Below are 110,802 nucleotides of genomic sequence, written 5' to 3'. Positions count from 1 at the left end.
ATACAAAAAGATTTCCCAAGCTTTAAACATCCCAAGGAGCACTGCTCAAAAAAATAAAGGGAACACTTAAACAACACAATGTAACTCCAAGTCAATCACACTTCTGTGAAATCAAACTGACCACTTAGGAAGCAACACTGATTGACAATAAATTTCACATGCTGTTGTGCAAATGGAATAGACAACAGGTGGAAATTATAGGCAATTAGCAAGATACCCCCAATAAAGGAGTGGTTCTGCAGGTGGTGACCACAGACCACTTCTCAGTTCCTATGCTTCCTGGCTGATGTTTTGGTCACTTTTGAATGCTGGCGGTGCTTTCACTCTAGTGGTAGCATGAGACGGAGTCTACAACCCACACAAGTGGCTCAGGTAGTGCAGCTCATCCAGGATGGCACATCAATGCGAGCTGTGGCAAGAAGGTTTGCTGTGTCTGTCAGCGTAGTGTCCAGAGCATGGAGGCGCTACCAGGAGACAGGCCAGTACATCAGGAGATGTGGAGGAGGCCGTAGGAGGGCAACAACCCAGCAGCAGGACCGCTACCTCCGCCTTTGTGCTAGGAGGAGCAGGAGGAGCACTGCCAGAGCCCTGCAAAATGACCTCCAGCAGGCCACAAATGTGCATGCTCAAATGGTCAGAAACAGACTCCATGAGGGTGGTATGAGGGCCCGACGTCCACAGGTGGGGGTTGTGCTTACAGCCCAACACCGTGCAGGACGTTTGGCATTTGCCAGAGAACACCAAGATTGGCAAATTCGCCACTGGCGCCCTGTGCTCTTCACAGATGAAAGCAGGTTCACACTGAGCACATGTGACAGACATGACAGAGTCTGGAGACGCCGTGGAGAACGTTCTGCTGCCTGCAACATCCTCCAGCATGACCGGTTTGGCGGTGGGTCAGTCATGGTGTGGGGTGGCATTTCTTTGGGGGCACAGCCCTTCATGTGCTCGCCAGAGGTAGCCTGACTGCCATTAGGTACCGAGATGAGATCCTCAGACCCCTTGTGAGACCATATGCTGGTGCAGTTGACCCTGGGTTCCTCCTAATGCAAGACAATGCTAGACCTCATGTGGCTGGAGTGTGTCAGCAGTTCCTGCAAGAGGAAGGCATTGATGCTATGGACTGGCCCGCCCGTTCCCCAGACCTGAATCCAATTGAGCACATCTGGGACATCATGTCTCGCTCCATCCACCAACACCACGTTGCACCACAGACTGTCCAGAAGTTGGCGGATGCTTTAGTCCAGGTCTGGGAGGAGATCTCGCAGGAGACCATCCGCCACCTCATCAGGAGCATGCCCAGGCATTGTAGGGAGGTCATACAGGCACAGGGAGGCCATTCTGACTTGTTTTAAGGACATTACATCAAAGTTGGATCAGCCTGTAGTGTGGCGTTCCACTTTAATTTTGAGTGTGACTCCAAATCCAGACCTCCATGGGTTGATAAATTTAATTTCCATTGATAATTTGTGTGTGATTTTGTTGTCAGCACATTCAACTGTGTAAAGAAAAAAGTATTTAAGAAGATTATTTCATTCATTCAGATCTAGGATGTGTTATTTTAGTGTTCCCTAAAAAAAATTGGAGCAGTGTATATACAGTATCAATCAAAAGCTTGGACACACCTACTCATTCAAGGGTTTTTCTTTATTTTTTCTATTTTCTACATTGTAGAATAATAGTGAAGACATGAAAACTACGAAATAACAACGGAATCATGTAGTAAACAAAAACATATTTATATATTTTTTTGATTTTATATTTGAGATTCTTCAAAGTAGCCACCCTTTACCTTGATGACAGCTTTGCACACTCTTGGAATTCTCTCAAACAGCTTCATGAGGTAGTCACCTGGAACGCATTTCAATTAACACGTGTGCCTTGTTAAAAGTTAATTTGTTAAAGCCAATCAGTTGTGCTGTGACAAGGTGGCCCTATTTGGTAAAATATCAAGTCCATATTATGGCAAAAACAGCTCAAATAAGCAAAGGGAAATGACAGTCCATTTTTACTTTAAGGTCAGTCAATACGGAACATTTCAAGAACTTTGAAAGTTTCTTCAATTGCAGTCAATTGCAGACCATCAAACGCTATGGATGAAACTGGCTCTCATGAAGACCGCCACAGGAAAGGAAGACACAGTTACCTCTGCTGCAGAGGATAAGTTCATTAGAGTTACCAGCCTCAGAAATTGCAGCCCAAATAAATGCTTCACATCTCAACACTGTTCAGAGGAGACTGCGTGAATCAGGCCTTCATGGTCAAATTGCTGCTAAGAAACCACTACTGAAGGACACCAATACAAAGAAGAGACTTGTTTGGGCCAAGAAACACAAAAGCAATGAACATTAGACTGTTTTTGTGAGACGCAGATGATCTCCACCTGTGTGGTTCCCACCGTGAAGCATGGAGGAGGTGTGGAGGTGTGGAGGTGCTTTGCTGGTGATTGTGATTTATTTAGAATTCAAGGCACATTTAACCAGCATGGCTACCACAGCATTCTGCAGCGATGATCTATCCCATCTGGTTTGCACTCAGTGGTAATATCATTTGTTTTTCAACAGGACAATGACCCAACACACCTCCAGGCTGTGTAAGGGATATTTGACCAAGAAGGAGAGTTACAGTATGGCAAATTAAACACTGGGGTGATAGATGTGCAGAAGATGAGTGTGCAAGTAGAGGTACTGTGCAAAGGAGCAAAACAAATAAAATAAATAACAATATGGTGATGAGGTAGTTGGATTGGCTTGTTACAGATTGGCTATGTAAAGGTGCAGTGATCTATGAGCTGCTCTGACAGCTGGCTCTTAAAGCTAGTGGGGAGATATGAGTCTCCAGCTTCAGTGATTTTTGCAGTTCGTTACAGTCATTGGCAGCAGAGAACTGGAAGGAAAGGCGGCCGAAGGAGGAATTGGCTTTGGGGGTGACCAGTGAAATATACCCTCCGGAGCGCGTGCTGCGGGTGGGTGCTGCTATGGTGACCAGTGGGCTGAGATAATGCGGGGCATTACCTTGCAACGACTTATAGATTACCTGGAGCCAGTGGGTTTGGCGACGGATATGAAGCGAAGCACTGTGATAGACTACACCGAGTTTGCTGAGTAGAGTGTTGGAGGCTATTTTGTAAATGACATCGCCAAGGATCAGTAGGACAGTCAGTTTTACGAGGGTATGTTTGGTAGCATGATAGAAGGATGCTTTGTTGCGAAATAGGAAGCCGATTCTAGATTTAATTTTGGATTGGAGATGCTTAATGTGAGTTTGGAAGGAGAGTTTGCAGTCTAGCCAGACATCTAGGTATTTGTAGTTGTCCACATATTAAAAGTCAGAACCGTCCAGAGTAGTGATGCTGGACGGGTGGGTAGGTGTGGGCAGCGATCGGCTGAAGCGCATGCATTTAGTTTTGCTTGCATTTAAGAGCAATTGGAGGCCACGGAAGGAGAGTTGTATGGCATTGAAGCTCGTCTGGAGGTTAGTTATTAACACAGTGTCCAAAGAAGGGCCAGAAGTATACAAAATGGTGTCGTCTGCATAGAGGTGGATCAGAGAATCACCAGCTGCAAGAGCGACATCATTGATGTACACAGAAAGAAGAGTCGTCCCGAGAATTGAACCCTGTGGCACCCCCATAGAGACTGCCAGAGGTCCGGACAACAGGCCCTCCGATTTGACACACTGAATATCTGAGACGTAGTTGGTGAACCAGGCGAGGCAGTCATTTGAGAAACCAAGGCTGTTGAGTCTGCAGATAAGAATGTGGTGATTGACAGAGTCGAAAGCCTTGGCCAGGCCGATGAAAACAGCTGCACAGTATTGTCTCTTATCGATGGCAGTTCTGATATCGTTTAGGACCTTGAGCATGGCTGAGGTGCACCCATGACCAGCTCGGAAACCAGATTGCATAGCGGAGAAGGTAGGGTGGGATTCAAAATGGTCGGTGATCTGTTTGTTAACTTGGCTTTTGAAGACCTTAGAAAGGCAGGGTAGGATAGTTATTGGTCTGTAGCAGTTTGGGTCTAGAGTTTCACCCCCTTTAAAGAGGTGGATGACCTCGGCAGCTTTCCAATCTTTGGGGATCTCAAATGATACGAAAGAGAGGTTGCACAAGCTAGTAATAGGGGTTGCAACAATTTCGGCTGATAATTTTAGGAAGAGAGTGTCCAGATTGTCTAGCCCTGCTGATTTGTAGGGGTCCAGATTTTTAAGCTCTTTCAGAATATCAGCTATCTGGATTTGGGTGAAGGAGAAATGGGGGAGGCTTGGGCAAGTTGCAGTGAGGGGCGCAGGGCTATTGACCGGGGTAGGGGTAGCCAGGTGGAAAGCATGGCCAGCAAAATCCTTATCAAAATTCTCGATTATCACAGATTTATCGGTGGTGACAGTGTTTCCTAGCCTCAGTGCAGTGGGCAGCTGGAAGGAGTTGCTCTTTTTCTCCATGGACTTTACAGTGTCCTAGAACTTTTTGGAGTTAGTGCTACAGGATGCAGATTTCTGTTTGAAAAAGCTGGCGTTTGCTTTCCTAACTGCCTGTGTATATTGGTTCCTAACTTCCCTGAAAAGTTGCATATCGCGGGGGCTATTCGATGCTAATGCAGTGCGTACACAGGATGTTTTTGTACTGGTCAAGGGCAGTCAGGTTAAGAGAATGCCAAGGGTGTCCAACGCTGTCATCAAGGCAAAGAGTGGCTTCTTTGAAGAATCTCAATTATAACACATATTTTGATTTACTCTTTTTTGGTTACTACATGATTCCATATGTGTTATTTCATAGTTTTGATTTTTTTACTTTTATTCTGCAATGTAGAAAACAGTCAATATTAAGAAAAACCCTTGAATGAGTAGGTGTCTCCAAACTTTTGACTTGTACTGTATATACACTAACGTTCAAAAGATTTGGGGTCACTTAGAAATGTCCTTGTTTTAGATATATATATATTTTTAAAGTCAATTAAAATAACATCAAATTGATCAGAAATACAGTGTAGACATTGTTAATGTTGTAAATTATTTTTGTTGCTGGAAACGGCTGATTTTTTATGGAATATCTACATAGGCATATAGAAGCCCATTATCAGCAACCATCACTCCTGTGTTCCAACGGCACATTGTGTTAGCTAATCCAAGTTTATCATTTTAAAAGGCTAATTGATCATTAGCTAACACAACGTGCCATTGGAACACAGGAGTGATGGTTGCAGACAATGGGTCTCTGTACGCCTATGTAGATATTCCATAAAAAAATCAGCTGTTTCCAGTTACAATAGTAATTTATAACATTAACAATGTCTACACTGTATTTCTGATCAAGTTGATGTTATTTTAATGGACAAAAAAATAGCTTTTCCTTCAAAAACAAGAACATTTCTAATGACCCAAAACTTTTGAACGGTAGTGTATATTTACAGTACATGTGTGGATTGTTCTCCATCTACCCCTAATTCTGAATACAGCATTTTCCTAGTCATGGCATGCTTTGTTCAATAGCTATTGACGAGAATATATATCCACTGAATATCCAATATTAAATTAATTTTACCTCGCCCTTTCGATGTCTCTAGGTCCAGGTTCTCCAGCTGTGTCTCTCTCTCGCGCTTTGTGTCTTCACCCAGCCTGGTTTCATAGATTAATTCAAGTTTATCTGGGACACCCAAATTAGTGTGATATGTTAAGTTGGTATGGTTACATAAGACAGCTGGTTACTTAAGACAAAAATGAAAGTAGGGTGGATGGGTGAGCGTCAAACATGGGTGTCTAGCGACCCGATGGTTGCGAGTTCAAATCTCATCAGGAACAATTTTTGCATTTTTGCTAATTAGCAACTTTTCAACTACATACTACTTTGAGCTACTTTGCAACTACTTAGCATGTTAGCTAACCCTTTCCCTAAGATTAACCCTAACCATATCCTTAACCCTAACTCCTAAACTTAAGCTTAACTTTAACTCTAACCCCTACCCTACTTAACGTTAGCCAGCCAGCTAATGTTAGTCACCTAGCTAGAATTCATAACATATCATATGTTCTGCAAATTCATATTGTACGTTTTTTAAATTTGTAACATAGAATATTAATTGTAATTCGTAACAGATCATACGAAATGGCTGATGGACACAAATGAATACATACCATACAAAATGTAACATTTCATGGAGTATCTCAGATTTACGAAATAACACAAAATTGTCTGTGACTAAGTTGCAAAACCTCGTCCCCCGCACTGCCCTACTAGTCTGGACAGAAGGGCTAGATGGGATGACTGAGAACAGCCTTCAAATGCATCTGTCAAGCTGGCGAGCAACACATTGTGCTAAATGCTCTCTCTCCTTTAACGACATTTACACACCATAACCATCAATACTGAACAAAAATATAAACGCAACATGTAAATTGTTGGTCCCATGTTTCATGAGCTGAAATAAAAAATCCCAGAAAATGTTCATAAGCACAAAAAGCATATTTCTCTCAAATTCTGTGCACAAATTTGTTTACATACCTGTGAGCATTTCTCCTTTGCCAAGATAATTCATCCACCTGACAGGTGTGGCATATCAAGAAGCTGGTTAAACAGCATGATTATTGCACAGGTGCAGCCTGTGTGGGGACAATAAAAGGCCACTCTAAAATGTGCCGTTTTGTCACAACACAGATGTCTCAAGTTAAGAGGGAGCGGGCAATTAGCGTGCCAGACAATTTTATATGAATTTCTCTACCATAAGCCGCCTCCAAAGTTGTTTTAGAGAATTTGTCAGTACGTCCAACCGGCCTCACAACTGCAGACCACATGTATGGCGTCCACATGTATGGCGTCTTTTGGGTGAGCGGTTTGCTGATGTCAACATTGTGAACAGGGTGCGCCATGGAGGTGGTGGGGTTATGGTATGGGCAGGCATAACCTACGGACCACTAACACAATTGCATTTTATCGATAGCAATTTGAATGCACAAAAATACCATCACAAGATCCTGAAGCCCATTGTGAGGCCCGTTTCTTTTGAAGGTATCTGTGACCAACAGATGCATATCTGTATTCCCAATCATGTGAAATCCATAGATTAGGGACTAATGAATTTATTTCAATTGACTGATTTCCTCATATGAACTGTAACTCAGTAAAATCTTTGAATTTGTTGCTAAATTGTTTCTATTTCTATTTCATCCATACAGGCCAACTTGAAGGCAGAATATATTACAAATACAAATAGGGTACCGATGTCTTAAAATCATTCTTTGTAGGATGTCTCAAAGTTTTGATTGAAATATGAGATACATTCCACATTGTGTTCAGGACCAACTGACACAAGGTGGCAGCACTGCCACTGATGAGGGAGAGGGGCTTTGAGCTCAAGTAAATGAACTAGTAGACTACTACCCCAATGACCGTATTAATTAACAGGCTTTCCAACTTACTTTATAGCATCATTAGGGCCTATTGATTGTAGGCTAGGCTACCTCTGTTTTGAGGTTCATCAAGTTATGAACAAGTTCGTTTTATTACACATTCAAACAATAGCCTATAAAGTAAGCTAATCATTCCAATATTTCATATGTTACAACATGTTATTAACATGATGTTAAACATTCTATGTCTATTTTTAAACTATAAGGCAATTGCTACCTTTCTCTACAAACCAATGTAGGCCTAGTGCACAATGCCATGACTTTGAGAGGGCACTGATAGACAATTTCAATACCATGTTATTCATTCTGTGTGGAAAGGAAACCTATTTTGTAGCCCATAGCTGACACACACATACAGCATCAATTGTTCTTAATTAGCCTACTACATTGTAATTAGACTTGTGCCACTTTCAGCACTTGGTCTATTTTAGGCGTGGCTTTACAGTGCAGAATAAATGGAAACGTGAATTATGCAAATCTTAATCACGATAAGGCATTAAATGAATTTTAATTGTGTTAAAGTAATTCAATCCGACAGAAAATCCCTACAGACTTGCATTTTTAAAAGCATGGTAAATGGTTTTCCTACAATTTCCTCCATTTGAAAAAAGAGCATGTATTGTCAATTTGGCTGTAGGTTATCATCATGATATGGAATAGGCCTAGCCAGGGTGCCAGTCTGTCAAAGGGAGTTTTCAAGAGAGCAGTGACAGACTTGGCACCCAGGCTGGAATAGGCTTAGTTGTATTGCCCATAAAAATAGAATTACAATGCCATGTCAGCCATACTGAGTTTACCCATGAAGGTGCAGTCAAATTGCTTTGGTCTGATGGGCTTTTCCCTTTTTACTAATTATATTTCTATGGTAGTGCCTTCAGTCCTCGATCTCCTGGTCCCTCCACATAGCTTATGTAGAGCTCTCCTCCTGGTCTTGGCAGATGCGGGTGATGACGATGCAGTGGTAATTCCAAAGGAGAAGCAGTATCATGGCTGTTAGGGCGAGGATCACTAAGTCTCCCATCAGTCTCTGCCTTAGTCATCTCCAACCTACACAAACCCAAGCCTTTCCTATGAGATCTGCAGAGTTGCACAGGGCAGAAACAACCTCACGGTTGATTGAGAAAATAGATTTTTGGGAAATGTTCACAGATGTTTGTATTACCAGATAGCCTAATCGTGAATGGAACTAAAGGAGCAGCATGTTATTAACATGTGCTTATCTTAATTATTCTTGGTTCCTGTTCTTGAGCACCCACAGGTGAGCATGGTCCTTGGATATGCTTTTGTTCCAACCCTGTAGCCTAGTAAAACGCTAAATTAATCAAGGGCTACATCTACTTTAATTCAAATCAAATCAAAGTTTATTTGTCACGTGTGCTGAATACAACAGGTGTAGTAGACCTTACAGTGAAATGCTTACTTACAGGCTCTAACCAATAGTGCAAAAAAGGTATTAGGTGAACAATAGGTAAGTAGAGAAATTAAACAACAGTAAAAAGACAGGCTATATAGAGTAGCGAGGCTATAAAAAGAAGCGAGGCTACATACAGACACCGGTTAGTCAGGCTGAATGAGGTAGTATGTACATGTAGATATGGTTATAGTGGCTATGCATATATGATGAAAAGAGAGTAGTAGTGGCGTAAAAGAGGTGTTGGCGGGTGGTGGGTGGGACACAATGCAGATAGCCAAAAAAAAACAATGCAGATAGCCCGGTCAGCCACTGTGCGGGAGCACTGGTTGGTCGGCTCAATTGAGGTAGTATGTACATGAATGTATAGTTAAAGTGACTATGCATATATGACATACAGAGAGTAGCAGCAGCATAAAAGGAGGGGTTGGGGTGGGGGGGCACACAGTGCAAATTCTCCAGGTAGCCATTTGATTACCTGTTCAGGAGTCTTATGGCTTGGGGGTTAAAACTGTTGAGAAGCCTTTTTGTCCTGGACTTGGCACTCCGGTACCGCTTGCCATGCGGTAGTAGAGAGAACAGTCTATGACTGGGGTGGCTGGGGTCTTTGACAAATTTTGGGCCTTCCTCTGACACCGCCTGGTGGAGAGGTCCTGGATGGCAGGCAGATTTCCCCAGTGATGTACTGGGCCGTGCGCACTACCCTCTGTAGTGCCTTGCGGTCAGAGGCCGAGCAGTTGCCGTACCAGGCAGTGATGCAACCAGTCAGGATGCTCTCGATGTTGCAGCTGTAGACCCATGCCAAATCTTTTTAGTTTCCTGAGGGGGAATAGGCTTTGTCGTGCCCTCTTCACGACTGTCTTGGTGTGTTTGGACCATTCTAGTTTGTTGTTGATGTGGACACCAAGGAACTTGAAGCTCTCAACCTGCTCCACTACAGCCCAGTCAATGAGAATGGGGGCGAGTTTGGTCCTCCTTTTCCTGTAGTCCACAATGATCTCCTTAGTCTTGGTTATGTTGAGGGATAGGTTGTTATTCTAGCACCACCCGGCCAGGTCTCTGACTTCCTCCCTATAGGCTATCTCGTCGTTGTCGGTGATCAGGACTACCACTATTGTGTTGTCTGCAAACGTCGTGGGTGAACAGTGAGTACAGGAGGGGACTGAGCACGCACCCCTGGGGAGCTCCAGTGTTGAGCATCAGCGTGGCAGATGTGTTGCTGCCTACCCTCACCACCTGGGGGTGGCCTGTCAGGAAGTCCAGGATCCAGTTGCAGAGGGAGGTGTTTAGTCCCAGGATCCTTAGCTTAGTGATGAGCTTTGAGGGTACTATGGTGTTGAACGCTGAGCTGTAGTCAATGAATAGCATTCTCACGTAAGTGTTCCTTTTGGCCAGGTGGGAAAGGGCAGTGTGGAGTGCAATAGGGAATGCATCATCTGTGGATCTGTTCGGGTGGTATGCAAATTGGAGTGGGTCTAGGGTTTCTGGGATAATGGTGTTGATGTGAGCCATTACCAACCTTTCAAAGCACTTCATGGCTACAGACGTGAGTGCTACGGGTCTGTAGTCATTTAGGCAGGTTGCCTTTGCGTTCTTGTGCACAGGGACTATGATAGTCTGCTTGAAACATGTTGGTATTACAGACTTAAACAGGGACATGTTGAAAATGTCAATGAAGACACCTGCCAGTTGGTTAGCACATGCCCGGAGCACACGTCCTGGTAATACGTCTGGCCTCGCAGCCTTGTGTATGTTGACATGTTTAAAGGTCTTAATCACATCGGCTACAGAGAGTGTGATCACACAGTCGCTTGGAACAGCTGATGCTCTCATGCATGCCTCAGTGTTGCTTGCCTTGAAGCGAGCATAGCAGTGATATAGCTCGTTTGGTAGGCTCGTGTCACTGGGCAGCTCGCGGCTGTGCTTCCCTTTGCAGTCTGTAATAGTTGGCAAACCCTGCCACATACGACGAGCGTCGGAGCCGGTGTAGTATGATTCAATCTTAGCCATGTATTGACGCTGTGCCTGTTTGATGGTTCGTCGCAGGCATAGCAGGATTTCTTCTAAGGTTTCGTGTTAGAGTCCCGCACCTTGAAAGCGGCAGCTCTACCCTTATCTCAGTGGAAATGTTGCCTGTAATCCATGGCTTCTTGTTGGGGTATGTACGTACAGTCACTGTGGGGATGACATCCTCGATGCACTTATTGATAAAGCCAGTGACTGATGTGGTGTACTCCTCAATGACATCGGAAGAATCCCGGAACATGTTCCAGTCTGTGATAGCAAAACAGTCCTGTAGTTTAGCAATCTGCTTCATCTGACCACTTTTTTATAGACCGAGTCACTGGTGCTTCCTGTTTTAATTTTTGCTTGTAAGCAGGAATCAGGAGGATAGAGTTCTGGTCAGATTTACCAAATGGAGGGCGAGGGAGAGCTTTGATCCCGGGACATGTTTCAGTTGGTGATAGAAAAACAGTCCTGTAGTTTAGCATCTGCTTCATCTGACCACTTTTTTATAGACTGAGTCACTGGTGCTTCCTGCTTTAATTTTTGCTTGTAAGCAGGAATCAGGAGGATAGACTTCTGGTCAGATTTACCAAATGGAGTGCGAGTGAGAGCTTTGTACGCGTCTGTGTGTGGAGTACAGGTGATCTAGAATTTTTTTTCCCGCTGGTTGCACATTTAACATGTTGATGGAAGTTTGGTAGAACTGATTTAAGTTTCCCTGCATTAAAGTCTCCGGCCACTAGGAGCACCGCCTCTGGGTGAGTGGTTTCCTTATGCAGCTGACTGAATGTGGTCTTAGTGCCAGCATCTGTCTGTGGTGGTAAATACACAGCCAAAGTATAGCTGAGAACTCTCTAGGCAAGTATTGTGGCCTGCAATTTATCACAATATACTCTACTTCAGGCAAGCAAAATCTAGAGACTTCCTTAAATTTCGTGCACCAGCTGTTGTTTACAAATATGCACAGATATGCACCGGAGTGTGCTGTTCTATCTTGCCGGTGCCGTGTGTATCCCGCTAGCTGAATATCCATGTCGTCATTCAGCCACGATTCCGTGAAACAGGATATTACAGTTTTTGATGTCCCGTTGGTAGGATATTCGTGATCGTACATCGTCTAGTTTATTGTCCAATGATTGCACGTTGGCGAGTAGTATTGACGGTAACGGCAGCTTTCCCACTCACCTTCTCCGGGTCCTCATGAGGCATCCGGCTCTTTGTCCTCTGTACCTGCGTCACTTTCTCTTGCAAATAACGTGGATGTCGGCCCTTCCGGGTGTTTAGAGGATGTCTTGTGCGTCTTTTTTGTTGAAGAAAAAATCTTTGTCTAATCCGAGGTGAGTGATCGCTGTCCTGATATCCAGAATCTATTTTTTTGGCGTAAGATACGGTTGCAGAAACATTATGTACAAAATAAGTTACAAATAACGCAAAAAATAACACATAATAGCACAATTGGTTGGGCGCCCGTAAAACTGCTGGCATTTCTTCCGGCGCCATTTTACTACATCTTACATCTACTTTAATTTGTTGAAAAAGGTCTGTTTGTGGGTCGCCAGGAACGTGATTGTATAATACTGTTCCTTGAATATAGCTGACCATCATATTCAAATTCAAAAATATTTTATTTTAAACTCATTGTTTTACAGCATGTGTTCGTAATGGCTGCTCAGTAAAACAACCTGTCCTGATTTGTCATAGACGCTTGCTAAAAAACTTTCATGAGCAAACCTTCCTTCATGACCTGGCATCTGTAAATTGGTATAGAATCAGCTTGATCCCCTCTGTCGAAGACACTAAGACCTTATTTTTTGATATTTTCAGTGATATTGTTAACAAACGCCCCCAACGAGAAAATGAGAATTAAAAACAGGTTCAGCCCCTGGTTCGACCGTGATCTTGCAGAGTTACTCAACCTCAAGAATTGCATTTGGCGAAAGGCTCAACACACGCATACTCAGGCTGACTGGCTCTCGTTCAGACAATTGAGAAATAAGTGCACTCACGCTATACGGAAGGCCAAAGTTAGTTACTTTAAGGAGCAGTTCTCTCTCTCTCTCTCTGGATCTAACCCCAATAAGTTATGGAAAATGGTTAAAGAACTGGAAAATAAACCCTAGTTGATGATGTGGTTGTTACTGACAAGAAGCACACGGCTGAGCTTTTTAAATAACCACTTCATTAAGACAGGATTCCTATTTGACTCAGCCATGCTTCCTTGCCCGTCCAACATTTCCTCATCTCCCACCCCTTCTAATGCGACTGGACCCGATGCTCCTCCCTCTTTTTCCCCTGCCCCGCTACAAAGTTTCTCCCTGCAGGCAGTCACTGAGTCCGAGGTGCTAAAGGAGCTCCTTAAACTTGACCTTGCCCCTAAACTTGCCATGTTTATCAAAATTGTTGGAAAAACTTGTCAATAATCAACTGACTTGGCTTTCTTGATGTCTGTAGTATTCTCTCTGGTATGCAATCTAGTTTCTGCTCAGGTTATGGATGTGTCACTGCGACCTTAAACGTCCTCAATGATGTCATCATTGTCCTTGATTCTAAGCAATGTTGTGCTGCTATTTTTATTGACTTGGCCAAAGCTTTTGATACGGTAGACCATTCCATTCTTGTGGGCCGGCTAAAGAGTATAGGTGTCTCTGAGGCATCCTTGGCTTTGTTTGCTAACTACCTCTCTCGAGTCAGTGTATAAAGTCAGAACATCTGCTGTCTCAACCACTGCCTGTCACCAAGGGTGTACCCCAAGGCTCAATCCTAGGCCCCACGCTCTTCTCAATTTACATCAACAACATAGCTCAGCCAGTAGGAAGCTCTCTCATCCATTTATATGCAGATGATAAAGTCTTATACTCAGCTGGCCCCTCCCTGGATTTTGTGTTAAACGCTCGACAACAAAGCTTTCTTTAGTGTCCAACAAGCATTCTCTGCCCTTAACCTTGTTCTGAACACCTCCAAAACAAAGGTATTGTGGTTTGATAAGAAGAATGCCCCTCTCCCCACAGGTGTGATTACTACCTCTGAGGGTTTAGAGCTTGAGGTAGTCACCTCATACGTTGTGGTGGTTAACTTATTTGGGACTGGGGGGGTACTCAGTATTGAGTAGCTTGGATGAAAAGCGAGCCCAGAGTAAACTGGCTGCTACTCAGGCCTAGATGCTAGGATATGCATATTATTAGTAGATGTGGATAGAAAACACTCCGAAGTTTCTAAAACTGTTTGAATGATGTCTGTAAGTATAACAGAACTCATATGGCAGGCAAAGATCTGAGAAAAATCCAACCAGGAAGTGGGAAATCTGAGATTTGTAGTTTTTCAAGTGATTGCCTATCCAATATACAGTGTCTATGGGGTCATATTGCACTTCCTAAGGCTTCCACTAGATGTCAACAGTCTTTAGAACGTTGTTTCGGGCTTATACTTTGAAGGGGGAGTGAATAAGAGCTGTTTGAATCAGAGGTCTGGCAGAATGCCATGAGCTAAGTCACGCGTGTGGCCCTGAGAGCGAGCTCCGTTCCTTTTCATTTCTAAAGACAAAGGAATTGTCCGGTTGGAATATAATTATTGAAGATTTATGATAAAAACATCCAAAAGATAGATTATATACAGTGGGGCAAAAAAGTATTTAGTCAGCCACCAATATACAGGGAAGATAATCAAGGAGGTGATGGAGTCCAGGTGAGTGTCAATATGCGCTGATGCGTGTAAGGATGGTGACAGGTGTGCGCCATAACGAGCAGCCTAGTGACCTAGAGGCCGGCGAGGGAGCACACGTGACAGTTCTTAACTGTCAAAAGGTTAAATAAAAATTATGAAAAATGTTCAAATGGACTTGAAAACGGGTGGTACCTACACTAAAAAAACAGATATTAGAGTTAAAGCACAGGGAAAGAAAAGAACGTGAACATGCTGCCAGACAGCAAGAACAGGAACATGAGCATGCCATTTAATTAAGAGCGATAGATCTGGAAACACTCCGAATCCAGTCAGGCCATCCTACAACCTCAACAGAGTTTGATCTTGGTCGGAACACCCGGCTTGTACCACTTCTTTTTTGTTGTTGCAGTCCATCCAATTGAAAAGTGCATATTCACATACAGTACATAACATGTGTTCTAGACTAGCAGCATGTAAGATAAACATGCACAATAATACAGGATACCCTTACAAATTTTCACTGCAGATAAAATGCTGTAAAAATGCAGTACAATTAAATAATGGTTGTTTAATGATATATGGATTGCTTACTGTGTGTGTTGGCTTCTAATGGTAATATTTTCTGTGTTAGCTAAATGCACTGTTTACTGTGTTGCACATTTTCTTCTGTTCCACTGAATGCGGTTTTGATGTTCTATTATGACTAACTACATTTATTTTCAGATTTTAAACAAATAACGCGTAAGCCTATGTATTTTATTTCAATATCCTTCTACAATCCACCTGGATTTACAAAACCTTATGTTTTATTTCCATTGATAATTTGTCCAAAATTATTGCACATGAATTTGACCCTGAAAATATACTATTATATTTTTCCTTACAACTTTTAAGCAATTAACATAACGCAAAATTGGATTTTAATTTCAGTAGCTAAACAAGGAGTTAGGCATATCAGTTCCAGCTAAAGCAATGGACAGTTTGTTGTTTCACTACCCCGTACAGTAGTTGGCAGCGGTATACCTATAGGTGTAATCTGCCATAAAACCTTAAAGAAGAAGAGGCAGAAGTTCCAGCTAAAACTTTGATTGTGCCTCATGGCAGCAATAGATCTCTGCGCTCAAGCAGCCTGCTAGAGCGCGTCGTCAATTAAATGATAATGCCCGAGAAGCCAGGGTTTGGAGAACATATTGGCACAGTGTTGTTAGGCACGAAACTAAGTCGAGGGCCGGCAAACCGTGCCAATATATCGTCCAAACACCGGCTTTGAAGACATTATCACTTTTATACAACAGGTTACCAACATATTCAAATAAGGATTTACATATTTGCATGAACGTTATTTTGATGAATTTATTCATAGTAAATGTTCTATTGCCATACTGGCTGGAAACATTCTCATCCCTTGCTTGATAGCTAGCCAACTACGGCTAACTTACAGTCACATCAAACAGTGCAACCAAGCTGTTCATTTGGATACATCCATAACAATGAGCAACAACACACAGCTAACACAATCACTTCAAACTGAAGCTGGGAAGACTGTACACTAGCTGCAGTTTCAGTTTCAAGTTTTAATGTCACGTGTACAAGTACAGTGAAATTCCTTTCTTGCAAACTCAAAACCCAACAATGCAAGAATCAATAAAAAAGCTGAGAAATAAGAATTTGAAATATGATATACACAATAAAGTAAGTAAGGCCAGACAAAACTGATTCACTGTTTAATGGATTTTCCCCCAGAAAAGTGAGGCGAGCGAGTGAAAAAATAATAATAATTAGGTGGATAAGTAATAACAGTACTTTACCACATTGTTCTAGGCTATATGGACATGAACAATGGGCAAAATATTCAATTTCAGACTTATTTTCAGATTATTAGTATTAATACACAAATTAACATTAATGAACATTATTCACATAGGATGTCTAACAGAATGCAATATTCTATCATATTCAAAAATTATTGGGAAGTTATGAATGTATTATCAGTTCATTAATCTGCTTAAATTGTATAGCCTAACAAATTTTTGTAATCAAATTAAAATGTTGATGCACCATAATGAGTTCATTACCTGACTGCATCTCTAGAGCTTAGGCATTAACAAAATATTCATACAAATATGATTAGGCCTCCTCCACCTGATGATCTGCACGAAGTGTGTGCGTGCCACTGGCGATGTCCTTTGCTGGACATGCTAGCTGTTCTCGGTGGCGCATCATCACTTCAAAAGCATTCTGTCGTGGTGTTATCGGTTGGCCTATTAATACTGGTAGTACTGATAAAATGTAAGTTATGAATCGCAAATCACCCGGCTGACACACTTCGATTTCATCAATCATTTTGTCTTCAATTTGGTTGTCCAAAATACTTTCAGCTTGCACTGCGTCTTTGCTGATGAATGCCCTGGCCAGTCAATTGGTTAAATTACATTGTTGTTTTGTCTATTAATATCTTCTAATAGATCTGAAAATGATGCAAAAACCATGAATTTAACCGATGTTTGTTTATAATGAGGGACGTCCTACATTTAACCTGGAAACATAAATTGTATGAATTTGAGCTGGCTTCAGCCATGACGACGTGAGAGAAATGAAACATCTGCATGTCGCCTGCAGGTGAGAGCGTATGGGGGGTGATTCATGCCAGAATTAACCTCATGAAGCTACTGATACCTTTCACCAAGTCACCTAACCTTACTTACCTTACAGATCACAAAGTGAACTAATTTCCACTCCATTCATATGCAAATACAATTTATTCATACACTGGCTTTTCTGGCTGGCATGTTTTCATTTTAAACAGGCAGTCCCTTACCTACACAGAAATAGTTTTTGCCCTCAATTATGATTTAAAAAAATCCTAGCTCATTAGTACACCCTTGTGGTTGAATATATATCTATTGTATGTCCTATGATACAATTAGCAATGTTGAATTAACAAATACCATCAAGGGATACGATACACAATAACAAAAAACCTTATGAAACAGGTGTGAAAATCAATCTAGCAATATTTTACATTTAAATATATAACCATTGATATTTGTTTTGGTAGATGTGTCAATTTACTTTCAGATTTTTTTGTTCACTCACTTGGCAATCAGACTGAAATACAGAATTCTGGTGTGGAATAGAGAGGAGGTGGGTCTTGTGTGGATGGGAGGTTCTGCCACTTGTTTTTCAACAGGCAGTGGACTCTAAGAGGGAAACTGCAGTCCAGGCACTGCTGCCCTCTTTGTTCTGAGTGTTTGCAGTGCTAGTGTTTTTAGCTAATCTGTGCAGCTCACATTATGTGCCCAGTATGATAGTTGTCTTGCTCTTTCTAAGCAAATAATGACAACTTGACAATAACAGTTGCTGATGTAATGAAAAGTTGGAGGGTGGTTGGTAATGGAGGACATCAGGAGGATCCATGTCTGTGTGTTTGGAAGAATCCCTATGTCCTGGAGAACAGGAGCAGAGTAAAGGGAACAAGGTAGGAGGCAGATGTAAACAAGCAAACACACATTAAATGATTATCAGGTATGTAAAAATAGTTATTGAATTATTTAATTTAATGTTTGATGAGACATGCAATAATGTTAATGGCAGACAGAAAGGATACCAGTTGGTAAGGGATGGTCCCTGAAAAAGATAGAGATGAGTGTTTAGGGAATTTTTATCAATAATGACTAATTATGTATACATTTCAATCAGGACTGCCTAATCAGAATACTATTATGTTACTGTATATGTATGAATTTTCTTTTTAATCCTAGTACTGAATATAATGTGTGTAAATATAATCAAGAATTAGAACAATGACTGTCTGTTCCTTGGTAGAAATGAATGAACTATATCGCCAGACTGGGTAGAATGCTTATCTACACTGGCTGACCTTGGCTCTAGGTGAGGTGGGAAGAGTTGAGAACTATAGAGCCTTTCTACCAGTGTCAAGAAGAGACGGAACATTTAGAAAACGCTGACGTCATTTTCAGTTTATAACCTGTGGTAAAATGTGTAAGGAGCAGTACTCTCGTGAATAAAGGCTGCTGTTTGACTTTAAGACTGGGCCCTGTCCATTTTTATACTAATAAGGGTCATACATATCCTTATGAATTGACAGAGTGTTTAATTTTAATTGGGTGTTAAAACAGAGGAATTTAATTCCTGCAACAATGAGTTGTGAGAGAAACTCCAGGGTGGTGTCATGACCACTGGAGTCATACACCTTAGTCAGTGTCTGCTGCAGACCTACTGTAGGTCGTAGTACCACCCTCCTCCACCCTCCATCCCTCCACCCAACCCCTCCGTACCTACCTGGATGTAGCGGTTACTTAACATGACCCAATGGTTAGCCTTGAGATTGACTATTTGGAGAAACCCCTGAGCCAGCGCTGGTATTGCTGAGAGCATGGCGACGCCGCCCAACACGAGGCAGCAAATGCAAATAGTTATCAGGGATTTTTATATTCACCTTAACGGATGTTGACCCCAGCTAGGAGCGAAAGAGCACCAAGCTTTCCCGGGTCTAGTCTTCCTTTCTTCCAAGCCAAGTCATTCACCCAGATGTCAAAGCACTTGGTCCCCTTGATTCTTCTCAGGTAGCTCCTCCTCATGCGCCTTGTCCATGTTCAGTCTCACCTTGATTGGTAGAAATAAATGCAATTATATTTCATATTATTATAAATACATCTATCTAGGAAGGCCAGAAAATAAGTTAACAGCGGACAATAATTTTCACCTGGTCAAAAACCTCCACATCCTTCTCAGTCCGTGCCTGAAGGTGGTCTTCGAAGGCGTTTTGATCTGGTTCAAAAAACACTGCTGTGTTGGGTGAAAAGATAATTACCTTCAGATTGTCCTTCCACCATTCCTGGTACCCGTCAAGGGACTTTCCCATGGCAGTCCTGTTGGTCCGTTCATCCAAACGTGGAGTCACCATACATCTACACATTCACATTATATATATAAAAAAACTCACTGTACTATCAGTGTCCATTCCGGGGGGGGGGGGGGGGGGGGGGGAAACCTCTACATTACTGGACGCCTATGCAAAACAATGCTACTGTGAACTTCCTGGTCCCGTCCCTCTAGTCAGTGATTCACCACAGGAAGGAGTAATGGATGTATAGTTTATTTATTTCCAAAGCTGCAATCATGGGACACACACACAGTATGGATGAATGATGAGTAGTCAACGGGATAGAACACTCCCACAGCAATTCTCCATAGATCTGCTCTATAATATACAAACAAAAGAACAATTGAAATGTCTATCAAAGTCATTGTGATCATGTAGTGGATTTAACCATTTCTAATTTACTATGATAAAAATATTGCTTCCATGTGTAATCTCATATTCACAACATCAGAATAAACTATCATCCATTTTAGTATTCAAAATATATCAAATGAACCTGAAAAATTACTCAACGTCACACTCTTGTGGAGAAGAAATATAATACCGAGAATGTACCACATGTTCCAAAACCCTTCAAAATCAGGCTAATACGCTGTTAGCTAGTGCTCATAAATGTATAAAACATATACTTTATACATTTGTCATAAATTACCTGCAATCATGACACACACAGTATGGATGAATTATGAGTAGTTGACGGGAAATAAATAGCACTCCTAAAGATGCATTTTCAAGAAAGCTACCAACTTCAGAGGGAACTTTAGCTAGCATAAAACCCACATGGCAAACTGAGATTCGGCAAATAACATGTAAAGAGTGCCTTAATTGACGCCAAACCAACAATTAGTTACTAATAACATAAATTGCTAATGTACGATGTAAAATGTGGATTTTATGATGTAATGTCAACTTTATACATTTCTATCCCGGACCATTCCATTTTCAACTCACCAACAGCAATTCTCCATAGATCCGCTGTGGATTACCCAGAATCCCATATCTTTATCACTGAGTGTATTAGACAATGTAAACACACTAATCCACCAGGAGGTGGCATAATTTAATTACACCGTTACACTACAACCATTACATTAAACTGACATTGACTAAAACCAACTAGGCTAGAGCTAACTACTATAGCGTTTAGCCAAGCTAAATTTGGTTATCATCAAGCTAGCAAACTGTTAAACGTTATTTTCGTACAAATATTAACACTAACACATTTTATTGTGACATCACATATTTACATATATTACATAAAGTAAACTGAGCCTTTGTTCATAGAGAAAAAAAAACAATTTGGATCTAAAACATAGAAAAAAAGGTACAGAAAGTTTGGACGCCATGTTAATCTTGTAACTACCCATCCCGGATCCGGGAGAATTGTCATCAACTGACACTAAATAGCATAACGCAACAGACATAAAATCTTACTAGAAAATATTCATGTTCATGAAATCACAAGTGAAATATAATTTTGTTAATCACCCTGTCATCTCAGATTTTGAAAATATGCTTTACAGCCAAAGCAAGACAGGCATTTGTGTAAGTTTACCGATAGCCTAGCATAGCATTATGCCTAGCTAACAGCAGGCAATCTGGTCACGAAAATCAGAAAAGCAATCAAATTAAATAGTTTACCTTTGATGAGCTTCGGATGTTTTCACTCACGAGACTCCCAGTTACATAGCAAATGTTCCTTTTTTCCAGAAAAAATATTTTTGTAGCCAAACAATTTCTCCATTAGTTCTTCACGTTTGGCTGAGAAAACGACCGGAAATTGCGGTCACGACAACACCGAAAAATATTCCAAATTAGCTCCATAATATCGACAGAAACATGGCAAACGTTGTTTATAATCAATCCTCAAGGTGTTTTTCAAATATCCATTCGATAATATATCAACCGGGACAGTAAGACGGGGTGGAAAAATGACTACCTCTGTCTTTTGCGGAGAAATACACAAAGATCCATCAGGTGGACACTGACGCAAAATGTTGTCACTAAGGCTCATTTTTCAAAATAAAAGCCTGAAACTATGTCTTGTGATACTAGACACATTAAGGAAGCCATAGAAAAAAGGAATCTCGTTGATATCCCATTCACTGCTCAATAGGGAAGCATAGGAAGGGACTCTTATTTAGAAACCGCTGCGTTCCTGATTTGATTTTTCTCATTCTTTTGCCTGCAATATCAGTTCTGTTATACTCACAGACAATATCTTTACAGTTTTGGAAACTTTCGAGTGTTTTCTACCCTGAACTGTCAATTATATGCATATTCTATTTTCTGGTCCTGAAAAATAGCCCGTTTACTTTGGGAACATTATTTTTCCAAAAATAAAAAAAATGACCCCTAGATTCAACAGGTTCTTGTTCATGTAAACCTTACCTCAATAAATTAATACTGGAACGTTGGTAGCCAGGATTAGCTATTTCAAATCAAATCAAATTGTGTCACATGCGCCGAATACAAGTAGACTTTACCTTGAAATGCATACTTACAAGCCCTTAACCAACAGTGCAGTTCAAGAAGTTTAAGAAAATATTTACCAAATAAACTAAAGTAAAGAATTAAATAAATTCAAAAGTAACACAATAACATAACACTAACGAGGCTATATACAGGGGGTACCGAGTCAGTGTGCAGGGGCACAGGTTAGTTGAGGTAATTTGTACATGTAGGTAGGGGGTGAAGTGACTATGCATAGATAATTAACCGTGAGTAGCAGCATTGAACAAAACAAATGGAGGGGGGGGGGGGGGGGGGGGGGGGGGTCAATGTAGGAGTAGCAGGGTGTCTCGTAATAATTGCATAAGGATGCAAGTTAGACACGTCATCTTTTGTTTGCTTGTTTTTATATATGTTTTATTTATTTAACTAGGCAAGTCTGTAAAGAACAAATTCTTATTTACAATGATGACCTACCCCGGCCAAACCCTAACCCGGACGACACTGGGCCAATCGTGCGCTGCCCTATGGGACCTCCAATCATGGACGGTTGTGATACAGCCTGGAAACAAACCAGGGTCTGTAGTGATGCCTTTAGCACTGAGATGCAGTGCCTTAGACCACTGTGCCACTAAGGAGTCCCAAGCATGTATTTTCTGTTAGTCCTGTCAACGTTGAGTGATCATACATGCCTCAGCCAGCACACATAGGTTGCTTTGCCCGCTTGCAAATGTGTGCTGAAAGTGGGGATGTTTCATAGTGGTTAGGGCTATTTCTGATTAACTCATCACCACCAATACATTTTATTTTTCTCAGATATCCACGGAACCATGACTGCAATATAGGCCTACTCTCAGATAAAAAAGGTGCTATCTACAAACTAACAGGATTCTTCCGCTGTCCCCATAGGATAAACCTTTTTGGTTCCAGGTAAAACCCCTTCTGTGTCTAGGTAGAACCCTTTTGGGATCCATTCCACAGAGTCTTCTACATGGAACCAAAAATACCTACCTGGAACCAAAAAGTTATCTCATTTGGTGATAGCCAAAGAACGCTGTTTAGCCTGTTAAGTTTACACCATTTGATTCTGTACTCAAACATCTGCCTGGTATTCAAGATAACATGCAACATAGCACCACCACCTTTGAAGGTTTTTGTCAACCTCTGCTCAGACTTAAATCGCAGTGCTCCAAGAACTTCCACCATGAGTGACTGTAGTATCCTCAAATGGGGTTTCTACCCCAGCTGGAGCTCTACCTGGCGACCGTCCACCCGGCTCCTTCGGGGTGTGAGAGCGTGTCCGCCCTCGTCTCCTGCCTCTCAGGCAAAGCCCTGGAGTGGGCCAAAGCCGTATGAAGTGAGGGAGATGCGGCGTTGGACCATTACACAGAGTTCACCCGCCGCTTTTAGGCAGTGTTCGACACCACCGGGTCGAGCAGCGGGTGAACGTCTGTTCCACCTGAGGCAGGGGACGAGGAGCACTCAGGATTTTGCCTTGGACTTCCGGACCCTAGCCGCCAGCGCGGGATGGAACGACAGTGCACTACGTGGTGCCTGAGGACATCGTTTCTGATCTGGGTCCCCAGTTCACGTCCAGATCTGGAGAGCATTCATGGAACGTCTGGGGGTCTCGCTCAGCCTCGCCTCAGGTTTTCACCCCGAGAGTAACGGCAGGTGGAGAAAGTAAACCAGGATGTGGGTACATTTCTGCAGTCATATTGCCAGGACCGTCCGGGGGAGTGGGCGGCGTTCATCCCCTGGGCAGAGATGGCCCAAAACTCACTCCGCCACTCCTCCACTAACCTTTCTCCTTTCCAGTGAGTACTGGGGATTCAGCCAGTTCTGGCACCATGGCATCAGAGCCAGATTGAAGCCCCTGTGGTGAACGAATGGTTAAAGCGCTCGGAGGAGACCTGGGACGCCGCCCATGTGCACCTACAACGGGCCGTGAGGCGGCAAAAAGCGATCACCAACCGCCACCGCAGCAAGGCCTCTGTGTTTGCACCGGGGGACCTGGTCTGGCTCTCGACCCAAAACCTGCCCCCCCGCCTGCCCTGCCGGAAGCTGGGTCCGCGGTTTGTGGGGCCAATTAAAGTCCTGAGGAGACTGAACGAGGTATGCTACAGGTTACAGCTTCCCCCAGATTATAGTATTAATCCCTCATTCCATGTGTCTCTCCTCAGGCCGGTGGTGGCTGGTCCAGGATGCTGAGGTGCGGGAGGTTCCTTCGCCCCCTCTGGAAATCGAGGGGGCCCCGGCGTATGCTGTTCGAGCCATCCTGGACTCAAGGTGTCGGTCGAGGGGCCTTCAGTACCTCGTGGAGTGGGAGGGGTACGGTCCGGACGAGAGATGCTGGGTGCCGGTGGAGGACGTCCTGGAACCTTCGTTGCTGCGGGATTTCCACCATCTCCATCCGGATCGCCCTGCGCCTCGTCCTCCTGGTTGTACCCGAGGTCGGTGTCTGTCTTTGTCTTATCACACCTGGCTTCACTCAACCAATTACTTGTTTATTATTTAACTCTCTGTTCCCCATGTTGTGTTCGTGAGTGATTGTTTATTGTAATTCGGTCCGTGTTTGTGGGCTATCATTTATTGCCTTGTATATTTGTATTTTTTTGAGTAAAGTACTTTGATTACTCATATCTGCTGTCCTGCGCCTGACTCCCAACACCAGCTACACATAGGACCCTTACAGTGCTTCACAGTTGGGATGGTGTTCTTCGGCTTGCAAGCCTCCCCTTTTTCCTCCAAACATAACAATGGTCATTATGGCCAAACAATTCTATTTTTGTTTCATCAGACCAGAGGACATTTCTCCAAAAAGTACGATCTTTGTCCCTATGTGCAGTTGCTAACCGTAGTCTGGCTTTTTTTATGGCGGTTTTGGAGCAGTGGCTTCTTCCTTGCCGAGCGGTCTTTCAGGTTATGTGCATGTAGATTCTTTTGTACCTGTTTCCTCCAGCATCTTCACAAGGTCCTTTGCTGTTGTTCTGGGATTGATTTGCACTTTTAGCAACAAAGTATGTTCATCTCTAGGAACGCATCTCCTTCTTGAGCGGTATGATGGCTGCGTGGTCCCCTGGTGTTTATACTTGCACACTATTGTTTGTACAGATGAACGTGGTGCCTTCAGGCGTTTTGGAAATTGCTCCCAAGGATGAACCTGTGGAGGTAGAGGTCTTGGCTGATTTCTTTAGATTTTCCTATGATGTCAATCAAAGAGGCACTGAGTTTGAAGTTATGCCTTGAAATACATTCACAAATACACCTCCAATTATCTGGAATTTTCCAAGATGTTTAAAGGCACAGTGAACTTAGTCTATGTATACTTCTGACCCACTGGAATTGTGATACAGTGAAATTATCTGTTAACAATTGTTGGAAAAATTGCTTGTGTCATGCACAAAGTAGATGTCCTAACCGACTTGTCAAAACTATAGTTTGTTAACAAGAAGTTTGTGGAGTGGTTGAAAAACGAGTTTGACTCCAACCTAAGTGTTGACTCCAACCTAAGTGTATGTAAACGTCTGACTTCAACTGTATACAATGGGTACGGGGCAATAGAATATGAACACCAGAGGGGCTAATGACTTTGGAGATGGGGAACTGGCCGATATGCGGGGGGAGAGTTTGTGGGATTCCACCTGGAGGGGCAGATCCCGGGTGGACCTTCTGCCCGAGACGATGCCGGGGTCCGGTGGTGATCCGCTTGTCATCGATACCTGAAGGTGGTCTTGAGGAGGGCCTACCGGGCTCTCCTCCAGGAACGACGACAGCTGCGGACAATCATCTGGGCAGAAGGTATGCTGACATCTTCTTCCTGCCCAGGGAAGAGTAGGGGCTGATGCCCCAGGGAACACTCAAAAGGTGATAGGCCTGTGGCAGTGCACGAAAAGGTGTTGTGGGAATATTCGACTCCACACAAGCTGCTGGCTCCAGGTGGTGGGGTTGGCGGAGACCAGGCAGCGCAAAGTAGTCTCAAGGTCTTGGTTGGCTCGCTCCGACTGGCCGTTGGACTAGGCGTGGAACCTGGAGGACAGGCTGGCCGACGACCTAATAAGGGGGCAGAACGCCTTCCAGAACTGGGACGAGAACTGGGGACCCCGGTCGGAGACCATATCAACAGGCAGTCCATGGATCCGGAAGAGGTGCTGCACCATGAACTGGGCCGTCTGCTTGGCAGGGGGTAGCTTGGGGAGAAGAATAAAGTGGTCGGCCTTGGAAAATCGATCCACAACGGTCAGGATGGTAGTGTTGCCATCAGACAGAGGCCTGAGACCTGTGACAAAGTCCAGAGATGTGAGACCAGGGACGGTGAGGGACAGGCAGAGGTTGGAGTAGACCAGCCGGAGCTTGCCAAGGAGTCTTGTTCTGTGCACAGACCGTGCAAGAGGCGACAAATGTGGACACTTCAGGAACCATGGTAGGCCACCAAAAGCATTGTCGCACAAAAGCCAGGGTCTGCTGGGAACCCGGGTGGCAGGCAAGCCTGGAGGAATGGGCCACTCCAGGACATCCGGTTAACTGAATCCCCCCACTTGGGTTCGGCTGGGAACACTGTGCTTCCCGAATCTGCTTCCCTATTCCCCAGCTGAGTGCCGTCGCCAGGCACGAGGTGGGAAGGATGATCTCAGGTTCTGGGGCAGTAGTCATGGGGCTATAGCGGCGTGACAGCACATCTGGCTTGACATTCATTCGTCCCGGGCCGGTAGGAGAGGGAGAAGTTGAACTGGATGAACAGTAGGGCCCACCTAGCCTGCCTGGAATTGAGGCACTTGGTGGTGCGGAGATATTCCAGGTTCTTGTGGTCGGTCCACACGATAAATGGATGTTCCGCCCCCTCCAGCCAGTGCCTCCACTCCTCCAACTCCATCTTCACCACGAGAAGATTCCCCACATCATAGTTCCTCTCCGTGGCGTTGAGGCGGTGGGAGAAGGCGCAGGGATGCAACTTGAGGTCCAGGGCAGACTGCTGGGACAGAACAGCCCCCACTCCAACATCCGAAGCATAGGCCTCCACCACAAACCGGCGGGACGGGTCAGGATGAACCAAGATGGGAGCTATGGTGAAGCGGTGTTTGAGATCCATGTGAACGGAACATTCGGAGAGGTGAGTGCAGACATGGGGGGAAGCCAGGGTGCTGTAGCCCCGGATAAAGTGATGATAACAGTTGGCAAAACCCAGGAACCACTGTACTCTGGACGTAGGCTGGGGCCAATCCACCACCGCTCTCACCTTCCCGGATCCATCTGTATGCTCCCTGCAGCGATGATGTAACCAAGGAAGGGGATGGTGGATGATGGAATTTGCACTTCTCTGCTTTTACAGAAAGCTGCTTGGAGAATCTGTTGGAGAATCTGTCGGACGTGGAGTGTTCTTGGGTGGAGCAGGAGAAGACGAGGATGTCATCGAGGTAGAAGATGATCCGGTTCAACATGTCATGGAGAACATCATTAACCAGAGCCTGGAACACAGCAGGGGCGTTGGTAAGGCCAAAGGGTATGACCAGGTACTCATAGTGGCCGCTGGCCGTGTTGAAGGCAGTCTTCCATTCGTCACCTTCCCGTATCTGCACCAGGTGGTAGGCGTTCTGTGGGTCCAGCTTGGAGAACACATTGGCCCCTTGGAGTGGCTCGAAGACCAAGAAGATGATAGGTAGTGGGTAGCTGTTCTTCGCCGTTATGTCATTGAGACCTCTGGAGTCGATGCACGGGAGCAGGGTTTTGTCCTTCTCCACATAGAGGAAGGACGGATGAACCCAGCAGCTGGGGAGTCCTCTATGTAGGTCTCCATAGCCTTGGTCTACGGATCTGACATAGAGTACACTTGTCCCCGGGGCGAAGTGGTGCCTGGGAGAAGATCAATCCCGCAGTCATATGGTTGGTGCGGCGGAAGCGAAGTGGCCCGGGCCTTACTGAACACTTCCCGGAGGTCCTGGTACTCCGCAGGAATGGCAGAGAGGTTCGGGGCTACTTCCGAAGCCCCAGGAAGACATCCCGGGACAGGCTGTAATGACTTCCAGGCAATGGGTGTGGCAGAACAGGCTCCAGCCCATGATGGCACAGGCAGACCAGTCAATGAGGGGATTGTATCGCTGGAGCCAGGGGAATCCCAATATCACAGGAACCTGAGGAGACTTAATGAGCAGGAACTGGATCGTCTCGCTGTGGTTCCCTGACACATGTAGGTTGATGGGGGTGGTATTGTGGGTGCACCGGCCTATAGATCGCCCATCCAGTGCTCTAACATCCATGGGAATGGAGAGGGGCTAAGTGGGGTTATCCAGCTCGGAAACCAGGGTAGCGTCCATAAAGTTCTCATTGGCCCCAGAGTCGATGAGGACCCAGAAAGATTTTGACTGGTTCCCCTTCAGCAACATGGCATGAAAAGGGGTGCGAGTAAGGGGAGGGGAAAAGTTATCCGTATGGCCCAACAGAGTACTTGCTTCTACCGGCGAGCCTGGTCTTTTAGTGGACAGGTAGAGGCGAAATGACCAGTAGTCCCGCAATACAAGCAGCTCTTAGTGTGAAGCCTGCATAGTCGTTCAGCTGGAGAGCCTAGCTCTGCCTAGTTGCATGGGCTCGGGAAGAGGTGAATCGGCAGACTTCGGAGACTCTCGGGGGAACTCTGGTTGCCTCGGGTTCTCTCGGCAACGGAGCTGTCTGGGACTTCTGGGATAACTCGGAGGCAAGGTGGAATCCTTGGACGGGCGAGTGAAATCGAATCTCCTCTCCTTCCTTCCCGTAGTCACCCATCGATCCGAATGGTCAAGGCGATGAGCGAGTCGAGATCCATCGGTAGTTCCCGGCCAGCAAGCTTGTCCTTTACTTCCTCCGAAACTCTGTACAGGAACATGTCGAACAATGCTTCCGGGTTCCAGGCACTCTCAACTGCCAACGTGCGGATATCCACTGATATCCACTGTGTAGTCTTCCACCCTTCCGGGCAGCCTCTCTCCCAGACAATGGAGCATCAAAAACCTTCTTTACCTCTGCCACAAACTCCTCCAGACTGGAGCATACGGCCAACTGTTGTTCCCATACTGCCGTAGCCAAGGCAAGAGCCCTCCCGGACATCTGCGTGATGAGGTACGCCATCTTAGAGTGGTCCGAGGGGAAGGAGGAGGACTGCAGTTCAATGATGAGTGAACACTGAGCGAGAAATGCCCGACAGGTGCCCGACTCTCCATCAAAGCGCTCCAGGTGAGGTAAGCGGTGTTCCCAGGAAACCGGGGTGACGGCGCTGCTAACAGCCGGGTTACTGAGGGGCTGGTGGGCTACATAGTAGACAACCCACATAATTGCTCCAGCAATGTGTTTAATGCTTGGTCGTGAAGTTCGGCCAAGTTCTGGAACCCTTCCAGAAGGCCACGAAGCAACTCCTCGTGCCTTCCAATGGTGGCTCCTTGGGAAGAGAGGGCGTTGCGGAGCTGGTCTGAGTCTGCTGAGTTAATCATGGCCAGTTTGTACAATCACGTTTCAGGTATGACCCAGATGCAGACAGTGTCGAAGAAATAAAAGTGTATTTCTAAAACAGGGGCAGGCAAACGACAGGTCAAAGGCAGGCAGGGGTCAATAATCCAGTAAGGTTGGGGTAAGGTACAGAACGACAGGCAGGCTCAGGGCAGGTGATAACGGTCAAAATCGGTAAGGACTAGAAAACAGGAGCAAGAAACAGGCAGGAGCAGGGGAACAAACACTGGTAGGTTTCACGAACAAAACGAACTGGCAACAGACAAACAGTGAACACAGGTATAAATCACAGGGGATAATGGGGAAGATGGGCGACACCTGGAGGGGGTGGAGACAAGCACAAATACAGGTGAAACCGATCAGGGTGTGCCAATGACAGACACATTGCTTTTGAACAATATAATATTTTATTGTCGCCTTATTGCCTCTTTATTCATACTTAAATTTTTGCATGTAACTTTTTTTTAAGACTACCAAGCTGTCCTCAATTGGGGAACCTTTGTCTGTGACAATGTCCTCAGGATGGAGTGGTGTGTTCATAAAAGTTTTTGAATATTTCAACGTGATTTAATGATTAAGCAAAACTTTACCATTTAGAGAGGAGTTAAAAATTTTCATTATCCAACTGTCAAATTTTGATGTTTCAGATTGATGACCAATTAATTAATGTCCCACTTCAATATGAAGAGACAGAGGAGCAAACTTGACTTTTCTACCACTTTTAGTAGATTTGACTGTTAAAGATATTTTATTGTGTGTTACTATTAGCTCGTGTCCTGCATTCTAACATTATGCCAATCGTTATTTTTGTAAAACACTGTTAATGGTTACAGTAAGTGTCATGAAAAGCCAGAAAACTCAGGAGGTTGATGTGTTGCGGGCTCTTTGGAAAGTCCCGAAATATACCCCTGAGCCATGTTGGAGAACGACGCAAAGTGGTGTTGGCGCTGTGCTTTGGCAAAGTGGGTGGGGTTATACCCTGCCTGGTTGGCCCTGCCCGGGGTTATTGTTGGACAGGGCCACAGTGTCCCCCAACCGACCCCTGTCTCAGTCTCCAGTATCTATGCTGCAATAATCCATGTGCTGGGGGGGCTAGTGTCAGTCTGTTATGTCTGGTGTAATTCTCCTGTCTTTTCTGGTGTCCTGTGTGAATTTAAGTATGCTCCCTTTAACTCCCCCTCCATAGGACCTGAGCCCAAGGATGATGCCTCAGGACTACCTGGTCGTGCTGCTCCAATTTCAACTGTTCTGCCTGCGGCTAGGGAACCCTGACCTGTTCACCAGACGTGCTACCCTGTCCCGGACCTGCTGTTTTCGTCTCTCTCTCTCTCTCTACAGCACCTGCTGTCTCAACCTCTGAATGCTTGTCTATGAAAAGCCAACTGACATTTTACTCCTGAGATACTGGCCTGTTGCACCCTCTACCACCACTGATTATTGGTAGATCCTCATCAAGGACCTCTGAGGACAGAATGTGATCTGTAGCGTAGTAACCCTCTTGAAGGGTCATGTGATTGGTCAGATCTGCAGTGAAGATAATCAGCGCATTACAACTTTATCAATACCTGCACAGGATCGGTACATCTGACCATCACTCCTGCGGGACAGGTACAGGATGGCAACAACAACTGCCCGAGTTACACCAGGAACGCACAATCCCTACATCAGTGCTCAGACTGTCCGCAATAGGCTGAGAGAGGCTGGACTGAGGGCTTGTAGACCTGTTGTCTGGTGAGGACCTGCCTTACATCACCAGCAACAATGTCGCCTATGGGCACAAACCCACCATAGCTGAACAAGACAGGACTGGCAAAAAGTGCTCTTCACTGACGATTTAAGGTTTTGTCTAACCAGGGGTGATGGTCGGTCGGATTCACGTTTATCGTCGAAGGAATGAGGGTTATACCGAGGCCTGTACTCTGGAGCGGGATCGATTTGGAGGTGGAGGGTCAGTCATGGTCTGGGGCAGTGTGCCACAGCATCATCGGACTGAGCTTGTCATTGCAGGAAATCTCAACACTGTGATTTACAGGGAAGACATCCTCCTCCCTCATGTGGTACCCTTTTTGCAGGCTCATCCTGACATGACCCTCCAGCATGACAATGCCACCAGCCATACTGCTCGTTCTGTGCATGATTTCCTACAAGACAGGAATGTCAGTGTTATGGCATGGACAGCAAAGAGCCCGGTTCTCAACCCCATTGAGCATGTCTGGGACCTGTTGTTTCGGAGGGTGAGGGCTAGGGCCATTACCCCCAGAAATGTCTGGGAACTTGCAGGTGCCTTGGTGGAAGAGTGGGGTATCATCTCACAGCAAGAACTGGCAACTATGGTGCAGTCCATGAGGAGGAGATGCACTGCAGTACTTAATGCAGCTGGTGGCCACACCAGATACTGACTGTTACTTTTGATTTGGACCTTTTGTTCAGGGACACATTATTCAATTTCTGTTAGTCACATGTCTGTGGAACTACTTCAGTTTATGTCTCAGATGTTGAATCTTTTTATGTTGCTACAAATACTTACATGTTAAGTTTGCTAAAATAAACGCAGTTGACAGTGAGAGGACGTTCATTATTTTGCAGAGTTTAGAAATGTTATGAACAATGTTTTCAATATCCCACTTTATCCCCTGCAATACTTGTTACAGTGCACTCTTAGAAAAGCTGAAGAACTATTTTGGAACCCTTTTTTTCTAAGGGTGTAGTTAATAGCCAGGTTATGATGAGGTCTTCTTAACCATGACCAGTAGGCTACATAATATAGTGGTCAGAATTATGACCAGCTGGTTCTATAGAGGTCACAATTATGACCAACTTGTCATTTGGTGTCCAGAAAAAGACGGCATATTCTGGTCAGTAGAAAGACGTAAAATTAATACTTTTTTCTATCAGTTTAAAACCAGACTAAGACAATCATGTTTTGAACATTTAGTGTATGTCTGTAAAATGGTAACATAAAAATAATAATATATATATACTCAAATATACTACTGATGATGACAATTATTATTGTACTTCACATTAATTTAAAAAAATAATCTAATAATAGACAAGATCAGGGATTTACTGTATGTAACGCATACAATCAAGGTTTATCGGTCGCGTACACATATGACCAGATACCACAGCAGGTGCAGCGAAATGCTTGTGTTTCTAGCTCCAACAGTGCAGTTATACAACATCAATAAAATAACATACCAACTCGCAAATAATGCAGAAAGATCAAAACAAGAAAGAAATGCAACCCCTATACAGTAAACACCTATTAAAAATTAAGTTGCTGGGGTATTTTTGAAGGGTCACACTGCTCTGCTAAAATTGCATTGGCCAATACAGTACCATAATACCGAATACAAATACAGTATTCAAACCCCTTGGCTTTTTCAACATTTTGTTACGTTACAGCCTTATTCTAAAATGGATTAAGTTGTTTTTATTCCTCATCAATCTACACACAATACCCAATGATGAGGAAGCAAAAACAGGTTTTTAGAAAAGTTTGCAAATTTATTATTTTTTGTTGTTGAAATATCACATTTACATAAGTATTCAGACCCTTTACTCAGTACTTTGTTGAAGCACCTTTGGCAGCGATTACAGCCTTGAGTCTTCTTGGGTATGACGCTACAAGCTTAGCACACCTGTATTTGTGGAGTTTCTTCCATTCTTCTCTGCAGGTCCTCTCAAGCTCTGTCAGGTTGAATCGTGAACGTTGCTGTACAGCTAATTTCAGGTCTCTCCAAAGATGTTAGATCGGGTTCAAATCCGGGCTATGGCTGGGCCACTCAAGGACATTCAGAGACTCCTGTGTTGTCTTGGCTGTGTGCTTAGGGTTGTTGTCTTGTTGGAAGGTGAACCTTCGCCCCAGTCTGAGGGAGCAGGTTTTGTCAAGGATCTCTCTGTACTTTGCTTCGTTCATCTTTCCCTTGATCCTGAAAAACATCCCCACAGCATGATGCTGCCACCACCGTGCTTCACTGTAGGGATGGCGCCAGGTTTCCTCCAGACAAGACGCTTGGCATTCAGGCCAAAGTGTTCAATATTAGTTTCATCAGACCATAGAATCTTGTTTCTCATTTTCTGAGAGTTTTTAGGTGCCTTTTGGCAAACTCCAAGCAGGCTGTCATGTGCCTTTTACTGAGGAGTGGTTTCCGTCTGGCCACTCTACCATAAAGGCCTGATTGGTGGTGTGATTCAGGGATGGTTGTCCTACTGGAAGGCTCTCCCCCCTCCAAATAGGAAATTTTGAGCTCTGTCAGAGTGACCATTGGGTTCTTGGTCACCTCTGTGACCAAGGCCCTTCTCTCCCGATTGCTCAGTTTGGCCAGGCGGCCAGCTGTAGGAAGAGTCTTGGTGGTTCCAAACATCTTCCACTTAAGAATGATTGAGGCCACTGTGTTCTTGGGGACCTTCAATGCTGCAGACATTTTTTGGTACCTTTCCCCAGATCTCTGCCTCAACACAATCCTGTCTCGGAGCTCTACAGACAATTCCTTTGACCTCATGGCTTGGTTTTTGCTCTGGCATACACTGTAAACTGTGGTACTGTGAAGACAGAAGCTGGAGACGAGAAGCAAGTACAGGAAGTGAACATTTTAATGAAACACGGACAGAAACAGAATACAGACAGCGGCTGGACAGGGGAAAACAAAAACGACAATAATGCTGACACGGGGATGAAACAAAGGAAAGCGCAGATGTGCGTAATGATGGTGACAGGATTGCGTAATGAAGGGCAGCCTGGTGCCCTCAGGGCCAGAGAGGGGAAGCGGGAGCAGGCGTGACAGAGACCTTGTATATACAGGTGTGTCTAATGCCTGCTAAACATTATGTTTCTTTCATTTGATGACATTGTGAAAGATGTCTTCAGTGATCACATGTTTGATAACACATGGGATAGGGTAGAGCAAGTGTATTGCCAATGTGAAAACAGTGTAAGGTACTATAACTTCTTCCATTTACTGTAGCATACTACATTCAAAGGGCAATTTTAAAACAGGGTCCTGAATTTCTTTGCTATTGTATTAACTGGTTGTTAAAATAACTAAATTGAGAAGATATCATTGTTGTGTTTTGGTGATTAAGCCAATGTACTCATTATATTTGACAGTACACTTACAGGACCTTCAGAAGGTATTAATTCATTTACGTACAGTACCAGTAAAACATTTGGACATACCTACTCATTCAAGGGTTTTTCTTTATTCTTACTATTTTCTACATTGTAGAATAATAGTTTTAAGACATCAAAACTATGAAATAACACATATGGAGTCATGTAGTAACCAAAAAAGTGTTAAAAAAATCAAAATATATTTCATATTTGAGATTCTTCTAAATAGCCTGTCAGGCCCTTATCTGTTTCACCTGTCTTTGTGATTGTCTCAACCTCCTCCAGGTGTCGCTTATTTTCCCCAGTGTATTTATCCTTGTGTTTCCTGTCTCTCTGTGCCAGTTCGTCTTGTATGTTTCCAAGTCAACCAGCATTTTTCCCGTTCTCCTGCTTTTTCTAGTCCTCCCGGTTTTGACCCTTGCCTATTTCTGGACTTTACTTGCCTGCCTGACCATTCTGCCTACTTTGACTACGAGCCTGTCTGCCACTCTGTACCTCCTGGACTCTGATCTGGTTTTTACCTTTTGCCTGTCCAGGACCATTCTCTTGCCTACCCCTTTGGATTAATAAACATTGTAAGACTCCAACCATCTGCCTCCTGTGTCTGCATTTGGGTCTCGCCTTGTGCCTTGATAAGCCACCCATTACCTTGATGACAGCTTTGCAAAATCTTGTCATTCTCTCAACCAATTTCACATGGAATGCTTTTCCAAAAGTCTTGAAAGAGTTCCCACGTATGCTGAGCACTTGTTGGCTGCTTTTCCTTCACTCTGAGGTACAACTCATCCCAAACAATCTCAATTGGTTTGAGGTCAGGTGATTGTGGATGCCAGGTTATTTGATGCAGCACTCCATCACTCTCCTTCTTGGTTAAATAGCCCTTACTCAGCCTAGAGGTGTGTTGGGTCATTGTCCTGTTGAAAAACAAATGATAGTTAAGCGCAAACCAGATGGGATGGCGTATCACTGCAGAATGCTGTGGTAGCCATGCTGGTTAAGTGTTTCTTGAATTCTAAATAAATCACTGACAGTGTCACCAGCAACGCATCCCCACACCTCCTCCTCCGTGCTTCATGGTGGAAACCACACTCGGAGATCATCTGTTCACCTACTCTGCATCTAATAAAGACACTGCGGTTGGAACTAAGAATCTCAAATTTGGACTTATCAGACCAAAGGACAGATTTCCACCGGTCTAATGTCCATTACTCGTGTTTCTTGGCCCAAGTAAGTCTCTTCTTATCATTACTGTCCTTTACTAGTGGTTTATTTGCAGCAATTCGTCCATGAAGGCCTGATTCCTGCTGTGTCCTCTGAACAGTTGATGGTGAAATGTGTCTGTTATTTGAACTCTGTGAAGCATTTATTTGGGGTGCAATCTGATGTGCAAGTTAACTCTAATGAACTTATCCTCTGCAGCAGAGGTAATTCTGGGTCTTCCTTTCTTGTGGCGGTCCTCATGAGAGCCAGTTTCAACATGGCGCTTGATGGTTTTTGCGACAGCACTTGAAATCTTCCGGATTGACTGACCTTCATGTCTCAAAGTAATGATGGACTGTCCTTTCTCTTTGATTATTTGAGCTGTTCTTGCCATAAAGGGGACTTGTTTTTTTAGAAAGTAGGGCTATCTTCTGTATACCAACCCTACCTTGTCACAACACAACTGATTGACTAACGCGTTACAAAGGAAAGAAATTCCACAAATTAACTTTTTAACAAGGCACACCTGTTCATTGAAATGCATTCCATTTGACTACCTCATGAAACTGGTTGAGAGAATGCCAAGAGTGTGCAAAGCTGTCAAAGGCAAAGGGTGGCTACTTTGAAGAATATACAAAATATTTAGATTATTTTTTATTTTATTATTTTGATTACTGCATGATTCCATATGTGTTATTTCATCGTTTTGATGTCTTCACTATTATTTTACAATGTTGAAAATAGTAAAAATAAAGAAAAACCCTTGAATGAGTAGGTGTCTCCAAACTTTTGACTGGTTCTGTAAGTATTCACACCCCTGAGTCAATACTTTGTTGAAGCACCTGTGGCAGTGATTACAGCTGTGCGTCTTTCTGGGTAAGTCTCTAAGAGCTTTGCACACCTTGATTGTACAATATTTGCCCGTTATTCTTATAAAATACTTTCCTAATAATTACTCCCACAGTTGATTTCTTCAAACCAAGCTGCTTACCTATTGCAGATTCAGTCTTCCCAGCCTGGTGCAGGTCTACAATTTTGTTTCTGGTGTCCTTTGACAGCTCTTTGGTCTTGGCCATAGTGGAGTTTGGAGTGTGACTGTTTGAGGTTGTGGACAGGTGTCTTTTATACTGATAACAAGTTCAAACAGGTGCCATTAATACAAGTAACGAGTGAAGGACAGAGGAGCCTCTTAAAGAAGAAGTTACAGGTCTGTGAGAGCCAGAAATCTTGCTTGTTTGTAGGTGACCAAATACTTATTTTCCACCATCATTTGCAAATAAAATCATTAAAAATCCTACAATGTGATTTTCTGGATTTTTTTCTCTCATTTTGGCTGTCATAGTTGAAGTGTACCTATGATGAAAATTACAGGCTTCTCTCATCTTTTTAAGTGGGAGAACTTGCACAATTGGTGGCTGACTAAATACCTTTTTGCCCCATTGTATATGTCTGAAGTTTTGAGGGAGGGTGCAATTGGCATGCTGACTGCACGAATGTCCACCAGACCTGTTGCCCGAGAATTTAATGTTCCTTTCTCTACCATAAGCAACATTGTTTTCGAGAATTTGGCTGTACTTCCAACCGGCCTCACAACCACAGACCACGTGTAACCACACCAGCCCGGACTTCCACATCCAGCTTCTTCACCTATGGGATCACCTGAGACCAGCCACCTGGTCAGCTGATGAAACTGAGCAGTATTTCTGTCTGTAATAAAGCCCTTTTGTGAGGAAAAACCCATTCTGATTGGCTGGGCCTGGCTCCCCAGTGGGTGGGCCTGACTCCCAAGTGGGTGGGCCTATGCCCTCCCAGGCCCACACATGGCTGCGCCCCTGCCCAATCATGTGAAATCCATAGATTAGGACCAAATGAATTGATTTAAATTGGCTGATTTCCTTAACTGAACTGTAACTCAGTAAAATCGTTGAAATTGTTACATGATGCAATTATATTTTTGTTCAGTGTACATTTTGGGTCAATGGCTGTGTGGTGAAAGACGTCTACAAACAAAATTAATGCACAATGAAAGGTTTTGAATGTAAGACTGGCTGTATTACAGGTGTTACCAGTTTGGAGTTAAGAGTTTTGAAAAGTCACCACATTCTTGTGAAAATAGTACCAAAGCAATAAAAAAAAACATTCATGGAAACAGAGACCTACCCTTTGCGTGGCACTGTGCGCAAAAGCGGACTCGCAACAAAATGGTGTGGTCAAACAGTTTGGTCACATTTTGTCAGCTCATGTGGAGACCTAAATGCTACTTCAGGTCAAAAAGCCGTTGAGGAGAATAAATCCGGTTTTAAAAACTGGACCTCCTCCATCCTTGGGAGCATCTTTGTACAAACAACAATGAATTGAGTGAGATTAATAGTTACAGCCTATACCTTATCATTGCATCAATATAATAAAATAGAAAGGCTATGTTAGCATTGCATCAATACCCACTCAATAGCATTGTGTCCTTAGTTAACTAGTTCCTTTCCTGGAAAATGTCTTCCATAGGCCTACATGTAGATCTAGTGGGCTATATGCTACCTTTATTGTTTAGGCTACTCATCAAAAGTTTAATAAATTAAAGTGTGTCCAAATAGCCTTTAATATATCAGGCATTTTATTAGTACAACTGATTTCTATTACAAACATATATTATAATGTATAGTCATTATTCACACAATATAGGAATGATATTCAAAGCACATTTGGTAGTGATTGATAGTTAAGTTATAGTAACTTACTATATCTTAAAGCCCTGCAAAATTGTAATTTTACATTAAAATAATACAGAACTGTGTTGTTGAATATGTTTTGAGTCACCTGAAATGACAATTGAACACTTTACTCACAGTCTGTAATTCTATCACACAATCCAATGTAATCTGTTTTCCCAAGCATTGCAACTACTGAACTTTCTTGGCTAACAGAACAGACATTTTCACAGCCTAAATAAACCCAACTCTTTTGAGTTACAATTCCGAATAAACACTCTGTTTTGAGAAATTAGATTATCAAATATTTCTACCTCAATTTAAACTTCATTAATAATTATTATACTTACATAATAATTTAGGTATATTTTCAGTATCCATGAGAACATTGACACAACCATAGCTAAACTTCCGATCTCTGGTTGATGGCTACATTGTTATAAGTAATAATTCATATATTTTCCCACATTATTTAACTTGAATGATAAATGGAACACCTATACAAAATTGAGCTCGTCAATACTGAAACCAAAATAAAAAATGTAAAAAATGATTCCAGACAGATCAATACATGTCTCTCTCTAAAACCATCAACATTTAAAACGAGCCTATTGCACAAAAAACATATTTTCGGCCCATAAAATATAGGTATAGTAACAGTTACAGGTATATATTTCACATTCTTAATTTCTCACAATTATGAGCAAAGCCCTCATGTTAATTGTTTAAAGGCCCAGTGCAGTCAAAAACGTGATTTTTCTCTTTGTTTTATATATATATATATATATATATATATATATATATATATATATATCCACGCCATGTGGTTGGAATAACACTGTGAAATTGTGAAAATTAAGATAATGTCCTTTTAGTGTAAGAGCTGTTTGAAAAGACCGCCTGAAATTTCAGTCTGTTTTGGTGGGATGGAGTTTTGGCCTACCTGAGGACATCACCAGGCGGTAAATTAGTTAATAGACCAATAAGAAAGAGAGTTCCAGTTTTCCGCTCCCCACTCAGACCACTCCCAGACAGTCCTAGCTAAATTCTTGCTTGAGAAATTGCTCTAAGAAGCAATTTTTGTTTATTTTTGACCATTTTTAATTCAAACAATCACAGTACTGTAAGGTACTTAATTGTTACCCAGAAATGATTTGATATTGAGATAAAAACGGCTGCATTGGATCTTTAAGACAAAAGTGCTAAACAGTGTTTCAGATCTTGAGTCAGGAACATGCCAGGATACACTTTAGCTACACCGAAGGATCTCTGACAGGTTTTTGCAGGAAACAAACTTTTTTACAATATATCATTTTTGCAATTAATCAATTTGCTATTGACAGACTAAATGTCGGTGTAAATGCAGTCTGGAAAATAGGAAAGGGTAAGAGTGAGGGATTTTATTAATCTAATCTCACATATAAAGCAAAAATACAGTGATATAGTGAAATATATTATTATATTAGAAATACAAAGTAGTATAAGTCATTAATTTATAGGGTTAACCACACAGCTACAACAGCCATCTTAGCCGATTACCAGAACGCCCCTAAGGTTGACAGAACATGATTTTATATATATATATATATATATATATATATATATATATATATATATATATATATATATATATTTATATACACATATACATAATATACACACCACAATAATATAGAAATCATTACAGGATATTTTAGAGACAATCACTGTCAGTGCAGTTTAGGCTCAAAACATCCAGAAATCATGTACACGTCACAATATCCTCAATAATGTCATGATATAAAAGAGACTATGTAGAGAGAATACAGTGTCTTCAGAAAGTATTCACATCCCTTGACTTTTTCCACGTTGTTGTGTTACAACCTGAATATAAAATGGATTACATTGAGATGTTGTGTCACTGGACTACACAATATCCCATAATGTCAAAGAGGAATTATGTTTTTATTTTATTTGACAAATTAAAGACAAATGATAAACGGACATTTCTTGAGTCAATAAGTATTCAACCCCTTTGTTATAGCAAACCTAAATAAGTTCAGGAGCAAAAATGTGCTTAACAAGTCACATAAGTTGCATGGACTGTGTGCAACAATAGTGTTTAAGATGATTTTTGAATGACTACCTAATCTCTGTACCCCACACATACAATTATCGGTAAGGTACCTCAGTCGAGCAGATAATTTCAAACACAGATTCAACCACAAAGACCAGGGAGGTTTTCTAATGCCCCACAAAGAAGGGCACCAATTGGTAGATGTTTTTTTTTTTTAAAGCAGACATAGAATATCCATTTGAGCATGGTGAAGTTATGAATTACACTTTGGATAGTGTATCAATACACCCAGTCACTACAAAGGTGCAGGCTTCCTTCCAAACTCAGTTGCCAGAGAGGAGGGAAACAACTCAGGGATTTCCCCATGAGGCCAATGGTGTCTTTAAACAGTTACAGAGGCTAATGGCTATGATAGGAGAAAAGTGAGGATGAATCAACCACATTGTAGTTACTCCACAATACTAGCCTAATTGACAGAGTGAAAAGAAAGAAGCCTGTACAGAATTCCAAATTCCAAAACATGCATCATGTTTGTCCTTAATACAAAGTGTTATGTTTTGGGCAAATCTAATACAACACATTATTGAGTACCACTCTCCATATTTTCAAGCATCGGGGTGGCTGCATCATGTTATGAGTATGCTTGTAATCGTTAAGGACTGGGGAGTTTTCAGGATAAAAAAAATAAACAGAAGGGAGCTAAACACAGGAAAAATCCTAGAGGGAAACCTGGTTCAGTCTGCTTTCCACCAATTTCACAGGGCTTGAAGAATTTGAAAAGAGTAATGTGCAAATGTTGCACAATCCAGGTGTGGAATGCTCTTAGAGACTTACCCAGAAAGACTCCTAGCTGTAATCGCTGCCAAAGGTGCTTCAACAAAGTATTGACTCAGGGGTGTGAATACTTATGGAAATTAGATATGTTTGTATTTCATTTACAATACATTTGCAAAAAGGTCTAAAAACATGTTTTCACTTTGTCATTATGGGGTATTGGGTGTAGAGGGGCGAGAAAAATGTTTTTTTTAATCAATTTTGAATTCAGGCTGTAACAAGACAACATTTGGAATAAGGGGTATGAATACTTTCTGAAGGCACTATATAGGCTATATAGAGACTTGATGTTGACTGATAAATTGATTTGCATTAATGACCATGTAACACTGTCAAATCAACAAATGTAGAGAGCAATTTTCTTGAATGAACAACAACATAGCCTACAGCACTAGTGGTTACCAGTCTATTTCTGTTGATGGCAACTCCTTCACCGATGTCATGCCAAAGACTTTTGGCTCAGAAAGATTGTAGTATTGTTGAATGCTGAGAATAGTCTGCCACGCAATCACTGCTGTACTACCACTGGGAGAATGAAGTAAATGAACACATAAAAGGGGCTAAGACATCTATAGCTAAAGAAAGGGATTGCAGCTGATATGAGTGCTACAATGGACAAAGTGTGCTTAACTCGGATTTACACTTAGATATTAGCATAGCTGTATGCTGCTAATTTATAAATTGACAACTTGTTCATTGTTATTACCCCACACTACACCGCATTAGCTAATGCTAACAAAAACCTGTCGATAAATGGAACCCAGGAAAACCTTACAATGTCAAATAGTTCTAACTACAGTAGCCTACATGTCTAAGGTTCGTCTAAATAAGTGGAGGTAGTAAGACATTGACATCACAAAATACTCTTAAACATGATCTATTAAATCTATCGCTTATTGAAATCAGAAACACAGTGCATGACGATGTATTGCGAATGACATGATCAGAAAATGTATATATTTCTTGTTGTTTCACACGTAAAGTACACAACTACATGACTCTAGCAGGCAGATTATAAAAATAAACCTAAAGCTATCATTGTGCTGGGTCAGGCCTCTGTGTGGGAAAAAACAGGTGGTTTGGCTCCATTGTGAATTGGCACAGTTTGTCAGTGGGATGTCAGCTATCCAGTTCCTGCCTGTTGTGTTTGGTGGGGAATGAGCAGAACACATGTTCTATGTGGGTAGATAGATAACAGGATGGGCAATGGCTCAGGTGGCGTAGCAGCAATGGACCAGCTTCTGTCTCCAAACCAGGATCCTCTCTCTCATTTCAGTCCTCTCATTTCTCTCTCTCAATCTCTCACACCACCGTGCTGACAGAGGGGTCTGACAAGTTGAGCTGGCCTGTGATGTCCGTGGGATAAGGCTGCAGAGAGTATGGGAAGAATACAAAATAGAACAAATGATTTCATCTGTACTCACATCATATATATTCACGGTGCATACAACACAACAAATGTTATGTAACATGATTATGTCATACTTTTCATCAAGTCCCCCCTCAAGGCAGTGTTTGCCTGTGATTCGGAATGGTTGTTTGGACAGATCAAGCTCAGCACCGCAGGGACCCTATGAACTGTGCATGCTGATCAATAAACAAAGCAAGGTCACAGATGTGAGACTAAGCTACAGTGTTGTTGCCAAGTAACTGGATTTTTTCCCGCTGTATGGTATTGATTTATACAGAGACGTGTTGTCCCAGCCCATTTAGCATATTTTGCCTGCAAGTGTAATATGGATTTTCAAATGAATGCTAAATGTCATACCCTGACATTTTGGAGCACAGAACACAATTTATCATCAGTGTTGGGAAGAATTTTCAGTTTGGTGTTACAAAGGGTCTATGAAAGGGCCTATCCTCGGTTACCATGGAAACTGACATAATAATATCCAGGCACGGATGTTTTTGTCCTGCTGAGAAATAGTTAATTTCACCACGGATTACCAATTACCATTGTATAAAAGTGATTATAATGCTGTCGATGAAAGACATAAAGCTATTTATCATTCAAAACTACCACCAACTTAAAAAAAAGTTTTATTGTGTCAAGTATTCTTGTTGTGACCAAGAAATCCTTAAAGGAAATGTAAAAAGTTGACATGATATTCCACGAAAATGAGATTGTACCAAGGGTACAACGTTGTGGAACGTTAAGATAGAGATAATCTACTGTATGTAGAATAAACATGCCTTTCTGACATGTAGAATAAGGAAACACATCAGTTTTATTCATGGCATTTATATCTGGGACGTTCAACAACATTTGACTACTGAGCATGTGTGACCTCACTGTTTCCAATGCCGTTACAATTTTAGGTACAGCTTCACATTCCGAATCATAGCTCACAGCACCTCCTGCCAACAGACAGGCGAACAGCATGACAACAGTCTACACCAGTGTTTCCCAACACTGGTCCTCGTATACCCCAACAGTACACATTTTTAGTTTAATTCTGGACAAGCACACCTGATTCCACTTGTCAACTAATCATCAAGCCTTCAATAAGATGAATGAGGTGTGTTTGCCCAGGGCTACAACAACAATGTGTACTGTTGGGGGTACTCCAGGACCAGGGTTGGGAAGCACTGGTCTTCTCCACAACAACCAAGGAGGTGGAAAGAAGCAGTGTGGTATATGGTGTGGATACCGATACTCACAATCCGTTGAAATCCATTTATAAATAAACACTGATATAAAATAATAGGATGGTTACAACAAAAATAAATGGGTCAATTCCAATAAAAAGTGTAGGATTTTGTTTGTGGGTAGTTTTAGGCTGCCTATTTTTATCACTAAATAATAATACAAAATTAATATAAAAAACAAATTGGATTGATTGTTTACAGAGACAGGGCTCTGGAAGATTGACAAACTGCTTTGGATGGCACAACCTGGAGGCAAAAAGTAAAACAAAATAAACGGTTTTTGAAATGACTAAAATGTTCAGCTGACAATACCAATGCTCAACGGACTGGAATACATTTCAATCCTCTGTCTAGACTTTGTAGCCTGGTGCTCCAAGTCTGTTTGTGCTTCAGCCAAATAAGTCCTCTCTGGGTTCATCCATTGTCACACCAAACATGTATGGCATCACAAAGAGTTAGCTACAGCACACCAGGCTATTATAAAACTACATTCAGTATGAATCCTGCTACAGTAACCATATTTACAGTATTCATGTATCCATATACAGTTCCAGGACTCATGGATTGAGCTCTGGATAATCTAGTGTAGAAATGATTGTCATTAAATTACCAAGTATTCAACATAAAAACGTTTGTTTGAGATTTATCACCAGGACAATACGCAATCCACAAGGACATAAATGGCATGCATATACAGTGCCTTGCAAAAGTATTCATCCCCCTTGGCGTTTTTCCTATTTTGTTGCATTACAACCTGTAATTGAAATGGATTTTTATTTGGATTTTATGTAATGGACATACACAAAATAGTCCAAATTGGTGAAGTGAAATGAAAAAAATTACTTGTTTCAGAAAATTTAAAAAAAATAATAATAATTGAAAAGAGGTGCGTGCATATGTATTCACCCACTTTGCTATGAAGCCCCTAAATAAGATCTGGTGCAACCTATTACCTTCATAAGTCACATAATTAATTAAATAAAGTCCACCTGTGTGCAATCTAAATGTCACATGATCTGTCACACGATCTCAGTATATATACATCTGTTCTGAAAGGCCCCAGATTCTGCAACACCACTAAGCAAGGGGCTCCACCAAGCAAGCAGCACCATGAAGAACAAGGAGCTCTCCAAACTGGTCAGGGACAAAGTTGTGGAGAAGTACAGATCAGGGTTGGGTTATAAAAAAAGATCAGAAACTTTGAACATCCCACGAAGCACCAATAAATCCATTATTAAAAAATGGAAAGAATAGGACACCAAAATAAACCTGCCATGAGAGGGCTGCCCACCAAAGGAGGGCATTAATCAGAGAGGCAACAAAGAGACCAAAGATAACCCTGGAGGAGCTGCAAAGCTCCACAGCAGAGATTGGAGTATCTGTCCATAGGACCACTTTAAGCCATACACTCCACAGAGCTGGGCTACAGAAAAGTGGCCAGAAAAAAGCCATTGCTTAAAGAAAAAATAAAGGCATGTGGGAGACTCACCAAACATATGGAAGAAGGTACTCTGGTCAGATGAGACTAGAATTTAGCTTTTTGGCCATCAAGGAAAACGATATGTCTGGAGCAAACCCAACACCTCCCATCACCCCGAGAACACCCTCCCCACAGTGAAGCATGGTAGTGGCAGCATCATACTGTTTGGATGTTTTTCATCTGCAGGGACAAGGAAACTGGTCAGAATTGAAGGAATGATAAATGCAGGGAAATCTTGAGGGAAACCTGTTTCAGTCTTCCAGAGATTTGAGACTGGGACGGAGGTTCACTTTCCAGCAGGAAAATGACCCTAAGCATACTGCTAAAGCAACACTTGAGTGGTTTAAGGGGAAACCTTTTGGAATGGCCTATTCAAAGACCAGTCCTCAATCTAATTGAGAATCTGTGGTATGACTTAAAGATTTCTGTGCACAGGTGCAACCCATCCAACTTGAAGGAGCTGGAGCAGTTTTCTTTGAAGAATGTACAAAAATCCCAGTGGCGTGTTGTGTCAAGCTTATAGAGGCATACCCCAAGAGACTTGCAGCTGTAATTGCTGCAAAAGGTGGCTCTACAAAGTATTGGCTTTGGGGGGGATGAATACTTATGCACGCTCAAGTTTTCAATATTTTGTCTTATTTCTTGTTTGTTTCACAATAAAAAATATTTTGCATCTTCAAAGTGGTAGGCATGTTGTGTAAATCAAATGATACAAACCCCCCCAAAATCCATTTTATTTCAAGGTTGTAAGGCAACAAAATAGGAAAAATGCCAAGGGGAGTGAATATTTTCGTAAGCCACTGTATTATATTATATCTCTTTTCATTCCCAGCAGCATTTGTTGATTGAAACACTACAAGTAAATATTGTTTGGTCAAACACACTCGACAGGAGATCCCTTAAAATGGAAAGTCTGTGGAAAGAAAAGAGAATGTAAAGTCTGTTACCCGGTGCATTTGGCTTTTTCTTGGCCATTATTTTTGTAATGAAAGGAAACAAACACACAAAATGTGACACACACAAAGGAAGGAGCAGCACAGACCAATCAGTGAAAAGGGACAAACACACATACACAACTAAAAAGGAGAGCACAAACCAAAATGGTGTCTAGTTTAGCCACAGGAGAAAGACCAGCATAAGGACTAGCTCTTGTATCCCTTTGCATAGTAGTCATTAAAAACACCTTTTTTTTATCAAAGAAAACGATAGCCCTTAGCTTCAGACTGCCTACTAATGCTCATATCGATTTCCTTCTTTTGGTTTTGGACAAATGTCTGGATGGTTTATCGATGACTGACTGACAGACACGTGGCCATGACTGTAACTCCATGTGTGAAGGTGACTGACACGAGCCTGGAATGAAACGTTTTGCGAGAAGAGATGACAGAAGAGAGAGAAAAAAGGATGAGGTAAAGGAAAAGAGGAAGAGAGAGAATTACAAGGGAGGGTGTAATTTCCTTCAACTCCTTACCGTGTCTTTGGAGGACCTACGTCTCTTGATGTTGGAGGCCAGGTTGGTACTGATGGACCTAAAAGAGGTTTTCTGTTTGGAGTCAGGCTCTGCTCTATCACTTTTCCTATCCTAAAATAAATATATATGTAGAAACATTATTGGTGTTCCCTGATGAAGGAGTGTGTTTGGTCTCAGTGCCCCCCCCCCCCCCCCCCCCCCACACACACACACATTACTACATTACTGTACACCAAAACTGCAGAGTAACTTGCAGAGTAGTTACACTACTCTCTATTTCAATTACCAGCTTTAATATGGTCCCGTATCTCATGTCCACTTTCTGTCTACACCCAATGCCATGTGGACATATAAAGTATCCTAGAATTGGAGCCGGGTTACTATTAAAATCTGGGTATATTTCTCCTGGCTACTTTTTGAGGACTGCCTCGGATGGCATGGCACAGTAAAATAAGAACCATCCATGGTTATTTTACTTCAAGAGAAAAAGCAAAAGCGTGAGCAAAAGAAAATGAGCTAAAACGAATGCAATAAAGGCAACAATAAGGCAAAGCAAAACATTTTTAGGGGGGGGGGGGGCTGGTTATACAATGATCAGTAAGATCAGTAAGGTCCCTTTGTGTTCTACCAACACTAGCATAATGGCGTTTCTCCCACGACAAAGAGAGCGATGAAGACTAAGAGGAGCAGGGGAAGTAGATTTTGGTAGTGGGTGTGACTTCAACCAGAAAACATGCAGTGCAGGAAAACCAAAAGGGATACAGTATGTAGAATGAGTGGTATGATGTCGAACCTATAGGCCAGCACTGTCCCACATGAACTTGTGTCTTCTTGGTGGCAATAATCCCCTAATAGTCCTTGACTCCTCAAAAAGCATGGACCAGGTCAATTCCACATAACAGATAAGGGAGTCTGATTATAAATAGCTAAATACTGTATATTGCTTTGTGATTTGTTTTACATGTCTAAATCATTTGGAACATTCTTTTCACGTTTTACCCTTTGAAACACAGTATATCAGTATATTCAAGAGATTATTACATCCAGGATATCAACAACAACAGTGAAATCATTGCAGAATCCCCCTTTACAATCTCCACAATTGTGTTCATCTCCTTTTCATTGCAACCTTCTCAGACCGTTCACCATTGAATGAGGTTGCTCAACAACACCGCCTTCATCAGAGGGCTGTCTGGAATCGTTTGAAATGCTAATACAGCCCGAGGACAGGCGACTAGTCATGCATTTCAAATATGGGGAGAAATATAGTTGGTCGAGAAGCATACAGTACATGTAGTGCACCTGAAATTAGGGCACGTTTTTCACTGGTGCCCGTTGTTCGTCTGCCATTATTGTTGTTTAAATATGGACATGTACACCCTTCATACATATGGCTTAGAGTATAAATCACACATAAATCAATAATACATCATTCAGTCAAAAGCAGGGCATCCATCTTTTAACATAATGAGAATTTGTACAGTATTCATTTGACCTTACAACAATACACAGTGGCCCAGTGGATATGTCCCAGCACAAATATTAGCCGGCCTTGCTTGTGTTTTTCGCCTTCCATAGATAACAATACCGAACACAACATCTAAAGGAGATCTATTTAGACTTGTTTACCTCATGGCTCAGTAGTCGGAAAGAACAAGACAATTTGTCAAAGCTTCAAAGAGCAGTAAGTGCTCTTTCTGTTGAACTGAACAAGGAAATGCTTTTACTGTTGTCACAGCCTGATCTATTTCACTTGTCCCTGTGTTTGTATCCACCCCCCTCCAGGTGTCGCCCATCTTCCCCACTTATCCCCTGGGTATTTATACTTGTGTTTTCTGTCTGTCTGTGCCTGTTCGTCTTGTTTATTCAAGCCCACCAGCGTTTGGTGTCTCAGCTCCTGCTTTTTCCAGTCTCTCTTTTCCCGCCCTCCTGGTTTGACCCCTGCCTGTCCTGACTCCGAGCCCGTCTGCCTGACCTTGAGCCTGCCTGCCGTCCTGCACCTTTGCCCCTACTCTGGATTATCGACCCCTGCCTGCCTGCATTGTTTGCCTGCCCCTGTTGTTACAATAACACAGTCTACACTTGGGTCTTACCTGAAACCTGATAACTGTACTATTGTAATTGGGGGCCCTATAGTAATGGCCCTATGGCTGGTAGTGTGTGGGAGTGCCCGACCCAATGTTATGGCCTCTGGCACAAGCAGGCGAAGACTTGCAGCAAAATTCACCTCATTGTTGTCCATTGAGATAGAAAATACTTCAAATGAAACTGCTATTTTTATTATCTTCCCCAAACAGCTTGCATCAGTCTAAACAATCTGTCAACACTGAAAATCAAGTTTATTTTGGTGAGAAGTTATATACAGGCATCTAATGTTGGTGCCTCTGCTTTCAACTGGTAGTGTACCCCGAATATAGTACTCACAGATGACAGAAAGTTAAAGGACCTACAAAGCTAAGCAGCCACTAGCTTTGGTCCCATCGCGAAATGACAACAAGTTGCTTCTGGTCTGCAACTACTAGAGGAAAGCACACTAACGCTTTGGACCAGAGAACATTTTATGAGATTCACATTAGCTGGTCCCACTTGACACAATCATCAACGTAATTAAGAAATATATAGCTCAAGTTCAACCTTCACATTTTACAACCAATTAGACCATGTTTAGAAAAAAAAGGTTTTTCTAAACTGTTGGAGGGTTTAATCAGTGGCTGGGAGCATTGCATGCTACTACAGAGTCTTATATGGCTTGTTTTGTTTGGCTTGAGTTGGGTCGGTGATCACCAGTACATAGTACCGGCACCTTGAATATCGGCTTAAAAAAATATTATGAGCACTGGCACCTATTTCAGATCCACTTCAAGCAATGGCTTGTACAATATGGATTATATGGTGTGTCAAGCTAGCCCGCTTAGCCTTTCAAGACACAAAAGGCCAAAGCCCTTTTACTTTCCGATCCCCCTTTACAAACAGTACATGGACATGATGTGCGTCAAGAGAGACCATTGACCAGGAGATGCTTGGCTGCCACCTGTTGTGCTATTCAGTAGCCTAGCCCTTTAGTGAGAGAGCCGGGCCCCGTGTGCATCTGGCTGACTGTACAGCAACATCAGAGCTTTCTGGTGCCCCACTGCACTCACCCGGGGTGCACTCCCCCGGTGCACCCCCCCACTGCACTCCCCCACTCTGCCCTTCACAGAGAGAGAGGGGTGGGGGAAGGGGGTCATCGTACCCTCCAGGCACCGGCCGTGTCCTTGTGCGCTCAGACACACAGCAGCAGAAGACGAGGATAATGAAATCAGTCCTTTCACAGGCGCTGGGGAGTGTGCTGTACGTATGCATGTGGAGCTGCAAATATCCTCGCAGCTGTTTGTTACATTCATTTTTTGGGAGGGATTTGGAGTGCAAAAAAACATGGGTCTCTCATTATAAGTCATTTCTAAATTTAGAGAAGTAGTATGCAGCCAGCTCAATTTCTATAATAATGTAGTACACCCAACTAGCTCTGTGGAAGGTTATAATTGAACTTTTTCTAATCCTGTCCATATGAATCACTCACCAATGAATCACTCGCGGTTACCTGCGACAATTTCAAAATACACGGAAAAGGGGTAGAATAATTACTGAATTGGCGAGGGCAAAGAATTTAATTAGATTTCAACAACAGACTATAAGTCTATCCCCAGTGAAGTTTATTATTATTATTATTTTACAACCGCTGACCGGATTTACTAAGATCCCCACTGGCCGCATTAGATCCAGATGTGGCTTGCGAGTTGCGAGTTTGAGACCCTACTCTACAGGATGTTGTCTGATGTGCTGCCCTGTTGGGGCCTGTGTGTGAAGACGGGCAGATCATACCTGTAGGTTCTTCCTCCACACGTTGACCGCAGCGAAGGCCAGCTGCATCTGCTTCCTGCGGGCATCTTTGTGGCGCTTATACGCAATCTCAATAAAGATGAGGAAGATTCCAGCAACGATACCCCCAGCAACCAACATGAACACACCTGTTAGGAGACAATTAGGACATGCCAACCTGTTATTTTACTGCCTGCTTTACAGGCCATACTATTAACCCAAGTCACCAGTGGCCCCTGCATCCTCCATGGAGAACCATTTTGAGCACAATGAACCTAATAACAATAATCTGTCAAACTTCTGCAGATTATGAAATACCTTCACACCAATTTGAATACCTACACACCTGCTATAGACTAACGTTCTGGCTCACACAAGGGGGGCTACTTCCTTTACACACCAGTTTACTATTTGCATTTCCTCTCATTTCTGTATCATTATGGACTAAATTGGAGAACCGTACATACCTGCCATGTTCTCAAAAGTGAGGGTGGCCGGGGCATTACTCCTGGAGTCACACTCCTGGTATCTCACCCAGGTTTTATCTAGTTCCTCCATGAACCCATTCTCGTGAGAGCTGTTATGGGAGAGGAGCCAGATCATACTTTAGGTTAGGTCTCAAACAGTAAATACTGATACAATACATAGAGTATACTATGGGGTGGTTTCCTGGACACACATTAGGCTTAGTGCTGGACTAAAAAGCTACAGTATTTCAATGGAGACTCTCCATTGACCATGCTTTTTAGTCTAGGACCAGGCTTAATCTGCGTCCAGGAAACCACCCTTATTATAATATCGTATGGTAGCATGTTGCTTCAATAGTATCTTGTTGCTGGCCAATATTCACCTAAGAATGGACAGGGAAACGTTTTGCTTCCAAGGGCTGTCCTTCCGCATGCCTATGCCGAAGCCGGAGCGGAAGAACAGCTCTCCCGTTGTCACCAAGTCACACTTCTGTGATGCCTCAAACTCCAGGACGGCAGAGTCCCAGATGAACGCGTGCAGTTTGCTGAGGGAGGGAGGGACACGGACAACAGGGAAGAGGAGGAATGGATTGAATGAGTGTACGAAAATGCACACTAGACAACCACATCATGTCATTATTGTCTTCCTCACACTATTGCTCACCTGGGATAGCATAAATACTGTACATTCAGCATTATGGCCTCCCCCATTGGAATGTTCAGTGTATTAAACCCCCACCCCCATCCCCTGGTGCTACCCCAGCTGTTGCTCACTTGTCGCGCACAGCTTGGATGGCCTCAGCAGCGCTTTCGTAGTTGTGCTTCTCCATGTGGCGGTACATGGTGCTCAACTCCACTTGGCGCCGGAAGTAGATGTCCACCGAACTCTGCTTCACTGTGGCGTAGATGAACTTGTCTGATGGGTTTCGCAGCTGAGACACAGAGACACAAACAGAGGCACAGCAGTCAGTCAGTCATCCTCCATGACTGTCCTTTACATAAGCTTTCACCCATAAAATATCTGCACTCAATGAATGTTGCTGTTGCTTATTTCCCCAGAATGCCATCAGCATTTCTTATCATTTTAAATTAATCTCAATCTTTCATTGATCCTAGGGGCATCAGGTGCATCTATTTTTTATATGTGTGTCTTTGTAATCACTGATGATGCTTGTGGTGATTTAAACAATTTCCCAAGTTGGGATCAATAAAGTACTACTACTACTCTACTCTACACTCCCTATACTGCCGACTTTCAATAATAGCTTTTCACCCAAGGTCTATTTGGGACCTCTCTAAGAGTTCCTATTACCAAGAAGACTAAAATGAAGGAGAAGACAGAGACGATTTAGCGAAAGACCGCCATCTTGTTAGCATTAATCTTAACTCCAATGGGAATGCTAACCGTTCATTTTTAATAGGCAGCGTGGTGCATTCTGGGTCAAGGAGTGCATAAAAGAGAACAGGGGGTACACATGGGTTCGCACTGCTAAAATTGCATTGCATACAGTACTGTAATGCGGTAGAATACAGTATACCATTTATGTAGCATAAGCTTTCATACAACAGTGAGTCCACATATTATCATATGTGACCCAAGTGGGAGTCAAACCCACAACTCTAACGCTGCTAGAGCCACACTTTTACGAACTGAGGCACGTACAGAAGAACTATACCATAATAATTCAATCAAACGCTGAATCTCAAATAGCCGCCTGTCCCTTTTTAATAACAGGACAATGGCACACATTTCAGCAAATAAACCTGTTTAAAAAAAACACCGGTCTAAACAAATTGTTTACAATGTTACTATGAGTTGTTTACAAGGTTTAATGTTTGATTTGTTCCAGTAAATAATTCAGTAATGATTCAATTTTTTTGGACAATAATCCTTTTTTATCGGCAGAAAGAAACTGCTAACCATTGGCTACTAACAGCTGACAACTGCTAGCTAACTGGCAAGCACAAAAACAGTCAACAACTTCGGGAGTACAGACCCCAATAAATTGTCAGATCGCCCCCTAATGGTAAAAGTAAAAACTCCTGAAGATTAACAGTCAAAGAGGAGAATAATGATTATGCTAAGGAAGTTTTTTATTTGAAATAAAGGCATACTAAGACAAAATAAATGTGATACAGTGTGTAAACTACACATTAGTGCAGGAAATGAACAAATTTAGAAAAATGCTGGAAGTGAATGCTGGAATTCAACAATTAAATATGCAAGTGAGCAAAATATGCAAAATATGCATTAAGGAAATGGACGCCTGGCTCAAATAGAAGCCTGTCTTTAATAACCACCTGTTTAGTCCAGTGATTTAAGCAAATACTCTGGCTCTTCCTTTCCTATGGCGATCCTCACGAGAGCCAGTTTCATCATAGCGCTTGATGGTTTTTGCGACTGCACATGAAGAAACTTTCAAAGTTCTTAAAATTTTCCGGATTGACTGACCGTCATGTCTTAAAATAATGATGGACTGTTGTTTCTATTTGCCTATTTGAGCTGTTCTTGCCATAAAATGGACTTGGTCTTTCACCAAATAGGGCTATCTTCTGACATACCACAAGTTAACTTTTAACAATGCACACCTGTTAATTGAAATTCATTCCAGGTGACTACGTCATGAAGCTGGTTGAGAGAATGCCAAGGGTGTGCAAAGCTGATATCAAGGCTAGGGTGGCTACTTTGAAGAATCTCAAATATAAAATATATTTTTGATTAGTTGAACACTTTTTTGGTCACTATATGATTCCATATGTGTAATTCATAGTTTTGATGTATTCACTATAATTATACAATGTAGAAAATAGTACAAATAAAGAAAAATCCTGGAATGAGTAGGTGTATATTAAATACTGTATATTATTTAGTATATGTAAAGACAAGATTAAATCAAGAATAGTCTGATGGGTGACAATATTAGCCTATCAACTGTGAATTATATATTTACCGGGAAATTTTAGGCATTATCAAGTGCTTGTTAAATTGTGAATGAGAGACTGATCAAGTGTGTCCAGACTGTGCAAAAAAACTAAGCAGAGCTCATGGTTTTAATGCAACTTTTTTCAAACCATCAATCAGGCAAGTGCACAGATAGGGCTCTACCTGTGCACATGCCCCTTTTCCCTTCCAGTCTCTAAAGCAACCTTTTGTTTTGGTATTTTGGTATTTTTGAAAGGTCTGTGCACGGCCCTGAGTACAATATAATACTGTAAAATTAATGATAAAAAAATATGAAGATGTATGATTGCCATCCTCATGAGCTGACCACCCTCCCTCAGGCCAAGGATGTGGCATGCAATGACACCAATCCAGACCAAATGCTCACAACAGGCTTGATGCAAACGAATGCCTGCTAAACATTATGGTACTTTCATTTATTTAATTTGATTACGGTACACTTATACTGAGTTTACCAAACATTAGGAACACCTTCCTAAGGATGCTGGCTCATGTTGACTCCAATGCGTCCCATAATTGTGTCAAGTTGGCTGGATGTCCTTTGGGTGGTGGACCATACACACAGGATACTGTTGAGCGTGAAAAACCCAGCAGCGTTGCAGTTCTTGACACAAACCGGTGTGCCTGGTTCTTAATGTTTTGTATACTCAGTGTATGTTGTAATTATATCTGAACAATGCATAAATATTGATGCAAAATTAGCTAAGATGGGGAGAGGTCTGTCCATATTAAAGCGCTGTTCTGCCTTCATAAGAAATGCTATCAACAAAGCAGGTCCTACAGGCCCTAGTTTTGTCACACCTGGACTACTGCCCAGTCGTGTGGTCAGGTGCAACAAAGAGGGACTTAGGAAAATTGCAATTGGCACAGAACAAGGCAGCTCAGCTGGCCCTTAAATGTATATGGAGTGCTATGTTGAATGCACAGAGCTGTCTGTTTGAACTACTAGCACACAGCTCAGATACCCACGCATACCCCACAAAACATGCCACCAGAGGTCTCTTCACAGGCCCCAAGTTCCGAGCAGACTATGAGAGGCGCACAGTACTAAATAGAGCCATGAGTACACTATACACACACGTACACATGGATTTTGTGTTTGGATTTTGTGTTTGACATGTGGTAGTAGAGCAGTGGCCTGAGGGCACACACTTATCCTCCACAATCTACACACAATACCCCATAATGACAAAGTGAAAACAGATTTAGATTTATTTTTGCTAATTTATTACTATTTTTAAACAGAAATACCTGATTTACATAGGTATTTTCCGACCCTTTGCTATGAGACTCAGATGCATCCTGTTTCCATTGATCATCCATTTTTCTACAACTTGATTGGAGTCCACCTCTGGTAAATTCAATTGATTGGACATTATTTGGCACACACCTGTCTGTATAAGGTCCCACCGTTGACAAAAACCAAGCCAGGAGGTTGAAGGAATTGTCCGTAGAGCTCCGAGACAGGATTGTGTCTAGGCACAGATCTGGGGAAAGGTACCAAAACATTTTGCTCCAGCATTGAAGGTCCCCAAGAACACAGTGGCCTCCATCATTCTTAAATGGAAGAAGTTTGGAACCACCAAGACTCTGGCCACTCGGCCGAGAGCTGGCCACTCGGCCAAACTGAGCAATTGGGGGAGAAGGGCCTTTTTAACCTGCGTGTCGTGATCTCATTTGGTGTGTGTGTGTGCACGATAGCGCACGCACACAGCCGGTTTGGGTTCCGTGTTAGTTTGTGTGTGTGCTCACCCTGGGGTCATTGATGCCAGTGATGCGCTCCTCAGGCCGGTCCAACACTAGGAAGGCTGCCAGATTGGCTGTGTAGGATGCCACAATGATCATGGCAAATCCAGCCCACACCATACCTAAGATCCTTGCTGAAAAGCTCCGGGGTGCTCCTACAAACACAATCACAAACACAAACATAGTCACTCAGTTAACAGCAGTCAATTTCAATGTCCACTTGAATAGGTAGTCTACAAAGATCCTATTGAATTACTATGTACTGTATGTTTCTATTAATAAATGACAATATTCTATACAGTATATAATTCTACGAGGTAGTCTGCATCTGAAGTGAAAACCTATTCCTATACACTTGGTGCTATCTAGGGATTAGGGTACCATTTTAGACACGTACATAGACTTAGGCCAGTGGATATTTACCTTCTCCTATCCCGGAGTTCAAAAGGACCCCCCAAGAGAACCACATGGCGGAGGATAAGGTGAGGGCGTCCTCTTCTTCTTCTTCGCTATTCACTTTAAACCTTCCAAATGGGCTGCGGTGCACACAAGACACATGTGAGCTCAGGTCTCTTTCAAGACACCAAACCGCCAACCTTTCCCACTGGATACAAACTGGTTGAATCAACGTTGTTTCCACGTAATTTCAACAAAACAATATTTTTCCTTCTGAACACAATGTGGAAAACTGATTGGATATGCAAAAAGTAATCAACATAAATGCAATGACAATATTCAAATCTTTGTTGAATTCACTTTGAATTGACGGTACAGAGTCAATGTGTGGGGGCACCGTTGTCGAGTTGATTGAGGTCATTTGTTCATGTAGGTAGAGTGGGGGGCAATGCAAATAGTCTGGGTAGTCATTTGATTATATGTTCAAGAGTCTTATGGCTTGGGTGTAGAAGCTGTTTAGAAGCCTCTTGGACCTAGACTTGGCACTCCGGTACTGCTTGCCGTGTGGTAGCAGAGAGAACAGCCTATGATTAAGGTGGCTGGAGACTTTGACAATTTTTAGTGCCTTCCTCTGACACCGCCTGGTATAGAGGTCCTGGATGGCAGGAAGCTTGGCCCCGGTGATGTACTGGGACGTATGTACTACCCTCAGAGGCCGAGCAGTTGCCATACTAAGCAGTGGTGCAACCTGTCAGGATGCTCTCGATGGTGCAGATGTAAAACCTTTTAAGGATCTGAGGACCATTGCAAAATCTTTTCAGTCTCCTGAGGGGGAATAGGTTTTGTCGTACCCTCTTCACGACTGTCTTGATGTGCTTGGACCATGTTAGTTTGTTGGTGTGGACGCCAAGGAACTTGAAGCTCTCAACCTGCTCCACTAATGCCCCGTCAGTGAGAATGAGGGCGTGCTCGGTCCTCATTTTCCTGTTGTCCACAATTATATCCTTTGTCTTGATCACATTGAGGGAGAGGTTGTTTTCCTGGCACCACACAGTCAAGTCTCTGACCTCCTCCCTGTAGGCTGTCTCATCGTTGTTGGTGATCAGGCCTACCATTGCTGTGTCATCGGCAGATTTAATGATGGTGTTGGAGTCGTGCCTGGCCATGCAGTCATGAGGGAACAGGGAGTACAGGAGGGGACTGAGCATGCACCCCTGAGGGGCCCCCGTGTTGAGGATCAGTGTGGCGAATGTGTTCTTACCTACCCTTACCACGTGATGTGGCCCGTCAGGAAGTCCAGGATCCAGTTTCAGAGGGAGGTGTTTAGTCCCAGGGTCCTTAGCTTAGTGATGAGCTTTGAGGGCACTATGGTGTTGAATGCTGAGCTGTAGTCAATTAATAGCATTCTCACATAGGTGTTCCTTTTGTCCAGGTGGGAAAGGGCAGTGTGGAGTGCAATCGAGATTGCATCATCTGTGGATCTGTTCGGGCGGTATGCAAATTGCAGTGGGTCTAGGGTTTCTGGGATAATGGTGTTGATGTGAGCCATGACCAGCCTTTCAAAGTATTTCATGGCTACAGACGGTAGTCATTTGGGCAGGTTACCTTAGTGTTCTTTGGCACAGGATGGTCTGCTTGAAACATGTTGGTATTACAGACTCAGACAGGGAGAGGTTGAAAATGTTAGTGAAGACACTTGCCAGTTGGTCCGCGCATGCTCGGAGTACACGTCCTGGTTATCCGTCTGTGAATGTTGACCTGTTTAAAGGTCTTACTCACACGGCTGCGCAGAGCGTGATCACACTGTCGGCCGGAACAGCTGATGCTCTCATGTATGTTTCAGTGTTACTTGCCTCGAAGTGAGAATAGAAGTTATTTCGCTTGTCTGGTAGGCTCATGTCACTGGGTAGCTCTCAGCTATGCTTCCCTTTGTAGTCTGTAATAGTTTGCAAGCTCTGCCACATCCGACGAGCGTCAGAGACGTTGAGCTGACGTCTGTCCCCAGTGGGATGTCAGTGCAGTTCTTTATTTCACGTGCCTGGGTTGTGTTAAGTTTCACTTGCCACAGACATAAACAATTATTTCAGCTGTTCATTACAAATGCATGGGGAACCTGTGGCATAGGAAAGGTATGGGGGATTTCCTGATCCTATGTGGCTCAATTGGTTAAGTATGGCACTTGCAACGCTAGGATCATGTGTTTAATTCCCGCTGGGGCCACCCATATGGAAATGTATGCATGACTGTAAGTAGCATTTGATAAAAGTGGCTGCTAAAAGGCCTATATTATTATTAATGTGATCAGGTTATTACTGTACACAGACATGTCGTTGTTTTACCTGAACCGGTCTAATAGGTAGAGCATCACCGCCACCACATGGACCGATAGACCCACCAGCAGCCACAGGGTGCTCTGAAAGGGCTGCATGAACGAATCCAAAGTACTGCGTGGTATTTCCTACAGTCAAACAACAGCCAGTGACTCATTCATTCTACTGTGAGTAGTACTATACTGGGTCATAGTTGTAGGAAGAAAACAATAGCTTCAATGGGTGCCTGTCTGAGCAGCAGGAGTAAGAGCAGAGAGCATACCTTTTTCACGAGGATGGTAAGCCCCTGGTACTTAAAGGGTTTTGAGAACTCGATGTACTGGGCGCGTTCGTTGTTGATCGTGAGCGGAGCCACAATCATGTCTGCCAGGCCACCCAGGAGTTCTCCCATCATGCCGTTCCACTCCTTCTTGTTGCTGTTGTTCACCTGATATAGAAAGAGAGGGGCATCCACTGTACTCTACATACTTAGTTGACATTTCCAAACCTGATTGATGCTTGGATCAGCCAAAAACTGTTTGATCACAAATGCGATCCTACAATTACAAAAGATGTTGGACTAAATTGCACTTTAGCATTATGCACATAACCTGTACATGTACCCTTATATTATTGCAGTTATGTAGCAAAGATTTTGCCTACTGGCCAATTTTTTTAATATCCATTGATTATCTGTTGTTATTGTTTTTCAATTGGTGATTTTGTCTAGAAAAACATTGTCCTTTCGCAGCCTACACAATATACAGACAAAATACAATCAAATCGAATGGACTAGTCTGTCATTTGTTTGTCCCAATTAAGTAATTAAATATGAACTGTGGTGAAGGTGGAAAATAACACCCAAGAATACACATCGATTGGCATATGTGGTAGTCCACACTATACCACACATGTAGCCAGTACTGCATTTCTCTGTGTGATAATAAACATTACCTTGAACCTTGAGGATGGTATTCCATAGCACAAGGGGGTTCGGTTCTAAAGCTGCAGAACCATATGATCATCTTACTTACCCGCTCCTGTGTACCAAACTTCCCATCAGCCACCAGATGAACCTCATAGGTGAAGTTCATGGTATCCGCTAGTTTAATCAAGAGGTCAATGCAAAAGCCATAGCAGCATTGGGGTACTATAGGCTGTCCTATAAGGGACAAACGACAAACACAAAATCAGCTGAAAAAACTGATATTGAGAGCAAATCAACATATACAGCCAATACAGACGGACACTATACTGAACTAGTACTTGTGTATATCATGTGGCTGTCTTATTACCTGGGATGGTTCCATTGGGGCCAGTGCATATAACTTTTTGGACATCTTTAAGTCCATTAACAGTTTTCTCTTTTTGGCAAGTTCCGTCACTTGTTGTAGGTTGGACATAGACAAATGGCTCCTGATGAATGGTTACTATCTGTGAACAATAGAGAAGGGCAAGTATGGCGCCAACACATTTTGGTACACAGACATTCAACACAAGGAACAAGTGCTTGGGTGTATGCATTAGCGCACACCGTAGCAAATTTTTTTGCCACAGAAAAAGTTTTCAACAGAAACAATTGGACAAATTCAGGTAGGTCTCTCCCCGTTTCTAGCCATTTGGTTCCTAGTGAATACACCCCCGGTTATGCAAGACCAGGGCGGTAGCTGCACATGAGCACACCAAGGTCCAGACCTCAGTTTTTTCTACTTACTGTTGAGAGTTAGAGTAGTAGGTGCAACTTCTAAACTTGTTTTTTCTCTTGATGTATAGTATGTCACTCACCGATAGTCACTCAATGAGCCCATCTCATAAAATGTTTTAGATTGGCAAGTTAGTCTAGTTAGTCTTGCCAGCTATCTAAACCATTAGTAATCATTACCAACCAGGCACGCAGGGCATTTGCCCAGGGGTCCTGACCTTTAGGGGGCCCCCATTGATTTTGTAAGTCCCTGTCACTTAGATATAATATTAACATGGCCTAAGTCATGGCAAAATGTGTAGAATTGCAGGAAATTTGCTTTTAAAACGGCAAAAAAATCTCCCCAGCAGGAAATTAGCTTTAAAACGGCACAAAAAAAGTTATGTAAAGCAAACTCATTTGTTTACATTTAGCTAAGGGGGGGGGGGGGGGGGGGGGGGGCTTTCCAAAATAGGTGAGGGTTGTCAAATGTATTTTTTTTGCTTTGGGGAGGGTTGTGTGTTTTTTTTATTTGGCACATGGGAGGGTAGTGCATTATTTTGCCTGGTTTACATGATCTAGTTGCAGGTTTTACTATATAACTAGCCACATTTCCTCATCTGCTTGCATGCACCTCCCCTATATCAAGGTGTTTTGGTAGTCCCCTTATGCACTACGCTTTTCCGTGTGCTAACTTTTACTATACCACAGGTTAGTATAGTCTACCAGTCTAACGATCCATCCTGCCCTCTATCATAGTGACAGATCTGGTATAGGCTAACGAGCAATCATACCAAACATAAAAGCATTCAAAGCTGCATACAATTTCAATATGAAACCACAAGAACAAATAGGACTACCTAAAAGGCAGCGGAGATGCAAGGTGCATCATTGCGCATGAAAGTAGACATGACAAACAGCTCAACAAGCTCCCCTATTGATTTTGTTTTTGGGGCAATAAAATTGCAGACTAGCCTACAACACCACAATGCAATGAATAATTTCATTCTTGTTTTCAAGCGAGTACTAACTTCTACTCTAGGTTACAGTGAAAATGTCAGTTGAATAATGGCAGATTGTGATTTACATGTTTCATTCGATTTGGATCAGGCACAGTAGCAGGTCAGTCTGGCTGTATTTTTACTTCTGATTCTGAATGCGCTGTCAGTTGCAGATCATCATTCTCCCAAGTCATCCTATAATAATGTGTCCACATATGCTCCCGCAGGCCAATTTATTCAGAAGAGCTTAACACACGCTCTGCCTCCTCTCCAATCCGAGCCAATATTCTTTGTTCACATAGAAGCTAAAGCTTCAATATGGCCTTAATATTTATAATTAAACTTGTAAAATGTATTACCTTTTATATGTGCCAGAAACACAACCAGTCACACATTTTTCATCTGAGTAGGCTACTTCAAAAGTGTCCTGTAGGCCTGTACATGTTCATCACAAACATACATTCCAGCATCTTCAAAATGGCTTGACATTAACAGGGTCAGATAAAAAAAATGTCACATCATGAGAAAGCAGCCAGTTTATTAGGCTACAGATGAAATAAGTTATTATTAACTTCACAGGGTGGTGAAAGTGCACAGGGATGATGTTGATGCTCCTTTCAATAAATGTCTAGGGTTTTATTCTGGCGAAATTATGACCGATGCTTGGCTGCCATTTGAACCTAGACCCACTGCAATTCGTACTTTTATCCATAATAATCTCATAATGGGGCGGCAGGGTAGCCTAGTGGTTAGAGCGTTGGACTAGTAACCGGAAGGTTGCAAGTTCAAACCCCAGAGCTGACAAGGTATAAATCTGTTGTTCTGCCCCTGAACAGGCAGTTAACCCACTGTTCCTAGGCTGTCATTGAAAATAAGAATTTGTTCTTAACTAACTTGCCTAGTTAAATATATATATTTTTTTAAATCATGTAGTAGGCTGTACCTGCGCTGTATCTGCAAGCTGTTGGTTAGAGCGAACATACCAATACCAGTGTAGGCACAATCGCTATACCTATACACAACCATCAGTAGGCCAAAATGCTAATATATTTTATATTAATATCATACAGCGGGCAAGCCTATAGGCCTATGCATCCAAAACCCTAATGAATTTAGAGCTACAATCTCTGACAGCTGAACCTTGATGGGGACAATTATTGTTCTAGGAAAGTAGCCTAAAAACAAAACAAAAAAATAGGCTATGAAGTTTTGCATGTGCTACACATCGTAACCCAATGAATAGTGTTTTTATAATTTGTTATAATCTGTTTTTAAAGACATGTAAATGTGGCTAATTTGGCCAATATCCCTCGTTGGCTGCGCCAGGTTGGTTCTGAATGCATATTGATGTCCAGTAAATTTCTCAAATGTCCGGTAAATTTAAATATTTACTGTCATGTTCACTGTCGCCACAGGGAACTCTGAAATGTGCATGTTGTTTTTATGCAGATTTTAGAATATTTGCATGAAATTCGGTCACCAATTGGATGGAAACCTAGCTATATGCACCCAAAAGACTCTGGCAAGTGCACTAGTCCTGTGTCACATTGATTATGCCTGCACATCATGGTTCGCCAGCAGCCCCAAACATCTAAAGAATAAGCTACAGACCAGACAAGATTTGTACTTAAACTCTCCCTTAATACTCATCTGGAGGTTGAGCATTTTTTGTCTGTATCTATGTAATTGTATATGTATTTATGTAAAAAAAAAAAAATCCCAGACGTTATTGTGCAATCTCGGTCACTGAAAAAATATTTGTGTATATATATATTTATATATATATATATATGTATTTTTTTAACTGATGAAATCAATCAATCAATCCAAATGACTCAAGAGGGAGCCCCACGGCACTTGATTTGAGCTGGGTTCGGACTTGCCGCGCTGGAAAACCAGGGAGTTTATTGAAAGTTCCAGGAATTTTGCAACCCTAGTTGCACCATTGTTCTTACATAATAAAACCATATGCAATTTCAGTAGCACATTTCTTAGAGTGATGGACTGTCCCATCCCCGCGGCCTCAGCAACAGATTAGTCCACTGAGACAAGCGCGAATCAGGCGGATGTCTTGTGCACCATGAAAAATATATACATTTGCCATTGCTCAACTAAAGAAATCTCAGTCGACCAAAATTGGGTTAGCCCTAGTAGGGAGGGATGTATTTTTTTTTAAAATTGTCGAGATTGACATAATCTATTATTATGGTGTTGAACAGGCAAATCGTCATTTTGAAGTGACCAAAATATGCTTCGTTCATTGGTTGTGTGGTGCACAGGCACAGAAACCTGTTGGTGGGAAAATTTGTTGCATATATTTTATATAATTATATTTATGGCATCAAAATGTGGAAAATCATTGTCTGCAGCTGCTTCTGATAATAGTGTAATGAAACAGTTAGGGAGAGTGATCTCTCCGTGGTGGTCAGCGAACCCTCAACCTTCTGGCCCAAAAAACATGCTCAAGTGGAAAAGTTGATATCAACGTTTATAAACATAGGGTTGCTACATTTATTGTTTGTGGTTGTAAACAATTTATTTAACAATACAAGGGGAGGGTCATGTGAAAATATTTGTAATGTTGGGCAGAGGGGTGCATTTTTTTTATGACACCTTGAGTTGGACCAGTCCCCCCCCCCCCCCCCCCCCCCCCAGTAAATATACATCTGTCCCTAATAAAAAACTTTTTATGCTAACAGATCCCTCTGTACATATTAAATTATAGTTTTCAATCCCTGTCACATCCTGATCTGTTTCACATGTCCTTGTGACTGTCTCTACCCCTCTACAGGTGTCACCCATCTTCCCTTGTGTATTTATACCTGTTTTGTTCAAGTCAAGCAGCGGTTTGTCTCTGCTCCTGCTTTTCCTCAGTCTCTCTTTTTCTCATCATCCTGGTTTTGACCCTTGCCTGTCCTGACTCTTAGCCTGCCTGCCGTCAGGTTCCTTGGCCTCTACTCTGGATTATCGACCCCTGCCTGCCTTGACCTGTTGTTTGCCTGCCCCTGTTGTTACAATAAACATTGTTACTTCACACAGTCTGCACTTGGGTCTTACCTTGATTACTGATAATCCCGGTGCTGAGTTAATGTGTAGAAGAAAATTGTATAGCTAATAGGCTATGTGTTTGTAGAATGTGTAGAGGTGTAGAGGTGAATGAAGCTTCAGCAACCAATGTGATAATGGCAGGGTTAATTTTTGCTAGTTTTTGCTGTTCTCCAAATAGCATTTTAGAGTTAAATTAAATTTAACTTTCCAAAAATGTCTTGGATGGGGGGGGATAAAGCCCACTTCCCCTCCCCCTCCAGACCTCACTGAAACTCAGATCCTGGCTACGGCCATGTGCTGGACGTAGTAGCTACCTTTAGTCTGGTAGACATCTGGTATCCTCTTGGCTTCTCCGTCTCTCCTCCTGGCCAAATGATCTTCCTCTGCGGATTCATCACCACCTACAAAACCAAAGAAATAGAATGGCTAGTATGGGAAAAATAATTCAGACAGTACAATGATATGGCACGCTAATTTAATTGGGCTAGTTATTTCACCTCTATGTACAAACCACCCCAAATATGAATGTTCCCCATACAACTTGGTTTTATACATTTGATAATAACACAAGCACAAAATGTTAGCACCAAGGCATAATTACTTAATTTAACACTCAATTTAAAAAGATACTGTATTGTGTACAACTGGTAACATAAAACATTTAATAAAACCCCCCGTACTTGGGTGCCGTTGAAAATGCCCACTTGCACCAGCCTGGTCTTTTGGTAGTTCAGGATGCTGTAGGTAGCAAACCGCCTGTCACCATCGTCATTAAACTCGATGCGTCCTGTCAGGCCATCTGGGTACTTGGATGACATCAGCACTCTAGAGTCCAACGGGGAGATCGGAGGGATGGCATCATCAGACAAATCATCCCAATATGACGTGATGGGCTTGGTTGATGAGAGGTGGTGAGATGGGAGAATGAAAACAATGAGGATGAAGGGAGGAGGGTGGGGGTGGTGGATCTTTTTGGAACTATAATGCAACGCATTTCGAATTAAGTGTGTGTTCGTAAATTCAATCTGGAGTGCCAGAGTGCGCTCTGTGCATTTGTAAATTCAGAATGTTGTCAGATTGTCCATACATAAATTCATAGCATTTCGCTCTCGGAGCGTTCAGAGCGCACACTCAACACTCTGGCCGAGGATTAGGGTTGATGCGAGCATTCTGACAACACAACAGCAGTTAAGCACCCAAGCTAACTGGTTAAGGTTGGCTAGCTTGTTAGCTACTTCCAGACACAAATGAGAGAACACCTCACTCTGACCATTTTACTCGCCCTTGCAGAACTGGTTATACTGATTTCATGTTATCCAGAGCGTTGGTGACTGTAACTGTGTGGCTGGAAACAACATTTACTGACACCGGCCATATTCAACGGGTGTTGAGCATTTGTAAATGCATCAGTTATTCTGCTCTCTGGCACACTCAGGCGAGAGTGCTCTGGAATCAGAGTAGATAGCCAAAGTGAATTGACAAACGCACCCTAAGTCCTCTGATGTAGAATCCTCTATCCCCTTAATTCTGAGTTCTGTCTATGTAGTCTTGCCAAAAGCCAGACACTACATTTTGGAGGCAAAGGAAATGCAATTTGAGATGTACCCACCAAGGCTAGCCCAACCCGACTTGAATTTGACCTGCATGGCCCTAAATGCCAATGGAAACTAAGCTTAATTTCTCAGAGAATGCACAATGAGACAGGGATGATTTTCAGGGGTTTGACTTGGTCCACTTCCAATTAGAACTGCTCAGAAAGGAGGTCTTGTTTTCAGACTGCCCTCCCTGCTCTGTCTCCCAGCAACCTCAGGTGCCTGGGCCAGCATGTTCAGTTTTATGTTTTGGCCCTTGTCTTATACTGAGGACCATACAGGACTGTTCTGGTTATATTCTGGTTATTTCAAGCTGACTCAGACCTACTTCTGACTGTGTGCAAATAAACAAAAACAAAAACAAAAAGTGTTTGTTTAGTTACTCTCACTATTACTTGTGGCCTTACCGTTTGAAGAGCGGTCCAGTCCTCCAGATGTTTGTGTTGCCTACACAGCCGCGAGGCGGTTCTGTGATGTTCTCCTTCTCAAAGAGCTCCTGGATGGACTGTGCCACCACAGCCACGGCATCGTTGATATGCGCCGACTCGTTCTTGCCGTTGATGAGCTGAAGGCCGAGCAAGCCTGACCAGTCAACAAAATCACAGTTTTAGAGAAGCACTCGACCCGAGATGGCTAATATTAAGCCATGAACATTAAACTTGCTTATATAGAAACAACAAGTACCTATTAAGGATAGGAGTTAGGTTGGGGATGATACTGTACAGAACATGGGTTAGGGCAAAGTGAGCATGTTGAAGTGAAGGTTATGTACAGACGTGTCATACATGTAGCCAGGCAACAAAAAAAAATGCAGTTGTAGCTTACCATCGGCTTTCTGTTACACTTCAATGTGGGGGTAGCAACACACTTTTTCTAAATTAGCCCATGAGAGCCAGACACTCATATTAACGTGAATTCAAAGCAATGTAGATTACAAAAACCTCTATTTCATTTGTTGTCTACTGAAAAAAAAAACACACAAACTAAAAATGGAACAAACAAAAGATGTTAGACATTTAAAGCACAGTACAATGAGAAATAACTTGTTTTAAACCTTTAAACAAACAAATGTTTAAACGTTCAAACATTCAATGTATTACACACCACACTGATTAGCCGATGAGGATAAAACATTTGAATAATAAAGCAATGTGACCAGCATGACCGATCTGTCACACAGTCTGTGAGAGAGGCATAGGGTATAGGAGCAGGACATACCATCTGGTGCTTCACTCAAAGCTTTACCAGACATCTCCCTCTCTCCAACCAGCCACACGTAGCCAGAGCCCGTCATGTTGAGCTGGCGGGCAGCTTTGTAGACCGACGCCGCTTCGTCCTCGCTACAGTCAGATACACATCATTACCACAATGGCAGCTCCAGTCAATCTCCAGTGACTACACCAAGAGTACAATACATGTCAATGTTTATTTTGTTCGGTGCAATAAATGGTTAGTTCATCCAAAATGTACAGGACCACTACTGGCCAGGGTACCAATAACATAGGGACACAGTATATTTCTGTTTTCATTCTTAATATATTATTATTATATTAATATGATATAATATATACTGCATGTGTGTAACCTGTATTACTATATACTACTACTGTATAATGATGTCATCGAGTCCTGCTGGCCTCATAATAAAGACGTGTCTGTGTGGTATATGAGGTTTAGAGGTATAGTGCAGTGAGGGATGTAGATGGGAGCTGACCTGGCAGAGAGGATGATGACGCGAGCCTCCAGGTCCTTGGCCTCCAGCAGCATGGATGTCAGGTTGGTGTCTTGGCTGAACAGGAGAACTTTCTCTGCCTGCAGTTAGGGGACAAAATTAGCAAGGAGGAGAAGGACTCAGCCCTGAACCATGCTGTCTTCAGCTCCTCTTTTTCTTTTTTTTTGGGGGGGGGGGGGGGGGTGGAAGAAATGGAAAAAAAGGTTCCAAGATAATCTGTTTAACTGAAAAAAATCGAAGCTGGTAGGAAAAATTGTTCTGCATTTGTGCATGCAAACTGAGGGTTATCAAGACTCCAAAGAGGAACGTGCAAGTTAGAAGTAGAGAGGGAGAAGAAGATTGATGCAACCGCAAATCAAAGTGGTGGAGGAAGGGAGGAGGGTGGTGGTGGTTTCTTTCCCAAAGAACAAAAGAAGAAGGAAATGCTGCAGAAAGGTAGGAGGTGCCATCTGGATTGTGCCTGTCCCACACGTCCAGATCTCCACAAACTTTGTCAAAGTAATAGACTTGCAATCTCCTTGGTTTGAACACATGCAACCCTTTACACAAAAATAAAAAAGGTTGGAGGGGGCATTTCATTTTGCTGAAAATATACTAAAAACCCATTCTCGACTGAAATCATAAAAGAAAATGTAAAAATACGTGCTACCAGGATAAGGATATCTCTGGAATCGGTTGTTGACTGTTTGACTTTCTAGTTTCTAGTAGCTACGTTCAGAGAATTGGTGGGCGGCGTGCATTGACCATGCAAGTATACCTTGGGTCCTCGCTTGTTGTCATAGGACAGTTGGTCGAGGTTTTCATAGTTCTTGTTTTTATTCTGATGAGTAATGTGCACAGAGAAAATATGCAGACACAGAAGGATATTATAAACAGTTATAAATGGTGTGCAGTAAAGCATTCCAACAAATCTCCACTTTTCTGCTTCAACTTGGGATTCCCAACACTGGGGCTTGCAAAAACATCAAAGGCCTGCTCACAGCATCACAGATTCCTTAGGTTTTAACTGTCTGACACAGGCATGCTCCACCATGGTGTTGTGGGAACCAAAAATATCCCCCAGCGACATTGCTCATTCAGTAGTCTATAGTCATTCTCAAATGGAAGGCCAATGGCAAATGCAGCTACAGCTCACCAACGTATCTAACTGAAACAGCATTAATATCTAAATGTAGTATAATCAAATAGGACTGTAGGAAATGTATTAAGCTAATAGAATTTCCGGAAAAATTACATCTTAGTGTTGCTCTTGGACAATTTTTCACAGATCCTGTATCTGAAAAGGCAAGTTCTCTTCATTAGTATATTTTACTAAATATCCAAATTATGTTTCTCCCTTATTCCTCTTGAATTATTATTTTAAAAACTGTATGTTGATATAATACAATATGGCATGCAGATGGTCTGTCTAGACACAAAGCGCCCTTAAATATCCCTTAAATAGTCCCTTAAATATCCATTAAATGCCACAAGGTTTGGGACCAGAGTCTTGGATCTTTGGATAAATCAGCTAAATATAGTGTGTATATACTGTGTACATACAGTATATTGTGTATATACTATATATTGCGTATATACAGTAGTATTTAATTCCAATGGTATAAATAGGTCTGAAGATCCATAGCTTTAAAAGCTGCTCAGGTCTACAATGTAAACCCAATGATCTACACAAAAACATAACAATAATAAATATAGTCTATATCTATGTGTGAAGCTAATCATACATGATTTATACGTATTAATGACATATTAGTCTGGCGTTGCTATACCTCCAAAATCACGTCAGTGTCAAGCCTCCCTTGGAGGTATGGAGAATTTTGTATTGCAAAAAAGGTTTGAATGGTCCGCTGGCTCCCAGCCCTCCCCCACACGCCCGTAGAAGGCGTGCTGTGTGTTATGTGTATCACTGTTTTCCGTCCGGGTAGTTGTAACCTATGCTAGTTTCAAGTGCTAGTGTGGCCGACAGTCTGCGATTTAAATTTATTGAAATTGAAAGTGGATTACACTGGAAAAGTCAAACGTCACATACTTTTAATGTGGGGCTATGACAGTCAATTGCAAATGTCTCTTATCTCACCACCACTAATGAGATGGGTGTGCTTGATGCATGTCTCGTTGGAGATTCTCTAAGTCAGAGGGCGTGGTCGACAGTGCACACCTCATCTCTGCTGTCACATCCAACCTGGATTGATGTTTGATTTTAATGCAGACGAGAGCACTGAATCCAGCTTCACACAGATATGAGCTGGCAAAGGGTAGCCTACTATGAAGGGTAGCCTACTATGAAGGGTAGCCTACTATGAGTTTTATGGTACTTTCAAGACAACTGGGAACTCAGAAACATACGAGGTCTAATCATAACATCAGTGATCTTGATGTCGGAAAGTCGGAGGTCTAGAAAGAGGCCCGAGTTCCCGAGTTGGAATTCTGAGTTGGATGACCTTTCAAAAATATTTTTCCCAGTCGGAGCTCGTTTCTTTTCCAGTTCCCAGCTGTCTTGAACGCACTGAAGTCGGAAGTCAGAGATTTCCGAGTTTCCAGTTCCGAGTCCCCAGTCGTTCTGAATGCGGCATTAATGCTTGGAGGGAGATGGCAGGGTATTCCTTTTGAGTCAGGAACCAAAACTTCTCTGTAGTGACCCCTGAATGTGTTGTCTGCAACATTCAGTCACATGACAGCTCGATCATCTGATTGATTTCACTTACCGGCATGTCAACTAATCCAGGATTACAGTCAAACGGATTGGGAAGCAGGACCCAAAGTGCTCTTCCAAGTCTGGGAGGTGAGCAGTCATCGCTCGTGTGAGACACTTACCGATGCTGTTTTCTGTTATTTTCTTTTCATTACACAGAAGGTCAGCCAAGTCTGTTTTTGTTTACATCCACTGTGACAACAGTTCCTCTCTCAGTTCTACAAATATTTCCAACACCCCCCCTTCAATAACAATCCAGGCTTGGTGTGAAATAGAACATTGTCATGCTCCGATCCCATATCTCAACATAGTTTTGCAAACAGGCTTGCGCTGTGGTTGGATGTACATTCGAAGTTATCAGCTGCAGTATATCTCTGAGTTCTGTGCTCAGCTCTTTTGCCGCCAGTTGCTCTTGGTGTATCATACAATGCGTCCATATGGCATTGCCTTCACACCATAGACGGAACCCCATCTGTGAAAAAGCCCACCATTCGATCCCATATGGAATCTGTTTTTCGTCAGTATAGCCACGCAGCACATTGAACATTCCCTATGCCGTTTCATGCTCAGGAATCGTAAGACATAACACTATGTCCTCGCGAATAGCAAACAAAAGTCAATGCATGGGCATCTCGGCCCTCACAGCTAACGTCCATTTTGAGAGCATAAGCTGGGAAGTTTCTTAGTCGTTCAGAGTTTCCTCTTAATTGCTAGCAATAGCATAAATTATTTGTTTAACAGCATTATCTGAAAAAGGTATTGATGTGAGTTTCTGTGCCTCTGCCTCCCCACACACTGTTTTCACCATTTCAGTTGTGTCCGGTAATATCAAAGTCTCTGCAATAGTACGTGGTTTCATACTATAGTGTGCCTAGCCATTCATTGTGGGAATGATTCAAGTGCAATGGTCAAGTACGGCCTTTTCCCATGATCTAAGGTTTGGTTTTTTAGGTTAACCACATTACAATGATTTTGAGATACAAAGACGATATTATAATATATGTATATATTTTTTTGTATTTGGGAAATTCTCCCACTACCCCATTTTCATATCCCTAGTTTAGAAACCGCTGGGTTAAGGTAATGGTTTTGGTTAGGGACTTCCCAAGGATCCCGGATAGCAAAGACCCTATGCGAACCGAACGAGTGTGCTCGCATACTCCCTTAAAATACCTTTGCTTCAAAAACAGAAAAAAAATATCAATATTACTGTTTGTCCATCTTGAGACACCGTAGCCAGTATACACTTCCTCAAAATAGTCTGAATTAATCTAGGATAACTCAAGAAATCTGTCATAAATGTTCACGATTTTGCAGAGATCTAAGTTGTGCAAATCTAACTAAGATGATAGTGCAGTATTTCTCAAAATAAAAATGTGCATAAACGATTTGTCTCTCGTTGAATGACTACAAACACTTAATTGAAGAATCCCTACAGTTGACCAATCAACGACGAAGGGGCGTAAACTTCGGCTATCGACTGCGGCTTGTCTCGAGAAAAAAAATTGTGTGCGGGAACAGCCGGGATTTTTTTTTTACAGAAGACCAAAACTAACAAAAACTAACAAAATATTGTCATAGTATATGCACAAACTGTTCCGAACTGTTTCGGATGGGAAGCATGTGTACGCCTAATACAACTGGGAACTCAAATCAAATCATGACGTCAGTGATCTTGAGGTCAGAGCTCGAGAAAGAGGCTCAAAGTTCCCGTGTTGGATGACCGTTCAAAGCGATTTTTCACAGTCAAAGCTTGTTTTTTTCTGAGTTCCCAGTTGTCTTGAACACACTGAAGTCAAAAGTCTGAGATTTCCGAGTTCCAAGTTCCCAGTTGTTTCAAATGCAGCATTAAAGACGATTTATGGTCATGTGTGATGTTAGGTTTGATACTGAAGCTCTGAGGCATGCATTGAAATCGCTAAGCAGCTAACTTTGAAGCAGTGTGCATATGTGTATCACTTTATCAGAAGTACATTATCAATGATGTCCGAAGCTTTTTGGTGAAATTTGGTGAAAGCGCTGAAGCCTTCAGAAAGCCTTGGTTTCCCATCACTAGCATCTGCATTGGCAGTACAACATTTACTGCAACGCGGCTTCTGCAGAAGTCAGGGCATTCATACTTATTTTGCTTATGGGGAGCAGAGCAGATCTGTTGTGAAGGAAGTTGTCAAGGAAGTGAGTTTGTGTTTATGCAGGATGCACTGCCCCCACCTACCATCAACCAATCATGTCAATGCAAAGCTATACGGAGCTCTCCGCAATGTTACAAAATTTGAGTGGTGCATGGAGATGCGTTACGGAGCTTGATTTGACCTCCACAAGCCTCTGAAGGCTCCGCAATTGTTCCACACCCTCTGTACAGAGCCTCCGGGCTGCATTTTTTTTTTTAGATCAAGCATGCATCGGCTTTAACTGAGCTGCTAGCTAGCTAGCTGATTTTACACACTGTTTAGCTAAGGGAATTAAATGTCATCAGCTAGCTAACTTCCTATTTGTTAGCTATCTTAATGTAATCATTGTAAATTAAAAACAGTCTCCAAATGCATTTGTAGCCATGGAAGAGGGGGAAATTGCAGCTCCAGCTATCAGTAAAGAGAGAGTGGCTGTGTGTAGTAATAAGAAGAAGAACAAAAGATGGCAGTGTCGAATGCCTTGTGACTGACCAAATAATAGTACTATTACGCTGAGCTGCTCACTCGTGGGCAACAACATTCAAACTGGATAATACCTCAAAACAACAAGTCAGGCTAGAGAATTTTATAGACAAACACTACCAATGCAGTCAAAACAAAAACATGGCTGAGATTAAACATGGAAAGAATGGAGAACCAAAGTCATTTTTTTTAAAATAAATATGAGCCTCTTTGACTGACACAAATTATCTATTTTCACCACCCTGTACAGTAAGCATGGAAACCGAACTGCTAAAATCTAACATGATAAATTAAGCATGCTTAAGTTCAAATCAAATAAAAAATGTATTTGTCACAGGTGTAGCGTAGACCTTATCGTGAAATGCTTACTTACAAGCCATTAACCAACAATGCAGTTCAAGAAATTGAAAATATTTACTAAATAAACTAAAGTAAAAACGTTTTTAAAAAGTAACACAATAAAATAACAATAATGAGGCTATATACAGGGGGTACTTGTTAGTCGAGGTAATTTGTACATGTAGGTAGGGGTAAAGTGATTATGCATAGATAATAAACAGCAAGTAGCAGCAGTGTAAAAACAAAGGGGTGGGGTGTCAATATAAATTGTCCGGGTGGCCATTTGATGAATTCAGCAGTCTTATGGCTTGGGGGTAGCAGCTGTTAAGGTGACTTTTGGACCTAGACTTGGCACTCCAGTACTGCTTGCCGTGTGGTAGCAGAGAGAACAGTCTATGACTTGGGTGACTGGAGTCTTTGACAATTTTTTGGGCCTTTCTCTGACACCGCCTGGTATATAGGCCCTGAACGGCAGGAAGTTTAGTAAGTACGGCCCAGTGATGTACAGGGCCAGACGCACTACCCTCTGTAGCACCTTAAGGTTGGATGTCGAGCAGTTGCCATATCAGGTTGTGATGCAACCGTTCAGGATGGTGCACGATGGTGCAGCTGTATAACCTTTCGAGGATCTGGGGACCCATGCCAAATCTTTTCAGTCTCCTGAGGGGTGTTGTTGTGCCCTCTTTACGACTGTCTTGTTTGGACCATGATAGTTTGCTGATGATGTGGACACCAAGGAACTTGAAACTCTTGACCCACTCCACTACAGCCCCGTCGGCCCTCCTTTTCCTGTAGTCCACGATCAGCTCCTTTGTCTTGCTCACATTGAGGGAGAGGTTGTTGTCCTGGCACCACTGCCAGGTCTCTGACTTCCTCCCTATAGGCTGTCTCATCGTTGTTGGTGATCAGGCCTACCACTGTTGTGTTGTCAGCAAACTTAATGATGGTGTTAGAGTCGTGCTTGTCCACATAGTCGTGTGTGAACAGGGAGTACAGGAGGGGACTAAGCATGCACCCCTGAGGGGCTCCAGTGTTGTGGATCAGCGTGGCAGATGTATTGTTGCCTACCCTTACCACCTGGGTTTCGGCCAGTCAGGAAGTCCAGGATCCTGTTGCAGAGGGAGGTGTTTAGTCCCTGGATCCTTAGCTTAGTGATGAGCTTTGTGGGCACTATGGTGTTGAACGCTGAGCTGAAGTCAATGAACAGGATTCTCACACCGATGTCAGTCATTTAGGCAGGTTAGTGTGTAAAGATATACATGAGATGAAGGCAAGCCTTAAAATGAGCCTTGAAATAAGTGATGAGAAAGCCACGACACTGGAAAAAGAAACAAAAACGCTTCAGGGTACAGTCAATGTAATGAAAGCTGATGTTAATGAATTTAAAAGAGAGAGAACATTGTTAAGATAAACCTTACTTGATATACAGACTACATCAATACGCGGAAATCTGGTGCTTACCGAAATTAAAGAAAATGAAGGTGAAGATCCATAGATTCTGGTGAAATAATTTATGGTTCAACAGCTACAGATCCCAGACAGCCCTGTCGACCAAATTATACTCAAACTGGTACATCGTTTTAGACAGAGAGGACAGGGATACGAGCGCCCAATTGTTGCCAAATGTGCATCCTTAAAAGATGAAATAATGGTTAAAACCCTGGGAAAAAGACTTGCAGGCTTTAAAATAGGCATGAACAATCAGTTCCCAAAGGAAATCACAGAACGACGCAGAGTACTGTATCCACTCTCCAAAGACAATAGACTAAAAGGGAGACGTGTAGCTCTTGTAGTCGACAAGCTATACATTGATAACCAACTATTCAGAGACACCAAGACCACTCCATGGTTATTCTAAATAAAATGGAACATCCAACACTGTTAATGATTGTCATAAAAAAATAAACAGAAATAATAAAATAAAGCAATTACTAAATCAATTATAAATACACTATACTATTCAAGTTATGGAATGTTGTAAAATACTTTGTGTTCATTTTTTATGTATAGTATTTTTAAATAGATAAAAGATAGGAAAATTCATTAAATAATAAATCCCCAAATACAAGTAACTGGAACACAAAAGTGGCGCCGGAGAACATGGCTGACGTTTTACGTGCTCCTAACCGATTGTGTTTTTATGTTCATGTTTTTGCGCTGTTTGTAACTTATTTTGTACATAATGTTACTGCTACTGTCTCTTATGACCGAAAAAACCTTCAGGACATTCAGGACCGACGTGAATGACATACTGGCCCAAATCCCTGTCATTTGTGTGAAGAAACGACGGAGAAAAAGAGGACAGAGGTTGGGCTGCCATCAGAGAATTCGTAGGCGATCGAATAAACCCTCCTGTCTTCCTTTCTTCTAGCTAACGTGCAATCATTGGAAAATAAAATCGATGACCTACGAGGAAGATTAAACTACCAATGGGACATTAAAAACTGTAATATCTTATGCTTCACTGAGTCGTGGGTGAATTACGACATTATCAACATACAGCTGGCTGGTTAGACGCACGCTGTATCGGCAGGATAGAACAGCGGCGTCTAGTAAGACAAGGGGTGGTGGACTGTGCGTATATGTAAACAAAAGCTTGTGCACAATATCTATGGAAGTCTCGAGGTTTAGCTCGCCTGAGGTAGAGTATCTCATGATAAGCGGTAGACCACACTATCTACCTAGAGAGTTTTCATCTGTACTTGTCGTAGCTGTCTACATACCACCACAGACTGATGTTGGCACTATGACCGCACTCAATGAGCTGTATTCTGCCATAAGCAAACAGAAAAACGCTTATCCAGAGGTGGCGCTCCTAGTGGCCGGGGACTTTAATGCAGGGAAGCTTAACTTCTTATGGCTGGGGGGAGTATTGAGTAGCTTGGATGAATAAGGTGCCCAGAGTAAACTGCCTGCTACTCAGTCCCAGTTGCTAATATATGCATATTATTTCTACATTTGGATAGAAAACACTCTGAATATTCTAAAAACAGTTTGAATGATGTCTGTGAGTATAACAGAACTCATATGGCCAGGCAAAAACCTGAGAAAAAATCCAACCAGGATTTTCAATTCATTCCCTATTGAAGATACAGTGGGATATTGGTCATGTTGCACTTCCTAAGGCTTCCACTAGATGTCAACAGTCTTTAGAACCTTGTTTGATGATTCTACTGTGAGGTGGGGGCGAATGAGAGGGGAATGAGTCAGGGCTCTGCCAGAATGCCTTCAGCTCGTGACACTCGTTCACGTGAGAGTTTGCTCGTGTTCCATTGCATTTCTACAGACAAAGGAATTCTCCGGTTGGAACATTATTGAAGATTTATGTTAAAAACATCCTAAAGATTGATTCTATACTGTCACGATAGTCGTATGGAGTAGACCAAAACGCAGCGTGATTAGAATACATTCTTCTTTATTAATGAATAACACTTTAACAAAAACAACAAAACGAATAAGACGAAAGTGACCGCTATATAAACACTGTGCTAACATGCAACATAACATACACAATAACCCACGAAATACCCAAAGAAGATGGCTGCCTAAATATGGTTCCCAATCAGAGACAGCGATAAACACCTGCCTCTAATTGAGAACCAATCTAGGCAATCATAGACCTACATAAACACCTAGATGGAAACAACCCCATAAATCTACAAAACCCCTAGACAGTACAAACAGATTAAAGCAAAAACACACATATCACCCATGTCACACCCTGACCTAACCAAAATAATAAAGAAAACAAAGAATACTAAGGTCAGGGCGTGACATATACATTGTTTGACATGTTTCTACGGACTGTAACGGAACTTTTGGACTTTTCGTCTGCTCGTGCGTTATGAAGTTGGATTACTGGGCTGAACGCGCTAACAACAAGGAGGAATTTCGACATAAATGATGGACATTATCGAACAAAACAAACATTTATTGTGGAACTGGGATTCCTGGGAGTGCATTATGATGAAGATCATCAAAGGTAAGTGAATATTTATAATGTTATTTCTGACTTCTGTTGACTGCACAATATGGCGGATATCTTTTTGGCATGTTTGGTCTCTGAGCGCCGTACTCAGAAAGCTTTTTTGAAATCTGACACAGCGGTTGTATTAAGGAGAAGTGTATCTAAAGTTCCATGTATAACGCTTGTATTTTCATCAACATTTATAATTAGTATTTCTGTAAATTGATGTGGCTCTCTGCAAAATCACCGGATGTTTTTGGAACTAGTGAACATAACGCGCCAATGTATACTGAGATTTCTTTATCTAAATATGAACTTTATCGAACAAAACATACATCTATTGCGTAACATGAAGTCCTATGAGTGTCATCTGATGAAGATCATCAAAGGTTAGTGATTAATTCTATCTCTATTTCTGATTTTTGTGACTCCTCTCTTTGGCTGGAAAAATGGCTGTGTTTTTCAGTGACTTGGTGGTGACTTAACATAATCGTTTGTGGTGCTTTCGCCGTAATGCCTATTTGAAATCGGACACAGTGGTGAGATTAACAAGAAGTGTATCTTTAAAATGGTGTAAAATACTTGTATGTCTGAGGAATTTTAATTATGAGATTTCTCTTGTTATGAATTTGGCACCCTTAAATCCGTTTTGCCACATTTCGATCAGCACGTTAAATGTGCAACCAGAGTGAAAAAAAACTCTAGACCACCTTCACTCCACACACAGAAATGAGTACAAAGCTCTCCCTTGCCCTCCATTTGTCAAATCTGACCATAATTCTATCCTCCTGATTCGTGCTTACAAGCAAAAAATTAAAGGAGGAAGCACCAGTGACTCGGTCTATAAAAAAAGTGGTCAGGCGAAGCAGATGCTAAGCTACAGCACAGTTTTGTTAGCGCAGACTGGAATATGTTCCAGGATTCTTCCTATGGCATTGAGGAGTACACCACATCCGTCATTGGCTTCATCAATAAGTGCATCGATGACGTCGTCCCCACAGTGACTGTAGTGACTGAACCAGAAGCCACAGTGACTGAACCAGAAGCTATGGATTACAGGCAACATCCGCACTGAACTACAGGCTAGAGCTGCCGCTTTCAAGGAGCGGGAGGGACTCTAACCCGAAAGCTTATAAGATATCCTGCTATGCCCTCCAATGAACCATCAAACAGGCAAAGTGTCAATACAGGAATAGGATCGAATCGTACTACACCGGCCCCGACACTTGTCGGATGTGGCAGGGCTTGCAAAACCATTACAGATTACAAAGTGAAGCACAGCCGAGAGCTGCCCAGTGACACAAGACTACCAAATGAGCTAAACTACTTCTATGCTCGCTTCGAGGCAAATAATGATGACCCAACAGTGGTAGGCCTGATCACCGACAACGACAAGACAGCCTACAGGGAGGAAGTCAGAGACCTGGCCATGTGGTGCCAGGACAACAACCTCTCCCTCAATGTGATAAAGACAAAGGAGATGATTGTGGAACACAGGAAAAGGAGGACCGAACACGCCCCCATTCTCATCGACGGGGCAGGTTGAGAGCTTCAGGTTCCTTGGTGTCCACATCACCAACAAACTAACATGGTCCAAGCACATCAACACAACCGTGAAGAGGGAACAACAAAACCTATTCCCCCTCAGGAAACTAAAAGGATTTGGCATGGGTCCTCAGATCCTCAAAAGGGTCTACAGCTGCACCATCGAGAGCATCCTGACTGGTTACATCACTGCCTGGTGTGGCACCTGCTCGGCTTCCGACCGCAAGGCACTACAGAGGGTAGTGGGTCCAGCCCAGAACATCACTGGGGCCAAGCTTCCTGCCATCCAGGACCTCTATACCAGGCGGTGTCAGAGGAAGGCCCTAAAAATTGTCAAAGACTCCAGCCACCCTAGTCATAGACTGTTCTCTCTGCTACGTCACGCCAAACGGTATTGAAGCACCAAGTCTAGGTCCAAGAGGCTTCTAAACAGCTTCTACCCCCAAGCCATAAGACTCTTGAACCTCTAATCAAATGGCTACCCAGACTATTTGCATTGTCCCCCCTCACCCCCCACCCATTCTTCTACGCTGATCCTACTCTCTGTTATTATCTATGCACAGTCACTTTAATAACTGTACATAATACCTCAATTACCCCAACTAACTGGTGCCCCCACACATTGACCCCGGGATGGGGGGAAGTTTTAGCGGGTGGAATATTGGAGGACAATTAGAGGTTTATTTAGTCGCAACTACAGTATTCTTAACAGTGCAAATATCATGGTACAGCTATACGGACACTCAATTATCATGGTACTCCTTAATGCTAAGTTTACAAACATATATTATGGTAAGTACTGTATAATCAAAAATTGTATCTCATTATGGTAAGTGGTGAAATAAGTATAGCAAGTTATAATTGTAATGGCTTAGCAGATAATTAGAAAGGACGATCAGTCTTTTCATTGCTAAAAGAGAAGAATATAATATCTATCGTTTACAGAAAACTCATTCTACACCTTTAGACAAAATTGTATGGTAAAAGAACTAGGAGGGCAAAATATATTTCTCCCACGGGCAAAGAAACTCAAAAGGAGTAACAATAGTAATTAACAATAATTTTGATCCAAATGTGCAAACTGTTCATACAGATCCGCAAGGAAAGTGGATCCTTTTAAATATGCTATTGGACCATAAACAGATTTGGCTTATTAATCTATATTGTCCAAATAATTATATTTAAAAATATATATAATAATATATATAATAATTTATCAATCTTACAGGCAATACATGACTCAATTATTATGGTAGGTTTTGAGTACCTCAATGGACAGTAGAGGAAATCACACTACAAACTATCACCCTCATGCACTTAAGCAAATTACGAATATTATGGCTATATTAGAACTAGTGGATATACAACATGGAGGCTTAAAAGTCCTGACCTAGTGAGATATACATTAGCAGTCAAAGGTTTGGACACACCAACTCATTCAAGGGTTTTTCGTCATAGTGCTTGATGGTGTTTGCGACTGCACTTGAAGAAACTTTAAAAATTCTTGAAATGTTCCGCATTGACTGACCTTCATGTCTTAAAGTAATGATGGACTGTTGTTTCTCTTTGCTTATTTGAGCTGTTCTTGCCATAATATGGACTTGGTCTTTTACCAAATAGGGCTATCTTCTGTATACCACCCCTATCTTGTCACAACACAACGGATTGGCTCAAATGCATTAAGGAAATAAATTTGACAAATTAACTTTAAACAAAGCACACCTGTTAATTGAAATGCATGCCAGGTCATGAAGCTGGTTAAGACAATGCCAAGAGTATGCAAAGCTGTCATCAAGGCAAAGGGTGGCTACTTTGAAGAATCTCAAATATAAAATATATTTTGATTTGTTTAACACTTTTCTGGTTTACTATATGATTCCATATGTGTTATTTCATAGCTTTGATGTCTTCACTATTATTCTACAATGTAGAAAATAGTCAAATAAAGAAAAACCTTTAAATGAGTAGGTGTGTCCAAACTTTTGACTGGTACTGTACATGGCAGAGGTTCAATCATGCTAGTCGTCTTGAATACTTTCTTATGTCATTTTCGCTGGCACCGAAAGTTAAAAGAATGTTGATATGGGACAGAATGCAGTCAGACCATCAAATAATTGGTATACACATTACTCTTACAGAATTTCCACAAGTGTGAGGATATTGGAAATGTAATTAAAGCCTAATGGATGACAAATTGTTTTTAACCAAGACAGAATAATTTATAACTGACTTTGTCCTACATAACATAGGTACATCAGATCCCCTTTTTGTATGTGACACTTTTAAATGTGCCTTTAGAGGCCATGCAATTCAATACTCATCTTTAAAGTAAGAACAATATAGGTCAAAGGAGATCTTCTTAAAAAATGAAAAAGAGGAAATAACAGTACAGATACAAAGCAATAAAAGCTGTAACATAGAGGCAAAGAATAAGTTATAGGAAAAACAAAAAGAAATGAAGGAACTTATTCAAGACAAATCACACGTAATATAATTACGCAATAAGGCCCGAGGGGGTGTGGTATATGGCCAATGTACCACGGCTAAGGGCTGTTCTTATGCACGAGGCAGAGTGCCTGGACACAGTCCTTAGCCATTGTATATTGGCCATATATCACAAACCCCTAAGGTGCCTTATTGCTATTATAAACTGGTTACCAACATAATTAGAGCAGTACAAATAAACGTTTTGTCATACCCGTGGTATACAGTGTGATATACCATGGCTGTCAGCCAATCAACATTTAGGGCTCGATGTCACGACCGTTGTATGAATAATTGGACCAAGGCGCAGCGTGAGTAGAGTTCCACATTTTAATGATAGTTGAACTTCCAAAACAACAAAGATATAATGATCGTGAAATACACAGCACACATAGGCACTCATACAAAACAATATCCCCCATAGCAGGTGGGAAAAAGGACACACTAAGTATGATCCCCAATTAGAGGTAGCGATTATCAGCTACCTCCAATTGGGAACCATACACACACACCAACATAGAAATATAATACCTAGAAACCACCCTAGTCACGCCCTGACCTATTACACCATAGAGAACCCTGAGGGCTCTCTATGGTCAGGGCGTGACACTTGAACCACCCAGTTCATAATATAAAAATAAAGCGAACTGGATGGAATATGGGGAAAATGCACCAAATAATTGTTTAGTCTTCAACATATAAATGCTACCAAAAATAATTTACAGAAACGTGTTACAAATGACAGAGTGATCCATGATTCACCAAACTATATTTTGAAAGAGGAAGCAAAGTACTTTCAGCATACGTTTTCATTTCAGTCTCCTCCATTTCCACTAACTGAAGTTAATTGTAAGGATTTTTTTCTATTAATAGTGTCAAATTAACAGCTATACAGAAAGACTCATGTGAAGGCCTAATTACAGAGGAACATCGAGATGCAATTAAAGCCTTCAAGTTTGGGAAAACTCCGGGGCTGGATGGCATACCAGTTGAGGTATATCCAGTATTTTTCGATGAACTCAAAGGTCCATTATTAACATGTTTTAACCACTCCTATAAAAATGGTAGACTATCAAATACTCAACAAGAAGGTCTGATTTCACTATTACTGAAACAGGACCCAGATGGTAGATATAAAGATCCAGTCCACCTAAATAAAAAATGGACCTCTTACACTTCAGTGAGTATTATCGGATATTATTCATCCTAATCAAACAGGTTCTTTACATGAATGATACATTGGAGATAACATAAGATAAGTACTGGAAACAATAAAACACTATGAAAAATCTGGGAAACCAAGCCTGGTATTCATAATTGACTTTGAAAAGGCATTTGATAAAGTACGACTGGAATTTAAATATAAATGCCTGGACTGTTTTAATTTTGGAGAATTTCTTATACAATGGGTTATGTATAGTAACCCCAGGTGTAAAGTAGTAAATAATGACTACTTCTCAGAAAGTATAACATTTTCGGCCTCTCGGGTGGCGCAGTGGTTAAGGGCACTGTACTGCAGCGCCAGCTGTGCCATCAGAGTCCCTGGGTTCGCGCCCAGGCTCTGTCGTAACCGGCCGCGACCGGGAGAAAACAATGTTAAAAACGGTATAATCTTTGGAAATTATATCATGGAGTTATGGAGTTAACAACAATATATGGAAATGTCTGCTCTATCCAAAATCACAACCAACTGATTGAAGAATTACCTCAAAAATGGAGGAGGCAAGTGGAAAAGGGAGAAGGTAAGGAACCTGTCTATCGGCCCTGTATTAAATACAAAAATTGGCTAAAGAAAAATGTAATGAATCAAAAAGTATGACAGTTTAATTTAAGGACAAAAGAATTGACAGCTGCACTATACAGGTTGCAAAATAGTTGGAAGGAGATTTTCAATGTACCCATTCCATAGCAAATGGTTTATGAACTGAGACACAAAATGACACAGGATTCAAACACTTACATTTTTCAATTTAAATTATTATACAAAGTTTTTGCAACCAATAGAATGTTATATATACATTATGGGAGATACAACCATCCCAGCTCTGCAGATTTTTCTGCGAAGAGACAGATCACTTGTTTTGTTACTGCCCATATGTAGCTTGTTTTTGGTTGCAGGTTCAGGAATGGCTGAAAAAAAATGCAGCATTTACTTGGAGCTAACTCTGCAAATAGCAATGCTCTGTGATTTACTAAGTCATATTCAATCGATCAATGATATAATAATAATCTTAGCAAAGGTGTGGTATCTTTAATTTACAATCTGTATAAACTAAGAAAATAGAAAGGTTCAGAAACATTACAGCACAGTGGAAAAATATATGGCAGTTAGAAATCGAAGCGGGATGGTCTTTAGAGATAGATGGAAGGGGTTGAGGGTAGCTGGAAATTAAAACAAATAAAAGATAACTAACGTAAAATATACTGTCTGTGAAATGTATGTAGTGTGTATAAGCTGGAAGTGGAAGCCTAAGTATTGTTGTGCTCTAGTTTACTCCAATTAGAGGAGAGGTGGTAGGGTTAGGGGAAAATAATATAGAAGGAAAATAAAAAAATAAGAATATACAGTACCAGTCAAAAGTTTGGACACATCTACTCATTCAAGGGTTTTCTTTGTCCTACTCATTCAAGGGTTTTCCTTCTTTCATACTATTTTCTAAATTGTACAATAATAGTGAAGACATAAAAATATTTAAATAACACATATGGAATCATGTCGTAACCAAAGAAGTGTTAAACAAATCAAAATATATTTTATATTTGATATTCTTTAAAGTAGCCACCCTTTGCCTTGATGACAGCTTTGCACACTCTTGGAATTCTCTCAACCAGCTTCACAAGGTAGTCGCCTGGAATGCATTTCAATTAACAGGTGCACCTTGTTAAAAATTGATTTGTGGAATTTCTTTCCTTCTTGATGCATTTGAGCCAATCATTTGTGCTGTGACAAGATAGGGGTGGTACAAAGAAGATAGCCTTATTTGGTAAAAGACCAAGTCCATATTATGGCAAGAACAGCTCAAATAAGCAAATAGAAACGACAGTCCATCCATACTTTAAGACATGAAGGTCAGTTAATGCGTAAAATGTCAAGAACTTTGAACGTTTTTTAAGTGCAGTCGCAAAAAACATCAAGCGCTATGATGAAACTGGCTCTCATGAGGACCGCCACAGGAATGGAAGACCCAGAGTTAAATCTAACAGACATATCTCAACATCAACTGTTCAGAGGAGACTGCATGAATCAGGCTTTCATGGTGAAATTGCTGCAAAGAAACCACTACTGAAGGAAACCAATAAGAAGAAGATACTTTCCTGGACAAGGAAACACGAGCAATTGAGATTAGACTGGTGGAAATCTGTCCTTTGGTCTGATGAGCACATTTGATATTTTTGGTTCCAACCGCCGTGTCTTTGTGAGACGCAGAGTAGGTGAACGGATGATCTCCGCATGTGTGGTTCCCAACGAGAAGCATGGAGGAGGAGGTGTGATGGTGTGGGGGTGCTTTGCTAGTGACACTGTCTGTGATTTATTTAGAATTCAAGGCACACTTGCACCTGCATGGCTACCACAGCATTCTGTAGCGATACACCATCCCATCTGGTTTGCGTTTCGTGGGACTATCATTTGTTTTTCAACAGGAAAATGACCCAACACACCTCCAGGCTGTGTAAGGGCAATTTGAAAAGGAAGGAGAGTGATAGAGTGCGGCATCAGATGACCTGGCCTCCACAATCACCCGACCACAATCACCAGACCAATTGAGATGTTTTGGGATGAGTTGGACTGCAGAGGGAAGGAAAAGCAGCCAACAAGTGCTCAGCATATGTGGGAACTTCTTCAAAACTGCTGGACAAGCATTCCAGGTTGAGAGAATGCCAAGAGTGTGCAAAACTGTCATCAAGGAAAAGGGTTGCTACTTTGAAGAATCTCAAAAATAAAATACATTTTGATTTGTTTAACACTTTTTTGGTTACTAAATGATTCCATGTGTTATTTCATAGTTTTAATGTCATCACTATTATTCTATAATGTAGAAAATAAAGAAAAAACCCTTGAATTAGTAGGTATGTCCAAACTATTGACTGATACTGTATATATTTGAAGGTACCACGTTCATCTTTTCAAACAATAGTACGCAAGTATAAACACCATGGGACCACGCAGCCGTCATACCGCTCAGGAAGGAGATGGGTTCTGTCTCGTAGAGATGTACGTACTTTGGAGCAAATCAGTGCCAATTGATCCCAGAACAACAGCAAAGGACCTTGTGAAGATGCTGGAGGAAACAGGTACATAAGTATCTATATCCACAGTAAAACAATTCCTATATCAACGTAACCTGAAAGGCCGCTCAGCAAGGAAGAAGCCACTTCTCCAAAACAGTCATAATAAAGCCAGACTATGGTTTGCAACTGCACATGGGGTCAAAGATCATGGAGAAATGTCCTCTAGTCTGATGAAACAAGAATAGAACTGTTTGGCCATTATGACCATTGTTATGTTTGGAGAAAAAAGGGGGTTGGCTGGCAAGCCAAAGAATACCATCCCAACCGTGAAGCACGGGGGTGGCAGCATCATGTTGTGGGGGTGCTTTGCTGCAGGAGGGTCTGGTGCACTTCACAAAATAGATGGCATCATGAAGAGGAAAATGTGGATATATTGTAGTAACATCAGTCAGGAAGTTATAGCTTGGTTGCAAATGGGTCTTCCAAATGGACAATGACCCCAAGCATACTTCCAAAGTTGCCATTCCAAAAATTGCCATTCCAAAATGGCTTAAGAACAGCAAAGTCAAGGTATTGGAGTGGCCATCACAAAGCCCTGACCTCAATCCTATAGAAAATTTGTGGGCAGAACTGAAAATGCGCGTGCGAGCAAGGAGGCCTACAAACCGGAATTGTGAAAAACTGAGTTTAAATGTATTTGGCTAAGGTGTATGTAAACTTCAGACTTCAACTGTATATATATATTTAAAATAATATATTTACAATAAATATATATATTTACAATATATATACACAAATAAAGTAAGAGTGCAGGCTAGTGGATAGGCCAGGTCATTTTGTTGGAGGACATTATGAAAAGATTCTCTATTTCCAGTCCCTAGAGGGGAAAGGACAGAGAGATAATAGCAAAATAATATTTAGTGCTGTCAAATTTGAGTATAATGAAGCATGAATCTTTGTGATATTTTCTGTCCTCAGATATGGAAAGCTGTGAAAGCTCCCAAGAGACTAAGGGTATATCCTATATGCCATGGGTTATATGTGTAGGCCTACCTACGCAGTGGTGTAACGGTTTTCTTGATGCGAAGGAGAGTCGGACCAAAATGCGGCGTGTAGATTGCGATCCATGTTTATTAAACAAACGTAAAACACGAATCAAAATACAAACACTACAAAATAATAAACGTAATGAAAACCGAAACAGCCTAAACTGGTGCAAACTAACACTAAGGACAATCACCCACGACAAACTCAAAGAATATGGCTGCCTAAATATGGTTCCCAATCAGAGACAACGATAAACACCTGCCTCTGATTGAGAACCACTTCAGACAGCCATAGACTTAACTAGAACACCCCACTAGCTACAATCCCCATACATACACACCACATACAAAAACCCATGCCACACCCTGGCCTGACCAAATAAATAAAGATAAACACAAAATACTTTGACCAGGGTGTGACAGAACCCCCCCCCTAAGGTGCGGACTCCCGAACGCACCTCAAAACAATAGGGAGGGTCCGGGTGGGCGTCTGTCCATGGTGGCGGCTCCGGCGCGGGACGTGGACCCCACTCAATCAATGTCTTAGCCCCTTCTCCTCGCGTCCCTGGATAGTCCACCCTCGCCGCCGACCATGGCCTAGTAGTCCTCACCCAGAACCCCACTGGACTGAGGAGCAGATTGGGACTGAGGGGCAGCTCGGGACTGAGGCAGCTCGGGACTGAGGGGAAGCTCAGGAGTGAGAGGAAGCTCAGGAGTGAGAGGAAGCTCAGGAGTGAGAGGAAGCTCAGGCAGGTTGATGAATCTACCAGATCCTGGCTGACTGGCAGATCCTGGTCGACTGGCAGATCTGGAAGATCCTGGTCGACTGGCAGATCTGGAAGATCCTGGTCGACTGGCAGATCTGGAAGAGTCTGGTCGACTGGCAGATCTGGAAGAGTCTGGTCGACTGGCAGATCTGGAAGAGTCTGGTCGACTGGCAGATCTGGAAGAGTCTGGTCGACTGGCAGATCTGGTCGACTGGCAGATCTGGAAGAGTCTGGTCGACTGGCAGATCTGGAAGAGTCTGGTCGACTGGCAGATCTGGAAGAGTCTGGTCGACTGGCAGATCTGGAAGAGTCTGGTCGACTGGCAGCTCTGGCTGCTCCATGCTGACTGGCTGCTCCATGCTGACTGGCTGCTCTGGCTGCTCCATGCTGACTGGCAGCTCTGGCTGCTCCATGCTGACTGGATGCTCCATGCTGACTGGCAGCTCTGGCTGCTCCATGCTGACTGGCTGCTCCATGCTGACTGGCAGCTCTGGCTGCTCCATGCTGACTGGCTGCTCTGGCTGCTCCATGCTGACTGGCTGCTCCATGCTGACTGGCTGCTCCATGCTGACTGGCGGCCCTGGCTGCTCCATGCTGACTGGCGGCCCTGGCTGCTCCATGCTGACTGGCGGCCCTGGCTGCTCCATGCTAACTGGCGGCTCTGGCGGCTCCTTGCAGACTGGCAGCTCTGGCGGCTCCTTGCAGACTGGCAGCTCTGGCGGCTCCTTGCAGACTGGCAGCTCTGGCGGCTCCTTGCAGACTGGCAGCTTTGGCGGCATCCTGCAGACAGGCAGCTCTGGCGGCTCCTTGCAGACTGGCAGCTCCTTGCAGACTGGCAGCTCCTTGCAGACTGGCAGCTCTATGCTAACTGGCAGCTCTATGCAGACTGGCAGCTCTATGCTAACTGGCAGCTCTATGCTAACTGGCAGCTCTATGCTAACTGGCAGCTCTATGCTAACTGGCAGCTCTATGCTAACTGGCAGTTCTGAACAGGCGGGAGACTCCGGCAGCGCTGTAGAGAAGGAAGGCTCTAACAGCGCTAAACAGGCGGGAGACTCCGACAGCGCTGGAGAGGAGGAGGGCTCCGACAGCGCTGGACAGGCGAGGCGCACTGTAGGCCTGATGCGTGGTGCTGGCACTGGTGGTACTGGGCCGAGGACACGCACAGGAAGCCTGGTGCGGGGAGCTGCTACCGGAGGGCTGGGGTGTGGAGGTGGCACAGGATGGGTTAGACCGTGAAGGCGTACTGGAGATCTTGAGAGCGGTGCTGGCACAGGACGTGCAAGGCTAGGGAGGTGCACAGGAGGCCTGGTACGTGAGACTGGCACCATCTTCACCAGCCGACTAACACGCACCTCAGGACGAGTATGGAGCGCTGACCCAGGTGCCATCAAATCCCCGACACGCTCCGTCGGGCGAATTCCATGTTTAAAACACCAACACAGCAACTCCCTCATTTCTCTCTCCTCCAATTTCCCCATTAACTCCTTCACAGTCTCTGTTTCGCTCACCTCCAATTTCCCCATTAACTCCTTCACAGTCTCTGTTTCGCTCACCTCCAACACCGGCTCTGGTCTCCTCCTTGGCTCCTCACGATAAACAGGGAGAGTTGGCTCAGGTCTGGCTCCTGACTCTGCCACACTCTCCCTGAGCCCCCCCCCAAGAAATTTTTGGGGCTGACTATGGGGCCTCCGTCCGCGCCGCCTTGCTTGCTTCGCAAACTCCATTCTCCTATATCCTTCCGCGCACTGCTCCATCGAATCCCAGGCGGGCTCCGGCACTCTCCCTGGGTCGACCGCCCACCTGTCTATCTCCTCCCAAGAAGTATAGTCCATACTGTACTCCACTTTGGGCTGTTCTTGCCTGTTGACACGCTGCTTGGTCCGTTGGTGGTGGGTGATTCTGTAACGGTTTTCTTGATGCGAAGGAGAGTCGGACCAAAATGCGGCGTGTAGATTGCGATCCATGTTTATTAAACAAACGTAAAACACGAATCAAAATACAAACACTACAAAATAATAAACGTAATGAAAACCGAAACAGCCTAAACTGGTGCAAACTAACACTAAGGACAATCACCCACGACAAACTCAAAGAATATGGCTGCCTAAATATGGTTCCCAATCAGAGACAACGATAAACACCTGCCTCTGATTGAGAACCACTTCAGACAGCCATAGACTTAACTAGAACACCCCACTAGCTACAATCCCCATACATACACACCACATACAAAAACCCATGCCACACCCTGGCCTGACCAAATAAATAAAGATAAACACAAAATACTTTGACCAGGGTGTGACAAGTGGTTTAAAGTACTTAAGTAAAAATACTTAAAACTACTTACGTCATTTTTGTGTGGTATCTGTACTTTACTATTTACATTTTTTACAACTTTTACTTCACTAAAGAAAATAATGTACTTCTTACATACTTTTGGGTGTCAGGGAAAATGTATTTGTTACATTTTGAATGCTTAGTAGGACAGGAAAATGGTCCAGTTCACACACTTATCAGGAGAACAACTGGTCATCCCTTACTGCCTCTGATCTGGTGGACTCACTAAACACAAATGTTTCATTTGTAAATTATGTCTGAGTGTTTGAGTGTCCTCCTGGCTATCGATAAAGAAATAAAAAATAGAAAATTGTGTCATCTGGTTTGCTTAATATAAGTAATTTGAAATTGTTTATACAGTACTTTTACTTTTGATACTTAAGTATATTTAAAACCAAATACTTTTAGACTTTAGTATTTTACTGGGTGACTTTCACTTTTACTCAAGAAATGTTCTATTAAGGTACACTACATTGCCAAAAGTATGTGGACACCTGCTCGTTGTGGGCATTAATATGGAGTTGGTCCACCCTTTGCTGCTATAACAGTCCTTGTTTTGGTGATGTTTTTCGTCCTCACTGTTGCTCCTACGGCACTAATCAGGCTAGCATATTTGGAGCTGTGCCAAAGCAAGGCATTTGATTGGTTTGACGTCTTGTGAGGCATCACTGGTTTACACCAGGATTCCGAACCCTCTTTACCTTATTTCTGCCACGGAACTTCCTGGTTCACGCCGAGACTAATGACATTAAAAATGATTACGGTATTAATAAGAAATAATGTTGGCTTAAAATAAGGCAAATATAAAATTGTACAGTGGCCAGGACCAAAGTCTCATTAACCAGGAGATCCTAAAATTGCAAGTTTCATAATGCTATGTTGTGTAACTGGATAAGATAGTAGATTAGATAGATAATATAGATTGATATCTGGATTAAATATATATTTTTTTTATACCAAAGGAAACAAAAACAGCAATTCTAAATTCCCAATCTGGCCCTCATACCATTATGACCAGCTTCCAATTGGCTCATTCATCCCCCCACCACTGCACCACTATTCCCCAGATCGTTGCTGTAAAATAGAATGTGTTCTCAATCTGCATACCTGGTAAAATAATCTTCAACATAATAATTCTCTCCAAATATACAGTAAATAATCCACAATCATTAGACACAAAAAGAGCAACCAAGGCCTAACAAAAGTACAAATGTACATCCCTCAAACAATCACATTCCTTAAGCAATCAATGCAAATTCCAATGATGGGATTCCAAACACAAAGAAATACAAAAATACTCATAACAACACTTAGACAAAAACAGCAAAGTCATACCTGCTATCATGCTCCATAGTTTTGATGCATCCCTGGGCATTTTTTAGGGTAACTACACCTCACTGTGTCCCATCAAGATGATTTTAGTGCTTTGCTGTGACAGCTACCATAAATGTTTCTCCCATCAGGTCTATTTCCATTTCGTTGTGGGCAGATAGACAAGCAACCCAATTTTAACTAACAAACAGGAAAAGTTCCATTCTTTCAAATGCAGACAGCACACAATGCTACGCAACAAAGACTGGAAATTCAGATACCGGTAAGCAACATACAAGAAGTAGAGCTTTTCAGATTCTATAGCACTAAATGTGAACACAAACGCCATTCGTCCATAAAAAATGTGTACCTCCAAAAATTCTGAATTATGGATGAAAACCATAGTTATCTTACCTCAGCAAAAAATAGTCCACATTTATTCCAAGACTTGTGCACAATTTAACAGAAACCAAGAAACTGTTGGAAGAAGATCTAGTAGCTAATTGAACTATGTGAAAATCCTCGATTTTTTGCATAGCCCCAGGTTAGGTCCCTCATTGCGCTCCTGTTGTGGATGGACACATTTTGACTATGGTAAAAGTAATGTGAAATGAGTAGAAAATACAGAGTTTTGCCAGATAGCCACTTAGGACGCTGTTGATGCCTCTAGCATAAAAAAAATGTTAGCTAATGTTACAAATGGGAAAAAAATGTGCTCACGTAACAGAAAATAAAAATAATTACAAACAGTACATAGAGGACCTTTGTGATACTGAATGCAAGTTCGACACACAAGAGTACAAACGCACAGACAGACGGACGGACAGACAGATGGACAGACAGTGTTGTGGAACATGGCGTCTGGGCCCGGCAGTCTCACCTTGGTCTCCCTCTCCTCCAACAGGGTCTCCAGCCTCTTCTGGGCAGCGCGGCCCTCGTGGTCATCGCTCACTATCAGAATGATGTGGTTCCAGCGGAACTCTCTCATCATGTCGAACCACACCTGGGCTTGGTGGGAGTAGGGGGGCACGGTACGCAAGAAAGACAGGTGGATGCTCTGGAGGAGAGATACACAGTAGAGGAAACAGTGTCTCTCAACCCCTCCTGTCTCAGCCTCCAGTATTTATGCTGCAGTAGTTTATTTGTCGGGGAGCTAGGGTCAGTCAGTTATGTCTGGAGTATTTCTCCTGTCTTATCCGGTGTTCTGTGTGAATTTAAGTATGCTCCCTCTAATTCTCTCTCTCCCTCCCTCCCTCCCCTCCCGGAGGAAGTGAGCCCTGGGACCAGGCCTCAGGACTACCTGGCCTGATGACACTTTGCTGTCCCCAGTCCACCTGGTCGTGCTGCTGCTCCAGTTTAAACTGTTCTGCCTGGGGCTATAAAACCCTGACCTGTTCACCGGATGTGTTACCTTGTCCCAGACCTGCTGTTTTCGACTCTCTCTCTCTCTCTCTTTCTACCGCACCTGCTCTCACGAATTCTGAATGCTCGGCTATCAAAAGCCAACTGACATTTACTCCTGAGGTGCTGACCTGTTTCACCCTCTACAACCACTGTGATTATTATTATTTGACCCTGCTGGTCATCTATGAACGTTTGAACATCTTGGCCTGTTGGCACTGTTATAATCTTCACCCGGCACAGCCGGAAGAGGACTGGCCACCCTTCAGAGCATGGTTCCTCTCTAGGTTTCTTCCTAGGTAACCTTTCTAGGGAGTTTTTCCTAGCCACTGTGCTTTTTCATCTGCATTGCTTGCTGTTTGCGGTTTTAGGCTGGGTTTCTGTATTGCACTTTGTGACATTGGCTAATGTAAAAAGGGCTTTATAAATACATTTGATTGATTGATTGATTGATTGATTGATTGAACAGGTTAGGCAACACAGAGCCCCACGTGTGGATTTTGTGTTGGTTGAAAAAACTATTTACCATGTTGAGGACCTGTGCTGTCACTTAATTCTAAAAGCAGCAGCTTCAAGCATTGCTTCAAAGCATTAATAGACCTTTGATGTTTTGCTCTAATGTATTTCTCGTGGGAAATTATGTCAGAGTAGGCTTGAGAAAATCCACATATTCGAAAGTGCATACAAAAACAACATCACAGGAGAAAAATGACAGTTACAGAAAAATGACAGAATGACAGAATAACTATAACAGACAGATTCGAGTGGAGCTGGGATTTCAATATTTGACTAATAAAATTATCCCATGTAGCACATAGAGACCCCGCCCTGCTGAGTGAAGTGGTGAAGTACTAGGATATCTGTCTGTTAACCACACTACCACAAGTCTGATTGTAGGTATAAATAAAACAACATATCAAAGATCACATTGTGTGTGTGTATCTGTGTGTCTATGGGCTTTGTCCGTGTGTGTGTGTGCGTGTCTCACCTTGTCCGAATAGATGGACATGCGGGTGGTGAGCCCAACCACAGGGATACGGTAGAACCCTGCGGTGTAGGACACGGGTGTGGGGGTCAGATGGTCATTCGATTGAGGCGGGTGGCTCACCAGAATGGCATACACCTGTGTACAGAATAGGGATCATAAGATACAAACAGATACAGGATATGTACTTGACGTGTGCCCAGGGATAATGAACAATACAGGAGAATCATATCTTTCTACATCAGCATACACACACACACACACACATGACCATGTACATCAGAACACACGACGTAAAGGCAGCTTTTGAAGCTGATTTTTGGAGCTGATTTACTGCAATTCTACATCTGTTCAGGTAAACATCATCAGTAGGCTAATTAATGTCAGTGACCCAGTGAAATATTTGCACATTTTAAGTAAGTAACTGAGAAGAGTGTAGATAAAGTAGGCCTACGAGGACATTTTATTATCACAAAGTAAGCTGGCCCATATAAATTGCATAATGCATGAACCAAAGTGCATCACAAAACTTGTCTCTTGAATATGGAATAAATAGGCCTATAGAGAAATCTCTTGTTGATGCTCTTTGAGCGTGTGTGTGTATATTAGAGAGAGAGAAAGATAATTTGTTTTGAGAAAACGAGAGAGACAGCATGCGCATCTGTGTATGTCTGTCATGTGTGCGCCCGCACGCGCGTCACCACTGGCATTATAATCTGTGCTGTCACTTTGGCTAGTGGGCTATAATCTTCCTCTACATCACTGTATAATGCTGCCCTACCCGACTACCCGTGCTTTACTCACAGCAACAAAGCAGCTGCCAACCCGTGTGCCTGCTGACGCCATGTTGGCCTAATTTTCATTTGGAAGACATGACATGGCCTCTCCACAGAGTTTCAAAGCAATGCCATTAGCTCAGGTTATCTAGCACCACTTTTATTCAACCTTGCTCCGATGTTGTCCCGTCATTCAAGATAAAAGGTCTGGGGTTTATCCTCCATTGAATAAGGCACTACGTTAAAATCACAGCCCTTGAGTTTGTTTTGGTTAATCCACTGGTGTGCACTCCCATCAAAAACACCACTTCGATACAGTTATGACTGGAATGGACTTTTCGTAGCAGGTTATGAGAGCATTTTAGCTAACCCTAACCTCAACCTTATTCTCCTAACCTGCTACATTAATTATCCTAACCTACTGCGTAAGTTCTCCTAAACTGCTATGAAAAAGTAACTTATAGAAGTGGCGTGTTTTTAGGGAATCTATCAAAAATCTGTTATCTGGCCAGCTAGACTATTGAACATGGCAGCTGAAGCCTAATGTTTATTCATTCAAAAATTGAATAAAGGAGAGGCTGTTTAATATCTATCACGGTCACCCTAATGGATTGTATACGTTCCAAATGCCAAGGCTACTCTAGGCTTAGCCTACTGCAAAAATAGGCTTGCAATTAGGCTGAGTAGGCTATGTCTTGTTGAATAAATGCAGGTTAATCAAGAATTGGAGCACGTCAATGTTATTTCAATTCATAAGCAGCCTAATGCATACAGTTGCTGTCATATTGACAAAGTAAATTATTTAAAGGCTATAGGCTAATGTGAAACGATGGTAAATGGGAATGGGAATTAAAAAAGGAATGATTGTCATTCAAGTTACTCAAAATCTAGAAACCCAATCCCAATAATATCTAAGTGTGCACTCGTTCAGAACATCCCACAAATATAAAATAATTGGATTGGTGGAGGCACAGTCACATATTTTCCACCATATTTCTCACTGAGGTGCTTTTTCTGATTGGTATGATCCAAAGTTAATCTTTGGTTCATTAAACCTATTCTATTGAATTTGTTTGAAATCAAATAATGAATGTGGCAGATCAACGTGATTTTTGCACTTAATGAAAGCTTCTAAAATGCTTTCAACACCACATGCGCATTCACATTGCATAGTGGTGTTTGTTCTTTTGGGATACCCGTGAGAGTGAATGTCATTCCAGGTAATGTGTGTTTTTTATTTTCATTAAAGAAATGTATGCTTACTGTATATTTTCACTACCAGCACGGAATCGTAAAAGATATCTACATAAAAAGATTGGGGCGGCAGGTTAGAGCGTTGAGCCAGTATTCGAAAATGTTGCTAGATCGAATCCCCAAGCTGACAAGGTAAAAATCTGAACCAAGGCAGTTAACCCACCGTTCCTAGGCCATCATTGTAAATAAGAATTTGTTCTTAACTGACTTGCCTAGTTAAATGAAGGTAAAATAAAATAACTGTGGTACTAACAAGTCTGGAAAGGTTTCCATTGATGAGATGGTCACCATTTAATTACAATATTGTAAACAGTTTATTTGAAAGTGTTTGGAGCCATTATTTCATGTTATGGAACCAACTTAATACAGTATCTTGATAAAAATGAAATTGATTTAATTGCTTGTAACCCAATTGAAGAAATTTGGATAGGTAATTTCAAAGTGAAAAATCTACTTGGTATCTAATGGGTTGTAACTCACACAAAAAGAAAAGTCCCTTTTCAGGACCCTGTCTTTCAAAGATAATTTGTAAAAATCCAAATAACTTCACAGATCTTCATTGTAAAGGGTTTAAACACTGTTTCCCATGCTTGTTCAATGAACCATAAACAATTAATGAACATGCACCTGTGGAACGGTGTTAAGACACTAAAAGCTTACAGATGCTAGGCAATTAAGGTCTCAGTTATGAAAACTTAGGACACTAAAGAAGCCTTTCTACTGACTCTGAAAAACACCAAAAGAAAGATGCCCAGGGTCCCTGCTCATCTGCGTAAATGTGCCTTAGGCATGCTGCAAGGAGGCATGAGGACTGCAGATGTGGCCAGGGCAATAAATTGCAATGTCCGTACTGTAAGATGCCTAAAACAGCGCTACAAGGAGACATGATGGACAGCTGATCATCCTCGCAGTGGCAGATCACGTGTAACAACACCTGCACAGGATCGGTACATCAGAACATCACACCCGCGGGACAGGTACAGGATGGCAACAACAACTGCCCGAGTTACACCAGGAATGCACAATCCCTACATCCGTGCTCAGACTGTCCGCAATAGGCTGGACTGAGGGCTTGTAGGCCTGTTGTAAGGCAGGTCCTCACCAGACATCACCGGCAACAACGTCGCCTATTGGCACAAATCCACCGTCACTGGACCATTGTTGTCAATTGTTGTCATTGCAGGCAATCTCAATGCTGTGCGTTACAGGGAAGACATCCTCCTCCCTTATGTGGTACCCTTCCTACAGGCTCATCCTGACATGACCCTCCAGCATGACAATGCCAACAGCCACACTGCTCGTTCTGTGCATGATTTCCTGCAAGACAGGAATGTCAGTGTTCTGCGAAGAGCTCAGATCTCAATCACATTGAGCACGTCTGGGACCTGTTGGATCGGAGGGTGAGGGCTAGGGCCATTTCCCCCAGAAATGTCCGGGAACTTGCAGGTGCCTTGGTGGAAGAGTGGGGTAACATCTCACAGCAAGAACTGGCAACTATGGTGCAGTCCATGAAGAGGAGATGCACTGCATTACTTAATGCAGCTGGTGGCCACACCAGATACTGACTGTTACTTTTGATTTTGACCCCCCTTTGTTCAGGGACACATTATTCCATTTATGTTAGTTACATGTCTGTGGAACTTGTTCAGTTTATGTCTCAGTTGTTGAATCTTGTCATGTTCATACAAATATTTACACATGTTAAGTTTGCTGAAAATAAACGCAGTTGACAGTGAGAGGACGTTTATTTTTTTGCTGAGTTTATATTAGTTTGTATTTATGTTATTTATTTGGTTTAACCAAAGGTGAAAGGTAAGTTGAGTGTTGAAAGAAATAGGTTGCAACTTGAAATATGGGTTTGGCATTGAATCATATGTTTGGTTTAAAAAATGTATTTCTTTTCAGTTGAGAAAACCTCTCATCTAAAGAGTTTTTTTTACACTGTAACAGTAATTTCCTTTCAAATCAGTAAAGGGAAGTGAACAAGTGCACACTTTGGGAGGAAGGAGAGATAATTGGGACATTTCTCCCAGTCTCCCCAGGGAATAAACTGCAACAATTGAAACGTTTATGATTTTTTTTAGCAACCTCTAGCAACTTTACTCTTTAACAACAATGTGTTTATGCTCCTCTTTTAAACACACAGGCTCAGCCAGACAAACATCCTACTTACTGTAAAGCAAAATAAACATGGCCCAAGTCTCACTCTCTCTCTCTTTATCAATGTAATTTTAACAAACCACTCAAGCAGCCATCCTCGCAACCAGATGTTGACTTTGCACACTGGCTTGTGTCTCCCCATAGGGGGTTTCATGAATGAGTAGTAAACATGGGTATCAAAACACTGTGAGAGCTATACTTCCATCATACATAGGCTGAAATTATATTGCTTACCTGGTTCGAGATGAGGTCCTCGCAGACGGAGAGAGCCATCTGAATTGCATTGGGTTTATGAGTGACAGAGATGGCGTTCATCTTGAACTTATCTTTCCCATACAGAGTGTTTGCCTGGGTGACGGCGTCCTTGAACACCTGTTCATACCTCTTCTGGCTCAGGACCGCTCCGATATTGACAATCTTGGGTTCACATCCACCACCCGCACAGGAGCAGGAGATGAAAAACGTAAGCAGAAATACACGCATTTTGACATCGACACAGCTGCCAGACCGAGTCTCCTGTTGAGTGGATGTGCGTCGTAGCCAGCCCAGCTAACCGATCCGCATGGATCACGCGTCCTCTCGACCCTGTGCTAACAGCAATACCAGTGGAATGCAATTACATTAGTCCGCCCTGTCGAGGTATGTGCATCATGAGTTTTTTCTCCAGCTGATCTCTAAACCTGCATTACACTCCCATAAAAAAGACAATAACACATTTGCTTTGTGGTGGGTAAATCCTGTTGATTTTCATTGACGCAACAAAAAAAATACATATATTATTGGCCTACAAACAGTTTTGGGAGAGCTTGTGTTTCTTTGTCTTTGAGAGATGCATGTCTCCTTGTCACGACTTCCGTCCGAGGTTCTGCTTTGCTGAGGATCCAATGACCTGATGCTCAGCGCGAGCGTCTGTCCTTGGTCCTGAAATCGTGCCCGCGCAGCGAGGCGCGTACCCACCACTCATTCCGCTTGACATCGCTTTCGCGTTCTACTTGAACGCTCTGGCTACATTTGAATTAATGCAACTAAACATCTACAACTGTCAGGGGATGTTTTATATGGATTTGGAGGACGGGTTGACTAATATAGTAATACAAAAAAAAATATTGTCAATGTTTCAAACTTTATGCGGCTTTCAGCCTAAAAAGCCTGTATAGGCTACAGTAACGTTTTAGTAGGATATACTGTTGTATGATAATGTAGGACTACAAATAATTTAAAAATGACAAAAAAAACAATACAAAATGTATCAGATGATGGTTAGCCTATTCCTGCTCCTACATAGTTCTAAAGGCTACATTGTGGGCCTACAGATTGTGTAGCTCATATGGACCATTTTCATGTCCAGCACCAAAAGATATCCTCTCAATCAATAGGGTTAATTCGTTGAGGGATAATGATAATTACACAGATATCATACTGATATAATTGTTTTGTTATTAAATTCATTCATTATAGCAGGCTAAAAACGTTTATTGTGTGTAGTATAATAAAACACGCTGTGGGGCTATTTGGTCTACCTAAACAAAGAATCAATAGAATCCCTATTACAGATGGCTGGAGAGCTCCAGAAGGGTAGAACCAGATATGGCTCTGTGTAGAACCATAAGCACTGAGAAATTCAAGAGAACCTGGTTACCAAGGAAACAAGCATCTCTGGCTATGGTGCACAGTTTCCCCCAATGCCAGCCTAAGTTGCAATTATAGCAATGCTTTGGGTATGGGGCTTTGGGGAAAAAAAATCTGTCATGAAGAAGGCGTGTAATAATTTTAATAGGCAACAAAAAGCTTATTATGGCAGTGGCCTTACCAGTGTAGTGTAAGAATCAGGAGAACACACAAGGTCATGCATGCAGATGTATTCACACAGAAAACTCGTAACACTGATATTGCATTTACATTACATCACTACCAGAGGTCCCATGCCCTGCCTTCCCAGTGCTAGATAAATCCAGGAGACACTTATGGCAACAGTTATTATTGAACACCACACTCCATTTTAAAGGGGAGATTGGAAGACATTTCCCCCCAGAATTGAGCGAGCATTAATTTTGAGCATTAATGCATTTGCAGCATGGAACCTATCCTACATGTAATGTGATCTTTGATATTGTTTTATTCATATAGGTTACAGTTGTAAACACACAGGCAGAAACACAGGCACACTGGATTCACACCACGCACATCTTGACCTAGCCTCCTTCCGGGGCAGGCAAAACATTCCGCTTTTGTTTCCACCTGATTATCCGCTTAGACAAATGATTTTCTGGGACTGGTGAGCCAAAGGCCAGACGAGCCCATGGATGGGACAGGGATCATTAGATAGCACAACAGCATCTATAGACACACTGGGGATCTATGATCATGCAGATAAAAAGACATGACAGCTGAACCCATTGCTGCCCTAAACTGCTCCAGGCTCTCACTCACTGCAGCTATCAGCAGAGGAATTCTCTCTCTCCGTCTCGGCTCTCTGTGTCGGTTTGTATCACACTACCATGATGCACATTTAGAAGTATTTATTACTTGTAGTATAAAACCATTGCTGTGACAATAGCTGTAACTATTTTTTTCAGCACTGCTGTAGTTGAAAAAGACAGCTTGTGAATTAAACTTTCCTATGTTACTGTGGATGCTGTAAAAAAAATTTAAAAAATAAACTGGAAAAGTGGAGTGCAGGAAGAAACAAAGCAGATTATGCACGGCATAAATCGACAGTAAATGGTCGGATTGGAAATGTACACTTGATTTGCTTTATTTGTGGCATACATTCTCTTCATGCATAATTGACAAGCATACCACCACGTTAAAAAGCTCATCCCAAACGTCTGTTTGATTATGCTGAAGTGCCCCTAATGAGAATCCAGGTTCTCACAACTAGGGGTGAATTTCAATTGTATATCCTTGATTCCTTGTGTCCTCTCTCTCCTGGCCTCCTTCTCAAAATGCATTGGAGGAACCTCATGCCTTCTCCTCCAATGCATTCTGAGGAGGTGAGGAGATTGGAGAAGATTCAAAGAAGTGTAATTGAGATTCAGCCTGGATCTCACAGAAGAGAGAGGAATAGTGCCCGCAATCTTTAAACAGATATTTCCATTGCCAGGGAGAGAAGAAATTCATTTGGATGTTCTTTTTATCATTTATAACATACACACATTTTCCTAACTCCGAATAGGAAGTAAAAAAATATTGAAGCACAACAGAAGTCCTAAAAGCGTCTTCTTGGATATGCATACAAACGTAAACTTGCTTACGACACAGGCCTCTACTCTCAAGTGAAGCATTAAAAGTGCATTTTGAAACAAATAAGTCACTCTAAATTTATATTACTTAATTTGCCTGCATTTAGTGGTACCACTGGATATTTTTGAGTAAAATGTTGAAATATGTTTTTTTGCATTTTCATTTTACTGAGGCTAGTTTTGAGCCTTAAAACAAAGACAAACATGCACAATGACTATAAGACATACATTTACTTTCTTATTGATATTGACATTGGGTGAACAGCATACTCTGTGCCAGAGTGATATATTTAGCACCAGAGCAATATGGTACATTTCTATAGCTGTATGTACTGTACTTAACCAGAAGCATCGTAACCACATGAACAATCAATTACGTAACATGCTGCATGTACTGCATGTACTGTATGTACTGTATGTAGCTCAGAAGGAAATCACAACTCTCTGTGATACTGTATGCTGTCGTCTATCTAGACAACAGTGTTTCGGGAAAATAGCTCCCTCTGTTGGAGCTGCTACAGAAGTTTCCAGCATTTGGAACGTCACCTAGATGCTGATCTGGATCCGTTTTCAATTTCCCCCACTAATTATCAAGGCTAGTATTGGGGGAGAGGAAGATGATCCTAGATCTGTACCTACAGACAACTTCACCCTGGAGCACATTTGGACATCAGCAAAGTGAACATGTAAAGGACAAGATATTTGGTTGCTTTATCTCCATTTACAGAGATACATTTACATAGCAACTCTAGCACCATTTTAAAATCAACACACTTCAACTTAACATGAAAATATCATTCAACCTCATATTTCAATAAGACCTCAAAAAGCTATTCAGCTATTCATCCTCTGACATTGAATAGATGGAAGACTGGCATAGGCGCTGGACCAGTACTGTACATAATGAGTCCTCAAGGTCGTGTTTGACAGATGACTTGTTGATTTGGTTATTGATGACAAGGTAGGGGACCTTACTCACTCCCCGGTTGGGATCACTCTGGCAGAAAAGGGCAAGCAACTATTTCAAGAGAAGAGATGTATAACTTCAAGAGAAAAGTAATAATGGGTGAAAGATGTAGTCTACACTGAGTATACCAAACAGTAGGGAAAGGGGGATACCTAGCCAGTTGGACAACTGAATACATTCAACTGAAATGTGTCTTTGATTAGGAACAACTTATGAGTTGCACCCTCCCTTTTGCTCTCTGAACAGCCTCAATTTGTCAAATCAAATCAAAGTTTATTTGTCAGGTGCGCCGAATACAACAGCAGTGAACTGCTTACTTACAGGCTCTAACCAATAGTGCAAAAAGGGTATTAGGTGAACAATAGGTAGGTAAAGAAATAAAACAACAGTAAAAAGACAGGCTACATTCAGTAGCGAGGCTATAAAAGTAGCTAGGCAACATACAGACACCGGTTAGTCAGACTGATTGAGGTGTGTACATGTACAGTGGGGCAAAAAAGTGTTTAGTCAGCAACCAATTGTGCAAGTTCTCCCACTTAAAAAGATGAGAGAGGCCTGTCATTTTCATCATAGGTACACTTCAACTATGACAGACAAAATGAGAAAAAAAATTCCAGAAAATCACATTGTAGGATTTCTAATGAATTTATTTGCAAATTATGGTGGAAAATAAGTATTTGGTCACCTACAAACAAGCAAGATTTCTGGCTCTTACAGACCTGTAACTTCTTCTTTAAGAGGCTCCTTTGTCCTCCACTCGTTACCTGTATTAATGGCATCTGTTTGAACTTGTTACCAGTATAAAAGACACCTGTCCACAACCTCAAACAGTCACACTCCAAACTCCACTATGGCCAAGACCAAAGAGCTGTCAAAGGACACCAGAAACAAAATTGTAGACCTGCACCAGGCTGGGAAGAAGAAATCAACTGTGGGAGCAATTATTAGGAAATGGAAGACATACAAGACCACTGATAATCTCCCTCGATCTGGGCCTCCACGCAAGATCTCACCCCGTGGGGTCAAAATGATCACAAGAACGGTGAGCAAAAATCCCAGAACCACACGGGGGGACCTAGTGAATGACCTGCAGAGAGCTGGGACCAAAGTAACAAAGTCTACCATCAGTAACACACTACGCCGCCAGGGACTCAAATCCTGCAGTGCTAGACGTGTCCCCCTGCTTAAGCCAGTATATGCCCAGGCCCGTCTGAAGTTTGCTAGAGAGCATTTGGATGTTCCAGAAGAAGATTGGGAGAATGTCATATGGTCAGATGAAACCAAAATATAACTTTTTGGTAAAAACTCAACTCGTCGTGTTTGGAGGATAAAGAATGCTGAGTTGCATCCAAAGAACACCATACCTACTGTGAAGCATGGGGGTGGAAACATCATGCTTTGGGGCTGTTTTTTTGCAAAGGGACCAGGACGACTGATCCGTGTAAAGGAAAGAATGAATGGGGCCATGTATCGTGAGATTTTGAGTGAAAACCTCCTTCAATCAGCAAGGGCATTGAAGATGAAACGTGGCTGGGTCTTTCAGCATGACAATGATCCCAAACACACCGCCCGGGCAACGAAGGAGTGGCTTCGAAAGAAGCATTTCAAGGTCCTGGAGTGGCCTAGCCAGTCTCCAGATCTCAACCCCATAGAAAATCTTTGGAGGGAGTTGAAAGTCCGTGTTGCCCAGCAACAGCCCCAAAACATCACTGCTCTAGAGGAGATCTGCATGGAGGAATGGGCCAAAATACCAGCAACAGTGTGTGAAAACCTTGTGAACGTTTGACCTCTGTCATTGCCAACAAAGGGTATTTAACAAATTATTGAGATAAACTTTTGTTATTGACCAAATACTTATTTTCCACCATAATTTGCAAATAAATTAATAAAAAATCCTACAATGTGACTTTCTGGATTTTTTTTCTCATTTTGTCTGTCATAGTTGAAGTGTACCTATGATGAAAATTACAGGCCTCTCTCATCTTTTTAAGTGGGAGAACTTGCACAATTGGTGGCTGACTAAATACTTTTTTGCCCCACTGTATATATGGTTGAAGTGAATATGCATATATGATGAACAGAGAGTAGCAGTAGCGTAAAAGAGGGGTTGGCAGGTGGTGGGTGGGACACAATGCAGATAGCCCGGTTAGCCAATGTGCGGGAGCACTGGTTGGTCGGCCCAATTGAGGTAGTATGTACATGAATGTATAGTTAAAGTGACTATGCATATATGACAAACATGCATGTATATATGACAAAGCAGCAGCGTAAAAAGATGGGTTGGGGGGCACATCATGCAAATAGTCCGGGTAGCAATTTGATTACCTGTTCAGGAGTCTTATGGCTTGGGGATAAAAACAGTTGAGAATACTTTTTGTACTAGACTTGGCACTCCGGTACCGGAGTAGAGAGAACAATGCGGTAGTAGAGAGAACAGTCTATGACTGGGGTGGCTGGGGACTTTGACAATTTTTTGGGCCTTCCTCTAACACCACCTGGTGTAGAGGTCCTGGATGGCAGGCAGCTTTGCCCCAGTGATGTACTGGGCTATACGCACTACCCTCTGTAGTGCCTTGCGGTCAGAGGCCGAGCAATGCCGTACCAGGCAGTGATGCAACCAGATGCTCTCGAAGTTGCTGCTGTAGAACCTTTTGAGGATCTCAGGAGCAATGCCAAATCTTTTTAGTTTCCTGAGGGGGAATAGGCTTTGTCGTGCCCTCTTCACGACTGTCTTGGTGTTTTTGAACCATTCTAGTTTGTTGGTGATATGGACACCAAGGAACTTGAAGCTCTCAACCTACTCCAATACAGCCCCGTTGATGAGAATGGGGGCGTGCTCGGTCCTCCTTTTCCTGTAGTCCACAATCATCTCCTTAGTCTTGGTTACGTTGAGGGATAGGTTGTTATTCTGGCACCACCCGGCCAGGTTTTTGACCTCCTCCCTATAGGTTGTCTCGTCGTTGTCGGTGATCAAGCCTACCACTGTTGTGTCATGTGCAAACTTAATGATGGTGTTGGAGTCGTGCCTGGCCATGCAGTCATGGGTGAACAGGGAGTACAGGAGGGGACTGAGCACGCACCACTGGGGAGCTCCAGTGTTGAGGATCAGCGTGGCAGATGTGTTGCTACCTACTCTCACCACCTGGGGGCGGCCCATCAGGAAGTCTAGGATCCAGTTGCAGAGGGAGGTGTTTAGTCCCAGGATCCTTAGCTTAGTGATGAGCTTTGAGGGTACTATGGTGTTGAACGTTGAGCTGTAGTCAATGAATAGCATTCTCACATAATTGTTCCTTTTGTCAAGGTGTGAAAGGGAAGTGTGGAGTGCAATAAAGTTTGCATCATCTGTGGATCTGTTTGGGGGGATGCAAATTGGAGTGGGTCTAGGGTTTCTGGGATAATGGTGTTGATGTGAGCCATTACCAACCTTTCAAAGCACTTCATGGCTACGGACGTGAGTGCTACGGGTCTGTAGTCATTTAGGCAGGTTACCTTTGTGTTCTTGGGCACAGAGACTACGGTGGTCTGCTTGAAACATGTTGGTATTACAGACTCAATCAGGGGCATGTTGAAAATGTCAGTGAAGACACCTGCCAGTTGGTCAGCACATGTCCTGGTAATCCATCTGGCCCCGCAGCCTTGTGTATGTTGACCTGTTTAAAGGTCTTACTCAAGTCGGGTACGGAGAGCGTGATCACACAGTCATTCGAAACAGCTGATGCTCTTGTGTATGCCTCAGTGTTGCTTGCCTCGAAGCAAGCATAGAAGTGATTTAGCTTGTCTGGTAGGCTCGTGTCACTGGGCAGCTCGCGGCTGTGCTTCCCTTTGTAGTCTGTAATAGTTTGCAAGCCCTACCACATAAGACGAGCATCAGGGCCGGTGTAGTATGATTCAATCTTAGCCCTGTATTGAAGCTTTGCCTGTTTGATGGTTTGTCGCAGAGCATAGAAGGATTTCTTGTAAGCTTCTGGGTTAAAGTCCCGCACCTTGAAAGCGGCAGCTCTACTCTTTAGCTCAGTGCAAATGTTGTCTGTATTCCATGGCTTCTGGTTGGGGTATGTACGTACAGTCACTGTGGGGATGACATCCTCGATGCACTTATTGATAAAGCCAGTGACGGATGTGGTGTACTCCTCAATGCCATTTGAATAATCTCGGAACATGTTCCAGTCTGTGATAGCAAAACAGTCCTGTAGTTTAGCATCTGTTTCATCTGACCACTTTTTTATAGACCGAGTCACTGGTCTGCTTTAATTTTAGCTTGTAAACAGGAATCAGGAGGATAGAGTTCTGGTCGTATTTATCAAATGGAGGGCGAGAGAGAGCTTTGTACACGTCTCCGTGTGTGGAGTACAGGTGATCTGAATTTTTTCCCTCTGGTTGCACATTTAACATGTTGATGGAAATTTGGTAGAACTGATTTAAGTTTCCCTGCAAGTCTCCAGCCACTAGGAGTGCCACCTCTGGGTGAGTGGTTTCCTGTCTGCTTGTTTCCTTATACAGCTGACTGAGTGCGGTCTTAGTGCCAGCATCTGTCTGTGGTGGTAAATAAACAGCCATGAAAAGTTTAGCTGAAAACTCTCTAGGCAAGTAGTGTGGCCGGCAATTTATCACAATATACTCTACTTCAGGCAAGCAACATCCAGAAACTTCCTTAGATTTCGTGCACCAGCTGTTGTTTACAAATATGCACAGACCCCCCCTCGTCTGACCTGAGTGTGCTGTTCTATCTTGCCGGTGCAGCGTATATACCGCTAGCTGAATATCCATGTCATCATTCAGCCACGATTCCGTGAAACATAGGATATTACAGTTTTTGATGTCCCGTTGGTAGGATATTCGTGATCGTACCTCATCTAGTTTATTGTCCAATGATTGCACGTTGGCGAGTAGTTTTGATGGTAACGGCAGCTTTCCCACTCGCCTTCTCCGGGTCCTGACCAGGCATCCATCCGACTCTTTGTCCTCTGTACCTGCTTCGCTTCCTCTTGCAAATAACGGCGATGTTGGCCCTGTCGGGTGTTTGGAGAATGTCCTGTGCGTCTTGCTTGTTGAAGAAAAAATCTTTGTCTATTTCCTAGGTGTGTGATCGCTGTCCTGATATCCAGAAGCTTTTTTTTTGCTGTAATAAGTTACAAATAACGCAAAAAAACACATAATAGCACAATTGGTTGGGCGCCCGTAAAACTGCTGGGCGCCCGTAAAATTTATTGCGGCGTCATTTTGTCGGGGCTTCCGGCGCCATTTTGTTGGGGCAGGGACTCTACAAGGTGTCGAAAGCGTTCAACAGGGATGCTGGTCCATGTTGATTCCCATGCTTCCCACAGTTGTGTCAAGTTGCCTGGATGTCCTTTGGGTGGTGGACCATTCTTGAAACACGGGAAAATGTTGAGTGTGAAAAACCCAGCAGCATTGCAGTTCTTGACATAAACCAGTGCGCCAGGCACCTACTACCATACCCTGTTCGAAGGCACTTAAATCTTTTGTCTTGCCTATTCACTCTCTGAATGACACACATACACAATCCATGTCTGAATTGTTTTAAGGCTTAAAAATCCTTTAACCTGTCTCCCTTTCATCTACACTGACTGAAGTGGATTTAACAAGTGACATCATTAAGGGATCGTAGCATTCACCTGGTCAGTCTATGTCATAGAAAGAGCAGGTGTTCTTAATGTTTTTATTACTTAGTGTATTTTTTGCCCGGCATCACTACTCATTGGTGTGGTTTCCTGGACACAGATTAAGCCTAGTCCTGGACTAAAAGGCATGCTCAATGGAGGATATTTTTGTTTTAGATATTTTTTATATTTCTATTATAGATGAGATGACAATCATATTAACCCCGTTCTGGCATAGTTGGTCCAGTAGGACATCATGTACTCAGAGAGAGTACGTGCCTTGGGAAGTAGCTGTACGGTGTGTCGACGGGCTGGCCGAAGAAGTACTGCACATCCTCTGCATGCTCAGACTCCCCCCAACTAGGAATGCAAGTGCCCATGTTGAAGAGATAGGAGTAGGTGTGTGCACCACTGAAAAAAACAGAGAGCAGTGGCAAGGACAATGATGATTACACTTCTTATGTGTAATCAGAATGGTCTGCAAGCAAATAGACAAGAGGTCAGAATTCTTACTTACTCTTCCTGGTAAGAGGAATTTTCATTCCAACAAATGACTCAATTATGTTCAACTGCTTTGCTGCTGTGAACATAATAGACAGCTGTTACATGTCACACGCCTGGCTTCAGGACCAACATCAGGAACCAGAGTCACTTAATATCCTAGCTCTGGTCTAGGTCGTTAGCAGGCGTTCCTCCGCTAAGTAGTAGTGGAGGAACGCGCAATAACACCCTGGACCAGAGCTAATAACAGCCAGGCTTGGTAAGAGAGAATGATAAATAGATTTACGTGGTTTTATTGGCATGTAGATGCAGGGCGGTCTGTGTGGGCACTAGGAAGAGGAAATCTGTCTTGATGTCCGCCACGGTTTTCTTTACAATTGCCTGGTCTGGTTCGGGACCCAAGCTCTGTATGTTTGTCATAAAGAGTCCACAGGTGCCGTTCCTTTTTTCTTGGTAAGTTTAGCAATGTTCAAACAAATCTCTGCTGTTGAAAACCAAATGAGAGTCTATAAATTGCCTGGCTGATCTCATGAGACAGTGTATTGCACAGTCAGATGGAACCAAGCAAATAGGTATTTCAACATCATATATTTAGCTGGTGGTAACATGTGGAATAGACACAGGCTGGAGACCCATCCTTTGTATAAAATCATAATATACAAAGCATGTTACATTGGATTACATTAGAAGACCTTTATTATCCCAAGCATGGGAAAAATCTATTTGCATTTTAAGCTTCACAACAGCCCTCTTGCTCCAACAGGCCCTGTGTTGGTGCTGCTGGAGCACACCCCAGTAGTGGATGGTGACTTTGTCCTTGACCACCCCGGCAAGCTGTTCCACAATGCAGCTGGTATAGACTACCCAGCTGGTGCCAACAGCATGTCCCTTAAATCAACCAAAACAAAACGCCTACCTCTCCATGAGTTTTCAACTTAGTGCTGACTGTATTCCTATTGTTATTGTTGTTTTGAGGATACTAAAATACATATTTCATTTGCAAAGTCATTTTCCCTGGCCCAAGACCCCGAACAGTCCAGTACATTATGAAATCCCCAAATACCTTTGCCGATCATTCAAAGCTGTAAGCATGCATAAATATATATTAGTAAACTATGCTAATGTCAGTTCTGTTGTTTTCCACTGAAGGGAGAAGATTAAGGAGCTTCTGGTGGAAAACAACAGTACTGGCAACTGAACCGATAGAACGAACAATCAGCTGGCTTGGGTAGCAACCCTATATTTGTGTCTGGAATAAAATAAAATAAAATCATTTTTTTATTTCACCTTTATTTAACCAGGTAAGCAAGTTGAGAACAAGTTCTCATTTGCAACTGCGACCTGGCCAAGACAAAGCATAGCAGTTCGACACATACAACAACAGAGTTACACATGGAATGAACAAAACATACAGTCAATAATACAGTAGAAAAAAAGAAACAAAGTTTATATACAGTGAGTGCAAATTAGGTCAAATAAGGGAGTTAAGGCAATAAATAGGCCATGGTGGCGAAGTAATTACAATATGGCAATTAAACACTGGAATGGTAGATGTGCAAAAGATGGATGTGCAAGTAGAGATACTGTGGTGCAAAAGGAGCTAAATAAATACAGTATGGGGATGAGGTAGATAGATGGGCTGTATACAGATGGGCTATGAACAGGTACAGTGATCTGTGAGCTGCTCTGACAGCTGGTTCTTAAAGCTAGTGAGGGAGATGGAAATCTCCAGCTTCAGTGATTTTTGCAGTTCGTTCCAGTCAGTGGCAACAGAGAACTGGAAGGAAAGGCGACCAAAGGGGGAATTGGCTTTGGGGGTGACCAGTGAGATATACCCGCTGGAGCGCGTGCTACGAGTGGGTGCTGCTATGGTGACCACCGAGCTGAGATAGGGCGGGGCTTTACCTAGCAGAGACTTGTAGATAACCTGTAGCCAGTGGGTTTGGCGACGAGTATGAAGCGAGGGCCAGCCAACGAGAGCGTACAGGTCGCAGTGGTGAGTAGTGTATGGGGCTTTGGTGGCAAAACGGATGGCACTGTGATAGACTACATCCAGTTTGCTGAGTATAGTGTTGGAGGCTATTTTATAGATGACATCGCCGAAGTCAAGGATCGGTAGGATGGTCAGTTTTACGAGGGTATGTTTGGCAGCATGAGTGAAGGAAGCTTTGTTGCGAAATAGGAAGCCGATTCTAGATTTAATTTTTGATTGGAGATGCTTAATGCGAGTCTGGAAGGAGAGTTTACAGTCTAGCCAGACACCTAGGTATTTGTAGTTATACACGTATTCTAAGTCAGAGCCGTCCAGAGTGGTGATGCTGGATGGGCGGGCAGGTGCGGGCAATGATTGGCTGAATAGCATGCATTTAGTTTTATTTGCGTTTAAGAGTAGTTGGAGGCCACGGAAGGAGAGTTGTATGGAATTTAAGCTCGTCTGGAGGTTAGTTAACACAGTGTCCAAAGAAGGGCCAGAAGTATACAGAATGGTGTCGTCTGCGTAGAGGTGGATCAGAGAATCACCAGCAGCAAGAGCGACATCATTGATGTATACAGAGAAGTGAGTCGGCCCGAGAATTGAACCCTGTGGCACCCCCATAGAGACTGCCAGAGGTCCGGACAACAGGCCCTCCGATTTGACACACTGAGCTCTATCAGAGAAGTAGTTGGTGAACCAGGCGAGGCAATCATTTGAGAAACCAAGGCTTTTGAGTCTGCCAATAAGAATGTGGTGATTGACAGAGTCGAAAGCCTTGGCCAGGTTGATGAATACAGCTGCACAGTAATGTCTCTTATCAATGGCGGTTATGATATCGTTAAGGACCTTGAGCGTGGCTGAGGTGCACCCATGACCAGCTCGGAAACCAGATTGCATAGCGGAGAAGGTACGATGTGATTCAAAATGGTCAGTAAT

The 110,802-nt window shown here is 42.5% G+C and overlaps 1 protein-coding gene across 2 annotated transcripts; it reads right to left on the bottom strand.

The window, feature by feature from the left end:
* Window positions 1–42,148: 42,148 nt before the first annotated feature.
* LOC139411248 (glutamate receptor, ionotropic, N-methyl D-aspartate 1b) lies at window positions 42,149–98,460 on the bottom strand. 2 transcript variants are annotated; one of them, XM_071157286.1, is made up of 20 exons: window positions 97,798–98,460; window positions 93,377–93,511; window positions 91,868–92,044; window positions 68,370–68,432; window positions 67,595–67,692; window positions 67,099–67,220; window positions 66,288–66,462; window positions 64,969–65,113; window positions 64,603–64,689; window positions 59,854–59,992; window positions 59,593–59,720; window positions 58,842–59,006; window positions 58,589–58,707; window positions 56,277–56,389; window positions 55,860–56,008; window positions 51,920–52,077; window positions 51,529–51,690; window positions 51,146–51,255; window positions 50,682–50,827; window positions 42,149–42,588 (listed from the first exon to the last, which is right to left on the bottom strand). In XM_071157286.1, the coding sequence occupies exons 1-20, from the start codon at window positions 98,044–98,046 to the stop codon at window positions 42,523–42,525; spliced, it is 2,706 nt and encodes a 901-aa protein (XP_071013387.1). In that variant the 5' UTR covers window positions 98,047–98,460; the 3' UTR covers window positions 42,149–42,522. The 2 variants fall into 2 exon arrangements, with proteins under 2 accessions (XP_071013387.1, XP_071013388.1); XM_071157287.1 differs by lacking the exon at window positions 68,370–68,432.
* Window positions 98,461–110,802: the final 12,342 nt, after the last annotated feature.

This window comes from Oncorhynchus clarkii, chromosome 6 (assembly GCF_045791955.1).
Source record: "Oncorhynchus clarkii lewisi isolate Uvic-CL-2024 chromosome 6, UVic_Ocla_1.0, whole genome shotgun sequence".
Classification (NCBI taxonomy): domain Eukaryota; kingdom Metazoa; phylum Chordata; class Actinopteri; order Salmoniformes; family Salmonidae; genus Oncorhynchus; species Oncorhynchus clarkii.
The sequence above is the reverse complement of the archived record's forward strand: the minus strand, read 5'-3'. Positions and strand labels throughout refer to the sequence as shown.

What these genes read in the sequence shown, in the direction of transcription:
- LOC139411248 (XM_071157286.1), bottom strand. Translation starts at nt 98,046, where the DNA reads ATGCGTGTATTTCTGCTTACGTTTTTCATCTCCTGCTCCTGTGCGGGT. An exon ending in TGTCCATCTATTCGGACAAG is followed by an intron (nt 92,045 to 93,376) that starts GTGAGACACGCA and finishes TCTCTCCTCCAG; the next exon opens with AGCATCCACCTGTCTTTCTT. An exon ending in CTGGCATCAATGACCCCAGG is followed by an intron (nt 52,078 to 55,859) that starts GTGAGCACACAC and finishes TCTGTGTCTCAG; the next exon opens with CTGCGAAACCCATCAGACAA.